This window comes from Oncorhynchus masou, chromosome 30, assembly GCF_036934945.1.
Source record: "Oncorhynchus masou masou isolate Uvic2021 chromosome 30, UVic_Omas_1.1, whole genome shotgun sequence".
In the NCBI taxonomy this organism is placed as follows: Eukaryota; Metazoa; Chordata; class Actinopteri; order Salmoniformes; family Salmonidae; genus Oncorhynchus; species Oncorhynchus masou.
In genome coordinates, this window is record NC_088241.1 from 17505178 (window position 1) to 17646322 (window position 141145).

The window sequence follows — 141145 nt, forward strand, 5'->3', positions numbered from 1 at the left end:
GGCAGGTCTTGCAAACTATTAGACTACAAAGGAAAGCACAGCCGCGAGCTGCTCAGTGACCCCGAGCCTATCAGTCAAGCTTAATAACTTTGATGCTCGCTTCGAGGCAAGTAACACTGAAACATGCATGAGATCATCAGCTGTTCCGGACGACTGTGATCACGCTCTCTGTAGCCGATGTGAGTAATACCTTTTGAAGTTGTGCACATTTTTCAGGAACTTATTTTCGCCCGTGAGAGCTAATTTCAAAACCATTGTTTTTATAATTTAAGCCATTCTGGAAAATGGATTTTAAAGCTTAGCTTTGGGGATCTAACGCAAGTTTTTAGGTCTCAGGAAAGGTCATAGCACTATTGTGACCACATCCATTAAACTGACACCAATCAGTTTAGTATGCTGCATAATACAGTGGATTTAGGTTGAAATCATCCTTTCTTGATGTTAAGTGGATTCCCAATCCCACTCGTCCTTTTCTTTGTTCACTTTTCAGTTTCAGTGTTCGCAGCCCCTGTAGAGGATAATCAAATTGCCTACATATGTCAGGAGGGTAATGTCACACAAGAAGCACCGTTTTAAAGAATTGGATGCCCAATGTGAGGAGAGCTGGACCATTGGCAAAGAGGTAAACTATTGCATATATGCTTATGACAAGTAGATACAATGTGAAGTCAGGCATTTTCTATTAGCATTATAATTGTTTCACATCTCACCATTGATAGTATCATCAACAGTATGCAGAGGGGCAGGGGCCATTTCAATTGAGACATGACGTGATAAGATATTTTTCTTTCTGCAGCCCATTGCCATTTATAAAAACGACAGGGGTAAAGTAAGGACAAAGGAATACATTCCTCCATGCAAGGACGTGTTCTTTGGAAAAGTCATCCTTAGTAAATGTGCCAATGTCACATTAACTATTGGTTGCACCAAGGTAGGTCAACTTTCTGAATACAATTCACCTTCCTTTCCTCTGTTAGTGTCTGCAAAGTACCAACATAGTACAAACCTTTCTTGTTATTCACCCCTTCATTTTTTAGAAACAGGATGGGTTACATAAAGAGACCAGGATCCACTTCTTAGGTATGGTTTCCCCTGAAGTTATTGGTGTATTACACAACATATCTACCATTGATATAAATATTAAGCATTGTTGTCATCATCATTGCTCATATCACTCTTTTTGCTACTTAGGGACAAACGCTATCGCTGCCACCGCAAACGCTCAACTAGCTCATTATGGTAAATAATGCTTTTTTTAGACCATCAAAATAAAATATACTTTACAGCTGCAGATGATCCATTTCTATAACTCTCAGAACAAGTTTTATTGCCACAGGGAAATTCTTGTTCTTTTAATTTTATTACAATAAGAGTATTAGTGTTAGACAATCAGCATTTTTCAAATAATGCAAGTAATTAATTTAACAACTATTTTCTTCTTTTTAAAATTGTAGGACTTTGGGCATTGATGATGCTTTTGATCTTTTTGATTGTACTTTAAATGCCATCTGAAGGAAGCTAAAGCAACGGGACTCCAACCAAGGTAGGTCAACTTTCTGAATACAATTCACCTTCCTTTCCTCTGTTAGTGTCTGCAAAGTACCAACATAGTACAAACCTTTCTTGTTATTCACCCCTTCATTTTTTAGAAACAGGATGGGTTACATAAAGAGACCAGGATCCACTTCTTAGGTATGGTTTCCCCTGAAGTTATTGGTGTATTACACAACATATCTACCATTGATATAAATATTAAGCATTGTTGTCATCATCATTGCTCATATCACTCTTTTTGCTACTTAGGGACAAACGCTATCGCTGCCACCGCAAACGCTCAACCAACGATGTTGGTCTCACCCAGATGACACCCCTTGACATCGATCCAGCTGATAAAGCACAGTTAGGCCCACTTTTTCAAAGTGAATCTACTATAAGCATGATGTAATTCATCTAAGGGAAACAAATGACTTCTACAGCTTTTAGTTGTGTGGTTTTTGTCTCATTACTGTCTTCTACGCAACATTACTTTCTTTCTTATGACCACCCATTTTTTTTAAACCTGTACAGAACATAGTAAAACTCAACCAAGTAAACCAGTATGATGGGTGAAGTTCACATCTTTTTACCTAAGAGAGGAAGAAAGTGTGTTGTGTTTTAAATGAAAATTCAACAGAACATTTCTCACTGCTGACCACTTACAATTAACTGCACTGTATCATCATGCAGGGTCATGTAGCCAGAGTTATTTATTAAGCTATGTATTACCTAGTGAATATAAAATGCAAGTATGAATGTACAATTAGCTAGAAAAACATTGCCTTCTCTCCCTTGGACAATTTAAGGCACACAATGGTTATACTTCGGAACCAGTGCCACATTTTAAGAATATATATTTTAAAATAGTCTTATATAAGTACTCCTACTCACCCCTAGATCAGAGAATAAGCTTAGAGAAAGGTGACTCGATTGATTTCACCAGAAAGATGTACTGTACAATAGTGTAAACACTTGGTAATAATAATTCTTCTTACCTCCTTCCAGTCCATAAAACCAAACACTTTTATATGAACTGACAACCAACATTTTACACACACTAAGAGAAGCCCTTTTGAACATGACCAGTGTTAAACATTTTAACAAGGTTTATTTTCTTGTGTTCATTCATGTGTACTTTCGTAGCATAGTTGTATACCATAATGTTTAGCATGCTTTTGATGAGAGATAATCACCCATTTTCATGTTCTGCTCATTTTCTAATCTGTCCTGTGATGTGGTGATGCATTAAAAATAATTGTCTCCAAACATTGTGACTCTTTTGTATCAGGGTTCTGATTGCCAACACGTACACAAAAGTACAAATGTTAAGAACACGTGTGATGTACTTGAGGTTACAGGGCTATGTTTCCGCCTTGTAATGTGTTGGGATGATTCTCAATGAAGATTGACAATGACAAAAATATCAATTAAGAGGTGATAGAGTTTAAAATCCTGTTCATGTGAAAGTTATTTATGCAAAATAAATCATGTACATGAAAATCTACTTAAAAATCAAAATCGCCATCCAATGAATATGGTAAATTCATTTAATCGACAGACATTTTGTGCTGTCCTACAAATCATTGCCAGATTATTTAACTATAGAAATTCCAAATACAATATACTGTATAACACATTTCAATGTATTATTTTTAATATGAAATAATATCAAATAGTATGTTCTTTTTTATTTTATATTGATCAATGTTATCATGACTGTGAACATCTGTTAATGGGGGGTAAATTATTTAGATTAACCCAAATATGAGATGACTGAAAGAGACCACACATTCTCAGAAACACGCTCAAACTGTGGCGACTAAAAAAGTGAGGACTCATCTTAAGAAAAAGTAAGACAGAATTTATCTAAAACAGTGATATTTCAGAACACACAGTACATGTACTTGCGATACTTTACAAAATTATTTACATCACTTTTTATTTTCAATGTATACACAGCATTGTTGATCATATCAAAAACAAAACCTGACTGGTAGCCAGAGATTCCTGCAAGTTTCATTTTCTGCCAATTTCTTTTAGCCAGTTTCTCAAGCCCCTTTACTTATGGTTTGCATGGAGGAAGACAATTTCATTTTTTGTTTCTGCATAAAAAAATCTATTTTGGCCTAACAAAAAAGGTATCAATTATGCCTAAACAGAGTTCATTTGGAGCCTTGCTTGGCTCAGATGAAATGCGTCAAGGCTGGTTTCATCTCTGTGCAGAGTCCAGCGTGTCCCACCAAACCCTTCCATCACTGGTGAGCCCCATTGAACAGTGCTCAGATTAATTACATTTCAATACCAGTCAATACAGGAATTGAATTAGGCATGAAATTCAAAAAGATCAATGCTGTACACATTGGTAATTTCCCAGTTCAAAACTCAATGTCAATTCCTGGTTTGGCTGAGATATGAATTGAATTAACTTCAATGTTGCCATGGAGCGACCGTCCAGAGTGACCCCTCGTCATGGACCATTCCTTCACCTTTTCCTGAAGCTCCTTGTTGGGGTTAAATCTTGGGGCTTAGATCGCGGGGTCCCTTCACTAGGCCCTGCTCCTTGCGCATCACAGGCGCGTGAATGCTGCAGTCCCGTGCCTCACAGAAGCCGGGCACTCCTGCGTTGCCTACCATGCCAGGCTGGCCCAAAGCGCCTGTGAAACCACGGGGCCCTCTGTGACCTGCCAAACCATTCTTTGGCTCTGCTGGGTGGCCTGGCAGCCCTGTGGGGAAATGTTTTTAACAATTAGAGGTGGCGTCTTAAAAAGTTCACTTGAAAAGACTTTCTGCTAACATCAATGTTGAATAAAACCACACAATGCCTATTCCAGTGAATCTGGATGTGAGTTACAGATTCTTTCCAACAATTCTAAGACAAGCAATTTTGAGGTAGACCTGAGAGTTTCACACCAGTGGAAACAGTGTCCTACCTCTGAGGCCTTGATGCCCATCGTGTCCTGGCAGACCTTTACCAGGCTCACCGCCCTTTCCTTTCGGGCCTTTTGTTCCTGTGGAGTAGAACAGAGAGCTTAGGGGTGCACTCTGAAGCTATGCCACTACAAAGGAGCTCCACTAATTTTCACTTGAAATGAGCCTTACTGATCAGGGTTTAGTTTACCTGTAATCAAGTTTGGTTGAACTAAGACATTTGGATTTACATACCTCTTTCACCCACTGTCCCCTTCTGACCATCCACTCCTGTGTCCCCTTGGATGCCCCTGCCTCCTTTGACTCCAGCTTTGCCCGCTTTACCCTGAGAGAGAGAGAGAGGTCAACAGAACTTATCATCGTTTGGAATAAAGGCTTTCCTTAGTAGATAGGGGTTGGTTTGGGGGCTGTGTGACTCACGGGTTTGCCCGATTCTCCAGTTGGTCCCCTGGTTCCGGGCGGCCCAATAAGTGTGCGGTTGTTGATGGGGCAGCCCTGGGAACACTTGACCCGGATGGAAGCTGCATACTGGGAGATCTGGGCTGTCACCACTCCTTTACACAGCTGCAATACCTGCTCATCTGTCAGCCCAGGGCCCTGAGGTCAAAAAGCTGGCAATCAATCAATTAACCAAGCAAATAAATAATCGATCAATCAATCAGTCAGCAAACGTTCTTGCTAGATATGTGTCAATGTAAAATAAGAGGGAGACCCTTCCTCCAGGCAGACTGGAGTTGGCTCCTGATACGCACAGGGGCACCTGGCACTCCTTTAGGTCCAGAGCCACCTTTGACGCCCAGGTCACCGCCTGGACCTGGCTCTCCTCTGGAGCCTGGGATGCCGGGGGGTCCATTTCGTCCAACAATGCCATCAGGGCCGATGGTACCTCTCTCCCCTTGCTGCCATTCAGAGATGAGGGGAAGGAAAGAGAGAGACAGACAGAGGGGGGGACACTGTTCAGTCACTGAACACAAAAAGTCACGATTTAAACTCAATCTCAATACTTCTCCCTAATCAAATCATTTAATTCTCAATACTTTTACCTAATTAAAACAGTTCCTTTAGGATTTTATGACATAACAGGAACTCAACTCTCTACAGTATGTGCTGTTGTGTCTGCTGTCATCTAGGAACAACCTATGGTTTTTATGTAACATAGAATGGGTTAGGGTGAAAAAAAACACATACTTTCACAGAATGGAGTATACAAACCTGTCCTTTGTCACCACGTGCTCCAAAACTTCCCTGTTTGGAAAGAGGAACAGAAACATTTTTGGTAAGAAGAAAAACAGACCCACTACATCAATGGAAACAGGAAGTAGATAGATGAGAGAGTGACGTTGCCCCGGCCTTGTCATAAGATTTACCTTGTCCTCTTTCTCTCCCTTCACACCAGTTCTTCCAACCCCACCCTGAGGAAGGAACAATCAGCACATGAGATAAGTCAGTAAGATGCCATAGCAATGATAGGACTGCTTATTACAGCTCATCAGTCACAAAGGAAAGACCCAAACATAAACAGTAGATGACCAATACACATCCACTTTCACTTACTGGTGTGTGTGTGTGTGTGTGTGTGTGTGTGTGTGTGTGTGTGTGTGTGTGTGTGTGTGTGTGTGTGTGTGTGTGTGTGTGTGCTTGATTAACTGTGAGAAATTGACTGGTAATTTAGCAGTGTGATGGGGAATGTAAATAAAGGTTACCTTCTCACCATCAGGTCCTGTCTCCCCTTTGGCTCCCTAGAAACAACGCATTAAATCAACAATTGTATAATCACAAAAGTCAATGATGATAATTGTAGTGGTAATGACAATGTTGGAGTAATGACATATACACACAGGCTGGGCCTGCAGGCCTTTAGGTCCTGGTTTCCCTGGAATTCCTGCATCTCCTCTCGCTCCTTGAGGCCCCTGTAATATGAAACACACACATAGGTAAACTGAATGGGAACCCTTGTTCAAAAAGAGGAATTTAGTTCAATTACAATGACAGATCATTTTTAATTGTCTCAACTCTTGCCACAACATCTCTCAACACGGTACTCTTGCCACAACATCTCTGACAGTGTTTTTTTTATAACTAAAACCATCTGTGTTTTTAACTGGCACTGAAACCTTTTCAAGGACTTTACCAACAGATCTGATGTTTTCAGGGACTTTACTAACACATCTGTTACATTCCTTGTTTTGACTGTCAACAATATCACATGGGTGTCTGTCCACCCTCACAAAACCCTTAAGCAACATTGCATTTACATCTGATTAACAACACTGAGGGGACTTTACTGAGGAATGTGGAAGTGACAGTGTCTGTACTGTGATCTGTAGTCTACTGTGCACATGTCATTGAGATTAGAGCACCTCATATAGTGGTTATAAAGCCTGTCTTACCCCAGCTCCTACTCTCCCAGGAGGTCCCCTCACACCACGATCCCCGCTCGTGCCCTAGGAGGGAAGACTGGCCATTATTCACAAAGTATTCATTTAAGTATTAAAAGTTCATGTCCACTTTTAGTTTATTTAGTAAATATTTTCTTAAAACTGCATTGTTCGTTAAGTGCTTGTAAGTAAGCATTTCACGACCATTGTGATGATGTCATCCTGATACCCAGCATGCAATTCTCCTTCACTTTACCTTTTGTCCAAACTCTCCAGGAAAGCCGATCACCCCAGGAACTCCAAGAGGACCCTGGAAAATAAACATTAAATGTAGTTTGTTAGGAGAAATCCCATCAACAGATTCCTTATCTATGTATTATTAATTTAGTGGTTATCATACTGATACTCACATCCTCTCCAGGCTCCCCATCACTGCCTGGCATGCCCCCTGGGCCTTGGTCACCCTGAGAGAGAGGAAAGAGAGAGATACAGAGAAAACAGAAAGTGGAAGAGAAGATAGCAAGGGAGACATACTACAGTATCAATCTAATCTCCCACGTGGAGAAGGTGCTATCGTTATGGCCAAAAGTGTTTAACAGCCACATGACTCACAAAATCAACAATAGCAAAACCTTCAGTGAAAATAACAGTATGCAGTTTAGGGAAAACACCCATGAACACACATACATCTTGGGGGAACCAGAGTAGTTTCTGTGAAGAGGAAGGGCCAATGACTTTTGAGAGCAACTAGAGTACTTTCTGTGAAAACAACATAACTCCTGTCCCCCTAAACATACCTTGTGACCGGTCTCTCCTCTGCCTCCTGGCTCTCCAGGATACCCCTATAAAACACAGAAAGAAAAAGCAAGTTAGGATTGGTCTCTCTCCATGTAGGGAATAGCATAGTCTTAGTAGATAAGGAGAAACAAGAGATCCAAATGGAGAGATGAATGGTGTGTCATATAGACAGACATCCATCTTACATTATAGCCCATCTCCCCATGGTCTCCTGAGAATCCAGGTGCTCCAATCTGACCCTGTGGAAGAGAACGGATGAGATGGAAGACATTTTAGACAGGAAATAGAAGTTATACGAATTGATTTAAATAATGAGTTATTCAACCCCGGCTTAATGAACCATAGTCACAAAGCAAGGTTGAAAGGCATTACCTTTTCCCCTTCTGTTCCCTCAGGACCCTGTTTCCCTTCTGCTCCAGTTGATCCCTGAGAAGGTCGGAAAAAAATATGTCTCAACATGGCCAGAACAAATTACAATAATTTGTATGTTGTTTATATGTTAAATGGAAATGATCGCATCACATAGCCTGTTTGAGGCTTTCATGTCACAAAGTCTTAGTATTTCTTCTCGTGAGAGCTGTGAAAGGATCTGAGTGAAGAATTGATTTGAGCATGTTGAGAATGTGCTGAGTTGTGGTAGCAACACTAAGCGGTGGCAACTGTTGTGAGTGGACGGTGTTGAGTTGTGGTGGCCACCATGTTTACCTTGATACCTCCAGTTCCATCAGGCCCACCAGGCCCTGCCTCACCAATTGGACCCTAGAAAAAGACAAAGAACTAAACACATGAGTAGGGCCAGACTGAAACATGTTGGAGATTTAGCATCACATTTCCTTACACTCATTTTTGGAATAACTTTATTTTACGCTACAGAAATGACCAGGTAGTGGATTTCCTTAGAAAATCCAACAGTAATTGGTAATTACACGATAATAACCTATGTATTGTTACTTTGTTTCTGTGAGATTAATTGAAATAAAATCCCTGCTATCAAACCAAATATGGTTACCTACAAAACATAACAGCTACACTGTGTCAATACTCACAGTCTCACCCGTTACCCCCACTCCTCCGCGTGGCCCCTCCATACCGATGTCACCCTGTTGAGGATAAGGAACACACTCAGGCATAGACAGCTTCAAATTGTCAATGAAGATTTTTTTGGTGTAATTAGCAAATACTTGTGATGGCATAATGGTATTCTATGATGCCATGCTGGTACTCTGTGATGTCTCTGTGGAACAGTGGGGGTTGATAATGTCATGGCTTGGGCTGTTATTAGTGAACATTCAAATAAGATTTTGTAAAGGGTCACACTGTTTTTGATATGGGGTTATTATGGCTTTTTAGGTAAAGAGTGATTTTGTTTGATGTGATACATATTTTGTAGGATGCCGGACTGGTTTAGAGGAATGGTCTTTACCTTCAGTCCAAGCACCCCTGTCTCACCTGGATCTCCAGGAAGACCAGGCAAGCCCTGTAGGAGAGAGAAAGAATGAGAGACAAGGTGCAAAAGAATGGAATAAAATATAGACCAAGAGAGAGAATGAGAAAGAGCTATCCTAGTTGTTGGAGCTCAGCCTTTCACCTCAACGACGCAACATAGCCACTCTCCAGTTCTGAATAATAAAGAGATCGCCATCTACTGGCCATAATCAATATAGAAAAACGTTACATTGCTTGTGCCATGTTGCAGAATTTAGACCAGAGCAAAACAATGAAAGAGAGATACATTACATCTGTGATACCCTTTGGATGCCTATTATTACCTGGGCTCCAGAGAAACCAGAGGCACCGCCCTCCCCATCAGGCCCGGAGTCACCCTGTAGAGAAGGCAAAGGTCAATACAGCTGTTGAGTCAAGTTCAAGGGTAATGTTGATGCCATACTTTTTAAGTTACAAACATTCTTCCCAGGGAGATACTGTTTCTCTTTTGAGGTTGTGGCAAGACTGTTTGCAGTGGGGTTGGACAACCTGGGTTCAAGCCTTGCTTAGGGAGATGGATAGTGTCTAAGGCTGATTTGGGTGAGGTCTTTTATTTGACTTTTTTCACTTCCTCACCTCAGGCCCTGTGTCTCCTCCTCTTCCTAGAACTCCTTTGAATCCTTTGTACCCCTGAACACAACACACAGGAACAATATCAACAGCATTACTCCAATAAGGATATGAGCACTATGAATTTGATTGAGTGACTATACAGTGCTTAACACTCACCTCCCGTCCCTGAGCCCCAGGGAAGCCATCTTTACCTTGCAGTCCTCTGGCTCCCTAGATGGACAGACAGATATTTTGTTTAGTCCAGAAAACAAAAGGATATCACAGGATGGTGGTGGATGGGGTGAGTTACCCCCATACAACGCAAATCACTTAAGGACCCAGTGAATGCTATATAAATGCAATTTAATCAGTATTAATCAGCAAAGTAAATGGATGTTTGCTGTTTATAAGGTTCTAAATTACATTTGCACCTTCGTCCTACCTTGGGCCCTGCAAACCCAGCGAACCCTGGCTCTCCAGGCTCACAGTTACAGTCTGTTGGCCCCTCCTCCCCCAGAGAAGCCTCCCCACCACCAGGGGCCTGGAGCGACTCTTCGTAGGGCTCCTGCTCGTATGGTACCTGCAGTTATAACATGATATTACATTACATGACAAAACACAATGTTACATGACATGCCATTACTAAACATTACACATAACATACTTTCCCCCTTGACTTCCCCTCACCTGTGTGGTGGTGGTGTAGGGGTAGGAGTCCTCTGTGATCATGCTCACACTGGTGGGGGCTGGTGCATAGGGGTCATATCCAGATGAGGGTTGCTGCTCCTCATAGCTGTGAGTGGGCTCCGGTGGGTATTCCTCTGCCAGCGAGGAATGGGGAGCGGTGGAGGGGTTTAAGTGAGGGAAACGTTTGCATTCTGGCTTTTGACTAGAAGGAGGGACTTTGCTATGTTGTAGTTATTACCTGGTTGTGGGTATCCTGAATGCTCATAGTTGTCGACCAATGAGCCCTCATAGGTGTGTTCTTCACCTAATATGACACAAAACAATAATTGAACAAGCCTGAAAACCTTCCCAGTAAAAATGATAGTCTGTTTACAAAACAAAATAGCCTGTAATTAGATAGATAAACCAATGTAATGTTTGTAAAGCAAATATAAAAAAATGTTTCATTGTGGTGACATGAGAATATAGGTCTATAACATTTTAACCGCAATCTAGGTCAACTGAAATAAAATCAAGATATAGCCTACTGTTTTAGCTTACCTCTAGAAATGTGGATAATTAGCTAACATCTAACATCAAACAGTAGCTAATGGCGCTAACAGTGCACGTCAGCTCACCTGAGTGGTAACCAGAGTACTCGTCCTGAGCGTGGGAGGGGAGGATGCACAATAGGAACACGAGCAGCGGAGAGATAACCAAAACCTGTAGAAAAGGCGGGAAAAAAACAAAGCGAGGTTAAAACGACCATTTAGGCTGTAGCCTATTTCTTCGCCGCTATAACGATAACAGAAGGTAAAGGTTGGAAGACCTACCTTTGTTGGAAGATGGAAGACCTCTCAGCTCAAAATGAATAGCCTACATGCCCTCTTATTTCGTTACACTTTTAACTCCTTCTTAAATTAATAACTGTTTTGAGGACGAAAAATTAGGTGACTGTAGACGTCTAGGCTAATTAATGAAGGCTAATGGATCACTAAGAACATTTTATACCCAATAATCATGGCCCTTTTAAAATGTCAGATATATCTCCCTCTGGTGGTGGTTACGCACATTATAACAACTCATTAAACGCAAGCCTGTTTTCTTGTCTTGGCATTCCAGACATGTATTAATTGCCCACTTGTAGGCTATGTAACACTTGTAGGCTATGAATAATATTCAACATTTATATGGTCTATATTTGACTAATTCCTTGACAAACATCAGATTTCATATCAATCATAATATGACATCTGCAAGATCATAGGTCTGTAGTTATATATCATATAGGCCTGCAGTAAGCCTAGGCTACAGTTGGAGTAGGCTAAATGACTACATTTAGGCCTGCCAATAAGGCCTATGATTAATCTGCTAAATAAGAAAAATGCTGACTTTATTTTCATAAAACTGTATATATTGTATGACAAGCAGCAAGAGTGTATATCCTACTTCAAAATGAATTCACAAAAAGCAACAATTTGTGGAGTTGTTGCTTGGGGTTGTTGAAATAAAAATTGGGCTGCAAGGTGGCATATTAGACCATCACTAGAAAAGGCTATATGTTATTAGGGGAGATGACCAAAGATGGTCTGCGGTTGGGTAGTTTGCCGGAATATTTGGTAAATATTTGTTAAAAGACACGCTGGACCTGTCACGAAGCAAACTTTTCTGGTATTGAGGCATATGGCTAAATCATGTCCAAAAATAGAGTCGCTTCTTCTTATTATCCAGAAAGAAAATGGGACAATAAACTGAAGTCACTTCCTTGGATTAACAGCAGCCTATTGGATGTCACATGACATGAGACATGTGGGAGGAAATTCTGAAGGTATCAGCCATCCAGGTGATAGGGTTGTATTATGCTCTGTAGATTTAGGCAAGAGCTCATCTGCGCCTTGAACAAGATAGAGATGAGAAATACAGGCTCAAAACGCTCTTTGTTAAGGTAAAACCACAAGGTGAGCCACAGCAGTTCTCAGGCCCTTCTCACATTCCAGGGCACTTTCTCTGTACTCTAAAGGCTCTCTTCATCCCCCTCTTCTGAGAAGGTAAAAGACCTTTTCTCTGTTTGCTGTGATGTCAAGCAGCTGTCTGTCCACCATGAGTCAACCACTTTCCATCCATGCCATTTCCAGCTTGTTATTCAAAACTCCAGAGGACATCAATAAAACACATATGCAGTAGTCTATAATGGAATCAAATCAATTATTAAAAGACGATGAATAAGAGCACCTGATCAATAATATGTCAGTGTATACATGACAAATGGTGCTCAATAATGACGCAGATAATTGAGTATATCTGTTGAAATAAACCAATTGATTTGGAGTATTCCATACATTACCTGGGCAAGTACCCAGAATGTAGAGTTGACACAATACGTCTGCCTGGTGGTGTAAATCGGCGATCACCACCGACCTCCAGGCCCCCTGGGACACTGAGGTGCAGTGTGGGATATAGACTGCTCACCTCCACTAACCCTAATCCTTCCATTTGAACAGTTAGTAGTCATGAAAAAGCTATTCATTGAATAGCAATACACTATCCACAAAGAATTGCTGCAAAGAAATAAGAAATGTAACTGCTTCCATCTGTACCCAGAGTGTAAAATCAGATCCTGGACTTCTTGATTGATGCAAATTTGATATTGTTCATTTATATTTAGCTACCGTTAACGAAGAAAAAAACATACATTTACCCAAATTTTCAAACAACAAAATCACCTCTCAAAGTTGTAAAGTGCAATGTTTCAAGCCTTGTCGGTTGACTTGCTGTTGTGTGTAGTGGAGTGCTCTGTAAGATAAAGTCAAATACTCACATTCCGGAGAAACGTACAGACTAAAGTAATTACCCTTAATTCAGAGGGAACTCAAACACTGTTAGGGGCTGCATGTCAACCACTAGGCTAATCATCCTGAAAATAGGTCACATAGTATTTAAACGCCAATGTATATTTAGGTTTCTTTATGCTCACAACCCACCAGCTAAATCAGTCCATGTCAAATACACTCTCACACAGTACCAAAAATAAACCCTCATTACCGCATCATTACACAACCAATAGTTAGATTAGGTTCCTCAATCCAGCATCACTGAGTACACCACCTGCGGACCAGAGAACCTAGGCCCAAGAACCACACTATTGGACCAAATACAGCATTCACATCCAGAATCTGGCATAGCAACATCTCAGAAACCTTCTTAGACCATGCCTGCTCTGCTTGCTTACCTTCACCCTGGGGGCTCCCATGGTGCTGGTCCTGTCTGTTTGGTTCTGTAGTATCCACCGAGACCCTCACTCAACGTATCAGATAGTCCACAGGTTTAAAAAAAATAAAGACAGAAAAGTCCAGTTTATTTCCTCCCTGAACTGTACTCCTTACAGCATTCTCGCTCCCCACTCACAGCACTGGTCCCCCTTCCTCTCTCTCTCTCTCCCTTGCTCTCCCTCTCAGGGATCCATAAGGTTCTCAGGCAGGCACGGGCTCGGCTCCCTCTTCTCCTCGACAGGGTGAGAAATACCTGAGTCTAACCCTAATCCCAAATACAAACAGGGGCAGAGACCCAGACAGAAGAGAGGGATGAGAGAGTAAGGAGAAAATGAGAAATACAGAATTAGAGAGGGAGGGTTTAAAACAGATGAGACTAGTGCAGGGTCCATTTTGGTGACAATTTCAGTATACTGACACAGTTGTGCAGGTCGTGAATACCCCAATAACTAAAAACATTCAAAAGTTGACATTTGGAGCTGTTCAAGTAGTACAGTTAAGGTTAAGGTCAATTATAGTCATTCAGTCAACAACAACAACAACAACAAAAAATCGATTTACATTCGGATTATGAATTGAATACCCATTTAAAGTAACGGTTTAACAGGTGATCAACCTCAGTACCAATTGAATAGTGTTGTGACAGATATTGAAAAGTATTTTTATCCCATCATTAAAAGACTGCAGATGCACATTGACCCCAGGCCTGACCTTTTGTCCTTTTGACCTGCTGGCAAAAGTGTGCCAACTATGGACACTCCTGTCCAACATTCAATACAGTACACACTGAGAAAGGCACAAACTGCCCTGAGGGGTCTCAACCAATAGGGTTGGCCTGGGAGGGGCCATTTACACCTAAATGATTACATTAATATACATATCTGATAGAAATGTGTAGATATTTCTGACCATTTCTAGTCACAACATGGAAAGACACTGACAATTGTTTATGCAGAGTTCTTGTTAAAAAAGGAAGTAATCCATGAATTCTAAAATAATTGTGGCTTTACAACAGAAGTCATTTTTGTGAGAATGAAAGGTAACCTTACTGAAGTAAGACTTTTCTCTGAATACTTCTAAATAAGGGCCATCACACAAAAGCTTTTACACAGATTATGACCATTGAAGTACACATATGAAGCTTCTATTCAAAGTTCAAACACATTGATGTTTTAACTTTAAACATCAAACCGTTTTTTTTTTTGAGTGAGTCAAATACAGGGGTAATTATGAATGTACAACAGAATTCTGAGAATCGTGTTCTAACAGTTTATTTACATTCTGTAATCTAATACAACAGGCATTTAATAACCTCTCTAGTTTAAAGACAGTTGTTTAAAGCTGCACTGTTGCATTAAAATATCATCATTAGATTACATCAAAGAAAGATTTGTCTGTGAGTCAAACTACAATTTCTACACACGCATACCACTTAGTATGAAGCCATGAATTGGGCACTTAGTATGAAGGCATACATTCTAAGTGGTACGCTATTATGAACATTGGATCGTAGCTTTGGTGGGCTCCTTAACCTAATCTCTGGTTTTCCAAGCCAAAGTACTAAACTTGAAAATCACTTCTCTTCCTTTTTCTTCTTCTTTTTCTTCTTTCGATCATGACGTCTCTCATCCGGTGAGCAGGAATCCCTGTGAATGTCCACACACATTCAATTCATCAAACATGTTTACAGCCAAAGCATTCATCAACCACTAAATGTCTGCAACAAGCCTTGATGGTGACTTCATACAATTAAACACTGTCAGATTTGAATGCATGAGACAATTGATATTCAGTCAATCCACTACTCTCTGACTCGCCTCTTTCTGTTCTTCTTGCGCTCCTTCTCTCGGCTGCGCCCCTGGCCCTGCTCTGGACTGGGGTCTTCACTGCGGTGGCGTTTATGGTGGGAGACGTGTCCATCCCTGGAGCTGGCGTGAGATTGGCGGGACTCTATGGAGGCAGACCGCCTGTCCTCAGAACTTCTCCTGAGAGACAAACGGTTCAGGGGAGTCCGTTTTTATTTTTTACATGCTCCTTAAATAATTATTACAGTACTAACTGGATTTTGTATGAGCCACAATGTAGGTAAGAAGACAATGGTTGGATTACCTGTGAGGGCCGTGTGTGGACTCTCTAACCTCTTCCTTCCTCTCCTCCTCTTTCCACTGACTGGACAGTTCAACAGAGTGGACATTAATTACCTCCCGAATCACCTGCAGGATTGATGAAAAACATATCCAGATATAACACACACACACATCAAAGTACATCCATTTACATTCTATTGAAACAGTCACACCCCCACACACCTCAGTGTAGGACTTCTTGGTGTTATGGACGTTCTTGGCTCTGTAAGACTGCCGCCGTCTCTTGTAGTCCCTCATCTCAGCCATCAGCTCCAGGTGAGACTTGTGCTCGTTCTGATCGTTACCTAAAGAACAGAAATTAACACAACAGACTCACTGGAATGGATTTAGAGGAGCAATTCATAAGAAAAGTGGCTTAAACCACACTACTGATCTCAATAGTTCATGTTTATAGGCCTACCCTTTTGAGCTTGGCCACCAAATCAACATAAAGGTCCTCTTTGTTGGTTGCAACAGCTTGGTCCTTCTGTTTGATGCCCTCCCTTGTCACGTGATCAAAAAGAGCCAATCGGTCTGCCACAGTAAGGTCACAGATAGCTCGCTTCTGGTTCTGAGGAACTTCTGTAGGGTCTGTGGAGTATTCACCTGCAGCACAATGAAAAGGGGTTTACACACACTCACATCCTACAACAGTATCACACAGAGTAGAGAGTCATGAGAAGTCATTCATTCAAAAGCTTTTCAGAACACATTGATCCCATTGAGATGATCACTTACACCTTCAGTATGAAAGGGTTAAAAAAAAGAGTTAAGCATTTCCCCAACACGTACAGGGAAAACGTGTGTGTGTGTGAAGCGCCGCCAACCGAGGCAGCATGTTTGAAAGGATATGGCATTAAAGGATACTGCACGTAATCAGTAAGCCTGAACGAGGGAAGAACCTCCTGTAATTACTCACCCCTGTCACTGAAAACAAAACACAGAACACGTACAGATGACAAATTCAAAGAAACTATATCACAAAATAAAAAAAACACAGCCACCATATTTAGCAGTGTTTATAATGAATTAATGCATGTTAATTGAGATCTTTTTAGATATGGGCAAGGCACTGAAGAACTACGAGCTTGGTAAAAAAAAAAAAGAAGCTAAACATTGGTTGCTCTTTGGTGAAATGACCATTAATTGCTTCTCCCGAATAAAATCATAAATATTTTGTGGGGCATGTCTACCACAGAGTCGAACTAATGCTGATGGCCATGAATACAAGCATAGGGTTTTATCAGTGACCTAACACTAATGTAAGGGTGTAAAGATCTTACTTTGGCTTTACAGTCTCTCTGTCCTAATTGGCAGTGCACTTGCTCTTGCTTGAAGAATCACTTGTTGCTGTGTGTGTTTGTCTACAGGTGAGGCAAAACACAAAGAAAAATGTGAGACAAGCAGTGGGCTTCCCCAACCCAGGGTCAGTCCAGGGAATTTTGACTACAAGATTAAGTTGAGATTCACTTTGCAGTGGAATAGTGTGACACTCACCCATTGTGAAGCTGGTAATGCTGGCATTCTCATAACACAGAGAGGGGTCATACATCTCAGCCTTGGGAAAGGAATTTACTTTTTATAAAAGCTTTTAAGAACATAACAGATAAAGGTTGTCGTATAATTAGGGTGGAGAGTTTTTCCTGATCATTTGACCTCACCACTTTGGTCCGCTCTAGTTATAGGGTCCAGTTTTTCTAGGTCTGGTCCTATGGTCAGGAAAAACTCCTTACCCTAACGACAAGCTACACCAAAAAGTGTTGATGGCTCAGTTGATATTTCAGTTGAGTATGTGTGTGTGATACTGTATAGCTCTTTAACCTGTTCCTCATGGGAGTATCCAATCTGGCGGAGTTGGCAGGTGGCTTTGTGTCTCTCCATGCTCCTGCTTGGCACTCTGTGGTTCGGGTCATAGGGGCACATCTCCATCGGCTCCTGTGGAAGGTCATTTACAAGTTATAATCTCATCTCTACTTGTTGTAGCATGCATGTCATGTATACAGAGACTTAATGAATCACCCATCATCTAGGGTTTTCCCATTTATTTGGAGGCCTCATATCTAGCTAGCTACACATACACAACAGATGGTGCACATTTTTAATATGGATATAAGCTCAGGTAACGTTATGAAAACATTGATTATGGGGTGAACTAGTCCTATAAAGAACGCCGTAGTTTCAGGGCGAGGAGAACCACCCATCGTATCTGAGCAGTTGAATAAATATAGCTAACTAGCTTCCTGACCGACCTGAACTGGGACGTTATCCTGGTCCTGTCTCCATCCCAGCGTCTCGAACAGCTCATTCAGTTGTCTCTGGCAGTTCTCGGTGAACTCCGTCAACTCTTCCAAACTTCGCAGACGAGCCTGATGATTTTCTGGTGAGTCGCACATGTCGTAGTCAGGTAAAACCTAAATTGTGTTTACATTAAAAGGGGATTCCTTACATTTGACTAGTTAATGTCCAACCCATATTTGATACGCAGATTTTCGATCGTTGTTCAGCACCACTGTCGCATTTTAAAAGCGTAGGCTGTGTGGCGCATGTAGATGACGTAGCCTAACTGAGGTAAATTCGTGGTAATTAAAGAATAAAAATACATTTAAGGGTTAGTTTTGAATTGTACACATTTGCCGCTAAAAGCTTAATTGCAGCATACGTAGGCCTACGTAAGTAAGTAAATCAAATAAAACATATGAGATGTAGTATACAATATTACAGTTAAAAAGCTTTTGTAGTATCTGTCTGTCCGAATAGGGGGAAGGACTAGATGGGTAGATCTGACACTGACATGTCCTGTCGTCTGAGGCAGCTAACGTTATTTGTTGCTGGGATTTTGCGAGCTTTTGGACAAAGGATCTGCAGTGGTGGGTACGGTGGGACTGCAAGCCCAGGTCATTGCATGCAGAAGGTGTAGGTGATGCCCATTATGATTTTGGTTGCATCTCGTTGGATCTTCTCAAGTTGGTTGTGTTGGTGGGCTGTGAGACCTGGGTGCTATACTGGAGCACTGGACGGACAAAGCAGGTGTAGACTGTCAGAAGGTCTTAGAAGTTACATACACTATATCTTCATTAGAAGTTCAAATCAAGACAACAAGCAAAGGTTTTCTTATTTTATTGGGTAAATCTTTTTTAAATTAAATGTAACGTCACTTACATAACACTGACATATAAAAGGCCTTTAAATGGTATTTAAAATACATTTTAATATTTAAACCACATTTAAATACGTTTAAAATACATTCAAACGACAAGGCTGACATTTAAAAACACAGAAAGTTCCCTTGCAAACAACTTTTGAAGGAATGCAGGATTAGGTGGGGAAAAGCTGGTCATCGTGCAGCAATATGGTTTCCATCAAATAATTGGGATAGACTCCTGATCTAAAAACAAAGACATACAAACATTATCTACTGCATAGCCCTACTTTGTTTATGTGCTTCAGCAATGTGTAAATAAACCATGACCTTGAATAATTTAACTACTTACATTACTTCAAGTGTCTCTGTGTCCTCATAGGCTACTTCCTCCACTATTTCCACCTCGACTCCGACCATTATTGTGTTTCTCACTGGGAAACAGAAGTATTTGATTAGAGATAAATACTACATAGCAGCCATACTGGATCACCATAGAGAATGACCCTCTTTCACATAAACAGACACATACTCTTACTTCTGAAATTGAAGAGAGGGGAACCAGCACAACTGTGGCAACATCTTCCTGGTTCACTTGGTCCATGCACACAAGCACAGCCATGGCCCTCTGTCCTGTGGCTCCCCCATTGACTGTCTAAACAATGCTGGGATGATTCTTCTCCATGAGCCCCACCCAAGGAAGGCTGGTGTGGGGGGACATCCGTCCATATTTCAGGGGCATCTAGCCCTGTGTCACTCTGGCTTTGGATGCTAACTAGGTCTGTGTGGACAGGGCCAAAGGGACTCTCGGTACCAGCCCAGCCCCAGTGGTTCTGAACACACTCTTGGGTGAGGCCATGGCCATCTGAAGACACAGGGGACAGAGGAGAGAACCTAAGAACATTTGACAAAAAGCTATTCTGTTCATACCACTGATGATGTCTAAAGGGATTCATGTGAATGGAATTATGTCTATATGTTGGATGGCACTTTAATGAGCATACAAAAAAATGGGAATAGGAGAGATGAAGACTGAAACGTGGATAAAGGCTGAGAGAGGAGGGGAAGGGATGAGATGGAGGAGCGATAACAGTGAGGTGTGGTGAGAAGGGATGATGGAAGGTTGGATGCTGTTCTGTTGCAGTCTGTCGTTGTATCACGTGTTTGGTCCTGCTGTCTCTTTGGCCTGCCAATGGGCCTGCTGAGTTTGGGCAAGGCTCTTAGTCACAAGTCATCTGGCCACACTGGCAAGCACTGAGGGAGTGGTAGGTAAGCAAAACCAGAATAGCACCATTGGGACAACATAATGTAAATTGATACAAACCAGCATAAACCCTGTTTACCCCAAGACAACAAGGCATGCCACTTGAAAACAAACCTAAAACAGGAAAAACAGGGTTGAAACAGACAAGCAATGAAAGAGTCCCCTGTACTATTTTGCAATGAGCCTGCAATATTCTCTCACAGTTACCTCATACACCTCACTCTTACTTGTAGTATAGCAACAGATTGCTGGATGCTCCCTGGTCCAAATTGCATGTTCTTCCTCTTTTCTTTCTTCCTCATCCTCCCATTGCCTCAGGGTTGCTGAGCCAAGTCTGCCCAGGTGGCGTAGAGGCACCCCGTTCGACCACAACCAGTTAGGGTTCTGTCCATACATCTCAGTCAGGGCTTCTACTGTATACCAAGGCAAAGAAGAATCACTTTGCGTGTTTGATTCCCTAGTCGATAAAGGCAGGTCTATAGGCTAGAGATGAGCCAGATTTGTCCATGGACTGGCGCTGCATGGGCTCCGTAGCAGTGCCCTCTGATCCTGTCAGCCGCAGAACAGCTTTTCAGTGGAGGCACGATTCAGCGTTTCCTGTCCAGAAAGGAAGCGCACCCTGAGACGAGAGTGTTTCTGATCTTGTGTAATGATGTAATGATGACTCTTGGTGGTCTTACTGTATTACAATACAACACAAATACAATACAACATTATTAGCCTGTGGGACAGTTAATGCTGTGCAGTAGCATTAGGAACATGCACACTCACACATAATATATACAAAAAATACAATACCCAATGCAATGGCTGGCCTGGTGAAAGTAATGTTTAGCACAATAGTAAGACACAGTAACAATTGAGACAACTCACAATTTGGCATCATATTCACTTGTTATTTTTTTTGTTGAAAAATCTATATGTAAATCTATTACTATAAGCACAACTACTATCTATAGTATTACTTTATTAGTCAGCGTTGCATTTATCTTCGTTGACAAGTATTATTGTTACATGATTGGCAGGCAGCTGGTCACATGTTAATGCAAGGCCAATCAGGGACTAGTGCGTTGAGGTGATGGGCGTGAATGAAACATAAAATACTGGAATGTGCCTGGAATATACCATTTACTTCCTCGAGTGTTCATTTCATTTTAGCAAAACATACTCTGGTAAAAGTTTATACTTTGACTTCTGTTCAACTACATTCACTCTTTTACTCAAAATAAAGGTTCCCAAAGACAGCAGCCTAGAACTCAAATTCATCCCTCCCATTACTTATTGTAAAGCAGGACATCCGACACTCCCCTTGTGTGTCAAGAAGGGCAAGTCAGGGAAGTGGATACTTTATTGCCAGTTGGTATCACAGTCTTATTATTTTCATTCATAGAAATGAGCTATCCTGGATATGGTGCTCCCGCAGGTGGATACCCAGGAGGGGTAAGATCTTACAGACAAGTGTCTTCTACACAAATATGAAAATTTACGTGTATCGGCAGGACCGTTTACTTGTCCGGAAGTAGAACCGAAAATCGACATAATATCCTACATAATATAACAAGCGGATATTGCACAGTTTTCCGAATACAGTAGAGTATTTGTTGTATCTAATACAATTTGTAGGCCTGCCTGCCAACGAATCTCTACCATTGGCAAGCCGTTGCAGATATGTTATGCTTTATGCGCTTTAGCCTCCAGGGAGGCCTGTTGTTCCCGGAGTGAAGAGGCTTGTTGGATACAACAGAGACACTCTTACAATGTAACAATCTGAGCTGATCAAAAGATAACATGAAGTGCAAATGTTAGCTCTACTATGATTGATTATAGGGCCTATACTTTGTATAAAAAGTTCAGTAGCGTATAGGTCTATAGAAATACTGGTGTTGAATTAACTCAGTTCACCCAACCCTGGGAGTGGTCAGGTTCACATTATAGCTGGGACTCACTGTCCTGGTGTTGCTGGCCGAAGTGCAGTTTGGCACTCTTGCTGATTGGAATAAATAATCTATATGAAATAATTCTCAGCACCTTGCACTGATTTGAGACATCATTTGCTGTTGTCTTTTGACTATTGGTTAGGTGTTTCAGAGTGAGTCATTGGGATGTTCAACTTTGGTCACTTTCATGGCACTTGACCTATGTTGTCACTAACTGTTTCATAGTAACCTTATGGTGTTTACTGTTTCTCTCTCTCTAAATCATTGTCTGTCTGTTTCTCTATAAATCATTGTCTGTCTGTCTCGCAGTATGGAGGTGCCCCTGCTGGTGGCCACCCCCCTGGTGGCCCTGGCTTTGGAGGATACCCTGGTCAGCAGCAAGACCCTCTCTATGGATATTTTGCTGCTGTTGCAGGCCAGGTAATAAGACTTACAGATTGACATATTGAGCTATCTGTTAGTCTCAACACAGGCAAAACAGCTTACTGTCATCTAAAAATGTATAGCATTGTTTCGGTCTCAGTAAGTATTTTTTCCCCTCCATCTTTTGACATTGGAAGGATGGGCACATATCAGCGGAAGAGCTCCAGCAATGCCTCACACAGGCTAACTTCTCTGGTGGCTACAAACGTAAGAGTGACACCATGTACAAGACCGATGGGAACCGCAAACTCCCAGCCATTTTTCAATGCAGTATTTTGGTTTATTCTATTCTTTACACTGTATGGAAAGCTGACTGTGGTTTGATTAACTGTTATCTTATCTCTGACAGCTTTTAACCTGGAGACCTGCAGACTGATGATCAACATGCTGGATGTATCCTTGACTAACCAGTCAGTACAGACACACAGATTTTAAAAATACTATGGTCCCTACTAGCTACCAGGACAATAATATGATATGGAATATGTGTAAGTGACAGTTTTGTGCATTCATAGTTTGCAGAAAGTCCTCTCACATTGTATGACTGTGTTCCATGGATTTTTCTTGAATGGGAAAAAACAACTAGATATATCAGGACAACATATTTTAAATTTTGAAATTATTCAGAAAACCTTTAGCCGTCTATATTCATGTTTGAGGTAAGGTTGTGAGGTCACTGCTGTTCCTGTTCCTTGACTGAAGCGACCCCTCAGAGAGACATGTCATGTACTATGGGCTTCAACGAGTTCAAGGAGTTGTGGACCGTGCTCAATGGCTGGAAGCAGCACTTCATGTCCATTGACCGTGACCAGAGTGGGACCGTGGACCCCCAGGAGATGCACCAGGCAGTCACTTCCATGGGTACGTACAAGCACAAAAGGTGTATTCGTTTATATGTGTATACACAATAAGTGATGATATGTTCATTTGACATGTTTGTTTGTGTGTTACAGGCTACAGGCTGAGCCCACAAGCCATGAACTGCATCATCAAGAGATTCAGTTCTCAGGGGAAGATCACCTTTGATGACTACGTAGCTTGTTGTGTGAAACTCAGAACCCTGACTGGTGAGTGGACTGTTTTGATCACTTGTCCATTATCAGTATGACTATTGTATATGTGGTTGTTTGGTAATAGTTTATCTCTGTATGTTTGCTACAGATTTGTTCCGAAAGCGGGACCAAGCTGGACAGGGAATGGCCACATTTCCATACGATGATGTAAGTCTTTCAAATCTTACATTTTTTTTCTCAGATCCTCTTCCTTGTTGTAAGCACTTACTGTAAATGGCCCCTTCTTAAATGTAAAGTATTATAATCACTCTTTCTCTCTCTCTCAGTTCATCCAGTGCACGATGAGCACATGAAGAGACAGAGCAGAAGAAAATCTGAGGGACTACCTCTTAACTCCCATAATATTTACAATTTAGCATGTGTAAAAATTAATTCTGACATGTATTTTTGATACTCACAAATCACTTGCTTTTTTTGATTGTTTTATACAAACATGACTAAATAGGAAGTTTTGAAATAGGAAGTTGCTATAAAATTGTAACATTACCTTAGGAAACTGGAATGTTTGCCAACTTTAACCACTAGGTGTGCCTATAAACCCGTGTCACCACTGCATGTTCTGTATGTTATGTCACTGTTGAAAGGCTTTACTATTCATCATGATAATCAAGATATCCCTAAATATAGCTGGGAGTAATTTTGTCTGTATGTGAAAGAGAGTAATTAACACAACCATATATGTGGAATACACCTCTGATGATCTGCTGTTTTCCTATTAGGTCTTGGTGACAGTTCAATTAAATCGAGTGAGCATTATCAGCATTTCATACTGTAGGTCCACATGCACTCTCCATGGGAAAATAAGAGTAATAGAACAAGGTATGAATCCAGAAAATAATTGATTTAACTTACTGGTGATTTTCTGGTTTCTAAAATGTCAACATCACTCACTTCTGACCATCACTCTTGTCCACTTGGAGAGAGACTGAGGAGGCAGAACATCCACTCTGTCGTTTCCTGGAGGTCCAGTCTGCCCCTCCCCACATCCAAAGTGGAAAGACTGGGTCCCATAATGAGCTAGATGTAAAGACCATTTTTGTTGAGTTCTTTACAGGAGAAATTGCGGACCAAGATGTAGAGCTTTTCCTAAACTTGCCAAATTATATAGCCTGTCTACAAGCAACTAGACAAGTTTGGGATCTGGTATAGGGTCAGAAGGTACAAAGTACGTTTGTGGAAAATCAACAGATTTCCAGTACAGATCCTTAACTCAACTGCAATGGGTCCCTAGTGGTTAGAGCGTTGGACTAGTAATCGGAAGGTTGCAAGTTCAAACCCACGAGCTGACCAAGTACAAATCTGTCGTTCTGCCCCAGAACAGGCAGTTCACCCACTGTTCCTAGGCAGTCATTGAAAATAATCATTTGTTCTTAACTGACTTGCCTAGTTAAAGGTAAAATAAAAAAAACATTGGGAGAGTCAGTTATCAAGGTCAGGCCCATCGCTGCTACATCTGTCAGGGTCTGGATCATCAGGTCAGAGATTGTCATAAAACATTATGAGCTGGACTGGGCCGCAAAACAAAAGACTTTACTGAAGCGATGTACAGCCTATGTGGAGGTGAAGGTCACACCTTCCAATGTCCAGTGTCCTACGCGGGCATGGTAAAAAGAGGTCCAGCCTCTAATCCAAGGCTTGACGAAACGGGATAACGAGAAAGTGAGCTCGCAGCATTAGACCCAGCACCCTAGACCATCAGCAAGACTACAACTCGCGCTGTGGCACTGTGTGCCGTCGCCCGCTGCTTCTCCAGGAGCTGTGACAGAGAGTGAGCCCGGGAGAGAGAGTCGAGACGGCATAAGAAGAAAGACATGGAACTTGTAAGGTCGTCCACCCGAAAGCTGAAGTAGGCGTCACCCACCAGTCTTCCAACTCCATCCCGAGCGACGGTGAAGAAGAAAGTGACAGCAGTGAGCGTGAGGCCAAAAGGGAACATGAGAGAGATGAAGACGACACCAATGAAAGTGCGGCGAATACACCGACCCAGTGAATACCGTGCCCCTCTTCTCCTCCATCACTACCTCCCAATGATGGCCCTTAATGTGAAATGTCTAGAAAACAAAGATATGATAAATGAATTGAAGTTTGAAATATGTGAACTGAACATTTTACTAAACTGACATTGACTTGTCGGACATTATGAAGTCCAGAATAACAGGATTTAAAAAAAAAATCAAATGTAAGTATTTAGATAGGCCTACACGGAAATATTTAAATTACACGGAACAAAAATATAAACGCAACAATTGAAACGATTTTACTGAGTTATAGTTCATGTAAGGAAATCATTAGACCCTAATCTATGGATTTCACATGACTGGGAATACAGATATGCATATGTTGGTCACAGATACCTTCAAAAAAAGGTAGGGCAGGGACCAGAACCTGTCAGTTTCTGTTGTGCAGCGCAACACATCTCCTTCGCATACAGTTGATCAGTCTGTTGATTGTGTCCTGTGGAATGTTGTCCCGCTCTTCTTGGATGGCTGTGCGAAGTTCCTGGATATCGTCGGAAACTGGAACACACTGTTGTACACGTAGATCCAGAACATCCCAAACACGTTCAATGGGTAACATGTCTGGTGAGTATGCAGACCATTGAAAAAAAATGACATTTTCAGCTTCCAAGGATGATCAAATCAAATTTTGTTGGTCACATACACATATTTAGCAGACGTTATCGCGGGTGTAGCGAAATGCTTGTGTTACTAGCTCCAACAGTGCAGTAGTATCTAACAATTCACAATAATACACACAAATCTAAAAGTAAAAGAATGGAAATAAGAAATATATAAATATTAGGATGAGCAATGTCTGAGTGGCATTGACTAAAATACAGTAGAATACAGTATATGACATTAGTTAAACAGTATGTAAACATTAAAGTGACTAGTGTTCAATTTAAACTGACCAGTGATTCCATGTCTATGTAGTACATAGGGCAGCAGCCTCTGAAGGTGCAGGGTTGAGTAACCGGGTGGTAGCCGGTAGTCGTGGCTATTTAACAGTGTGATACTGTAGAAGCTGTTTTTCAGTCTCTTGGTCCCAGCTTTGATGCACCTGTACAGACCTCGCCTTCTGGATGATAACGGGGTGAACAGGTAGTGTCTCGAGTGGTTGATATCCTTGATGATCTTTTTGGTCTTCCTGTTACATCGTGCTGTAGGTGTCCTGCAGGGCAGGCAGTGTCCCCGGTGATGCGTTGGACATACCCAGCGGCGACCAGTCATTTAGATTTTTTGGGGCTTGCCTGTTTTAAATGTTATTTTGGCATTAATATGTGTCACATATCAGTTTGCAAACAATTAAAAATACATATAAATCTTTGAGTTAATAAAGCCGCATACAAACACGGTCTCTTTTTTGTTTTCTTGAGTAAGGCAGCTCCAAAATACAGGAGTTTCAGCCCAGCTCAGTGCTTTCTGTGATGGTGGGGCAAGCCAGCAGAAAATACGGAGCTTTGCGCCGTGATTGGCTCAGTGTTCTGTCACTCATGAGAAAACTACGTCACGGCATAGTCTAAGGGGAGACCTCTAGGTATTGACATAGAGATACATTAGAATTGCCCATCCAAGAAGGCTCAAGGTCATTGGCCACAGATAAAATGACATCAAATCTTGTTATATGTATAGTAGCTCTGATTGGACTGATCATGTCAAAATCATACTTTCAAAATCTTAGCTAGAAGTCATCATCATGAATCAAGTCGACAATCTACTGGCAAATCCTTTTCAATCCTTGTTATATGAAGAGAAATAATGAAGAGAAATTATAGATGAAACAAATCGGTGCTTATCGGCCATTGGATATAAACATTACACAACAACATGTAAATTGCAAATTCAACATTGAGTGGTTTGGAAGGAAGTGAGCACAACAAGATTAGTCCAAAAATGTAATGTATGCTGCTGCATAAATGATGTAATATGCCAGGGAGATATGCATACTGTAGCTAAGAAAGTAATACTAATGTTGTGTATGTTGTCTATGTTGTGTAGTAAGCTGTTAGTAGCCCATGTGCCTCGCGCTAATAATTTGGTCCCCTTTCCCCTCTTTTCCCTACTGTTCTGACTTGGTGGTGCACATGCACATGTAGCCTATAGCCTGTTTTAGAGAAATGTAATCATCAAATATTGTAAGAGCTTTCATTGTCTGCTTATATGGCACCGTTATTTATCCTACGGTTCTGACTTGGTGTACAGGGAGAATACGGTAAGAACAGCCCATGTTCTGAATTCTATCGCTGTACATTTCAAAAGTGCTGAACAAATAGTTATATTGACAACATCCATCCTAGCTCGCTCATTAATGTCTCAATTGAAATTACGGATTGTCCTTCCCTTATGTCATAGTCTATACTTCTCAATTGTCAGTAGAAACTACAATTTTTAACAGGTCAGCCATATCAGCTATGTTTTTTAAAAAGGCAGTAAATGAGGCTGGATTAACTGATTCGCTACCAGACAAGTCTCCGCTGATAGCAAGGTGTAGCAGTGGTAAGGTGTTGGGACTGCTTTTGGGACAGCTTTATGTAGGTCCTAACTGTTTGTGGGCACCGTTTGTCACCGTTATAGTACAATTAATGTATTGTTTAGTGTTGTGTTGTGTAGTGCCTTTGCTGGCATGCATACATTTATTTATACATTTTTTTTGTCCCACCAAGATATATATGCTAAAATCGCCACTGGGCAGACCGTACCATCCTCTGGAGAGCCATGTGGTTGCAGCAGTGCAGTTGTCGTACAAGGCGGTGATACAATCCGACAGAATGCTCTCAATTGTACATCTATAAAAGTTTGTGACAAAACTGCACAGTGGCCTTTTATTGACCCAAGCACAAGGTGCACCTGTGCAATGATCATGTCATTTAATCAGCTTCTTGATATGCCACACTTGTCAGGTGGATGGATTATCTCGGCAAAGGAGAAATGCTCACTAACAGGGATTTAAACACATTTGTGCACAACATTTGAGAGACAAGCTTTTTGTGTGTATGGAACATTTCAGGGATATTTTATTTCAGCTCATGAAACATGGGATGAACACTTTACAGGTAGCATTTATACTTTTGTTCAGTATATATCTTAATCTGAATTGTAAAAGAAATACAGCTACATTTGAAAAAATATAATTTATATGAATTGGAAAATGAAATAGGCTGGATGGAGGATTCTTGACTTTTCAATTCCTTTTAATCCTTCTCTATCGTTTTGTACTATGAACTGTACATGTGATGTAATGTATTGTATGTTTGTTAACCACCTCTTTTTGATCCGAAACAACTAGCAACATGTAATCAACAATATGAAATATGGAATAAAGATATTATATATATTTTTATAAAAAATCTGTTTTTAAAGCATCAAAACAAGAGGTGATTCAAAACAAATGTCTGTAACTCATGAAAGAGAACAGGAACAGAGAGATATAGTTTTTAAAGCAGATTGCAAAATAATGAGGACAGGCAGTTGTCAAGCCCCTTAGCAACCTATCAGTGGCCTGGTTACTGAGATTTGAGGCGCAGATTGGGGGATGGGTTGAGTGAGCTGGATGAAGTGATTAAACTCACTTTCACAGGAATCCATAACACAAACACAGTTCTGACAGTGTAATGCACATCATGATTGCTGGCCTTATATTAATAGTACATTGCAAGTGATCCATTTGTTACTGTTTGTGTGTTTTTGTGGTTTCGATTCCTTGATTCAAGTTCTTCTCCAGATATTGCAAACCCCCCAAAAAGCAGGCACTAAATGTCCTAGGAGACACAATCATAATCACTTCCTGATGTGGAGTTTCACATAACTAAAGGTCTGGACTCAAAACAGTGAAAACACACCCACTTGAATATTCTACAGCAAAGCAGTGCACTCCAGAAATACATCTTAGGTCGGCTCTTCAAACCATTTTGGATTTATTTGATCAGCATTTAGGAAACTTTGAGGTTAGCTACTACTGTAGTTGTTATTACAGCACAGGGTCATGGAGACCTGGGTCCTGTTGGTCTTCAGATTGTTGCTTTTTGTGCAGACTGCACACAGCAAGCAGTCCTGCCATCCAGTGACCGTGGACTTTTGTCAAGATGTTGGTTACAACACGACCATCAATCCAACCCGCCAAACCAGGGACTACGACCTGAGGCTGCTTCGTCAGATCGTGAAGACTGGCTGCTCACCAGAGGTCACAGTTTTCCTATGTGGCGTTGTCTCACCTGAGTGTGTGTTGGATGACAAGATTCCACCCTGCAGTTGGCTCTGTGAGAGGGTGAAGAATGAATGTGAGCCTGTTCTAAGAGAGAAGGGTCTAAACTGGCCAGAGAAGATCAGATGTGAGGCTTACCCCAAACAATCCTGTGCCAACGTAAGTAGCCTTAGGGGGTGTTCATCTTGTCATTGTAGGCACATACAGTGCCTTGCGAAAGTATTCGGCCCCCTTGAACTTTGCGACCTTTTGCCACATTTCAGGCTTCAAACATAAAGATATAAAACTGTATTTTTTTGTGAAGAATCAACAACAAGTGGGACACAATCATGAAGTGGAACGACATTTATTGGATATTTCAAACTTTTTTAACAAATCAAAAACTGAAAAATTGGGCATGCAAAATTATTCAGCCCCCTTAAGTTAATACTTTGTAGCACCACCTTTTGCTGCGATTACAGCTGTAAGTCGCTTGGGGTATGTCTCTATCAGTTTTGCACATCGAGAGACTGACATTTTTTCCCATTCCTCCTTGCAAAACAGCTCGAGCTCAGTGAGGTTGGATGGAGAGCATTTGTGAACAGCAGTTTTCAGTTCTTTCCACAGATTCTCGATTGGATTCAGGTCTGGACTTTGACTTGGCCATTCTAACACCTGTATATGTTTATTTTTGAACCATTCCATTGTAGATTTTGCTTTATGTTTTGGATCATTGTCTTGTTGGAAGACAAATCTCTGTCCCAGTCTCAGGTCTTTTGCAGACTCCATCAGGTTTTCTTCCAGAATGGTCCTGTATTTGGCTCCATCCATCTTCCCATCAATTTGAACCATCTTCCCTGTCCCTGCTGAAGAAAAGCAGGCCCAAACCATGATGCTGCCACCACCATGTTTGACAGTGGGTATGGTGTGTTCAGGGTGATGAGCTGTGTTGCTTTTACGCCAAACATAACGTTTTGCATTGTTGCCAAAAAGTTCAATTTTGGTTTCATCTGACCAGAGCACCTTCTTCCACATGTTTGGTGTGTCTCCCAGTTGGCTTGTGGCAAACTTTAAACGACACTTTTTATGGATATCTTTAAGAAATGGCTTTCTTCTTGCCACTCTTCCATAAAGGCCAGATTTGTGCAATATACGACTGAAAATCTTTTTGTATCCAAATCTGGCTTTAAACTTCTTCACAAGAGTATCTCGGAAATGCCTGGTGTGTTCCTTGTTCTTCATGATGCTCTCTGCGCTTTTAACGGACCTCTGAGACTATCACAGTGCAGGTGCATTTATACAGAGATTTGATTACACACAGGTGGATTGTATTTATCATCATTAGTCATTTAGGTCAAGATTGGATCATTCAGAGATCCTCACTGAACTTCTGGAGAGAGTTTGCTGCACTGAAAGTAAAGGGGCTGAATAATTTTGCACGCCCAATTTTTCAGTTTTTGATTTGTTAAAAAAGTTTGAAATATCCAATAAATGTCGTTCCACTTCATGATTGTGTCCCACTTGTTGTTGATTCTTCACAAAAAATACAGTTTTATATCTTTATGTTTGAAGCCTGAAATGTGGCAAAAGGTCGCAAAGTTCAAGGGGGCTGAATACTTTCACAAGGCACTGTATCTGATTCAGGACTGCTGTATGCCTGTAGGCTGTCCTGCATAGAGTAACAGGAAGTGGATTTTTGAAATATAATTCTGGTTCTATAACTGAAAACCTTCCCAGATGTTGTGTCATTCCTCGCCATAATGCATATAGCATATGACAAAATGATGTTCATTGCTTTCAGGGCCAAGAGAGTATCCCTGCACCAAGCCCTGCAGGAACCTGTGAGCCAATCATCATCCCTCTCTGCAAGGACCTGCCCTACAAGGACACTGTAATGCCCAACCTATTAAACCACTCCACACAGGAGGTCGCTGGTTTAGAATTGTATCAGTTTTACCCTCTGGTAAAGGTGCAGTGTTCTCCTCACCTTCAGGCTTTCCTGTGCTCCGTCTACACTCCAGAGTGTGTTTCAGGGAAAGCCCGCCCACCCTACAGAGCTCTGTGTGAGCTAGCCAGAAAGGACTGTGAGGTGCTAATGAACAAGTTTGGTTTTCAGTGGCCCAGTCAGTTGGAGTGTGACACCTTCACAACGGAATCTTGTGAACATGTAAGTCACTTTCCAGCATGTACACTACATGACCAAAAGTATGTGGGCACCTGCTCATTAAGTATCTAATTCCAAAATCATGGGCATTAATATGGAGTTGGTCCCCCCTTTGCTGCTATAACAGCCTCCACTCTTCTGGGAAGGTTTTCCACTAGATGTTGGAACATTGTTACAGGGACTTGCTTCCATTCAGCCACAAGAGCATTAGTGAGGTCGGGCACTGACGTTGGGCGATTAGGCCTTGCTCGCAGTCAACATTCCAATTCATCCCAAAGGTGTTCAATGGAGTTGAGGTCAGGGCTCTGTGCAGGCCAGTCAAGTTCTTCCACACCAATCTCGACAAACCATTTATGTATGGACTTTGCCTTTTGCACAGGGGCATTGTCATGTTGTTGCCATAAAGTTGGAAGCACAGAATTGTCTAGATTTAAAAAAATATATATATATATATATACACAGTGTGGCAAAAAAGTATTTAGTCAGTCACCAATTGTGCAAGTTCTCCCACTTAAAAAGATGAGAGATGCCTGTAATTTTCATCATAGGTACACTTCAGCTATGACAGACAAAATGAGAAAAAAAAATCCTGAAAATCACATTATAGGATTTTTTAGGAATTTATTTGCAAATTATGGTGGAAAATAAGTATTTGGTCAATAACAAAAGTTTATCTCAATAGTTTGTTATATACCTTTTGTTGGCAATGACAGAGGTCAAACGTTTTCTAGAAGTCTTCACAAGGTTTTCACACACTGTTGCTGGTATTTTGGCCCATTCCTCCAGGCAGATCTCCTCTAGAGCAGTGATGTTTTGGGGCTGTTGCTGGGCAACACGGACTTTCAACTCCCTCCAAAGATTTTCTATGGGGTTGAGATCTGGAGACTGGCTAGGCCACTCCAGGACCTTGAAATGCTTCTTACGAAGCCACTCCTTCGTTGCCTGGGCGGTGTGTTTGGGATCATTGTCATGCTGAAAGACCCAGCCACGTTTCATCTTCAATGCCCTTGCTGATGGAAGGAGGATTTCACTCAAAATCTCACGATACATGGCCCTATTCATTCTTTCCTTTACACGGATCAGTCGTCCTGGTCCCTTTGCAGAAAAACAGCCCCAAAGCATGATGTTTCCACCCCCATGCTTCACAGTAGGTATGGTGTTCTTTGGATGCACCTCAGCATTCCGTGTCCTCCAAACACGACGAGTTGAGTTTTTACCAAAAAGTTATATTTTGGTTTCATCTAACCATATGACATTCTCCCAATCTTCTTCTGGATGATCCAAATGCTCTCTAGCAAACTTCAGACGGGCCTGGACATGTACTGGCTTAAGCAGGGGAACACGTCTGGCACTGCAGGATTTGAGTCCCTGGCGGCGTAGTGTGTTACTGATGGTAGGCTTTGTTACTTTGGTCCCAGCTCTCTGTAGGTCATTCACTAGGTCCCCCTGTGTGGTTCTGGGATTTTTGCTCACCGTTCTTGTGATCATTTTGACCCCATGGGGAGAGATCTTGCGTGGAGCCCCAGATCGAGGGAGATTATCGATGGTCTTGTATGTCTTCCATTTCCTAATAATTGCTCCCACAGTTGATTTCTTCAAACCAAGCTGCTTACCTATTGCAGATTCAGTCTTCCCAGCCTGGTGCAGGTCTACAATTTTGTTTCTGGTGTCCTTTGACAGCTCTTTGGTCTTGGCCATAGTGGAGTTTGGAGTGTGACAGTTTGAGGTTGTGGACAGGTGTCCTTTATACTGATAACAAGTTCAAACAGGTGCCATTAATACAGGTAACAAGTGGAGGACAGAGGAGCCTCTTAAAGAAGTTGTTGCAGGTCTGTGAGAGCCAGAAATCTTGCTTGTTTGTAGGTGAACAAATACTTATTTTTCACCATAATTTGCAAATAAATTCATAAAAAAATCCTACAATGTGATTTTCTGGATTTTTTTTTTCTCATTTTGTCTGTCATATTTGAAGTGTACCTATGTAGGATAACTTGCACAATTGGTGGCTGACTAAATACTTTTTTGCCCCACTGTATATTTCACCTTTATTTAACCAGGTAGGCTAGTTGAGAACATGTTCTCATTTACAACTAATTGTATTCTGTAGCGTTAAGATTTCCGTTCACTAAGAGGCCTAGCCCAAACCATGAAAAACAGCCCCAGACCATTATTCCTCCTCCACCAAACTTTACAGTTGGCACTATGTGTTGGACCCTTATGCCATAGTTTGTACTTCTCAATTGTCAGTAGAAACCACATTGTTTTAGCAAGTCAGCCTTATCAGCTATGTTTATAAAAAGTCAGTAAATGAGGTTGAATGAACTGTTTCGCTGCCAGACATGGCTCAACTGATAGCCAGGTGTAGCAGTGGTAAGGTGTTGAGACTTCTTTTGGGACAGCTTTATGTAGGCCCTAACAGTTTGTGGGCACCGTTTGTCACCGTTATAGTACAATTAATGTATTGTTTAGTGTTGTGTTGTGTAGTGCCTTTGCTGGCATGCATACATTTATTTATACATTTTTTTCCCCACCAAGATATATATGCTAAAATCGCCACTGGGCAAACTGTACCATCCTCTGGAGAGCCCTGTGGTTGCAGCAGTGCAGTTGTCGTACAAGGCGGTGATACAATCCGACAGGATGCTCTCAATTGTACATCTATAAATGTTTGTGAGGGTCTTCGGGGCCAAGCCAAATTTCTTCAGCATCCTGAGGTTGAAGAGGCGCTGTTGCGCCTTCTTCCCCACACTGTCTTCTCCACTGCCGTCCTGTCGATGTGAATTGGGGAATGCTCTCTCTGTTGTCTCCTGAAGTCCACGATCAGCTCCTTCATTTTGTTGAGGGAGAGTTATTTTCCTGGCACCACTCCGCTAGGACCTTCACCTCCTCCCTGTAGGCTGTCTCGTCATTGTTGTAATCAGGCCTAATACTGTTGTGTCGTCTGCAAACTTGATGATTGAGTTAGAGGCGTGCGTTGCCACGGAGTTATGGTTGAACAGGGAGTACAGGAGGGTGTTGAGCACCCACCTGTGTGGGGCCCCTGTGTTGAGGATCAGCGTAGTCGAGGTGTTGTTTCCTACCTTCACCACCTGGGGGCGGCCCATCAGGAATTCCAGGACCCAGTTGCACAGGGCGGGGTTCAGACCCTGGGCCATGAGCTTGGAGGGTACTATGGTGTTGAAGGCTACCGCCTGAGCCTTGTGAGGGTCAACATGCTTAAATGTCTTACTCAAATCGGCCACGGAGAACGAGAGCCCACAGTCCTTGGGAGCGGACCACGTCGGTGGCACTGTGTTATCCTCAACGCTGGTGAAGAAGGTGTTTAGCTTGTGTACAAATCCTTGCAACATGGGGGTAGTGCATTATGCTGAAACATGAGGTGATGGTGGTGGATGAATGGCACGACAATGAACCTCAGGATCTCATCACGGTATCTCTGTGCATTCAAATTGCCATTGTGTTCGTTGTCCATTGCTTATACCTGCCCATACCATAACCCCACTGCACTCTGTTCACAACGTTGACATCAGCTAAATGCTCGCCCACACAACACCATACACGTGGTCTGCGGTTGTGAGCTACGTTGGATGTACTGCTAAATTCTCTAAGAAGTCAGCATGTCAATTGCACGCTCCCTCAACTTGAGACATCTGTGGCATTGTTTTGCGTGACAAAACTGCACAGTGGCCTTTTATTGTCCCAAGCACAAGGTGCACCTGTGTAATGATCATATTGTTTAATCAGCTTCTTGATATGCTACACTTGTCAGGTGGATGGATTATCTCAGAAAATGAGAAATGCTCACGAACAGGGATTTAAACACATTTGTGCACAACATTTGAGAGAAAAGCTTTTTTGTGTGTATGGAACATTTCAGGGATATTTTATTTCAGCTCATGAAACATGGGACGAACACTTTACATGTTGCATTTATATTTTTGTTCAGTATATATCTTAATCTGAATTGTAAAAGAAATACAGCTACATTTGAAAAAATATAATTTATATGAATTGGAAAATGAAATAGCCTGGATGGAGGATTCTTGACTTTTCAATTCCTTTCAATCATTCTCTATCGTTTTGTACTATGAACTGTACATGTGATGTATTGTATGTTTGTTAATCACCTCTTTTTGATCCGAAAAAACTAGCAACATGTAATCAACAATATGAAATAAGGAATAAAGATATTATATATATTTTTAAAAAACTGTTTTTAAAGCATCAAAACAAGAGGTGATTCAAAACAAATGTCTGTAACTCATGAAATAGAACTGGAACAGAGAGATATAGTTTTTAAAGCAGATTGCAAAATAAGGAGTTGGCCCTATGTATTGGAGCAGGTAGCATTCTCCTGGTATCCGCCAAACCCAGATTCGTCTGTTGGACTGCCAGATTGTGAAGCGTGATTCATCACTCCACAGACAAGTTTCCACTGCTCCAGAGTCCAATGGCAGCAAGCTTTTCACCACTCCAGCCGACGCTTGGCATTGCGCATGCTGATCTTAGGCCTATGTGCGGCCATGCAAACCCATTTCATGAAGCTCCCGATGAACAGTTCTTGTTCTGACATTGCACTTCAGCACTCAGAGTCCCGTTCTTTGAGGACAGATGATTTTTACGTGCTTCAAGCTTCAGCACTTGGAGTGCCGTTCTGTGAGCTTGTGTGGACTACCATTTTGTGGCTGAGCCTTTGTTGCTGCTTCTAGAAGTTTCCACTTCACAATAACAGCACTTGCAGTTGACCGGGGCAGCTCTAGCAGTGCAGAAATTTGACGAACTGACTTATTGGAAAGATAGCGTCCTATGACGGTGACACGTTGAAGGTCACTGTGCTCTTCAGTAAGGCCATTCTACTGCCAATGTTTGTCTATGGAGATGGCATGGCTGTGTGCTCAATTTTATTGTCAGCAATTGGTGTATCTGAAATAGCTAAATCTACTAATTAGAAGGGCTGTCCACATACTTTTGTATACATAGTGTATCAACTTACAGATTCAATACCAGGCTCCAACCAGCACACCACTACACTGCATCGTTATTTAAACAACTATGATCAGGGCAGGCAAAGGTTAAGAAAATTAGTTTCAGTTTCCTTTGCCTGCTCATAGTTGGTCAAAGTCACATGATGCACACCAGATGATAAATGAGATGTTTAATAAGGGTAAAGTGCCCCTTTAAACATAAATTGTCAACATCAAAATGTTTGGCGAGGAAAGGAAAGAAAGGAAACCTCAATCAGTTTTGCCTGGTGAAGTAAAGGTAAACATCCTTCAATAATAATTATTGCTGATTGGTGAATATGAGGTATTTTGTTGTTTCCTCTTCAGTGTGGGGTGACCAGTGCTCCGTCCCCTGAGGGCCCCTGCCAGCCAATCACCATGCCACTGTGCCAGGGCATCTCCTACAACCTGACGGCCATGCCAAATCTGCTGGGGCACAAAAAACAGGCGGAGGCGGCCGTTAAGATGGCTCAAATGGAGTATGTTTTGAAATTGACTTGTTCTGTGGATATCCGCTTCTTTCTGTGTTCTGTCTACGCTCCCCAGTGTGTGGAAGGGGAGGTGCAGCGCCCTTGCAGATCCCTTTGTGAGAGAGCCAAACTGGGGTGTGACAGTGTGTTGAATAAGTTTGGGATGTCCTGGCCTGATGATCTGAGCTGTGGATCCTTTCCAGAGGAGTCATGCGTGAGAGTAGGTACCAATACTCTAGTCATTTTTTAACCCTTATTAAGTCACCACTTTTAATAAATCAGTAGTTTCTCCAAGTTGTTTAATTCAGTAATACGTTGCAATAAGTACATGGGCCAGTAGTGGCTGCAACAATGATTTGGCTTTCATTATTTTGCTACAGACCCAACAGGGTGCATGCTAGCGGTATCGTCACCTTTGTTTGAGATGTGTACAAAACAATTTACTCTAAAATATTGTCTACTTCTTTTCATAGGGGGACAGTAATCCCGAGGTGTGTTGAAAATATTTTTCTCCGACAACTGAAAAGTAAATATTTATATGTAGCAAGTGAATGATACCTAGAATGTGTTTAATGAGGAATGTATGAAGTGAAGTGGGAGTAGGTGGATAGGTGGCAAGTGAAAATTGGAGAATATTACCATCATCCTATCAAATGCTTGTGTGTTTTGGTCTCCACAGCAACTCACGGCTGAGGAACTCCTGGTCAAGCTGAAAGAACTTGGTCACTCTGTTCGGGACCAATGTTAGTTGTGGTTTCTTGAATTTAAAGCATTATATATGACGTATGTGTGTATTTAATTTATACATATATGTTCTTGTCTACTTCAATTGTAGCACTAAGTCTTCAAACTGCCCACATATTGTTGGTTCTAGAAGATGTATCCTTCACCGGTTTCTGTTTTTAGTTCACTTTTATGAGTTTATTAATTAATATTTCTTCCCCCGAAACCATTTTGTGTTTCCTGACAATTCTTGTATTTATTTACTTCTTTCTGAGCTATATTGTAGATCAACTGAGGCCCCAGTAGGCTCCCTGGTTGACAATGGTTTCAATACTGTATCAGCCATCAATCCTTTCTCCTTAACCAGCTCCTTTCAGAAAGACAAATCAGGCAAACTGGATGTGAAAGAATTCCACAACCTAAAGCACTATGTATCTGTTACCAAGAGAGAGTACTCAGAGTCCTATGAGTGGCAGAACCCAGGGTTCGTCACAGAATACCAGATGAAGAATGCCCTTGATGTCCGTGGTTAGTCATGTATCACGGTTACGATCAAAGGATGTATTTACAGTGGCAGGAAAAAGTATGTGAACCCTTTGGAAATACCTGGATTTCTGCATAAGTTGGTCATCAAATTTTATCTGATCTTCGTCTAGGTCACAACAATAGACAAACACAGTCTGCTTAAACTAATAACAAACAATTATAAGGTGTCAAGTCTTTATTGAACACACCATAAACATTCACAGTGCAGGGTGGGAAAAGTATGTGACCCCTTGGATTTAATAACTGGTTGACCCTCCTTTGGCAGCAATAACCTCAACCAAATGTTTTCAGTAGTTGCAGATCAGACCTGCACAACGGTCAGGAGGAATTATGAACCATTCCTCTTTACAAAACTGTTTTAGTTCAGCAATATTCTTGGGATGTCTGGTGTGAACCGCTCTCATTCTGTTGTTGATTTAGTTGTTGACCTGTTGCATCACCCAACTTCTGTTGAGCTTCAATTGGTGGACAGATAGCCTAACATTCTCCTGTAAAATGTCTTGATAAACTTGGGAATTCCTTTTTCCGTTGATGATAGCAAGTTGTCCAGGCCCTAAGGCAGCAAAGCAGCCCCAAACCATGATGCTCCCTCCATACTTTACAGTTGTGATGTTGGTGTGCTGTTCCTTTTTCTCTCCAGTGTTGTGTGTTCCTTCCAAACAACTCAATTATAGTAACATCTGTCCACAGAATATTCTGCCAGTAGCGCTGTGGGACATCCCTGTGCACTTTTGCAAACTTCAGACGTGCAGCAATGTTTTTTTGGACAGCAGTGGCTTCTTCCGTGGTGTCCTCCCATGAACACTATTCTTGTTTAGTGTTTTACATATCGTAGACTCGTCAACAGAGATGTTAGCGTGTTCCAGAGATTTCTGTACATTTTTAGCTGACACTCTAGGGTTCTTCTTTGTCAGGACCCGGTTACAAACCTGGATCTCCGGTGTGAGAAACAGTCACTTAGCAAACTGAGCCACGAATAGTCGGCAGAACCCAGAAGATGAGGCAGTCACAGCAGTACTTGAGACAGTGTTTTAATAAAGTAAAAGGAAAGTTCAGGCAAAAATATAAATCCACAACGTCAAAAGTAATTCCAAGAGAACAAAATTAATCCTCCAAGTCAAAAAGGTAAATCCACAAGGTGGTAGGTACAGCAGAAAAAAAGCCTCAAAAGATAATCAAAAATAAATAAACAAGAACAAAGGACCACAAGCGATTCCAACTGACGCAACAAATGTTCATAGCATCACTGAGGCTGGGTGCTAACATTCAAACATGGCGCAAAGAACTGAGGAAAACTAAGGGTTTAAATACAATCAAGGGAAACAAGGCACAGGTGCAAATAATAACTGGGAACAAGGGGAAAACAAATGGGTCAAATAGCACAATGGGGGCATCTAGTGACCAAAACCGGAACAACCCTGGCCAAATCCTGACACTTCTTAACCTCATTGAGCATTCTGCGCTGTGCTCTTGCAGTTATCTTTGCAGGACAGCCACTCCTAGGGAGAGTAGCAACAGTGCTGAAATTTCTCAATTTATAGACAATTTGTCTTACCGTGGACTGATGAACATCAAGGCTTTTAGAAATATTTTGTAGCCCTTTCCAGCTTAATGCAAGTCAACAATTCTTAATCTTAAGTTTTCTGAGATCTCTTTTGTTCCAGGCATGGTTCACATCAGGCAATGCTTCTTGTGAATAGCAAACTCAAATTTTGTGAGTGTTTTTTATAGTTTTTTTATAGCTGCAAGATAGCTCTAACCAACATCTCCAATCTTGTCTCATTGATTGGACTCCAGGTTAGCTGACTCCTGACTCCAATTAGGTTTTGGAAAAGTCATTAGCCTTGGGGTTCACATACTTTTTCCAACCTACACCGTGAATGTTTAAATTATGTATTCAATATAGACAAGAAAAATCCAATAATTTGTGTGTTATTAGTTTAAGATCACTATATTTGTCTATTGTTGTGACTTAGATGAAGATCAGATCAAATTTGACAACCAATTTATGCAGAAATCCAGGTAATTCCAAAGGGTTCACATACCTTTTCTTGCCACTGTATGATTTGTTGATTTTCTCTTAATTTACCACACAATGATTTGGTTTTGATTGTGAGCATCCTGACCTGATAGTGAAACTGAACTCTCGGTAGAGTATATTTGCAGATTTAAAAAAGTAAATCATGTCTGTCTGTCATATAGATCTTAGTTTGGACGATGAAACGTTCAAAACACTATGGCACCGGTACAGCTCTGGTGGAGGGATCAGATACGATGACTTTATGGCCATTCTCACAAGGCTCAAGATCCTGAAGGGTAACTCTTTACTCACTATATAACAAATTCCTGACTTTCCAATCAATCTACTACATCTAAATATATATATATATATATATGTCACATACTGTACACATACTGTACAACAAATAGGTGCATTAAAATGTGTTGTTTTACAATGTTTACAATGTACAGTGGGGAGAACAAGTATTTGATACACTGCCGATTTTGCAGGTTTTCCTACTTACAAAGCATGTAGAGGTCTGTAATTTTTATCTTAGGTACACTTCAACTGTGAGAGACGGAAACTAAAAAAATAATGCAGAAAATCACATTGTATGATTTTTAAGTAATTCATTTGCATTTTCTTGCATGATACCTGACCACCTACCAACCAGTAAGAATTCCGGCTCTCACAGACATGTTAGTTTTTCTTTAAGAAGCCCTCCTGTTCTCCACTCATTACCTGTATTAACTGCACCTGTTTGAACTCTTTACCTGTATAAAAGACACCTGTCCACACACTCAATCAAACAGACTCCAACCTCTCCACAATGGCCAAGACCAGCGAGCTGTGTAAGGTCATCAAGGTTAAATTGTAGACCTGCACAAGGCTGGGATGGGCTACAGGACAATAGGCAAGCAGCTTGGTGAGAACGCAACAACTGTTGGCGCAATTATTAGAAAATGGAAGAAGTTCAAGATGACCCTCGGGTCTGGGGCTCCAAGCAAGATCTCACCTCGTGTGGCATCAATGATCATGAGGAAGGTGAGGAATCAGCCCAGAACTACACGACCTGAAGAGAGCTGGGACCACAGTCTCAAAGAAAACCATTAGTAACACACTACGCCGTCATGGATTAAAATCTTGCAGGGCACGCAAGGTCCCCCTGCTCAAGCCAGCGCATGTCCAAGCCCGTCTGAAGTTTGCCAATGACCATCTGGATGATCCAGAGGAGGAACGGGAGAAGGTCATGTGGTCTGATGAGACAAAAGTAGAGCTTTTTGGTCTAAACTCCACTCGCCGTGTTTGGAGGAAGAAGAAGGATGAGTACAACCCCAAGAACACCATTCCAACCGTGAAGCATGGAGGTGGAAACATAATTCTTTGGGGATGCTTTTCTGCAAAGGGGACAGGACGACTGCACCATATTGAGGGGAGGGTGGATGGGGCCATGTATCGCGAGATCTTGGCCAACAACCTCCTTCACTCAATAAGAGCATTGAAGATGGGTCGTGGCTGGGTCTTCCAGCATGACAACCACCCAAAACACACAGCTAGGACAACTAAGGAGTGGCTCCGTAAGAAGCATCTCAAGGTCCTGGAGTGGCCTAGCCAGTCTCCAGACCTGAACCCAATAGAAAATCTTTGGAGAGAGCTGAAAGTCCGTATTGCCCAGCGACAGCCCCGAAACCTGAAGGATCTGGAGAAGGTCTGTATGGAGGAGTGGGCCAAAATCCCTGCTGCAGTGTGTGCAAACCTGGTCATTAACTACAGGAAACATATGATCTCTGTAATTGCAAACAAAGGTTTATGTACCAAATATTAAGTTCTGCTTTCTGATGTATCAAATACTTATGTTATACAATAAAATGCAAATTCATTACTTAAAAATCATATAATATGATTTTCTGGATTTTAGACTCCGTCTCTCACAGTTGAAGGTACCTATGATAAAAATTACAGACCTCTACATGCTTTGTAAGTAGGAAAACCTGCAAAATCGGCAGTGTATCAAATACTTGTTCTCCCCACTGTATATGTTACAATGTTTTACAATCTACAATGTTGCATAGTGCCTTGAGAACAAGTGCTTTATGAATACAATGTATTGTTATTATGATCAGTGTTGCAATGATGTATAAACAAATAGAACACAGTGAGATTTGTATATCTTTTTTGTTCTCCTGCTCCAGCTCGCTTTAAATCCCGACTCATTTCACCCTGTGATGCTGCAACAGACTGTGAGGTAGCCAGTTTCTCCTTCAGTCAGGTGAGTTTGCTCTGGCAGAGTTATCAAGCTTTGAAGCTTTGTATTTAGCCACAGTGACTACGTCTATCTCTACCTAAAGAAGAACAGAATATGAATAAGTAATCACCACTGAGAAGCTTTTTTTGTGGAAGATGATACTCATGTCAATTTTTTCTCCCCCTGTTCCAGTTAATCCAAGTTACCATTATGTAGGCCAGCGGCAGCTGTCCAGTCACCAACAGGAGTTAAATTGACCTGGAATGCAAAGCAATCTACTGCCTTTTAGTACATGTCTGTCAAAAATGATTGTCATAGTGCTGTATAAATTGTGACTGATGTCCACCTGAATATGATGGCTGTTTCCTCCTGGTCTGTTTGAATCTCTTTCTGTACATTTTCTTGCTACATTGTTTATAACACATTTACACACATTTTTTGGGACTCAGTATTCGATCGTGCTTGTCAGTTATACAACAAGACTAGAGACTTTCTTCTCCATATCGTCATTTTTTCTTAAACCTTTATCTCATGTTTCTTTTTCTTTCTTTTGTCTGTATACTGTCATTCAGCTTTCAGCTGCAGAGTTGTACAAGACAGCCGAACTAATAAAATATATGCCCTGGCGGATATTCATGTGTGTGTGTGTGTGTGTGTGTGTGTAAAATTCTGAATTATAAGACGATTTTGCCAGCCTATCCTCTCATCTTTTCAGTAAACAGTAGCTACTATCCTCCATCATACTACTTCACCAGTATAATGTATCCAGTTGATTTCCTGTTGATAGAGTAGCATGTTATTTATCATTCAGACCACCTCCCCAATAGACTTCACAATATCCCCTTTTCTTAAGTAATTATGTTCATGAATAGCCATTAATTCACTCAAAGACCCATATATTTAAATGTAAACGAGAAGCTAGATAGTGATTAGTACTATTGGAATCTGCGTTGTGTTCTTGAGGATTCGAGTGGTGTCATCTGTTAAAAGCAGACTGGCTGATAGCCAATGGACTTTCCATTTCAAGGGAGGGATTTGAAAGAAAGTCACAGGCACAGGACTCACTTCCCGAATAACAGTGAGAGTAGTGATAATGTGGCAACAAAATTGAAAGTTCAACTTTTGGACCAAATTCATGGCATTATCCTCCCTCTGGAAGTGCATCCCTGTGTTTCAACTTTCTTTCAAAATCCTCATCCACCAACATCTCTCATGGCCTCGCACGATCATGACATAAGACTTCTGATAACAACGCAACACATTTGGGGTGATAATGGGCCACAACATTGTGAAGTGCTTTAACCAATGGTAGATAAGTACAGTGAGCTCCAAAAGTATTGGGACAGTGGCACATGTTTTGTTGTGCAGACTGTCAGCTTGTATTTGAGGGTATTTCGATCCATATCTGGTTAACCGTTTAGAAATAACAACACTTTTTGGACATAGTCCCCCCATTTTACTGTAGCAAAAGTACTGGGACAAATTCACTTTGGTCCCATATTCATAGCACACAACGTCTACATGAAGCTTGTGACTCTACAAATTTGTTGGATGCATTTGCTGTTTGTTTTGGTTGTGTTTCAGATTATTTTGTGTCCAATAGAAATGAATTGTAAATCATGTATTGTGTCATTTTTTTTGTAACTTTTATTGTAAATAAGCAGTGGTGGAAAAAGTAACCAATTGTCTACTTAAGTGAAAGTAAAGATACCTTAATAGAAATTACTTGAGTAAAAGTGAAAATCACCCAGAAAAATACTACTTGAATAAAAGTCTAAAAGTATTTGGTTTTAAATATACTTAAGTATCAAAAGTAAAAGTACAAGTATGAATTATTTCAAATTCCTTATATTAAGCAAAGCAGGCAGACACATTTTCTAGTTATTTACAGATAGCCAGGGGCACACTCCAACACTAGTGAGTCCACCAGATCAGGCAGTAGTGATGACCAGGAATAGTCTCTTGATAAGTGTGGGAATTAGACCATATTCCTGTCCTGCTAAGCATTCAACATGTAACAAACACTTTTGGGTTTCAGGGAAAATGTATGGAGTAAAAAGTATATCATTTTCTTCAGGAATGTAGTGAAGTAAAAGTAAAAGTAGTCAAAAATATAAATAGTAAAGTACAGATACCCCAAAAAACTACATAAGTAGTACTTTGAAGTATTTTTACTTAAGTACTTTACACCACTGTAAATAAGAGTAGAATATGTTTCTAAACACTTCTACATTAATGTGGCTGGTACCATGATTATGGATAATTCTGAATGAATTGTGAATAATGATGAGTGAGAAAGTTACAGATGCACAAATATCATACCCCCACCCTGATAATGACTTCCTCTTCCTCATCACTGCTGTCATCAATGATGATAATTTGTCTTAAAACCTGAGGAATACAAATTAGACAAAAAAATCACGACAGTCATAATCCCTGGTGGACAGACTACGAAAACATAAAATCTGACCAAATTACATAAGATTTTGGTTCTGGGTTAACTGAGATTATGACAGTCCACAAAACCACTTTTATCAGTTCTGTATTGTTTACACCTAAGTATATCCATGATATAATTGTCAACATAGAGTACATCAAAATAACAGTCCCCAGGACGGTTCAACCTAAGCCCAGGTTTATAACGCGGAGGGATCATATTATCGATGGACACGGTTGCTGCATTCAAAACCAAATGTAGGCTATTGGGCTCCTGAGTGGTGCAGCGGTCTAAGGCATTGATCTCAATGCAAGAGGTGTCACTACAGTCCCTGGTTCATATCCAGGCTGTATCACATCCGGCCGTGATTGGGAGTCCCATAGGGTGGCGTACAATTGGCCCAGCGCCGCCAGGGTAGGCCGTCATTGTAGACAAGAATTTGTTCTTAACTGATTTGCCTGGTTAAATAAAACACTAAACATCTCAATGGATCACAACAGTCCTCTCTGAAGGTGGATATCTCAATGAAGGTAGTGTTGTCATCAATCTGTCATTGGAGTGACTTCTATCATTGTTGCCAATGATTAAGTAACTGATGGATTCCATGATGATGGTTTTGTGACATCATAACACATGCTGTTACAGGCATATGATTACATTCCATTTGAAAAGGATCTCTATGGTTACAGGGCTCTGTTTGGCTGATACATTTCCCATTGTTGCTATGTCGCCTGTACCTGCACCAGATGAAAAAGAGCACTGAAGTGAATGCACTCGGTTACTACCTAAATCTACGTATGAGTTTGTCCACTGAGCAGTGACACGAGTCACATTTCTCCTGCACCTGACGTTGACCGCATGAAAAATAGGAAGAGTCTGACAGGCCGGCCATGTGTGCCTTGTTGAACCTTTTTTAAAGCACCGATCCAGCCTGTAGGTCTACTGAGAACCACTCAGGCTCAGAAGACACCGACAAAGCCCAGCATTCACTGATCACCCACAGACAGCAAAACAGTACCGTTCTAAAATCACAAGCTTTTTATATTTTGTTTACAATTGTACCACCTGCAGGCCAATTAGAGAACCTCTCTCAAGTGTCATTCAATTGAAACAATCAAATCAAATCGGACCAAATCAAATTTTATTTGCCACATGCGCCGAAAACAAAAGGTGTAGAACATACAGTGAAATGCTTACTTACGAGCCCCTAACTGACAGTGCAGTTTCAAAAAATATGGATAAGAATAAGAGATAAAAATAACAGGTAATTAGAGGAGCAGTAAAAAATAACAATATATACAGGGTGATGCCGGTACAGAGTCAATGTGCAGGGGCACCGGTTAGTTGAGGTAGTATGTACATGTAGGTAGTGTTACTTAAAGTGACTATGCATAGATGACAACAGAGAGTGGCAGTGGTGTGAAGAGGGGAGGGGCAATGTGAATATTCTGGGTAGCCATTTGACTAGATGTTCAGGAGTCTTATGACTTGGGGGTAGAAGCTGTTTAGAAGCCACTTGGACTTAGACCTGGCGCTCCGATACCGCTTGTTGTGTGGTAGAAGAGAGAACAGTCTAAGGAGGCTGGAGTCTTCGACCATTTTCAGGGCCATCCTCTGACAACGCCTGGCATAGAGGTCCTGGAAGGAAGGAAGCTTGGCTCCAGTGATGTACTAGGCTGTTCGCACTACCCCTGTAGTGCCTTGCAGTCAGAGGCCGAACAGTTGCCATACCAGGCAGTGATGCAACCAGTCAGGATACTCTCAATGGTGCAGCTATAGAACTTTTTGAGGATCTGAGGACCCATGCCAAATATTTTCAGTCTCCTGAGGGGGAATAGTTTTTGTTGTGTCTGCTTCACGACTGTCATGGTGTGCTTGGACCATGTTAGTTTGTTGGTGATGTGGACACCAAGGAACTTGAAGCTCTCAACCTGCTCCATTGCAGCCCCTTTGATGAGAATGGGGGCGTGCTCGGTCCTCCTTTTCCTGTAGTCCACAATCATCTCCTTTGTCTTGATCACGTTGAGGGAGAGGTTGTTGTCCTTGCACCACACGGTCAGGTCTCTGACCTCCCTATAGGCTGCCTCGTTGTTGTCGGTGATCAGGCCTACGACTGTTGTGTCATCGGCAAATTTAATGACGGTGTTAGAGTCGTGCCTGGCCGTGCAGTCATGAGTGAACAAGGAGTACAGGAGGGGGCTGAGCACGCACCCCTGAGGGGCCTCTGTGTTGAGGATCAGCGTGGCGGATGTGTTGTTACCTACCCTTACCACCTGGGGACGGCCCATTAGGAAGTCCAGGATCCAGTTGCAGAGGGAGGTGTTTAGTCCCAGGGTCCTTAGCTTATTGATGAGCTTTGAGGGCACTATGGTGTTGAAAGCTGAGCTGTAGTCATTGAACAGCATTCTCACATAGGTGTTCCTTTTGTCCAGGTGGGAAAGGGCAGTGTGGAGGGCAATAGTGACTGCATCATCTGTGGATCTGTTGGGGCGGTATGCAAATTGGAGTGGGTCTAGGGTTTCTGGGATGACGGCGTTGATGTGAGCCATGACTTGCCTTTCAAAGCACTTCATGGCTACAGACGGGAGTGTGGATCGAAGTTATTTTATTTGGAGACATTGCCTATAGAAATGTATCCGTCTCATATTAGTTGAGAGAGAACACATTTCTCTCGCAAAATTCACTAACACAATCAAAACTTTAAAAGTAATAACTCCGAAACAGTATCATTTATCGTCTGCAAAGATGATCAACTATCACCCTCAGAATTCAGAAAACATGTCACAAGCATAGTCACGGGAAGTAGGGGTGCTGCTGCTGCACCCCCTGAAAAAGTAGAATTTAATAATAATTTCTATTCACAAAAGTAGTGCACTGGGCCTTTGCTTGTCCTGTATTAGAAGACCGATATAGCCTTCTGTAATGCGGGCAAAAAAAACATTTCCAGATCCTAATCTCTGAACTGATCAATTAGCTCAGTTGGTCAGGTGTGGTGCCTAGTTGGAACAAAATCCTGCAGTACTCCAGGAACAGGGTTGCCTACCCATCACAGAGGTTAAGGTGGCTAAAGGTTTCTTCAACTTCCAGAGACCCAGGTGGTGGTCTCAAAAAAGGCCTCAGAATCTGTTTGCTATTCTAGGTTTAAGTAACCAACATCATGCCATAGGTTCTCACGTTCCTCCTGCTGCTGCTCCTCTACTTTAACATCATAGTGCCCATTGGGTATGAAGTTCATTACTAGGTATTACTGCACTGTTGGAGCAAGAAATACAAGCATTTCTCAGCACCTGCGATAACATCTGCAAACCTGTGTACGCGACCATTAAACTTGATTTGAGTAGTCATCAAGCAGCCATCGTGGAGGATGAAGTAGAATTCCTGAGTTATCTAAGCTGTATCATGCATAGAATACTCATTATAGGATATCTATGGTTACAGGGCTTTGAATGGATGATTCAATTCCACTACGTCAACTGCACCAGATGAAAAAGAACATGAACTTCCACTTAATGACTCCCAAATAAAGTAGGTAAAATAGATAACATCTCACTTGCCCTTCAATTGAACCAATCATAGAAGACAGTTCACACACACGAAACCACAAGGCTTTTATTCAAAAACGCATTTAGTCAGGAATTAAGATGTATATATTTATATGTAAATAGATAATGCTCATATACACAGAGAGAATCAATGTGCTAGAGTCATTGCAATATTCATACACATTTAGGTATGTATGTCCTTTCATCTATTCTCCAAAACGATAAATGCGATGGCTGATATCACTGCTTACAATGGATGACCTTTCGAGGCCTTTCAATGCCACCAAAATCTGAATGAGCAGACATGATCAAAGGTAATAAAGTGTGTGTAGTGGTTTGTATGATGAAATCAAAGAAGCCTCTGTAATATAAAGCATTGTTAGCTTGTTTAACATGGCATAACATGTTAGTTTGTTCGATGCTCATTGATTTATTCAAGACTTCCCCCATACTGCAGCACTTTTTACAGTCTGGTAGTTGGCAGCATGGGAGGTTGTTACTGGGGGGGGGGGGGGTCTCCCTCCCTGATTTAGTTGGCGGGTTGGGGGGGTCCCTCTGGGATGAGGGAGGTGAAGAAGGTGCTGATGAAGGACCAGGCGGAGGCCAGGAAGCCGTGGTGGCGGGGGGCAGCGGGAGCTGCCGGGTCCTCTGGGCCTTCCTCTCCACTGTCGCCCTCCTCATCCTCCAGCCCTTCATCCATCATCCGCTCCTGAGATGAAGAGAAACAGGACGAGAAAATGAGAGAGAATAAGAGAAGGACCATCGGTTTAAAAAGCAGAGACGGAGAGAGAATGTTGCAGAGGGAAAGGAGCAGCTTGGACACAGACAGAAAAACAACCACACAGACAGATCGATCAGACAGAAAAACATAACCACACAGACAGAGATAAGAGTCCATCTTAAACAAGGAGCACCTACCATCTCCTGGATGTCCTGGTGTCTCTCTGCCTCGTCCTGATGAGCTAACCCCGCTCCTCCTCCGGGGTTCTGCAGCTCTGGCCTAAAGGGGAACCAACCAGCCCTGTGCCTAGTTAACACCACAAAATTAGTATCTCACACACAGACACAGTGGGCTCCAAAATTACTGTCACCCCTGACTGACAATGCACAAACAATACTTGAACAAATAAACAATATAATTATAGAGATAAACTCAACATGTGAGAAATACTGTACTTTATTAATGTTTTAATGGAACCCACCAAAATCATACAATTATTTAACACAAATACATTTAATAAAAATCAAGGTTTCATAACTATTGGCACTCCTCATTTAGTACTTAGTGCATCCACCTCTGGCAAGGATAACAGCATGGTCTTTTCCTGTAATGTTTGACAAGGTTAAGGAACACATTTGGAGGGACTTTGGACCATTCCTCTATGCAGAACCTTTCAAGATCCTTCACATTCTTGGGTTTGCACTTATCAACTTCCCTCTTCCACTCAGCCCACAGGTTTTCGATTGGATTGAGGTCCGGTGACTGAGATGGCCATGGCAGAACATTGATTTTGCTGTCACAGAAGCATTTCTGTGTGGATCTTGAGGTATGTTTTGGGTCATTGTCTTGTTGGAAAGTTCACCTACGGCCAAGTCCAAGCCTTCTGGCAGAGGCAACCAGAATGTCAGCCAAAATTGCCTGATTCTTGGTGGAATTCATTATGCCATCAATCTTAACCTCTGGAATTAAAACAGCCCCAAAACATCACTGACCCACCACCATATTTCAACGTTAGGGTGCATCTCTCCTGGTATGCATCTCTGTTTCGACACCAAAACCTTAAATTTTGGTCTCATCTGACCAGAGCACCTTCTTCCAGTCATAATTTAAATGACGTTTGGCTCCAAGCACTTGCGTCTGTGTCTCTTGGGGTCAGAAAGGGCTTTCTTATGGCAACCCTTCCAAAGAGGCTGTGGTTGTGGAGGTGGCGTCTGATGGTGCTTTTTGAAACCTGGTGACCCCATGACGCCACCAAGGCCTGCAATTCTTTCACAGTAATTCTTGGGGATTTTGTTGCTTCTCTCACCATCCTCCTCCCTATCTTGGGGGGGGCAAAATGCATTTGCATCCTCTACCCATGAGGTTTTCAACTGTTCCATATCTTTTGAATTGTTTAATATTTGCCCTGACAGTGCTCAGTGGTATATTCAATTGTTTGTGGATCTTCTTGTAGCCATTAACAGATTCAAAGCTCATCACTACGCTAAAGATCCTGGGACTAATCACCTTCCTCTGCAACTGGATCCTGGACTCCCTGACGGGCCACCCCCAGGTGGTAAGGGTAGGTAACAACACATCCGCCACATTGATCCTCAACACAGAGGCCCCTCAGGGGTGCGTGCTCAGTCCCCCCCTGTACTCCCTGTTCACACACGACTGCGTGGCCAAGCATGACTCCAACGCCATCAATAACTTTGCAGACGACACAACGACAAGACAAGCCTATAGGGAGAAGGTCGGAGACCTGGCCGGGTGGTGCCAGAATAACAACCTATCCCTCAACGTAATCAAGACAAAGGAGATGATTGTGGACTACAAGAAAAGGAGGATTGAGCACGCCACCATTCTCATTGACGGGGCAGTAGTGGAGCAGGTTGAGAGCTTCATGTTCCTTGGTGTCCACATCACCAACAAACTAGAATGGTCCAAACAGACCAAGACCGTTGTGAAGAGGGCACGACAAAGCCTATTCACCCTCAGAAAACTAAAAAGATTTGCAAATTCATTAAAAATCCTACAATGTGATTTTCTGGATTTTTTCCCTCGTTTTATCTGTCATAGTTGAAGTGTACCTATGATGAAAATTACAGGCCACTCTCATCTTTTTAAATGGGAGAACTTGCACAATTGGTGGCTGACTAAATACTTTTTTTGCCCCACTGTATTACCTCAATTAGCCTGACTAACCGGTGCCTGTATATAGCCTCACTACTGTTATAGCCTCGCTACTGTATATAGCAACTGACCTTTTTACTGTGTTTTTTTTATTTCTTTACTTATCTATTGTTCACCTAATACCTATTTTTTTACTTAAAAATTGTACTGTTGGTTAGGGCCTGTAAGTAAGCATTTCACTGTAAGGTTGTATTCAGTGCACGTGACAAATAAACATTGGTTTTCTTTATGAAGGTCTATGACCATCCGTCTCTTTTGAACTGCCAGTTCTTTTGTTTTTTTTCATAGTGTTGGATGACAAAGGGATATTGCATTACCTCATTTATTAAATCAATAAATTACTTTGGTGGGTTCCATTGAAATATTAATAAAGTATATTTCTCACATGTTGGTGTTTTGAGTTTCTCTATAATTATATTGTTTATATTTTTTCAAGTATTGTTTGTGCATTGCCAGTCAGGGTTGCCAGTCATTTTGGAGCCCACAGTACAAAGTAAACAGGGTCCTTCAAAAGTATCCACTCTAATGTCAAACTGATAGTGTACAGACGAGAACTCACAAAAAGACGAGCAGCATGGCGCCTATCACCATGACGAAGCGGCCAAAGGAGGAGTAGAAATACACAATGCTGAGCAAGATGGCAGCGCGGGAGACCGCGTACATCCAGTCCAGCCAATCCCGGTTCAGTTCATCCTCATTTAGCACGGCCCCGCCCTGGGCATTCATCTGGATATTAGGATTGGCCGGCCTGTCCTCTTGAATGGGGTTAGGTCCCAGGGGAGGTGGAGCTTCATTGGGCTGTGCGGGTTGGGGGGAGTGGGTGGGACTGGGGGAGGAGGGAGGGGTGGAGGTGGGCTGTGAGGCTGCCACTGCTGCTTGACTGGAAGAGGGAGAGAAAGAAGGACATAAATAAGTATTAGCGAATAGAAGCCAGTGAATATAACTAATTCTAACATAGAAAAGTCTGTGGTCCTTACGGGTTGTTAGGATTGGGCTCTAAATGCAGATGACTGACTTACTATTGCATGTAGTAGTGGCGTGCATACATTTGCTGCCACCAGAGGACCTGCATGGGCATGTACATGGGGTGGGGGGGCACACCTGCAGCCATACCCCCCTGTACTGGGAGCTGTGTCCCATCTGGCCTATGGAGGAAAAACAGTAACACATGCAATCAAAAATCATGCGCACACAATATTTTCTGCATTATTTCCACCATTTAAAAAAATTGAATTTCAATTATTTTCCTGACTAGGTAGAAACTGAACTAGAATTGATCCCAATACACGAGAACAGTGCTTACCATTGCATTATACCAGTAGAGGTAGGATTTTGAGGGTTAAATTGGGGGAAGCCTCCACGATGCCTTAGTCCATCATAAGTTCCTGCTACTGAGGCAGCGGACTGACCGTCCTGATTTGGTGTTGTGGCTTGGGGGGTGGAGCCATCACTGTCTGAATTCTGAGTGACAAGACATAAACCAGCAAAGGAATATATAGGTTAAAAAAAACAATGCACCTATGGGAATAAGGACAGCTGCAAAGTAGGGCTGGGCGGTATAGAGTATTTTACTATATACTCACACACCGGTACTGATGCACAGACAAGCTTGGGTTTTACTTTACCTTGTATAACGGTATTTCAATGTTTGGTTTGTTAAATGTGTTATGCCACTGTGTGTAATGTCGGTTGGTTCCTACCCTGTCACAATAACCTATCCCTCGCTTTTTCATTCATTGTGTCAATCACTGGATTCAAAGTGCCCACTATATTCAAACTTTTGGTTGAAGTTTCTTGAATGTCCAAAGCCCTATTAAAAACCCTTAGAATGTATGTGTTGCCACCCCAGGGTCATGCACTAAATAAAGCATATTTAGAACTTGTAATGTTAAAAAACTCAAATACCGCAAGAAATTTGAAAAATATTGTGATATATTTGGGTCTTGTCGCCCAGCCCTACCGCAAAAACACCAAACGGATACCTTCCAAGTCACCGAGTAGAAATGTAACATATAGACCACACCCCACTCTCCATTCCAAATGACAGGGCATTCTGTTATGTGTTCTAGGCATTTCATTTCTATCTAATTGAATTGTTGAGCTCCACAGAATGACTCCACACCATTAGACGTACCCCAGAGCTGGAGCTGGGGTCAGAGGTCACCGAGCTGGGGGTGGAGCAGTGGGGCGTGGGCGAGGTTGGTGGGCTACGGGAGGCACACACCAGGTGCATCATGTGATAACCCTCCTGCTGTAGGCAGAAAGAGGGTTGGATGTGGGGGGAAAAGGAGAAGGGCATAATTAATCATTTGATTCTGTTTTGGTGATTGGAGGACTTGAGAGCGAGGGAGGAATTTCAGGGAACAGGCTAGAATTCAGGGACAAAGCCAACCTCAACAATGTTGCTTACTACATCGGATCAGCTATTGTTATACCGTCACAGTCTTCTGCCTCACGTTCACCCTCTCTCTCAGACACACAAGGGGGTGGGCCCTATTCAATAACGGCTCAGCAGTCAGTTGTCTTATGTTGAGTGAGGTTTCTGTGATATTGCATACCAATTCTAACATTTCAGATATAGTGTTAGTCCACCATACTCCAAACTTCTCCACCATATGCCACAGCAGAAAAACAGAGAAGGTTGAGAGTGGTCTTTACCTTCCTGAGGACATCCCTCAGTTGCAGGTGGTCCTGGAGGAGATGGCCTGAGTATACCAGCCGCTGATCCTTGGATGACTAAAACAACACAACTGTCATTCTGAGAAAGCCTGTTGCAGAATATGCAACTAGATCATTTAAAAATCACATAGTTTGGGTTGATAAGCCGTAAATGCAAAAATTATGGAAATGTTACATGCAAGAACAATGGTGCTGAAAGTATATCAACAAGGTGGTAGGGCAATATTACGTTTATTAATACAGAAGTACTATTGCAACCATAGACCTAAATGTTTGATTGATCTGATACAGTGACAGAACATGACATCAGTAATATCTCTGGTTGGAAAACATGTGAATTGTTTTTATGTAGATAAAATAATATTTGCATGACAATCTGGCACCAATTGGATGGAAACCTAGCTTGTGTTCCAGACTAAGCATTTTCAGATTAGATTACATTAGATTAGGGTAGATTACACACTTGAACACATACCTGCAGCGTCACAAGACAACGTCTTACAGAATTATTTCACATGATGTACAGTACCAGTCAAAAGTTGGGACACCAACTCATTCAAGGGTTTTTATTTTTTACTATTTTCTACATTGTAGAATACTAGTGTAGACATCAAAACTATGAAATAACACATGGAATCATATAGTAACCAAAAAAGGGTTAAACAAATCAAAATACATTTTATATTTGAGATCCTTCAAAGTAGCCAACCTCTGCTTTGATGACAGCTTTGCATACTCTTGGCATTCTCTCAACCAGCTTCATGAGGAATACTAAATTTTATCAGCATATCGATTGCGCAACCAGGGGCGGAAAAACCTTGGATCACTGTTACTCTAACTTCCGCGACGCATATAAGGCCCTGCCCCGCCCCCCTTTCGGAAAAGCTGACCACAACTCCATTTTGCTGATACCTGCCTACAGATAAAAGCTAAAAAAAAGAAGCTCCCACGCTGAGGTCTGTCCAACGCTGGTCCGACCAAGCTGACTCCACACTCCAAGACTGCTTCCATCACGTGGACTGGGACATGTTTCGTATTGCGTCAAATAACAACATTGACGAATACACTGATTCGGTGTGCGAGTTCATTAGAACGTGCGTTGAAGATGTCGTTCCCATAGCAACGATTAAAACATTCCCTAACCAGAAACCTTGGATTGATGGCAGCATTCGTGTGAAACTGAAAGCACGAACCACTGCTTTCAATCAGGGCAAGGTGTCTGGCAACATGACTGAATACAAACAACGCAGCTATTCCCTCCGTAAGGCTATCAAACAAGCTAAGCGTCAGTACAGAGACAAAGTAGAATCCCAATTCAACGGCTCAGACACAAGAGGCATGTGGCAGGGTATACAGTCAATCACGGACTACAGGAAGAAATCCAGCCCAGTCACGGACCAGGATGTCTTGCTCCCAGGCAGACTAAATAACTTTTTTGCCCGCTTTGAGGACAATACAGTGCCACTGACACTGCCTGCAACGGAAAAATGCGGTCTCTCCTTCACTGCAGCCGAGGTGAGTAAAACATTTAAACGTGTTAACCCTCGCAAGGCTGCAGGCCCAGACGGCATCCCCAGCCGCGCCCTCAGAGCATGCGCAGACCAGCTGGCTGGTGTGTTTACGGACATATTCAATCAATCCCTATACCAGTCTGCTGTTCCCACATGCTTCAAGAGGGCCACCATCGTTCCTGTTCCCAAGAAAGCTAAGGTAACTGAGCTAAACGACTACCGCCCGTAGCACTCACTTCCGTCATCATGAAGTGCTTTGAGAGACTAGTCAAGGACCATATCACCTCCACCCTACCTGACTCCCTAGACCCACTCCAATTTGCTTACCGCTCAAATAGGTCCACAGACGATGCAATCTCAACCACACTGCACACTACCCTAACCCATCTGGACAAGAGGAATACCTATGTGAGAATGCTGTTCATCGACTACAGCTCGGCATTCAACACCATAGTACCCTCCAAGCTCGTCATCAAGCTCGAGACCCTGGGTCTCGACCCCGCCCTGTGCAACTGGGTACTGGACTTCCTGACGGGCCGCCCCCAGGTGGTGAGGGTAGGTAACAACATCTCCTCCCCGCTGATCCTCAAAACTGGGGCCCCACAAGGGTGCGTTCTGAGCCCTCTCCTGTACTCACTGTTCACCCACGACTGCGTGGCCACGCACGCCTCCAACTCAATCATCAAGTTTGCGGACGACACAACAGTGGTAGGCTTGATTACCAACAACGACGAGACGGCCTACAGGGAGGAGGTGAGGGCCCTCGGAGTGTGGTGTCAGGAAAATAACCTCACACTCAACGTCAACAAAACTAAGGAGATGATTGTGGACTTCAAGAAACAGCAGAGGGAACACCCCCTATCCACATCGATGGAACAGTAGTGGAGAGAGTAGCAAGTTTTAAGTTCCTCGGCATACACATCACAGACAAACTGAATTGGTCCACTCACACAGACAGCATCGTGAAGAAGGCGCAGCAGCGCCTCTTCAACCTCAGGAGGCTGAAGAAATTCGGCTTGTCACCAAAAGCACTCACAAACTTCTACAGAGGCACAATCGAGAGCATCCTGGCGGGCTGTATCACCGCCTGGTACGGCAACTGCTCCGCCCTCAACCGTAAGGCTCTCCAGAGGGTAGTGAGGTCTGCACAACGCATCATCAGGGGCAAACTACCTGCCCTCCAGGACACCTACACCACCCGATGTTACAGGAAGGCCATAAAGATCATCAAGGACATCTACCACCCGAGCCACTGCCTGTTCACCCCGCTATCATCCAGAAGGCGAGGTCAGTACAGGTGCATCAAAGCTGGGACCGAGAGACTGAAAAACAGCTTCTATCTCAAGGCCATCAGACTGTTAAACAGCCACCACTAACATTGAGTGGCTGCTGCCTACACACTGACACTGACTCAACTCCAGCCACTTTAATAATGGGAATTGATGGGAAATGTTGTAAATATATCACTAGCCACTTTAAACAATGCTACCTTATATAATGTTACTTACCCTACATTATTCATCTCATATGCATACCTATATACTGTACTCTATATCATCGACTGCATCCTTATGTAATACATGTATCACTAGCCACTTTAACTATGCCACTTTGTATACATATTCATCTCACATGTATATACTGTACTCGATACCATCTACTGTATCTTGCCTATGCTGCTCTGTACCATCACTCACTCATATATCCTTATGTACATATTCTTTATCCCCTTACACTGTGTATAAGACAGTAGATTAGGAATTGTTAGTTAGATTACTTGTTGGTTATTACTGCATTGTCGGAACTAGAAGCACAAGCATTTCGCTACACTCGCATTAACATCTGCTAACCATGTGTATGTGACAAATAAAATTTGATTTGATTTGATATTGGACATCCACCTGGGAATACTACAGACTATTCTATTCACATTGCCCCCCTCCCCTCCACTGACACATTCTGTTGTCATCTATGCATTGTCACTTTAAGTAACACTACCTACATGTACATACTACCTCAACTAACCGGTGCCCCTGCACATTGACTCTGTACCGGCACCCCCCTGTATATTTTTTGTTATTTTTTACTGCTCCTCTAATTACCTGTTACTTTTATCTCTTATTCTTATCCATATTTTTTTGAAACTGCACTGTCAGTTAGGTGCTCGTAAGTAAGCATTTCACTGTAAGGTCTAAACTGGTTGTATTCGGCGCATGTGACTAGTAACATCTGAAGGAGTTCCCACATATGCTGAGCACTTGTTGGCTGCTTTTCCTTCACTCTGCGGTCCAACTCATCCCAAACCACCACAATTGGGTTGAGGTCTGGTGATTGTGGAGGCCAGGTCATCTGATGCAGCATCATCACTCTCCTTCTTGGTCAAATAGTCCTTACACAGCCTGGAGGTGTGTTTTGGGTCATTGTCCTGTTGAAAAACAAATGATAGCGGGACTAGGCGCACACCAGATGGGATGGCGAATCACTGCAGAATGCTGTGGTAGCCATGCTGGTTAGTGTGCCTTGAATTCTAAATACATCACCAACAGTGTCAACAGCAAAGCTCCCCCACACCTCCTCCTCGCTTCACGGTGGGAACCACACATGCGGAGATCATCCGTTCACCTACTCTGCATCTCACAAAGACACAGCGCTTGGAAGCAAAAATCTCAAATTTGGACTCATTAGACCGGTCTAATGTCCATTGATCGTGTTTCTTGGCCCAAGCCTGTCTTCTTATTGGGGTCCTTTAGTAGTGGTTTCTTTGCAGCAATTTGACCACGAAGGCCTGATTCACGCAGTCTCCTTTGAACAGTTGATTTTGAGATGTGTCTGTTACTTGAACTCTGTGAAGCCTTTATTTGGGCTGCAATCTGAGGTGCAGTTAACTCCAATGAATGTATCCTCTGCAGCAGAGGTAACTCTGGGTCTTCCTTTCCTGTGGCGGTTCTTATGAGAGCCAGTTTCATCATAGCGCTTGATGGTTTTTGCGACTGCACTTGAAGAAACTTTAAAAGTCCTTGAAATGTTCTGTATTGACTGGCATCCATGTCTTAAAGGAATGATGGACTGTTGTTTCTCTTTGCTTATTTGAGCTGTTCTCGCCATAATATGGACTTGGCCTTCTACCAAATAGGGCTCTCTTCTATATACCACCCCTACTGTGGCAATACAACTGATTGGCTCAAATGCATTAAGGAAAGACATTCCACATATTCACTTTAAAACAAGGAACACCTGTTAATTGAAATACATTCCAGATGACTACCTCATGAAGCTGGTTGAGACAATGCCAAAAGCATGAAAAGCTGCCATCAAGGCAAAAGGTGGCTACTTTGAAGAATCTCAAGTATATTTTGATTTGCTTAACACCTTTTTGGTTACTACATGATTCCATATGTATTATTTCATAGTTTTGATGTCTTCACTATTATTCTACAATGTAGAAAATAGTTTAAATAAATAAAAACCCTTGAATGAGTAGGTGTCCAAACTTTTGACAGGTACTATATATAAATGTAGACCTACGTACATGTAAAAGCAAGCATTTCAAATCCCCAAAACGTAGTCTATGCTTAGAAGGAATAGTTGGGTTTTGTTTTGGTGGTCAAGACGCAGCAAGATAGTGCTCACAGATAAACAACGTGGCAGAGAACCCAATGTGTCATTCATTTTGGAAAACCTGTCAAATGAACTATTAAGATTATATCCCTTAACTAATCCCTTCATTTAGGATGCTTGGTTGGTTGCTGTGGTTACACAGTTCTGTTCTGCTTTCCCAGGTTGATGTCCAGTTTGAGATTTACTCAACAGCTGTCACATCTTTCAGTTTATGGAGCTCAGGTAGGAAACAATTCGACTGTCTACAGCTTCCTCTAGTTATAGAAAATGCTAAGATGAACAACGCAATTGCAATTACCTCACAAGTGTATAACATGAAAAATCAGGGCTTGTTTCTTACTCAAATTCTGGAGAAGTCTACTTCAAAACTATATTGAACAAAAATATAAAACGCAACATGTAAAGTGTTTGACCCATGTTTCAGGAGCTGAAATAAAAGGTTGCAGAAATGTTTCACAAGGCCACTCTAAAATGTGCAGTTGTCACACAACACAATGCCACAGATGTCTTAAGTTATGAAGGAGCTTGCAATTGGAATGCAGGAATGTCCACCAGAGCCATTGCCAGGGCAAGCTTTAACTTCCTGACTGATGTCTTGAGATGTTGCTTCAATATACCCACATCATTTTCCCTCCTCATGATCCATCTATCCTGCAGCAAAGCACCCTAACAACATGATGCTGCCACCCCGTGTTTCACGGTTGGGATGGTGTTCTTTGGCTTACAAGCCTCCCCCTTTTCCCTCCAAGCATAACAATGGTCATTATGGCCAAAGAGTTCCATTTTTGGTTCATCAGACCAGAGGACATTTCTCTAAAAAGTACGAGCTTTGTCCTCATGTGCTGTTGCAAACCATAGTCTGACTTCTTTTATGGCGGTTTTGGAGCAGTGGCTTCTTCCTTGCTGAGTGGCCTTTCAGGTTATGTCGATATAGGACTCGTTTTACTGTGGATATAGATACTTTTGTACCCGTTTCCTCCAGCATCTTCACAAGGACCTTTGCTGTTGTTCTGGGATTGATTTGCACTTTTCGCACCAAAGTACATTTATCTCTAGGAGACAGAACGCGTCTCTTTCCTGAGTGGTATGACAGCTGCGTGGTCCCATGGTGTTTATACTTGTGTGCTGTTGTTTGTACATATGAACGTGGTACCTTCAGGCGTTAGGAAATTGCTCCCAAGGATGAACCAGACTTGTGGAGGTCTACAATTTATTCTCTGACGTCTTGGCTGATTTCTTTTGATTTTCCCATTATGTCAAGCAAAGAGGCCTTGAAATACATCCACAGGTACACCTCCAATTGACTCAAATTATGTCAATTCGCCTATCAGAAGCTTCTAAGGCCATGACATAATTTTCTGGAATTTTCCAAGCTGTTTAAAGGCACAGCCAATTTAGTGTATGTAAACTTCTGACCCACTGTAATTGTGATACAGTAAATTATAAGTGAAATAATCTGTCTGTAAACAATTGTTGGAAAATGTACTCGTGTCATACACAAAGTAGATGTCCTAACCTACTTGCCAAAACTATAGTTCGTTAACAAGACATTTGTGGAGTGGTTGAAAAATTAGTTTTAATGACTCCAACCTAAGTGTAAGTAAACTTCCGACTTCAAATGTAGGTGGGGGCTTAGTGACTATGCATAGGTAACAAACAAGCAGCGTGTAGCAGCAGTGTACAAGGGGTGGGGGGGGGGGGGTCAATGTAAATTATCCGGTGGCGATTTTTATGAATTGTTCAACAGTCTAATGGCTTGGGCATACAAGCTTTTGAGGAGCCTTTTGGTCCTAGACTTGGCGCTCCGGTACCACTTGCCGTGCGGCAGCAGAGAAAACAGTCTACAACTTGGGTGATGGAGTCTGACAATTTTATGGGCTTTCCTCTGTTGGGGAATAATCAGAATTAGTTGGTAACATAGGTAAGATGTTTTATATTCATCACATGTTTGTAAGTTACTTCTCATCAGAATGTTATTTTTGTATAATACTGTGGCCGGGTTGCAGTATCTGTTCTATGTCAAGACTAAGTTACTTGGGCCGGAGAGAGGGGAGAGGTCAAGCGTGTATCTCTTGGCTCCACAATGTCTGTGTGCCAGTCCGTGTGTCTCTGTGATCTTGTCAAGATAGGATGGATTTGATATATGGCTGTTGATATGGAGGATTTGTTTATGGTTCTGAGTTTGAGAAAATAACATAGTTTAGGAGACAAAGCTGAACGATAAATTATGCCTATGCTGTCTGGCTATGTGCGTCTCAGGATCTCAGTTGCAATGTGTAAGGGACTCTCAGAGAATTCATTGATAGACACTGAATTGATCTGAGAGTCACAGGGTTGTGATCAAGCTCATATAATTAAAAATGGACTTTGTGATAACTAACTCTGACTTGTGTGTGGTTTGCTCTCATGATTTGGTAAACAGAGGAACTTTCCACGACACCTCTGACACTGCCTATTTATAGATCCTGGATGGCAGGAAGTTTAGCCCCAGTGATGTACTGGGCCGTTCGCACAACCCTCTGTAACTCCTCATGTTCAGATGCCGAGCAGTTGCCATACCAGGCAGTGATGCAACCAGTCAGGATGCTCTCGATGGTGCAGCTATCAAACCTTTTGAGGATCTGGGGGCCCATGCCAAATCTTTTCAGTCTCCTGAGGGGGAAAAGGTTTTGTCGTGCCCTCTTCACGACTGTCTTGGTATGTTTGGACCATGATAGTTCATTGGTGATGTGGACGCCAAGGAACTTGAAACTCTCGACCCGCTCCACCAATGGGGGCCTGTTTGGCCCGACTTTTCCTGTAGTCCACGATCAGCTCCTTCGTCTTGCTCACGTTGAGGGAGAGGTTGTTATCCTGGCACCACACTGCCAGTTCTTTGACCTCCTCCCTATAGGCCGTCTCATCGTTGTCGGTGATCAGGCCTACCACTGTTGTGTCATCAGCAAACTTAATGGTGGTGTTGGATCGTGTTTGGCCACGCAGTCATGGGTGAACAGAGAATACAGGACGGGACTAAGTCCACACTCCTGAGGGTCCCCAGTGTTAAAGATCAGCGTGGCAGACGCGTTGTTGCCTACTCTTACCACCTGGGGGCAGCCCGTCAGGAAGTCCAAGAACCAGTAGCAGAGGGAGGTGTTTAGTCCCAGGATCCTTAGCTTAGTGATGAGCTTCGTGGGCACTATGGTGTTGAACGCTGACTTGTAGTCGATGAACAGCATTCTCACATAGGTGTTCATTTTGTACAGGTGAGAAAGGGCGGTGTGGAGTGCGATTGAGTCATCTGTGGATCTGTTGGGGCGGTATGCCAATTGGAGTGGGTCTAGGGTGTCCGGGAGGATGCTGTTGATGTGAGCCATGAAAAACTCTGAGCCTGTGGTCGTTTCCCTTGCTCTGCATGCGTAACGCTGCTTCGAAGGTGGCTGTTGTCGATGTGTTCCTGGTTCGAGCCCAGGTAGGGGCGAGGAGAGGTACGGAAGCTATACTGTTACACTGGCAATACTAAAGTGCCTATAAGAACATCCAATAGTCAAAGGTTAATGAAATACAAATGGTATAGAGGGAAATAGTCCTATAATTCCTATAATAACTACAACCTAAAACTTATTACCTGGGAATATTGAAGACTCATGTTAAAAGGAACCACCAGCTTTCATATGTTCTCATGTTCTGAGCAAGGAACTGAAACGTTAGCTTTCTTACATGGCACTTTTACTTTCTTCTCCAACACTTTCTTTTTGCATTATTTAAACCAAATTGAACATGTTTCATTATTTATTTGAGGCTAAATTGAATTTATTGATGTATTATATTAAGTAAAAATGCGTGTTCATTCATTATTGTTGTAATTGTCATTATTACAAATAAAATAAAAAAATAAAATAAAAATCGGCCGATTAATCGGTATTGGCTTTTTTTTGGGGTCCTCCAATAAATCGGTGCTGAAAAATCATAATCGGTCGACCTCTAGTGAATACAGTTGACAGTGGGTCCGTTGACCCGTTTAAAGGTTCTGTTCACATCGGCTGCCGAGAGCGTTATCACACAGTCATCCAAAACGAACATAAAAGGCATTTAGCTTGTCTGGTAGGCACGTGTCACTGGGCAGCTCGCTTCTGGGTTTCCCTTTGTAGTCAGTAATAGTGTTTGAGCTGCTCTGGATCGACATGTATTATTGCATGTTCCAGTTCCCACCAATATCCAGCAACTTTGCACAGCCATTGAAGAGGAGATGGACAACATTCCACAGGCCATAATCAACGGCCTGATCAACTCTATGCAAAGGAGATGTGTCGTCCTGCATGAGGAAAATGGTATTAACACCAGATACTGACTAGTTTTCTGATCCACACCCCTACTTTTCTTTTATGGTATTAAAGTAATGTAAAATCCATAGATTAGGGTCTAATTAATTTATTTCAATTGACTGATTATATCAACTGCAACTCAGTAAAATATTTGAAATTGTTGTGTTTATAGTTTTGTTCAGTATACTTTGCAGATACTTTTACTGTGGTTATTCCTTTGAGAGTTAGACCTAGAGCTGAGCTGGAGCAAAAGCCTGCACACCCAGTAGCTCTCCAGGCGGACGGTTCCCCCGTCCTATCCACTCCCCTTAGTTAATGGAATGGTGGGGATGAGGAAACCAAAAAATGGCAGTACCAACTCACCGGCTTGCTTGGGTACACATTCGAGATGTGACTCTTCAGTTTCTCTACCGTCCAGTTGAGAAAACAGTTTATTGTCTGGTCGTCATACTTCTGGTTGGGGGCCTTGATGACTAAGGTGACGGGACTGTCAACTGCTCCTGGGTCCATGGTTCATATTAATGGGTGTGTCAAGGGGATGGGAAAAGACAGGGCTCGCCTCCTACACCTGAGGAGGAAGACTCCCTCAGATCCTCTTCATCATTGTGATCTCAAGTCCAGCTCAGCCAATGACTGTGGTGGACAGGGTATTTTCCCCTCTAAAGAGCTGTCATTGACGGGGAGATGGTTCTGTGTCCAATCACGATGTAATCCTGTTGGAGAGTGAAGCAGCTATGTTTCTTGGGGTTCTGTCAAATAGAGAAAGTGATTAAGACAATGCTTCTCAAACAGTTATGAATCTGGACGTTTTGAATGTCCTTACTTGTGGTACTAACTAGGCTACTCAAATGTATTGACATGCACAGATTGACAGTCTCTGGAATTGTTTATGTTAATGTATCATTAAAAAAGAAAGGGATATTAGCTAGCTAGCTAATACTTTTAAATGCTATTATAATGTAATTAATGAGTGAGACACAGCCAGTCCTGATGATTACTATTCAATCCTTTGTATGGCCAGTTGAAGAAAATATTAGTGCTCAAGAGCGTAGTCAGCATGACTATATTCAACAGACAAGTCGCGGATAAACATAAACACAGACACTGGATCTCTGACAGCCTTGACCAAGCTAGCAACAATTCAGGGGGAGACATTCCAGGCTTCAGAACACCTGTCGCGTTGCGTCATACAGCCGTCAAAACGAGCCATCCAGCCAGACTAGTTAGCGACCTACTTGTTTATTGTTTACACTAACCACCAAAACTAGTCTATGTAGAAAGTAATTGTATGATGTTAACTACTTTAGCATATCTGACAAATAGACGATCGTTTTACGAGTGCTGTGCTATCAAAGCTCCAGAGATTAGTGTTGCTAGTTAGCTAGCTACCTATTAGCCAAACTAACACTACGTTAGCATATCGTGAAATGCTGGTTTGCTACTTCTCTTGATAATACGAACGACGTGACAATATCGGGGACAGGAGGTTTATTCATACACAACGTTAACTTACTTTAGATTATTTGAGTATTTTCGACCCCTTTTGACTGCTCCTTCCCAGTTCGACAGTTTTTTTTGGTGAGTCGGGCGTGATACCGGAAATTACGTCATAATATTCCACTGACAGCTAGTGGGTACCAGTCATAGAGATAGATAGAGGACACTATAATAACTCACGGGTGTTAGTCGTCCAACGAAAGTATTTGTAAATATATTTGAAATATTGATGAGAAATTTAAATTTTGTCAATCTGGGAAATAATCAAATTAGCAATTGTTTTTCCAATGTGTGTATAAAACATGTTCTGGGTGGATCTTCTGATTTGGTAGGGACATCCATCTGCAAGTTTGTGCTGTTCTTTTTGTTTTTGATAGTGCAAGATTCCCAACTAACAACAAGTATGTGATGAATTTCATTATAATTCTTACTAATTCTTCTTAAATGTATTAAATTGTCGTCGTCCCCCCCCCCTCATCAACCTACACACAATACCCCATAATGGCAAAGCAGAAACAGGTTTTTAGAAATTTTTGCAAATGTAGAAAAACATTTTTTTTAATGAAATATACATTTACATTATTCAGACCCTTTACTCAGTACTTTGTTGAAGCACTTTTTGGAAGTAATTACAATCTTCAGTCTTCTTGGGTATGACGCTACAATCTTGGCACACCTGTATTTGGGGAGTTTCTCCTATTCTTCTCTGCAGATACTCTCAAGCTCTGTCATGTTGGATGGGGAGCTTTGCTGCACAGCTAATTTCAGGTCTCTCCAAAGATATTTGATTGGGTTCAAGTCCGGGCTCGGTCTGGGCCACTCAAGGACATTCAGAAACTTGTCCTGAAGCCACTCCTGTGTTGTCTTAGCTGTGTGTTTAGGGTAGTTGTCCTGTTGGAAGGTGAACGGATGGTGGCAGACATTTTTTGGGGTAACCTTCCCCAGATCTGTGACTTGACACAATCCTGTCTCGGCGCTATTATCCTTAGCATAAATGAAATATCTTATAGAATTCTACAGTCTGGCCACACAGCAATGTTGTTTGTAATTTACAGATTTTTTTTACAATGTCAATGTTTTGACTGAATAGCTGAATAGGGCCATAAATTCACTCCATTGTTTTTGTGTGACAGTGTTCTCTTTCCAGGGGCTGAAATTAAATTTCAATTCCATCAAGTCAGGAGATAAATTGAAATGTAAGAATGAAAAGTGTCATTCCTTTTCAATGAAAAAGTTTTCCATTTTGGAACTAGAATTTAAATTTGCTTTCACTGGGTGTCATGGAGGACAGGTATGTTTATCAGGAGGGGTGGAGGGGGTATTACTGAAATAGACCCCTCTAGTTAGTGGAAAAGTTTGTTGGTCAACGTGACTCCTGCAGGAGCTCTCCTCCCGATGTAGTGATGACCTCATCCTAGGGAAAATAGCACAGCAGTGAAGAATAGATATTGGATATTGAGACAGAAATATGATTTAGACAGATTAATTTAGACACAGCAAATGCGCATAGACAAGTGAGAGCTAAATCAATCCCAGACAGGCAGACATGACAGACCGATAGACAGAGACCAAAGACAGACAAGAAAAGAAAGACGGACTAAAAATAAAGACCTTGTGGAATTAAATGAGGTTGGCCAGAGTGAAAAAACCTGTTCTGATCAAGCTTTCTCCAAAGACATCCATCAGGAAGTGTTTGAAGCCACGGGTGGTGCAGTTGCTTAGGGTGTTACCCATAGAGATTGATAGAGGACTCAACATAGGCAAGGCAATTAAGAACAAATTATTATTTACAATGACAGCCTACCACAGCCAAAGCTGGATGACACTGGGACAATTATGTGGTGCCCTATGGGACTCCCAATCACAGCCAGATGTGATACGGCCTGGATTTGAACCAGGGAGTGATGTAGTGATGCCTCTTGCACTGAGATGCAGTGCCTTAGACCACTGCGCCACTAGCTTGTTTTCACATGGACATTGCCATTGAGGGCATCCACCATTTTAAAGTAGTCAACTGGCTGGGGGTTCCTTCAGGTTGGGAGCAATCAGCCAATGGCCACAATAAATTAATGACACACAATATTTGGTTTCAGGACTAAATCAGCAATATTAGCTTTACATTTTATTTAAACACAAATAAGAAGAAAATTGATTACTTTAAAATTGAGATGTCAATGGCGCTGCCCATGCTGTTGCATTCGCTATAATAGCAGGTATGCAAAGATGAGTCTTCTATCTAGCTCTATGGTGTAACCCCAGATCTGCTCCCTGGTTCGAACCAGGAAGCATCTCTCTAAAGCATTTATCAGCAAAGACTCAGACTCCTGGCAAGAGATGATGCCTACAGAGAGAAAGAGACAGCCAGCTAGGACCTTATATCTGTAGTTATAGGGCCAGATTACAGTAATTTCCATGTTTATCTTCTTGGGCGTGTACTGTCAAGGGTGGGTATCAGTACCTTTCAAAGTGGTCCTATATAGGCTAAGTAAGAACTAGTAGGCCTACACTACACATATGCAAAAACGTACACAGACATACATACACATATATACATTTGTCTGATGTCTAGTGATGGCAGAAGAGTAGGGCTCATGCGAATATTGTTGAGAACTAAGGGGTGTGTTCAGGAGAGAGCAATGTTACAGAATGTTCAGAGAAAAAAGTTAGAAAAAAAAAATATTCAGATTCAAATATTTTGTGTGGAGATACATGTTTATCTTTCAGGTAGAATAGGGTATCATGTTAGCTCTATCCATTACCGTTCTACCTGAAACGTTCAAAACATTTCACCTCACTGAATAGACCCATGACTGGTCCAAATGATGTCATAATGATGTCGAACCAAGACAGAGGGAGGAAGCTGGGAGATGTTGATTCATAGGTGAATGGCAATATTGTGCTGCATTGTTGTGATGTAATAAATGCAGAAGGAAAACCAATTTCAATTTGTTTTGATTAAGACATCATTCATTTTGTTTAGAATTGTCACGTCTTCACCGGTCCTGGTAACCCATCTATATGCACACCTGTCAACCTTCATTACACACAGCTGCGCCTCATCATTAGGCACACCTGGACTTCATCACCTCCTTGATTATTTCCTATTTATCTTGTACTCCATTGTTATCACCCACCAGGCAATATTGTCTATTTTTCCATGTTAGACGCATCTCTTGTTTTGTACTGTGCCATGGTCTTAGTCATTAAACTCACTAACTGCACTTGCTTTCTGACTCCCTGCATCTACATTACAAGCATTTAATCAATAAAGTAGCCCAGATGTATCCTGGCAAACAAGCTTTCAAAGTAATTTTTTGAATGTCATGAAAACACTTGTGCTTAGATTTAAGTTATGATACTGACAAGTCTTCTTGCAAAGTTGTTTATACTGCTTGGTCAATATTTATTACTGTAAGTGTAACATTTTATATTATACAATATTAATGGAAACTTTTCCAAACCCACCTTTTTCTGAAAGAAATTAAAACATTCAAGAGTTGGCTCAACTTAATAAAAATGTTCTTCAAATAAGCAATTAAGTTAAACTAAATTAGGTTTATGTTTTTAATTATTCCTTTTTACCCATGTCTTATGTAATGTATCTTGGCCCTCTTTTACATATTCCTTACCGGTGTCGTATCTTGTCTTATCTTGTGAACACTATTATGCCTCTTTGGGGGTTTAATTTAACATGTTTATAACTTGAACGAGTTTTGTAATAAGATCAAAATGAATAAAAACAAAAGTCATGTGACCTGTGACCTACCGTTGAGGTGAATCAACTTGCTTGTCATGCTAATGTCGTGCAAATGACTGACAAAACATCACTTAAATTAAATGCACTAATCTTCTAAGCTTGTGAAATAGTCCACGTGACTCTGTGATAATGTGACACTTATAGCTCAGACACACTGGTAGGATTGTCAAACGTTTGCCTGCCAACAGTTCTTAGCACCTCTGAACAGTGTCAGCAGTCAATATCTTCTGTATTCACACAGCAAAGACCTTGAATTTGTCAGCCACCTTGTTAAAATACTCCAAACCAGAAGGTGGCAGTAGCATTGTATGGCAATGCATGTCTGTGTGTGTTGCTTATGATTTAGATTGAGCTAATGTTGTTATTTTGTAGAAAGCCTTGTTTATACAAGCCAGATGGCCACAGCTAGATAACTACCTAGTTCCGACAATGCAGTAATAACCAACAAGTAATCTAACTAACAATTCCTAAACTACTGTCTTATACACAGTGTAAGGGGATAAAGAATATGTACATAAGGATATATGAATGAGTGATGGTACAGAGCAGCATAGGCAAGATACAGTAGATGGTATCGAGTACAGTATATACATATGAGATGAGTATGTAAACAAAGTGGCATAGTTAAAGTGGCTAGTGATACATGTATTACATAAGGATGCAGTCGATGATATAGAGTACAGTATATACGTATGCATATGAGATGAATAATGTAGGGTAAGTAACATTATATAAGGTAGCATTGTTTAAAGTGGCTAGTGATATATTTACATCATTTCCCATCAATTCCCATTATTAAAGTGGCTGGAGTTGAGTCAGTGTCAGTGTGTTGGCAGCAGCCACTCAATGTTAGTGGTGGCTGTTTAACAGTCTGATGGCCTTGAGATAGAAGCTGTTTTTCAGTCTCTCGGTCCCAGCTTTGATGCACCTGTACTGACCTCGCCTTCTGGATGATAGCGGGGTGAACAGGCAGTGGCTCGGGTGGTAGATGTCCTTGATGATCTTTATGGCCTTCCTGTAACATCGGGTGGTGTAGGTGTCCTGGAGGGCAGGTAGTTTGCCCCCGGTGATGCGTTGTGCAGACCTCACTACCCTCTGGAGAGTCTTACGGTTGAGGGCGGAGAGTTGCCGTACCAGGCGGTGATACAGCCCGCCAGGATGCTCTCGATTGTGCATCTGTAGAAGTTTGTGAGTGCTTTTGGTGACAAGCCGAATTTCTTCAGCCTCCTGAGGTTGAAGAGGCGCTGCTGCGCCTTCTTCACGATGCTGTCTGTGTGAGTGGACCAATTCAGTTTGTCTGTGATGTGTATGCCGAGGAACTTAAAACTTGCTACTCTCTCCACTACTGTTCCATCGATGTGGAGTACAGGAGAGGGCTCAGAACGCACCCTTGTGGTTGAGGATCAGTGTTGAGGATCAGCGGGGAGGAGATGTTGTTACCTACCCTCACCACCTGGGGGTGGCCCGTCAGGAAGTCCAGTACCCAGTTGCACAGGGCGGGGTCGAGACCCAGGGTCTCGAGCTTGATGACGAGCTTGGAGGGTACTATGGTGTTGAATGCCGAGCTGTAGTCGATGAACAGCATTCTCACATAGGTATTCCTCTTGTCCAGATGGGTTAGGGCTGTGTGCAGTGTGGTTGAGATTGCATCGTCTGTGGACCTATTTGGGCTGTAAGCAAATTGGAGTGGGTCTAGGGTGTCAGGTAGGGTGGAGGTGATATGGTCCTTGACTAGTCTCTCAAAGCACTTCATGATGACGGAAGTGAGTGCTACGGGGCGGTAGTCGTTTAGCTCAGTTACCTTAGCTTTCTTGGGAACAGGAACAATTGTGGCCCTCTTGAAGCATGTGGGAACAGCAGACTGGTATAGGGATTGATTGAATATGTCCGTAAACACACCAGCCAGCTGGTCTGCGCATGCTCTGAGGGCGCGGCTGGGGATGCCGTCTGGGCCTGCAGCCTTGCGAGGGTTAACACGTTTAAATGTTTTACTCACCTCGGCTGCAGTGAAGGAGAGAATCTGAACTAAATACTTCCTCCAAGCTAGCAAATCACATAAAGGACAAAAACTTAAAAAAAACACATAAAGGACACCACTAACTCGGCATCTAACACAGGCAGTTGTTTCATGGAAACTAGCTAAATAATAGTGATGTAATTATAATGTCAATACTAGCCATAGTGGTTTGCTAGCTTGGAGGAAGTATTTAGTTCAGATTCAGTTTCAGAGTGTTTAATAGTCACATGGTTGCAGGTGTGATTGTAGGGTACAGTGACAATCTTAGGTTTCGATCTCTAAGTGGACTAAAATAATGAAAATTGTAATAAAAAAACAGCAATAGAAATAACACTATATACATAACAACTGTGGCAGTGGTGAATTAATAAATGTAATTTGGGGTGGAGGCAGAGTACAGACTGTTGAGGGGGTGGGGGGAAATGTCCATAGTGGGAGTGTTATGTGTATTGTGTCTGTGTCAACTTCCACAAGAAATATAATACATAAAATTATGAAATATTTACAATCTTCATTATTTTATAGTCCTAATTAAATTCAATAATTTTTTTCATGATTATTGTATTTATTATTATTATTTGATTTAAGATTCTGTGTGTCCCTGATATCACTTCCCACCCTGTTAGTTTGTTGTTCTCTATTTAAGAAAACAGCCCTTCCTAAAATGACACCACATTCAGGAAGTGTCATAATTTATTTGGTGTGAAAACAATGGTGCAAAGCTAAATAAATACAAACACTCAGTTTTATCTATTTGTCCATGTTTCATGTTTTTTGTATGTCCCACTCATACATTTCCACCATGCTTGGCTAAAGTATAGATACAATTAACAACATTTAAAATGTTAAAATGTGTTTGATAGAGAAGTTAAAATTATGTTTAAGTGTTCACCATTATGCTAGCTAAATCTTGCCCATTCACAGAGCTACGGCTAATTTAGGCTCCAAATTTCCTGAGCCTGACCAATATGTTTTTCTGAGAGCCAAACATGTCCTTTTTTAATAGAATACCAAAAAATGTAAAAGTCATGAGGCAAAAAGCAGTGGTGGTAAAAGTACTCAATTGTCATACTTGAGTAAAAGCAAAGATACCTTAATAGAAAATGACTCAAGTAAAAGTGAAATTCACCCAGTAAAATACTACTTGAGTAAATGTCTAAAAGTATTTGGTTTTAAATATACTTAAGTATCAAACGCAAATGTGATTGCTAAAATATAATTAAGTATCAAAAGTAAAAATAATTAAAAATTCCTTACATTCAGCAAAACATACAGAAAACATTTTTTTGTTTACATTTATGGATCGCCATGTGGCAAGCTCCAACACTCAGACATCATTTACAAACAATGCATGTGTTGAGTGAGTCCACCTATTCAGAGGCAGTAGGGATGATCAGGAATGTTCTCTCAGGACAGGTGTCCTGTTAAGGATTTAAAATATAAGGAGTACTTTTGGATGTCAGGGAAAATGTATGGAGTAGAAAGTACATGCATATGAAATGTGACTGGCTCATCCATTAATGTAGAAAATGCCCTCATTTTAAAAACGTTTTGTGTTTGCTCTCTGATTGGCTCAAAGTCAAGTTGATGGTAGATAGATTTGGTAGGTTTGTCGCTACAGGGGCGATTCGCAGCAGGTACCGCTTTTGTTGTAGCAGGAGAAGGAAGAGCCTACCACTGCGATAAGTACCTAGTAATACCTAGTGATATTATAGGTGTGCTTAATGGTTTAAGTATTAAGGGCACTTCCAAAACATAAAGAATACACTACAAGGCTATATAACACCTCAAATGGCCCCCGTTGCTGGCACACACAATGCAACATGTGATCGATAATAGCGGCCATTAAAATGTGATTGATAGGGTCTCTCATCAATATGGTTGAAATCCAGCTCGCATTGCAACTCTTGTGAGGTGGTAACTATCTTCAATTGATGTCATCTGGCTACTGGAAATATATCAAGAAGGTTTACAAGTTCATATCATTTTGGAATCTTGTTCAACTTTAATCTAATGAATTTTACATACAAGTGAAGTCAGTAAATATAAAGTATACATATGCACATGTATCTGGGCATTGTCCATTTCTGTCATTTTTCTGTTCCAATAAATAACTAAATAGCCACATAAAACAAGTTTGCCCTCTTTTTATATCACAATTACTATAGTTGGAATTAATAACAATTGTACTACTTGGGTGAGATTCAGTAAAACATTGTTAAAATGATCCTGAATGTGTTTTATGTTGTTTATGACATTGACTTATTTACCCTTGTGCCTATGTGACTCACCACCCGGATTCGGTCTTAAAACTGGATACTTTTACTCAAGTAGTATTTTACTTGGTGACTTTGACTTGTGTAATTTTCTATTAAGATATGTTTACTCAATTGTCATACTTGAGTAAAAATAGTTTTTCTACGACTGAAAATGAGGATCAATATCTGTGTGTTCCAGAATCTGAATGAATTCACAATCAGAATACATTTTTAAATGCCCGGCTCTGTAGCGTTGTTGGCACTGTGTTCATTGTTGTTTAACTAGCTAACGTTCGCTGGCTGGCTCGTGAGCTAATGTTACGTGACGTGTGTACAACACCCTTTGAATATGGCTGGTGTCAGTAAACGTCTGCAAAATAATTTCATTTAAATATTGCCAGCAGAGACTGGTAAGGCTGTTTTAATGTTATCCATAGGTAATCAAATCATCGCCAGTGCGTCAAGTGTGTGCTCCGAGGGCGAAACTAGATGGGTGTGAACGATGCTGAATGGGTGTAGACAAAGTAGAGCTCTTCACTAGATACCAAAACATTCAAAGGCCAATTTCTCAAAAGTGAGTTTGCAAGTTGATCAAGTTTCAAAGCAGAATCACTTACCCATTGTTCCTCAAATGTAGTGTATGATATACCATTTTGTAGCGCTACTTTTAACCAATGTTGTAAAAAATAATTTAAAAAACACAAATTCAATTTTTGCTACATTAAATGTACTTACGTACAGTGGAGTAAAAATATACTCAAGTCATCATACGTTTGTAAAAGTAAAAATGTTCTTCAATTAATTCCAGTGGATGTACTTAAGTATCAAAAGTATGAAACGTTAGAGCCGTAAACACAAAAAGCAAAAAAGACAGAACTTTTATTCAGTTTGAGCTTTTCTAAAAGGTAACAGTCTTACTTACGGATGCAAGAAGAGCTCAGATAAATAAATAAAAGTGGATTCTCAAATAGGAAACACTTCAAAATGCATCTTTTACAGACAAAATAGAATTATGCCTTAATAATGAAAGAATATAGCCAGTACACTTAAAAACTTACAATCACTGACACTTTGCTTTAGAAAAAAAAAATCATATAATAGAACCCTATACATAAAAATAAAATGTTTAGCTCATCCAAAGTACACACAAACTCAGTGTGGGGATATGAGGACATCACCACTGATGGAACTGTATTAAAATCAGTGTATCAGGTCATGCCTTTGTAACAAGGACACCTATAACTTGTGAATTTTAAACAATTTAACAAAATGCATAAGGCATCCATGTCCTCGGGCTTGCTAGTGTTAAGCAGTCATTACTTGAAGTTGAAGAATTTACAGTTCATCTTCAATAAAATATTGTTTTCAAAGTTTCTGGAATCCAGCCTTGCTCTCCTGGGGCTGAAAACAAGTCCTGCAATGCTGAACAGCCTTTCACAGGCAGCTAATACAGGTAAGGATGCGTTTAACCTCAGAGACAGCTTACAGACTGCGGGAAGGACTTGAGCAACTCCATATGATCAGCTGAACAGGCCAGGTATTCGTCCAGCTGTTTGGAGCTTTCTTATGCTTGAGATGTTTTCATGGCAGAGAAGTCATTCTCATTTGATGAACTGGTGCCATAACCCAGCTGCAGCAAGGGTTCTTCCAGGTGGTCCTTGATGTAGTCCATTCCTAAAGTACAAGGAAGATGACAATATAAATCATGCTGTTATGAGCCTACATGAATCAATCCCCATCTATATAAACCAAGCAACAGGGCTAAATAGGCTACCCATTGGACTGAACCACAAAGTCAGGAATTTAGTTTAAATGGGTGGTTCTCAAATCTATGAAGAGTCATTGTACACTATACAGAGTTGTTCATGAATAATAAAATACTGCTAATTAACCACATGTTGTCTTACCCATTCTAATGGTGGCGTCATCCTTTGTTGACGTTGTTTTGAATTCGGGGAGAAGGATTGCAGCTGGTATCAGCTCAGGGTCGTGAAACATTCTGGCCGAAGTGCTTCTTCAGTCCCAGTTGTAGCGCATCCACCAGAGGCTTACAGTACTTCAGGGACAACTTGATTCGCTTTTGTGATCATCAGGTTGATAGTTGGAAGTAGCCACTCCATCTGGACATTGGTTTCAGCCTGCAGGATGTTGATGGCCTTTGCGACTGGGCTCATGGTGGCAGCATACTCTGTGATGAAGGCGAGTTCAGATGCATTGAACCTATGAAAAAAATATATATAATAACTGTGTTCCTAACACTATACAAACAGGACCACTAACCATTTCACCTGATTTAACTACAGTAATCAATGGCTGGATGAGTAGTTGACAAAATGGATCAATGATAGTGTATGGCTACAACATGTGAAATAGTTATTAGTCCCCAAGCAAAGTGTCAGGAAACACCAACAGATTTAGACAACATTCCAGACCTTAAATTATGACAAAAATAATACATAATCCTTACTTACATTGGAACCTCGGAAGTCTTTGCAGAGAACTCAGACGACTGCCTCTCCTTTGTCTTTGACGATCCTCAGGAGTCTTTCTACAGTCATGATCCAGGAGTTCCACCTTGTAGCATTCAGGCACAGCAGCTGGAGGGCGCTAGCATCTTCAACCTTTTCGGCTGCAAGTGTGGATGTTCCGCATTTGTTCCAAAGTGCTGGCACTTGCCAAATGTTGAACGGGACACTTTTTTGTAAGCCTCACTGAATGTTGCTTTCAGGGCATCAACTGTAGACACTAAGTTGAGTAGGTGGCAAGCACTGAGCTGGTGCTTCGGCAGCTGGTACTCAAAACTATCATCTTCATTCAGGATCGTTGCCACATCAACAAACTCCACTTCTTCACTCTCTTCTTGTTCCTCTTCACCATCTTCCTGTCCTGTCTGAGCTGCTTCACCACACACTACCTCATTGTTTTCATCTTCTCCAAAAACTGGGAAAGCTTTAATGAAGTCAGAGCCCTTGTCTGTTGTTGTTCTCACAATCTTAACTCAGATTTCAAACTCAAAATGGATGTCATTTAGGGCGCCTGCCAACACATCAAAGGTGTGCGATCTTCTCAACCGTTTACAGGCCAGGGCTGCAGAGCATGTGTTGAGACTGTCAGGGTCTATCTTGTGGGCTGTAACACCAATGAAGCTCCGGCTTCTTGCAGACCAGCAGTCGGTGGTGGCGATTTGGTCAACTCCTCTCATGGCTTCAGTCACCTTCTTCTTCATTTCCTTGGAGGCTTCAATCCTGAAGCGCAGTGGGGGCCTTGATAAGATATTTGAGTTAAGCTGCAGATAATGGACAAACTCTCTTTATGGTTCTTGTTCTGCAACATCTAATGGTTGGAGCCATTGGACCACATCTTTGTCGAAGGATTCCTGTGACACCGTCTTCAGTAATGTGCTCTGCTTGATGGTGGAAGGAGTCTTAGGGGCATGTTCTCTCTTCAGTGTGTTTGCAGATAGTTCTCCATACTTAAGATTGTATACATGCTTTCTCTGAAATAAGAAGAAAAAGAAGAGACAGTTACTTAACTACCATCACCAAACACTTAAGGCATAGGAGCCTAATTTTAAATCTATAAACAGTTAAGTTGGAGTTTGTGACCACCATTTAATATTGCATTTTGAATTGATTTACAAGGAAGGAACAACTTTTAATAACACAAGGAATTGCTAACTTGAGCTAAAAAAAACAATGTTAATGGCATGAACTGATTTGGCATGAATTTTGCAAGATAGTTTGCAAAACCGATGAGACGCTGTACTCCTTTTGCATCAGACGGGTTTGGCATGTTGAGGATCACTTGGACCTTGCCTGGGTCCGGCTTCAGGCCTTTGGCTGAGAGAATGTGGCCATGGAAGTGGACGTCTTTCACCTTGAACTGCAGCTTCTTCAGGCCAAGGCGCAGTTTCACTGATCGGCAGCACTCCATCAGTGCCAGGAGCTTCACATCATGGTCCCGTACTGCTTCTTCATCTGTGTCACCACAGCCTACGATCAGGACATCATCGGCGATGGGTTCAATGCCCCTGAAACCAGCCAGGAACTCGTGCTGCTTGCGTTGGTATACCTCCGGCACCACTGAGACACCAAACGGGAGCTTGAGCCAGCGTTTCCGACCCCAGGGGGCCCAGAAGGTAGTCATGGAGCTGCTTCCTTCGTCCAGCTTGCATTGAAGGAATGCATCTCGGGCATCCACCAAGGTAAAAATCCTGGCCTCGGGAAGCTTATAGAGGACATCCTCTAGTGTCGGCATGATGTAGTGGGATCGTTTCAGTGCTTGGTTCAGGTGCTTTGGGTCGATGCAGACCCTCAGCTTCTCTGTTTTTTTCACTATGACCATATTGCTGATCCAGACAGTTGGTTCAGTCACAGATGTCATGTGGCCATCGGCCTCATAATTGTCCAGCTGGGCCTTCACAGCCACTTTCATTGCAATGGGCACATTGCGAGAAGCACACTGGACTGGAGTGATGCTCTCATCCACTTCAAAGTGTACCTCCCCAGGTACTGAGCATGTTGAATACATCGTCATATCTGCTGAGTAGTTGTTCTTTGGACAGGGGTCCATGCTGGACATGATCCACAATGTGCAGGTCATTTGGTACAGTGAACTGCATCAGTTCCAGGCGTTCGCATGTAGAGCCTGAGAGGATGTTGACTGGTTTTCACAATCTCAAACTCCAGCTTGTGTTTGCGTCCCCAAATAACACATTCGGTCTCAAAGGTGCCCATAGAGTACAGCTTTAGTCTAGTATCGCTGTGCAATAGATGTGTGTCAGGTGCCAGATTGATTTTGTCTTTTTAGCTCATTACGTTGCATGTAGCACCAGAATCCAGTTGACATTGTTGTTGCTTGTTGTGTAATCGTAGTGTCACAAACCATTTCTTCCCTCTTGAATGTACAGCCCCAATGGATTCATGCATGTAAATGTCACATTCACTGTTCAGCTCTGAACATTGAGTGACATCATCAACACAAAGAATCATGCCCTCACTCACCCTTCTAGTTCCACAAGCTCTGCATGGTTTTCCGTAGGCAGGGCAGTGCTCTTTGCCACGTGTGTGTGTATTCCCACAGTATTTACATGCTTGGGGCTCTCTGTGTTCACCGTTCGTGAATTACTCTGCCTCGATTTGTTTTGTCTGAATGTCTGCCTAGCAACAACGTGAACAGTATCAACGTCGAGCGTGGGGTTTCGATTTCCATTGCTCTCATTCTCATGTCAGTGACTTCAGCAGTGCGGCACATTTCGATGGCAGTTACTAATGTTAAGCTTCTCTCTCTCAGTAGACGGCGGCACGTATCCAGTACTATTTTATCACGAATCAATTCATCTCTCAATCCCCTGTATTCACAAGTGGCGGATTTTTCTCTCAAACGGGTTACAAAGTTGTGTACTGACCCTCTTCCTGTTTGCAGCTTCTGAAAACGAACCGATCGTAAATGACGTTTCTGGCGGCGTTGAAGTAATTCTCCAATGCATCCAATATAGCATTTGCATCACACTGTTTTCGTGCTGTGAGGGTGAGATTGTGCCGGTAGATATGCCTGTATTCGCTGCCCATTAAACTCGTTAGAGTTGCAGTTTGTACCTCGTTGGGTTTCTCATGTAGACTGGTCGCCAGCGCATAGTCCTCGAATTCATCCCTGAAGTTGTTCCAATTAGTATTACAGTCACCTGTGAGAACCATGGGATTTGGTGGCGGAATGTTCGCTGCCAAAGCAATGGAATAGGAGATTTATTTTGTTAAGGGTTGCGTCAATCGAATCTGGTATCAGGATAAATATGACAATGAGTCACCGATTGTATAGTATTTCCTATTTATTAGCTAGCAATAAGTGGTAAATGCAATGTTCATATATACGGGCTCTCCGTCACACCTCGCAGGGCAAACAGAGAACTGACTTGTTCCTGACAAAGATATTATAATATACTCTGAAGACAGAAGTAGTTCATGCATAACACATATACCCACACAAGCCAACAGCAAATCATATTCCATCACATATGATATGGTAAGGGCTATAGTGTATAACACAGAACCTCAAACTTTTCCTTCAGGTCATCGAGGTAGGTAGTGATGCTAGCAAGCCAGCTAACGAGTTGATCAGTGTTGTAAGTAGGAAACGGCGTGTGTTCGCAAATGGAACGTAACTGCGCCTATAGTGTACTTAGTTACAAAAATAACAAACGTGTGTTTTCCGAGCCACTTCTGATACAATGTTTCTGTATGATATGTTGGATAAAGGAATAAAGACGGACACAAATGTCATGTTCAATATCCTTGTTTGTGCATTGTACAAATCCCTACACGTGGAGTCCGTGGAACAGTCCGGCTAGTCGAATACCAATCAACTTGACTCCGTAATAGTTAACTAGCTTGGTAACACGTTAGCTCGTCAGTTTAGTTAGATTGCTTTAGCTAGAAAGCTTTCGAATTTTGTCACATTTTAGCCAGCTAAAGTAGGTAGTTAGTGATCTAGCTAGTGATCTATTTAGGTATAGGATTAGTTAGCATCAACTGCTTGTTGTATTAGCATATGTGGGTTAGCTATCATGCTAATTAGCATGCTAACGTTATTCTAGCTAGCTAGCAAGCTAACAAAATACTTACCTCAATGTGTTTTTTAGGTTCGACGGCGAGTTCTTGAACGCTAATATTTCCTGAACCTTTGTTAAACATAACAGACATTTTATCCGGTAGGATGAATCCTTTATTCCGAGAAAATAAAACAACATTTATTTAGATACAGCCAAGGGTGTTCGTCCTCACCAGGAGGTGGTGGTAGAGCGATATCAGACATGATTGGGCGTTGATGACTGTTTCACCCGGTGGGTGAGGTTATTTTCATTTGTTTTCAATCAAATATATTTCAAACCATACTTTGCATACTGTACATGCGCTGCACACAACATGATCAAATCAAGATTACATTGCCTTGAAACAAGAAGGCACCATTCACACCTGTTATCTGTTTTATTGTCTCTTTCATAAAGTCAAATGAGCTGTAAACGTATGGACAGTACCTGAAATAAAAAACAAACATTAATGATGCAATGATTGTGTTGAGGAGAGGGTGGGGTAAGTGTTAATTTTGTAGAGTGTCACATGGTTAAGGTGATTAGGCCAGGGGAGGGGGGAAGTGTGTTGCAAATGACCTCCTTGAGATGAAAATGTCTTGTCTTCCAAGGGAACACAACACCCCACTATTCTAACTTTCTCTTTAGAGTTTGGTATAAAAACGGCACTGCTGATCTCGTGTCAGAGATCTATAGCAAGAAACATATCTTAGATCCACAAGTTATTCAGTCACAGAGACTGAGGACTAGACCAAGACTAGAGAGCAACTGACACAGAGCTAAACAACAGAGACATTTCGATGGACTGCAGCTTTGGTGAGGATAAAAATCTATGGATTTTGGACTTCTGGATTTAGCCTTTTTACTTTTAAGATCACAGTTGTGCTGTTTTTACTTACATTCTTTAATATATTTTTTATAGTCTAGTTACAATCAGGTTTGCCTTGTTGCGTGCATTTATGTCCTTGGATAGACTAGTCCATCTGTAGATGCTCTGTAGATGCTCTACAATCCATCTACAGCCTATCAGTAACATTTCTACTAACCCTAGCACGAACCTTAACCCTTATCCTAAATTAATCGTAACCTTAGCAAGCAGTTGCTTATCAACAGATAATTTGTTGATAGCATGACATAGTATTCAGACTATCCAAGTGTTTGTTTCTGTCTATTCATAGTATTACATACTTAACATGTGAACTGTCCTCAGTGAATTGTATATATTTACTGTCTTGACATGTTTTTCAATGTTTGATACTTACCACTGTTTGTCTTATACTTGTGATTCATTCATCCTTTACCTTTTTGTCTGTATGTTTGTTTATCTCTTTGTACTGTTTGAAGTGTGTGTGTCTATACCAGTAGGAGATTGGGCAGTGAGGAAGAGGATATTTCCCTCCCTGATACACTTCCCTTTGTCCCATTTCCATTGGCTCCCGTCTTGATGTAATCATTGGGATGCCAGAGGTATTTAGAGCTGTAGTGGCCGTTTTGTTCTATTATTCTAAATACAACATCTAAATCAATGTCAGTAACATTGGTACTGTTTTGCAGGTCAAGACAATGCCGCACAGACGGGTGCTAGGACCATGGGGCGCAGGAAGAGAACTATCTTCACCAAAGAGCACCTGAAGCTTCTGCGGGTGGATTTTGATGTTGATCCCTACCCAAGCATTGCCGTAAGGGAGCGCCTATCCCAAGCCACTGGCCTAACAGAATCCCGCATTCAGGTAAGTGGTTGCAAACACCTTTCCAATTCAATTACGTTGTAAAAAGCACCTTCTCATCTCGCTATCCCTATCTGTTGCAGGTGTGGTTTCAGAACAGGAGAGCCAGAACAATGAAGCACAGGGACTACAAAGTCTCCCCTCAGCCAGAGTCAGCTCACCCTATCCCCAGTCCTTTTCTACCTACACAGTCTTTCTCCAAACTCCTCCATGGGATCAAAGATGTGACCCACCAGGTCGACATAGAGGAAGTCTCTTATGACCAGCCGCTGAGCCACAACCAGATGCACGAGGAGGACTGCTTCTACGGTCCCTCATCTTGTCCCCCCACCTTCCCGCTCTCTCCAGGGGATGCCGGATACAGCAGTCCCTCATTCAGTGTGGGAGTGAGACATGACAGTTTCCTGGACACTATCTCTCCAGGTGCTTTGCCAGAAGCTCAATGGTGCAACGTTGCCCAAGAGTTCCCGTTCTGCTCCCAGGGGGAGGGCCAGGACTTCCGCTACTCACCTCCGTCTGGACTTCTTCATCCCCAGTACGCCCACGGCGGACTCCAGTCCGTTCGTGCCAGCAGCACCTTCGACCCGTTCTCCAGTTGCCCTGCCACACCGGACTCAGCCTGCTGGGACACAGGACTTGAGAACCCCTATCCCATAGACCATGGTTTCCTGTACAGGGAAGTCTCCGATGAGTACTCAAGTCCTTCTGGGCACTTTGATGCTATGCAAGAAGCCCCACTACATGAACTGTCTTCCCAGTGGCAGGACCAGTAAACACCCCTACCATATTCTAGATCTTCAATGGCAAGGGTTGCCAACACTCCAGGTTTCAATAGGTCTAGCTCTTGTGAGAAGTAGTGCTGTTCCGGGATGGTCTCAATGACAAAAATAATGAACATTTTAATTATGTTGATGGACTTATAATCAATCCCAGAATGAGTTCGGCAACATTAAGGCATGCCTGAATGTATTAGCCATGTACAATAGGACTGTTGCATGAATGAATATAGCTGCTGCGTTATGTAGGGAGGTATGTTACTACTATAATATAGTGTTAATCTATTTTTAAAACATGTATTTTACCAGGTGAGTCAGTTAAAACACATTTACTGGCTATAAAGGGTGTATAATATGAGTAGAATAATACATTGACAATTTATTTTACATACTGTATCACTATTTATTCCAAATAAACACCTACTTTGTGAACTGCTGTTTTGATATTTTATTCTCTCATAATTGACAATGAAATAGGACTACCATACCCGCAGTAATTTGAGTCATGTGTCCGGGAAGTAGCATGTGACTCCCATCTAATTTTGGAGAAGGCTTTTAAATCACTCTTCCTTTGTCATTGATAGCTATATATTTTTGCAGATATAAGACTACAACCAAATGGCGGAACGTGTTAGGAGGCGGAACTTTTAAATTGGTGTGATGCTTCCTAGACGCCTGGAAATACAAATGGCCATCACTTCCGGATTCTCTGTACGCATGTGAGACAGTTGGAAACACGTTTGTTTTGCAACTATTGTGTTTGTCCAGATGAAGTAAACAAATGCATTTCATTAACTGACTGGAAATCAAGTCGTTTGAAGTAGCTATCTCGCAGGTAATGTGGCTTTATTTCTCCGTGCCTTCATAAATTGCAATTAGCTTTGACAAGTACAGAAAACTGGTCTAAGAATATTTCGTATTCTGTATTTAAATCCGACACACTCCATGTATACTGAACAAAAATATAAACTCAACATGCAACTATTTCAACGATTTTACTGAGTTACAGTTCATATAAGGAAATCAGTCAATTTTAATTTAATTAGACCCTTAATCAATGGTTTCACACACTGACCAGGGGCGCAGCCATGGGTGGGCTTGGAATAGCATAGGCCCACCCACTTGGCGGCCAGGCCCAGCCAATCAGAATGAGTTTTAACCCCACAAAAGGGTTTTGTTACAGACAGAAATACTTCTGTTTCATCAGCTGTCCGGGTGGCTGGTCTCAGATGCCGCGTGTGGAGGTCCAGGGCTGGCGTGGTCACACGTGGTCTGCTGTTCTGAGGCCGGTTGGGTGTACTGCCAAATTCTCAAAAATGACATTGGATGCGACTTATGGTAGAGAAATGAACATTCTCAATTACCTGGCAACAGCTCTGGTGCACATTGCTGCAGTCAGCATGCCAATTGCATGCTCCCCTAAAACTTGAGACTTCTGTGTGTTATGTGACACAACTGCACATTTTAAGAGTGGCCTTTTATTGGCCACAGCATTTATATTTTTATTCTGTGTATGTGTTACATTTAATTTGTGAATGTCCATCTATTTCGTATGATATATTACGAATTACAATTCGTATTATAGCTTACGAATTTGCTAAACTTACAACCTTCTAGGCTAGGGGTAAAGGTTAGGAGTTAGGTTAACATATTAAATGGTTGAAAAGTAGCTAAAAAGTAGTAAATAGTTGAAACATTGCTGAAGTTTTCCATGATGAGATCGGTATCCATAGGTGAGCCATCCCTTAAGTAGACTGGAACCGTGCCCATTAGAGAGTAGCCCACCTGCCGACAGATGGCGCTAATATTCCTTTTAGGTTGTTTTTCAATTGCATCCAACTGTAATCTATGCAGTCGGCTATACACTTGTCATGTCCCCCGGTGACCGGCTCGTACATAAAACATCCTCCATTCAGGCTGCAAGGGTGTCGATTTCCTTCTTAAGTAGCTTTAATGGCGAGCCGTAAAAAAAAGAAGTAAAATTGGCATACTGTTTAAAAAATTTAATCCACCATCATGCTAGTCACTAATGCTACTTCCTGATTTGGAAAAGTGTAGTGTGTTTTGTTGACATTTGGAAAGTTTACTGACAAATTTGCTGTTTCCATCAGGCATATCGTGACTTTAAAAAAAAAGTACTTTACGTGCATAAAAGGTTGGATGGAAGCCTGGGTAGTGGCATTTCCCATCCCTTTGAGGTATGTTTTCCAACCCATCTCTCGCTGGCTCTGCAGTGTCTAAATTTAACCATGATGGGTTTCCGACTCCAGTGCAACTCGGTGTAAACAAGTGTAATAGTCGAAATCTGCTGGCTAAGCCAGTTGCATAGATTCCAGTTGGATGCAGTTGACAAAAACAACGGAAGGAACAATAGCGCGATCTGCCAGCCAGCTGGGCTAGAGTTGACAGCAGGCAGGAGTTTTTGAAATGAACCTCCAACTCCTTTGAGTCGCTATGCGTCAATACTTAAAAAATGTACATTCTTAATCCTGTCTACCTAAGTTGCGTGCCTTTCTTAGTATTTCACAGTCAGTGGTTGTATTTGATTAACGTTTTATTAAAATGTATGGATTTCAGCAAGCAAAGGCACGCAACAACAGAGGATGCACATAGGTTCATTTAAAAACTATAGTCTGCTCTCAACCATGGAGGAGTTGAGGTACTTGGCAACAATTGGCTACAATTTGTATGCCAGATGTCATATCTTAATCATGTGTTTCCATTACTGGGCGTTAGAGTTGAGTTTATACAGAATATTGCCATAGTCAGATTTTTGTTAACGCTACTTTTTCACTGAATCAAGAACAAAGAAATTATCTTATTTTGTCCAGTTGCAGGTGGTTCTCCAAAAAACAGAGATTATTCAGAAATATATTATATCCACATTTTGCACCGAGTGAGGTGTTCCTTCGCCATTTTAGCTGCCAGACATCTTGCATTTCCCATCATCTTTGCAGGAGCTAGTCATTTCTATTCGCCTTGGCCACTTGTAGAGGTAGTTGGCAGCGCATCACACATTTCGGCCAAAACAAAGATGTACACACATGCAATATGCATTTCTCACTTGCTATAAAACATGGATGTAATATCTTTCTGAATATTCTGTTTTTTTGGAGAACCATCTGTAACCAGACAGACATTTTCACTGAAACAAGAACAAAGAAAGTATTGTCAAGGACAGGTAAGTTGAAAAATCTATGGCGACGTTTTGTCTGGAGTAACATGCTGACCACCGCTCCCGTGTGTTGCAATAAATGTACATAAATAACATAAATGTTATTCAATCATTGCACCCACACTGCTCGGGTGTCTGCGTGGCAAGGCGCTAAAATTGAACTTGGTTCTATTTGTGATGCTTAACGCGCTCCAAGTCTTGCCTCTCCCGTCTCTTCATTGGTTTTTAGGAGCATATACCCACGTGGCTGATTGAAAGATGAACTGTGGTCCATACTCAGTTCATCTGTGTGTTAATGCTCTGTAAAGTTGTTTGCCAACCTCCAAAGTCCAAAGAAGAAAAATAATCCTGAAGGAAAGAGGAGAGATGACGAGAAACTAATTTGTCTCACCGTTTTATCTGTGAATTAATTGTCGGAGAAGAGGACCTTGTTAATTTCAGTTAAAATAACAACCCAATGTTGATATCCCAAGACAAAGTAGCTTGCAACAGTAAGCTAGCTAGCTAAATTGCCATAATTGTTTAATGATTTTTGATCTGTCCCCAAATTATTTAATATAATTGGTTCAATGTGTTTTGATATTTCAACCTGTGTGTCCTGTTTGCTTCTGGCGTGGGTGAAGAAAATCAACTTGCCCGCAATGGATGACGGATGCACGGTTGGTCAGCATGTTATGCCCAGTAATGGAAATGCATTGTTAAGTTATATCACGTTAACTGGCGTGCAAACTGTAGCTTAGGTTGAAATGAGTTCCAAGCTAAATCTGTTTGCATGATAGCTAGCTGGACATGCAGTTAGTGTATTAACACTCAGGTTATCTTTACGGAGTTACAAAAAGAGACTCAAAACTTGAGTAAATGTCGTAACACGAAGACGACTGACTTAATGGTCGTTAAATGAGGCAAACAATTTATGATAATGTTGTTACATGTAGTTGATTGTAGGTAGTGGTGCTCCCAAAACACCCACTCGCTATTGGGTCTGGGACAATACCAATATCTCAATCTTTTTTCCATGGCAAAAATGAAACCATGAAGCTGGTAACTCTTTGTTCCTTTAAAAACTTGCTGTATGTAAAATAGTGTGCTATAGCTTGGAAAATACATAAATATGACTCTGGATGACAACATATTTGTTTCCAACATTAGGACTGTTTTCCGAAATATGTTAAATCTGCCTTTTATTTCCTTGCTATGATGCTGAGTATCGCTATATTGGTATCGTCCCGGTCCTACTAGCTATGTTGTGAGCTGTGTAAAATGCTTGTACAATGTGTAGCATAGACCAAGTTGCTGCAGTTACTTTTACATTGTCAGACAAAGCCATCACCTCTTACTCATACTTATTTCAGATTTCCATGAGTTGAGTGACCCTGTTGTTAATAGCAAATTTCTTGACATACTGTAGGTAGTTCACTCACATACAGGGAGGTAGTTGGAACTATCTAAATGATTGTTACATGAAGCACCTAATTAAGTGGGATGTGTATAAGGCAAAGCTACATTTGATCCTCCAAGCTTCAGTTTCGGACCTGTGTGTGATTCTCAGAAAGGAGAAGATGGAGGGGAAGGAGCCAAAGAAGGAACAGAAGCGGCACCAGCAGAAGCACAGCGGGCCCAAGGCGGAGAGGAAGAAGAGCAGGAAGCAGCTGGGAACTCCTGCTGGAGATGACGAGCGCAAGAGGAACCCCAAAGCGTTTGCGGTCCAGTCAGCAGTGCATATGGCCAAACCTTCCACAGGTCAGCAGCATTCATATACATGCCCCACTATACTACACTACATGAAAAATCATCCCACCATCAGCTTTCATGTTTATGTTTTTAGCATTTATTTTGTTTTGTTTCACAAGGTTTACATAGTATATTGTTGTCATTTTAGTTACTGTGACACTAATCTGTGGTTTTCATAGAAATAACCATAGGAGTGAATGCTGTTAACATGTATCTTGAGTGGTTCAGACAGAAGGACAGACATTGAGATTTAGGAAAGCATTGTAGAGGAGGCAGCACAAAAAGTGCAGACAGACACAGTTCAACATTGTAGGAAACTATAAACACTGTTCTTTCCCCCTCTCCTAGAGCCCAGGACCTAAAGGCCAAGAAGCATCACATACCCTTGATGGACCGCACCCCTTTAGAGCCTCCCCCGATAGTGGTGGTGGTGGTAGGACCCCCTAAGGTGGGCAAGAGTACCCTCATCCGCTGTCTGATCAAAAACTTCACATGGCAGAAACTAGGGGACATCTGCGGGCCTGTGACCATCGTCTCTGGTGAGCTGAGCTTGGATGTTTCTTACTGTATTGAGATCAGTTAGGTCATATTCATTAGTGCACACCATAGCAATGCAATTTGCAACCGAAAATGGAAACAAGCACTTCTTGGAAAAGTTAAGGTAGTCCCTCCCCGTTTTGTCACGTTTGCTTCCGTTTAGTTCCTAGTGAATACAACCTTGTGTGACCACAAAGCTGTCATTTATTGTGTTGTGTTTACCTTGCGTGACCACAAAGCTGTCATGTAATGTGTTGTGTTTACCTTGTGTGCTAATGCCGCCGCACCACCATCTTAATTTTCCTATTTTGGAAAGAAGAGGCGTCTTACCTTCATTGAGTGTAGCAATGACATCAATACAATGATTGACTTGGCAAAGGTTGCTGACCTGGTAAGTTAATTTGTGTATGGTAGTTGAAGCCAAAATGTCCAAATTTCAAAGAGATCGATAACTAGATCGAATTGTACTTCTTATGATATTGGAGTACGTACAGTGACGTTGTGAGTCCCAAATGACATCCTATTCACTATATAGTACACTACTTTTGCCCAGGGCCCATGTTGCACTACTTTTGACCAGGACCCATATGGCTCTGGTCAAAAGTAGTGCATTATATAGCAAGTAGGTTGCCATTTGAGATGGACATATGAGACAATTGAATTGAACCCAGACTTCCTTACCAGACAATAAAAATAGACTTGACGTGGGGATATCAGTGAGCTAAAGACTGATATCCCTGTGGTCCACCAGGTGCTGATGCTCATTGACGCCAGCTTCGGCTTTGAGATGGAGACCTTTGAGTTCCTCAACATCTGCCAGGTGCACGGCTTCCCGCGCATCATGGGCGTGCTCACCCACCTGGACTTGTTCCGCAATAACAAGACCCTTCGCAAGACCAAGAAGCGGCTCAAGCATCGCTTCTCGACTGAGGTCTACCAGGTCAGCCCCGAATTAGAATGAGAAACGTTTTATCTTTGGTTTCACACCATAAATCGTATTAGCAATTGTGTGTAAGAGTGAGTAAGTGAGTCCATGCAAATAGTCTCTTAAAATGCAGGTGAGTACAGGTAGACTGGTCTGTACAGGTAGATGGGTCTCTGCAGGTAGACAGCTTAGGGTTAGCTGCTCAACAGTCTTATGGACTGGAGGTAGAAGCTGTCTCGGAACCTGTTTGTCCGAGACCTGATGCTCAGGTACCGCCTGCCGGAAGGTAGTGGAGAGAGCAGTCCGTGGCTGGAATCCTTGGCGATCTTCCGAACTTCCTCAGAGACCGCCTGGTGTAGATGTCCTGCTGCCTGCATGACTGGGCAGTCTTCACCACCCTCTGTAGAGCCTTGTGGTTCTGGCCGGGTAGTTGCCGTACCAGGCGGTGATGCAGTCAGACAGAATGCTCTCAATGTTGCACCTGTAAAGGTCCCTGAGGATCTGAGGGGCCAAGCCAAACCTCTTCAGCCGTCCTGTAGTCCACGATCACCTCCTTGGTTTTTCTGAGGCTGAGAGAGAGGTTATTGTCCTGGCACAACTCTGCCAGGGCTCTAACCACCTCTCTGTAGGCTTTCTCGTCATTGTTGGTGATCAGCCCTATCACCGTCGTGTCATCAGCAAATTTGATGATGGAGTTGGTTTGGCAGGTTTTTTTGTGAAGTATTTTTATTGGTTTTCACAAATATATTCAAACGGTACAGAGCATGGATAATACCAAAAGATACAACAACTGAACACCATACTGTAACTAAATATATACAATCTATAGCTAGCACATTTCATATTTAATTTCTTGGCAAGAGCTGAGATATTTCTTATGTGCTAGATAAACCTAGGAGTTAAATTAGCGGCGTTGGCTAGTCTGTGCCAACCCTGCACGTCCCCTTCATCCATCCTGCGACTCAGCTTTTTTCTCTTGTGCTATCGAAGTGACAAGTTGACTTGTGATTTTCTTAGGCTTGTCTTGATAAGACGTTTAAAAAAGTGCACACTATCTGTCAGAGCTTGTAAATGTGTTATAGTTCTAAAGGCTAACAATCTCATAAACAAGACATACGGAACCTAATCCAACACAAGTCCCTTTCCTGAACAGTGTTCCATGTCCCCTCTTTGCTTCCACAGGGTGCCAAACTCTTCTACCTGTCCGGTATGGTGTACGGAGAGTACCAGACCCAGGAGGTCAAGAACCTGGGCCGCTTCATCTCCGTCATGAAGTTCCGCCCGCTGGTGTGGCAGCAATCTCATCCCTACGTCGTGGCCGACCGGTGAGTGTCCAGACCTTTTAGAGCAATATACTTGTAATGGAACGTAGCCAGAACTGATTCAGAGTAGGGAAAGTGACATGGATCAAACCAATTAACTACCAGGGAGAAGCAGTACCCGAGCTGTGGTGTGTACTGTATGTTGCTATTATTGTTTTGTAAATGCTATGCTGCTGTTGAATGGTGCCATGTATGGTTGTGTGTAACAGAGCTGTTTTCTAATAGAAGTAATGTTTATGGTTTGTGTGTGTGTTGTGCACACTTACGCAAGTGTGCACAACACACACACAAACCATAAACATTACTGTGAGCCTGTGAGCGATGGATCCTAGCACCCTGCTTCCGTTTTCAAATGTTCTTGTTGAACTGTACCCCTTCACTGTTCCCCGATCACACTCGCCATCTACACAGCATGGAGGATTTGACGGACCCTGAGATGGTGAGGGTGGACCCCAAGTGTGATCGTACTGTATCTCTCTATGGCTACCTGAGAGGGACATACTTGAAGAATAAAGGCCAGGTCCATATCCCTGGTATGTATGCTCATTGGGTTAATAGCAAATAAGAATCTGAGCCCTTTTGAGGAACACGAACTTGTAGAGAAGAGATTAATTTAATACTGCATCAATACTCTCACACCTAGTACATATTGAGATGCACTATTCACATTCACCTATGTATTTAGCAAATAAACAGCATGTGGTTACTGCGGTGGTGTGTTTGGGAAATGTTTCACTCCTACACAGTTGTACAAAAGTGGGGTTTTGAAAACATTGATTCTGAAAGCTATATTGTCTTAACATTTGGCAATTTGGTTTGAAACCTAACACATGATGGCACCCTCTGCAGGTGTGGGGGACTTTGCAGTGGCAGACATCAGCTTCCTGCCAGACCCCTGCGCTCTGCCTGAAGCTCAGAAGAAGAGGGCGCTGAACGAGAAGGAGCGGCTGCTCTAAGCTCCCATGGCGGGGGTCGGGGGGGGTCATGTACGATAAGGACGCAGTGTACATCGACCTGCCCGGCGGCCACGTCAATCAAGAACAGGTCAGTTCCAACCCCTGGGCCATGTTCAGTAAGACTCAAAAAAGGAAAATACATTGTTTTTTTGTTAAATGTTTCAAAGTATTTTTATTGGTCAAAGTCAGATAGTTGATAGATGTGATATGGAAGTCCTGAATATAATTGACTCCTGTTATATACAATGGCTTGAGACTGTTGTAATGAGTGTACTAAACCAAAAGTGTCATGGGCCATTGAAAATTCCCTCTCCCCTGAACCTAGATAATGTCCAGAGGATTTTTGTAATGTAATTTTGGTAACACGCTCCTTTAATCAGTCATTTATGTCCCGTGTCCACTAGGAGGAGGTCCGTCCCACCACAGAGTCGGTCCAATCCCTCATCGGTACACACACCACCCTGGATGCCAAGATGGCCGCCAGCAAAGTGTCACTATTCACAGGGGCGGCTGCCCTGACCCCCGGGGAAGTGGAGGAGGAGAACGGGTGAGTGACGCTCGCGCAACAACATCTTGGAAATCTCAAATGACACCCTATTCCATATATTGATTGTGCGCTACTTTTGAAAGCCACTGGAATCATTTGAGACACAGCCTCATTGTTAAAATTGGTTCGACTAATTGTCAAGAGTCGCAGCCCTAAAATCTGTCAGTCCTTGCAATTTTGAGAGTCGCTACATTTCTCTAGTCCTAATCCTCAACTTTATAGCAAACCAAGTGGCTGCCGTTTTGTTATTTTCTGAAATAAAAAGTGGACCCTTAAATAAAGGAATAAAGAAAATTATATACATTTTTTCCTCTGACTTGTGTTGGTCTCCATCTTGTCTTACAGGCTGACGTCAGGACCCCAGGAGAGCCTAGTCTGGGACCATGAGACACAGAGAGAGAGGAGGAAGGCTGTCTTCACTGAAGAGGAAGATGACGATGATGACAGCGAGGTAGCAGTGACGAAGAGGGGGATGAGGAAGGAGAGTCTGAAGAAGAGGATGAGGGTGAAAACAAAGGGGAAGAAGAAGAAACTGTTTTGAAGAAAGAGGCAAAGGACAGAATTGAACCAAAAGAGAAGCAAGGAATAAAGACCATCCCTCCGGTGAAGAGACAAGATGGAGGAAAGGAAAGTGGAGAAAGAGACAGTGGTGGAGGTACCTGCCTTTGCAGACAGTGAGGATGAGCTGGAAATGAGTGAGGAGGAGGAAGGAGAAGGGGGGAAGGGAGAGCGGGAGAGTGAAGGAGAGGAAAGTGATTCGGAGGGGGAAGAAGATGAAGAAGACGGTGCAGTGGAAAAGTGTGATCTCAAACCAATAGACTCGGGTCATTGCTCTGAGGAGGATGCGAGTGATTCAATAGAAGATGACTGTGAAAACAAAGCCTCGGGCAAAGAAAGCAAGAAGTCAAATGCCACCTCCAAAATGGAAGAGGAAGATGAGGAGATGGAGGGAGGAGAGCTGTGCTATGAAAGTTCAGGTAATATTCGGTCAATTCAGCGTATTTCCATTGTGACCCCTCCCTCTTGTCTATACTACCTCTTCAGGGTCCACAGATTTTGTTCAATAATGCTGCTCTGAATTTAATACCAAGTTGACTACTTGAATCAGGTGTGTTAGTGTCAGGCTGGAACAAAAACCTGCACACACTGGTGTAAGCAATATTGTGATGGATGCACCTTACTCCAACAGTTGTCTGTTGAATTCAAAACCAACCTAGCCCTTACTCTCTAGGCACGCCTGTAGATCTGACAGGACTGGATAGGTTTCTTGTCTTGTGATAATCTAATGACCTATCCAATCGTATTAAATTTACAGGAGTGCCTAGGAGCTAAGGGTCGATTTAACATTCAGAATGCGTGCTTCGGTCTGCCATATTGCTTTCGCCTTGTGAATACTGATGGGGAGGGGAAGTGGCCAAATGGAACAAGAACTTAAGTTGGAATCAATAATTAATTTGACCTTTGATCCTAACCCACCTCATGTTTCTCAGGGGCACTGCGGTGGAAGGAGGGTCTGCAACAGAAAGCGTCGGAGGCGTTTCTACGGCAACAGCGCGCCGCCCCCAACCTGCGTAAACTGGTGTACGGCACAGGTAACGTCTCCTCCTCAGTTTCAGTAACAATATTATAATTTTTTGCTGTTAATTTTACTGCCATTTTCCCTTTCATCCTAATGTCATGGCGGTCTTGTTTGTTGGGCACTAGTCTTTTCTTTAATGCACACTATAGCAAAACGTTTAGCAATGAAAATGAGCATTTGTTACTGGACTATTTTGCCCCATTTGCTTCTGTTTTTGCCTAGCCTTGATTTCTGACTGACTACGCTTGTCTCCTTCAGTGGCAGAGGATGATCGTGATGGAGAGAAGGATGAAGAGGAGCTGGGAGGGCTGTTTCGAGTCAGTCGCCCCGAGAAGGGCAAGAAGCATCGTGCGGACGGCGTGGACTGCTCCCGTTTTGACCCCGATGCCGCTCGCAATTGGGACCTGGAAGAGGTAGATTTCTTTTACAAAACCATATTGTAGCGCCCCTTTCCTTTGTCCCATCTCTTTTACTACAGGGTTTATCTTCCTCTCCCCAAGGGTTGCACATTTTTGTTTTAACCCAGCACTAGCACACCTTATTTGGCACTGGACATTTTAAAGTGTGGAAGGACCAACAGTTGGAAGAAAGGCATTAAGTAAGATGTTAGATGGAGCTATGGATGGAGGCATCCATACATTTCATATTCTTACCTGGGTTGGGGTCAATATAATTTAGTTTCCATCAATTCAAGAGATGAATTAAATTTATTGAGAATATTTTTGTTCTAATTGACATAAATATTGTTTCCTCTAATTGACATAAATATTGTTTCCTCAGATGCTGGACTCTATACGGGACTGTTTTGTGATGGGGAAATGGGAAGACGATCAAGATGCTGCTACATTGCTGAAAGAGGATGGTAAGGAGTTGCTGCTCAATAATGTTGGCATTGTTTTCATGACTTTCTTGGTCTTCTCCTTAAGTGCGTTATAACTGCAATCTGTCCCATTTTAAATGCAATCTGTAAAGGTCGACTCCTGTGTTCACATCGAAATTAATCTTCCCCAATTCAAATTATTTTCATGTGCTCCGGATATGGGCTCATATTCCCAACAGAGTAGTCCCAATCCATCAGGGCTATGTACATTTATAGCAGAAGCCCACTGTTCATTATCACCCCCTTGCTAACTCACTCTTCTTTTCTCTTTTAGAGGAGCTGTATGTTGACTTTGAGGACTTGGAGACAGGGGCAGTGCACAAGGGGAAAGCTGGCAAGCAGAAGGACCAAGCTAAGGAAGAAAGTGATGATGATGAAGAGGAGGAGAAGCTGATGATGGTGGACGACTAGACCCAGAAGAACAAGCGTCTGGAGAAGAAACGGCGGCTGAAGGAGCGTTTCGACACGGAGTAAGACGACGGAGACGCCACCTACTTTGACGACCTCAAGGAGGAGCTGCAAAAACAGGCAGAGTTGAGGGGTTATGGGGTCATAGGTAAATGTTTGATATGACAGGAGGCAGAAGTCTCTTGCCCTGTTTTATTACTTCATAAATGCCTCCTTTGTCCTTGATGCAAACACAGATTAAAAAAAAAAAAAGTTTTGTATAGGTATTTTGACACTTCATTTAGACAGTTATGAAATGAGTGGTGGTTACAGTCAGGTGGGAGAAACTGTGGGAAGGTTGGATGCAGGCAATGTTCCCTAAAAAATGTAGTCACTAAGCAAATTTCAGGTCTGCTGAACTTTGAACTTCCAGTGCACGTTTACTGTGCACCCTGAGGCTGTACCCGCTTTAAGTTTGTTTTAACAGTGGCCAAGTAGCCTACTGTGGCTATTTGATCATAATGTAGGCCGTAATGTAGATCATACAAAAACAATGGAGAACATTTTAGCATGGAAATAGCTGTTCTATCATTTAGCCTACAGTAGCAGCCAATATGTGGTGTTCAATGCCTACATTCCATTAGACTTAAAAAAAATACAGTTGAAGTTGGAAGTTTACGTACACCTTAGCCACATACATTTAAACTCAGTTTTTCACAATTCCTGACATTTAATCCTAGTAAAAATGTCCTGTCTTAGGTCAATTAGGATCACCACTTTATTTTAAGAATGTGAAATGTCAAAATAATAGTAGAGAATTATTTATTTCAGCTTGTACTTCTTTCATCACATTCCCAGTGGGTCAGAAGTTTACACACACTCAATTAGTATTTGGTAGCATTGCCTTAAAATTGTTTAACTTGGGTCAAATGTTTTGAGTAGCCTTCCACAAGCTTCCCACAATAAGTTGGGTGAATTTTGGCCTATTCCTCTGCTGGTGTAACTGAGTTACTGAGCTGAGCTGGTGTAACTGAGTCAGGTTGTAGACCTCCTTGTTCGCACACGTTTTTCAGTGCTGCCCACAAATGTTCTATAGTATTGAGGTCAGGGCTTTGTGATGGCCACTCCAATACCTTGACTTTGTCGTCCTTAAGCCATTTTGTCACAACTGGAAGTATGCTTGGGGTCATTGTCCATTTGGAAGACCCATTTGCGACCAAGCTTTAACTTCCTGACTGATGTCTTGAGATGTTGCTTCAATATATCCACATAATTGTCTTTCCTCATGATGCCATCTATTTTGTGAAGTGCACCAGTCCCTCCTGCAGCACAGCACCCCAACAATATGATGCTGCCACCCCCGTGCTTCACGGTTGGGATGATGTTCTTTGGCTTGCAAGCCTCCTCCTTTTTCCTCCAAACATAACGATGGTCATTATGGTCAAAAAGTTATATTTTTGTTTCATCAGACCAGAGGACATTTCTCTAAGAAGTACGATTTTTTTCCCCCATGTGCGTTGCAGACCGTAGTCTGGCTTTTTTTATTGGGGTTTTTGAGCAGTGGACACTTCCTTGCTTCCTTGTCGATATAGGCCTAGTTTTACTGTGGATATAGATACTTTTGCACCGGTTTCCTCCAGCATCTTCATGAGGTTCTTTGCTGTTGTTCTGGAATTGATTTGCACTTTTCGCACCAAAGTATATTACTCTCTAGGAGACAGAACACGTCTCCTTCCAGAGCGGTATGATGGCTGCGTGGTCCCACCACCAATTGACTCAAATGATGTCAATTAGCCTATCAGAAGCTTCTAAAGCCATGACATCATTTTCTGGAATTTTCCAAGCTGTTTAAAGGCACAGCCAATTTAGTGTATGTAAACTTTTGACCCACTGGAATTGTGATACAGTGAATTATAAGTGAAATAATCTGTCTGTAAACAATTGTTGGAAAAATGACTTGTGTCATGCACAAAGTAGATGTCCTAACCGACTTGCCAAAACTATAGTTTGTTAACAAGAAATTTATGGAGTGGTTGAAAAACAAGTTTTAATGACTCCAACCTAAGTGTATGTAAACCTCCGACTTCAACTGTGTATATATATATTTTTTTACATGCAGGCTTGAAGTTAACCTGTTTATCCAAGGAGGTGACTGAAACTTTTTATTTTATGCAAAAAAAACACAAATTCAATATTATTCCCATACCATTATTCCAGAGAATCAGACAAATTATGCTACACTCTGCTTATTGGCTACCTATTCAAGACCGTCTCAAAATCCAACACTTCCCCTTTAAGAGATTAAAAAGCTCAGTACCTGACTTGCTTTTCAAAGATGGCTAGAAATGTACACATTTTGTGCTCTTGTTGGAAGGAACCACTCCCCCATTGTTGACTATAAATGAGCTATACCAGGGCTAATAACTCACTAAGTAGCCAAAAATATGAACAACTGTGAACACGTGGCAACATGCAGCTCTCACTTTGATCTCAAATCAAGCGCATCTACTCAAGACCGCTCATACTGTAGCCTGAACACGGTACAGTTGAAAGTGAATGACACAGATCCATATGGCAATGGCTATTTGCATATAGGCCTACTGCAGCTCTGATTGGCTATGGCGCACCGGTCCGTGTAGAATAATGCGGAGTCATGCCTGACAATGCAATAGAATCCCATTCCAAGAAAATATCTTGCATATTTAGTTTTGCATACGGAATCTTGCAGTTAGTTCTGTTTTCGGTACATTACATTGAAAGTGGCTAGTATTGCGTTGATGCGTTCACAATTGCCACAGTAGAGCGAAATGTTGTAGTGTTAACCAAAGGGGAAAACTGTAGAAAGTTGAGTGATGTTCAACCTCAAGCTTCTGTGCGCTCTCATATTTCTTCTGCACGGCTGCGCGCACACACAGCTTAGAGGGAACATTGGATGCAAGGTATTGTCTCCAGTGGGGAGCTTCGCATATGTGACATGGCTGGAGTGTTACCACTCAACCACTGCGCGTAATCACAGACCTGAATTGATTGGATTGGGGAGTGAACAGGGTGGTAAACTTACTTGCACCTACATAACCACCAGATCAAAGTATATTCAGTATGTGGCCCGTGTGGGATTCAAACCAACAACCCTGGTGTTGACAGCACCATGTTCTAACCCACTGAGCCTTTCATTTCACCACAATCTCTAAACCTTTCTCCTCTTCCTAGCTGAACCGGGCTGAGTTTGAGGACGTGGATGATGAGACACGGGTCCAGTACGAGAGCTTCCGACCTGGCATGTATGTCCGTCTGGAGATCCCCTCCCTGCCCTGCGAGTTTGTCACCAACTTTGACCCTCACTATCCCATCATCCTCGGGGCTCTAGGTGCCAGCGAGGGGAATGTAGGCTACCTGCAGGTAAGTGAAGGGTTAACGAGTCAGGCTCTATTTAATTTAAATTGAAATAGAGTGAATTGGACTTCCAGTTCAAGAACAAACTCCTTGACTGTGTCTGAAATATCACCCTAAATACAGGGACGTCCCATTGAGACCGATGTTTCTTTTGCAAGGGAGCCCTGAGTCACACAAATGCCTGACACAATTATAACAATCCAAGACGGGAGCATGAAACATACAAAAATCTATTTTGAAAAACGCATGCGTTCCTCTGTAAAAAGGTGTAATTTACCAATACCCTGAAATGTCTGAAAGGCAACGGTCCAATATTAGGGTATTCTGAAATGTGTATGTGGCACGTAAAAACTAAAGGCTGTTTTACCTAAATCACTAATGAGAACAGGGATTTCAAGAATTACTGTGAGCGAGTAAGGTATTTGTACTTCTGTAGGTCAGGAGCGATGTAGTATGGTAGTTTCTGCACGAGCGCTTTATAAATTAAGAGAAGGCCATGTTCTCTGCGTTGCCAATGATGGCCAGTCTACTTCCTGATACAGATCACAGTGACGGAAAGTCAACTGAACTATTTATTCTATCACGCGAAAGGCACAATGTTTCTGTAGAAGAAGCCCATCTTAATTCTGTTTCTTCGTTAGCTCATCTACATGTTTTAAATTACTACTTGTCATCGATCCAAATGCCAAGGTATTTATGAGTGGACGTGCTCCATTCAGCGTGCAGATATGTCTGAGCTCCGGGAACAGAATATACTTTGTTTTAGCTGCATTCAGTACCAGTTTGTGGTCAACAACTTTTGTATGACATTTTAAAGCAGTCTGCAGATCAGCTATAGCCTGGTTCAAAGAGGAGGTAGAGTACAGCACAATGTCACCAGCGTAAGTGTAGTTTACAGTTTTTGACTAAGGAACCAATATCGTTTATGTACAGTGGGAATAGTATTGGCCGTAAATCAGTGATGTAGTGGTGCCTGGGAAGTGGGTACATAGGCCTAAACTCGCTCTCACACTTTCTTTTAAACAGAATGTTTTAAGTCCACAACAATGCTTATACCATTTCAGGAGACCACACTTGAGGTCTTGGGAACAATCTAAGAAATGTTACATTTTGAGTGTAGTAATTCATTAATTAATTCAACTGCAGGCATCTAGCACTGTTCAGTTAGCTGTGTTTCTGTATTGCACATTCCATGGAAACTTCTATGGACGTTACAGTAATTTGCACGGAATACTGCCTTTATATTCCTAGCTAGTACTTCCGGGTGTGTTTACACATTGCGTCCCTGTGATCCTGTTTCATGTTGTTCATTACTCTTGTGTGTAGATGTTTGTAGATATTGGTTACCTGTGCTCCTAGTATATGTTATTTAGGGCTGTCCCCGACTAAAACAAATATTGGTAGACCGAAAGTTGTCTGTTCTTTTCACCAATCGATTGGTCCAAATTTGAAACTGTGTATTTTTCCATATATATATACACACCCTATATGCTTTTAATAAAATCAACTATATATGCATTGAGCTTGTCTGATGCGTTAAACTCACTGTTTGATGAAATAAGAAGTAAGACACATGACTCGAGGGAGCCAGAGATCAAGATAACCAGAAGAAAGAATCTTAACCTGACCAGACCATCCTCGTCCCGCTCCTACTGGCTTTTACAGATTCTGCCATTATTCTCCTGAAGTTGCCAGTAATAGGCTGTACGAGGAGCTAGCAAACTTTCTCATGTGGAATACAAATGTATCTTACCATTTCTACTGATCTGCATGCCAGTTATGGTTTTCATATGTACATTTTCATGGAACAGTTTCATTTTATTTATAATAATGACTTCGTATCTCTAAATCATTGTCATGTGGTTAATCAAAATTCTATCCAAATGAAAATGATGAACCTAAAAAGTAACTTCTGCCATTGACAATTCTGTAAAAATAGCCTATAAAGCCAACAAATAAAACCCTTGCAGCCCGCAGGTAGAAAATAATCCTGATAAAAATAAATATCATATCAATCACATTGGCTTCACGTGGCCTTTCTGCAACGAACTTGAAACATTGTATTAACTTAGGTCCGGCCTGACGTGCCTTGCAATTTTGTATAAAATATTCTGGGCACAGAGGCCGTGTCTAGACTTGACAGTTCATGCAGCTTTAGTATTCTGATCATAGAGTTCTGTTCACGGAATTCTGTACTCGTGCATCTACACCTACATTTAAACGTGTCCGGATTCCCTATTCCCGCGCTATATTCAAATGCCAGTATGCGTTCTAAAAACGGTGAAATAGGCAAATTATTGTAGCACAACAACTGATGGCAGTAGATAACTATTGTAGCTAACAAGCAACGCTAAAAGGGATTGCAAACGGGTTAGCATAACTCTAGCCCAAACATTTTTTGTTCCAAATATTAGCTAGCTGGCTAGTATTTGAGGCCAGAAAACACGTTACTCACACACTAGGAACGTATTTACTCCAACGTTATAATGAAAAGGTGCCTCGGTCCCAGAACAGAAGTATTCTTGAGACTGTACCTGAGGAGAAATCTGCACAAAATGCAGCCTGACAACCTTCTGAAGTGGTCAGTTTGATCTAAACACAATCGGACCACAAAGCAACTTTTGTGCATCTCGACCAGTCTTTTCAATGTGGTCTTTTGTATTCTGATAGCAGAAGTCAAATGTACGTGTCAAGTGTAGACACGACCACAGTTTCCCGCACCAGTGAGCTCACAACACAGGAATTGTCATTCTCAATGGATGTAAAAACAGACTTTGTTTGAGGTAAACAAAACATGACTTTGAGATGCTCCACAGCTCATTCGTTGTGGTGCGTTAAGCCAATCAGAAATACTAACAGATCCCCAAATGGGTACATTTATGTCAACAAGCCAATGCGCCTACATCTATGTGTAATCAGGTACGCTTCCCAATTTCAGAATACTATCTTGTCTGTGCTAGATGGGTATTTAAGTTCTGGTCAGATAGCCAAAAAAGCATGTTCTTTTTTGGTTATTCAACACCCTAAAATTGCCACTTTCTATACTTTGCTGAAATTACACAAGAATGTTACACGACCTCCAGGGCGCCCTATTGTAGCGGGCATTGATGCAGTAACGGCCCCTCTATCTACTTTTGTTGACTTTTTTTATTAGACCACTCGAAGAACAGCTCCCCTCCTTTGTAAAGGACACCAGCAGTATGATCTCTATCATTGAATCTCTTGATCCTCTCCCTGAGAATACCTTGTTAGTTACTTTTGATGTTGAGTCATTATACACTGGTAATATTCCACACGAGGGCGGTATTGAAGCTATGGAACATTGTCTTCTGCAACGTGACCCTAATGAACTACCTTCCAGTGCATGCATTGTGACATTGGCTGAAATAGTACTCACGCATAACTATTTCATGTTTCTAAATTATTTCTTTATTCAGACGAAAGGTACTGCTATGGGATCCCCCATGGCTCCTAACTATGCTAATTTGTATGTGGGTTATATGGAGAAAGTCTATTTTCAATCCTCTCAAAAATGTTTTCTTGCCTCACATCATTATTTGGAAACGGTATATTGATGATATTTTTGTTCTATGGAGGGGTGATGCAAAACAGCTCCAGGCGTTCCATGCTTTTCTTAACTCCTGTTCTGAGCATTTGAGATTTACTATGCAATCTGATACACGTCAAATCAGTTTTCTTGATCTTCTGATCTTGTGTGAAGATACACTGATCTTTACAGGAAGCCTACTGATCGTAACAGTTTGTTGAGGGCTGATAGTTGTCACCCACTTCCCTTGACAAATAGTTTGCCCTACAGCCAATTCTGTCGAATCAAAAGAATTTGCAAAAAACAGTCCGATTTCGACAGAAATATGGCTGAGACGCAAAGAAAGTTCAAGGAGAGGCGATACAAGAATGTTCAGATTAATATTTCCATTGAGAAAATTCGAAAACGAGACATGACCTTTTTCAAGGTCAGTCTCGCAAAAAGACGCATTCTTGCGTTCTAACTACCCGCTATTCAAAGTGCTCATCCTAAAATCTGATGACAGTCTCGGTAATGTGTTTTCGGACCTTCCCTTGGTCGTATTCTCGCGGGGCAGAAATCTGAGACCAATTGGTAAACTCTGATTTACCAACCCAAGATATTCCTGAACAACGTCTATTTGCGCCCCTACTGGATGGAAATTACAAATGTAATGGCTGTGCTCAATGCAATGGCACTTGTGAATTTAGATCCTTCAAACACCCAGAAACAGGGAAATTGATCCCAACAAAAGGCAGTTATTTATCTTATAACTTGTCCTTGTGGTAAACATTATGTAGGTAAAACAAAGCGCGAATGAAAAGTACGTGTCTCAGAGCATCGTAGCACCATTAGGTGTAAAAACTTGACTTATCCAGATGCGGCCCACTTCTTGGAGGCAGGCCACTCGATTTCGTCTCTGCGTTATATTGGCATCGAAGCCAGACTATTGGTCTGATTGGATTCTGAACCTCTGACCTAACCCTTGACCCTTTCTCCCCTCTTGGTAGCCGGTGGTGCGAGCGCAGTGCCACTTCAACAAGCTGCACATCCCCCAGGAGCTGTAGAAGGCATTGCCCTTCAAGAGCAAGCCCAAACAGGACCAGCACAAGGACCTCCAGAGGCCTGCTGTCATACGGGAGCCCCACGAGAGGAAGGTAAGGGTCTCCTTAAGGAAACGATGATGAAAAATCCCATTGGATTCTGGGATGTTTGTCAGATTTACTCATTCTCTTTATCTCTGATGTACTAATATGCTGTGAAAGCGAAAAACATAAATCACCACCTTATTTTATTAGAAACCGGACTGGCCGAGGTGCAGACTTTTGTTCTAGCCCACCACTAACACATTTGATTCAACAAATGGTGGTCTAGATGATCTAAATCTGTGTAAAGGCTGGGCTGTAACAAAAACCTACACACTGTCGCCACCTCATAATATGTGGTGGGCATCCACACACACCAATAATGGTATATATGAATGGACAAAGCCATTGATCACGGGATGCCATTCATTCCTATGTGAAGACTCCATAGCACATTGAAGCCAAATTTAAGTCGGTTAAGTTACAGTGCTGCTCCCTCATTGAGTAACTCCAGTTGAAGGACGACCCAGGTACTGCAGGCTGCCATTAGCAACTAATTTCTGCTGTGTGAGATTTTAAAATAGTTTCAAGGACATACAACTGGTGTATTAAAGTAATTATTGGTACAATGATTGTCTTAGAATTTGATTTTTTACAGTAAGATGGACCATGAAGACTACCATTTTTTTCTGCCAACAATGCCTGCAGTACCGCGATCAGCCTCGAACATTTGTGGCTTCAATGACTGCCCCTGACGCGCACACACACGAATGACACTGCATTTGAAATCTGAGCATGTGCCCTCTCTTGTCCACCAGGTGGCGGCGCTGCTCAACGCGCTGAGCACGGTGCACAACTACAAGAGCAAGAAAGTGCACACAGTGCAGCACGCTAAGCACAAGGACTTCCTGCGGCAGCGGAGCAAGGCGGAGAAGGACAAGCTCAAGAGGCAAAGAAGAAGCTTTACCGTATGATGGGCCAGAAGGAGAAGAAGAGTCAGAGGTCCAGTCTGAAAGGGGCGCCGCAGGATGACTGATTTGTAATTCAATATGACTTCTTAAAGACCAGTGTAATAACTTTTCGACCTACCAATGGATTGGAATAACCCTGTTTAAGCATAATCTGTTGGGCTGCAGTGGAGTAGGGGGAAATTGCCCCTAGATGCTGATCTCGGGTCAGTTTAGCATTTTCCCCGCAAATGGTTAGTGATATTTTGGCAATTAAGCCTATTGTTTTACTTCCCTAGTCAGAGAAACTCATTCATGGATACCATTTCTGTTTCTGCATACAGTATGAAGGAAGGATTCGGGGAGGGGAAGCCACACACACTGTGGCCTCTACCACTCATCTAGCTTCAATCTTGTGTGGTGTTTTAATAAAAAATAACAAAGATATTACAAAATTATGAGTGCCTTAACAGTAAAGTAAGTGTAAATCTATAATATATTTTGATCGAGTAGAAGTTTCATAATGGCTAGGTTGTTTCAAATGCACTAAGTGGAAGCACATGGCATTTCAGCAACTTTGAAGTTGTGCCTGTCAGAGCAAACTCATCATGGATATAACCCGTTTTAGTATGGACATTGCCATTGAGGACTACCACCATTTTAAAGTAGTCAACGGGGTGAGATTCATCCGCCAATGAAGGAAAATGTACTACTTTAAAATGGAGATGGTCACAATGGCGCTGCCCATGCAGTCAGACGCTATAGAGCCCCACAGCGGAGGTGTTATAATACCCTAGTGGTCTAATGGTAATGGTTTTTCCAACATTCATTTTTCCCATAAGTCATTTTAGAAACACTTAAAATAAGGGCTGTGTTTCATGTAGGCTTAACCTGGTCGGACGTTTTGATATCATGCAAGGTGATTTATCAATATATTCGGCTCTATTTACTCATTCTAAAATGCTAATTAGACATCATGCAAGATTAAACATCCCTGCAAGATCCTGCACGTCATCTCTAGCTGACATCTTTGCTAACAGGTATTTTTGTCAATTTAAAACTTGCACAAGACAGCTCACAGAAGTGTCAATTGTGAAGACATTTATTCATTACTAAATGTAGCTAACATTAGATAGTTAATCCAGAGATTCTTACTTTTGCCACTGTTCGGCAGTCTCGTTCAGATCATCGTGGCATTTAGTTCTTTATGATGGCCACATCAGTGTTTAAATTCTAATATATTGATACATTCTAATATATTGATAAAAGCACCTTGTCCTAGACTTGAGAGATTTACATGGTTATCAAAATGTCACTCCAGGATAAACCTACGTGAAACACGGCCGTTAATATTTTCTAAAACCCCTATGGGGGAAAATGAATGGTTGAAAAGCGATTTGGAACCATTTCCTTGTTTGACCGCTAGGTTTTATGGGTATGAAGACTCAACCTGGGGTACTTTAAAGTCAGATACAAAAGAGTCCTCTGTCTCTATGGCCTGTTGTCATACATCTGCCCTCTCATTGGCTGGAATGTTCCCACCTGATCTCGCCTCCTCCCACCTGCCTTCCATCTTTGAGAACATGTATTTTCATTGTTAGTGGTCACTCGAATATAGATTAACATAGGCTAAGGAGATCTTACACGTTTTTGTTACATTACATTTACATTTAAGTCATTTAGCAGACGCTCTTATCCAGAGCGACTTTGTTCTGAGATAGTCATTTAACTTGACCTTAATGAATGCCTTTTATGCTTGTTGTGATTACATGAATGCTTCAAAGTTCAAAAGTGACGTTAGCTAATGAACATGATCTCATAGAATAAAACTAGTAAAATCGAAGCCTGTGTTTACGGTAGACTTTTTCACTGTTTATCTAAAAAAATATATATACACTGCTCAAAAAAATAGAGGGAACACTAAAATAACACATCCTAGATCTGAATGAATGAAATATTCTTATTAAATACTTTTTTCTTTACATATGAATGAGCTGACAACAAAATCACACAAACATTATCAATGGAAATCAAATTAATCAACCCATGGAGTTCTGGATTTGGAGTTACACTCAAAATTAAAGTGGAAAACCACACTACAGGCTGATCCAACTTTGATGTAATGTCCTTAAAACAAGTCAAAATGAGGCTCAGTAGTGGTGTGGCCTCCACGTGCCTGCATGACCTCCCTACAACGCCTGGGCATGCTCCTGATGAGGTGGCGGATGGTCTCCTGAGGGATCACCTCCCAGACCTGGACTAAAGCATCTGCCAACTCCTGGACAGTCTGTGGTGCAATGTGGCATTGGTGGATGGAGCGAGACATGATGTCCCAGATGTGCTCAATTAGATTCAGGTCTGGGGAACGGGCGGGCCAGTCCATAGCATCAATGCCTTCCTCTTGCAGGAACTGCTGACACACTCCAGCCACATGAGGTCTAGCATTGTCTTGCATTAGGAGGAACCCAGGGCCAACCGCACCAGCATATGGTCTCACAAGGGTCTGAGGATCTCATCTCGGTACCTAATGGCAGTCAGGCTACCTCTGGCGAGCACATGGAGGGCTGTGCGGCCCCCCAAAGAAATGCCACCCCACACCATGACTGACCCACCGTCAAACTGGTCATGCTGGAGGATGTTGCAGGCAGCAGAACGTTCTCCATGGCGTCTCCAGACTCTGTCACGTCTGTCACATGTGCTCAGTGTGAACCTGCTTTCATCTGTGAAGAGCACAGGGCGCCAGTGGCGAATTTGCCTAATCTTGGTGTTCACCGGCAAATGCCAAACGTCCTGCACGGTGTTGGGCTGTAAGCACAACCCCCACCTGTGGACGTCGGGCCCTCATACCACCCTCATGGAGTCTGTTTCTGACCGTTTGAGCAGACACATGCACATTTGTGGCCTGCTGCAGGTAATTTTGCAGGGCTCTGGCAGTGCTCCTCCTTGCACAAAGGCGGAGTTAGCGGTCCTTCTGCTGGGTTGTTGCCCTCCTACGGCCTCGTCCACGTCTCCTGATGTACTGGCCTGTCTCCTGGTAGCGCCTCCATGCTCTGGACACTACGCTGACAGACACAGCAAACCTTCTTGCCAAAGGCTCGCATTGATGTGCCATCCTGTTTGTGTTCCCTTTATTTTTTTGAGCTATGTATATCTAATTTCCCCATAGGCTTTGGCCAACGAGCCATGCCGGAGTTAGTGCCTATAAAAAGACGCCATTACCATTATGCTCTATACAACAGCTGATCCAAAGGGGGTGTGGCATATGTCAAAACTCTTCTGCAGTGGGATACATTTGGGAACTCCCTAAAAACACGCCACTTCGATGCAGGTTAGGAGAGCATTTTAACGAATCCTAACCCTTTTCCTAAAATTACTAGGTTAGGAGAATTAGGTAAAGGTTAGGAAAAGGGTTTGGGAAAATCACTTTTGGTCATAGCTGTATCGAAGTGGGGTGTTTTTAGGGGATCTCGTGTGCAACAGCTGATTACAATATGTCACTAACTACAGTTATTTTGGCTGGATCTGACTCCATCTCATCTGCACTGATATGAAAATTCCAAATAGGTGAAAGTACTATTGTGGGTCGCTATCAGGGAGATGCCTTCAACTATCCAGCACCTATTTTACATCCGTGCAGATAAAGGAAAGAGAAATACACTTCACACTTGATGCACTGTGGTACTACATTTTGGTTGTCTGTTTTTGTTAACTTGTCCCCATAGAGAAAGCATAGGGAATGTGTCATTCTTCGTGGTAAATAATATGGATACAATGGAAATGGTTAAAAGTTCTCATTCTTACAAGCTATGCAGAACCAAAACACTGCAAGGTGGGAATTAAAAGTGCTTTATTAAGTTTATCTGCAGATATCAAATTGCAGCTTAGTCACGAAACGTGGCAATTCCTTAAACTGTGTAGGCAATGCCATACACACTTACATAGAAAAAAAACGAAATGTCCCTTGTCTGTCAAATGTTGAATAAAATTATATTTGAACTGCCGATTGTCCGTAGTGTTGGTCTGTCAACTGGCCATTTCTTGTTGTTGTACATATCCACAGTAAAGTATTATTAAACCGATTTAAAGTACATACACGTGATGCATACTAACAGGTGTTTACATGGGTTATGTGCATATGGGTGATAGAAATGTATACTTCAGTACTTGTGCTCTAAATAGTCTGGTAAAAACTTCAGTGAATATTGTCTCAAATTTCGAGCAGCTGAAGAACCAGCCGCACAGACAACTGCTAAAGTAAGTTTAAATGTAATTTAAAACATACTAGCTTGTTGGAAAACTTTTTTCAGTGCATTGTTTGATTGTATACCAATAATTGGGCTCAAAGTCTGCCTAATAAATCAATCTTCTGCTCTCCTCCCAACAACACACACAACAAATCAGTTTTTCTGATCTACATCCCTCAATACAATCCAGTCCACTCAGCAGGTGATTGATGAGCCTAAATGGCAGAGGCTTAAGTCACCGTTTCAGTTTCCTCAGCACCTCTTTAGTCAACTGCTTAGTGTATCTGTTGATCTTCCGGTGTCCTGGCATCCATCCCAGGAGAAAGCGATGGAAGTCTGTCCAGGCAAAGGCAAACATCTCCCTCCATTCTTTCTCCAGGGCAGGAAAGTCCACCTGCTTGGTTACTGATGCCCTCAGTTCTGTGAAGTAGTAGTCCAGCAGGCCAGGAACCCTCTTTTCAAGCTGTTTCTCCTCTATTTCCTCCAGGAGGTAGACAATATCCTTCATCCCACAGCCTCCGCCCACATACTGAAAGTCCACTGCCGCCACACCCTGTCCACTCCCAGAGAAGCAGAAGTTGGCTAGTTTGGCATCTCCGTGAATGATTGTCTTGAAGCTGCATTCATTGAGGATCCTGTCAATCTCCCCGGCAGCTGCTTTGAGCTGGGCGTCGTCCATGGTATTCAGCTCGTCAGGGCGTGTTTCCAGGTGCCAATAGGTACCTACGGGCCACAGCCCCTCTGGCACCACCCCCAGGAAGAGGCCATGGAAGTGGGCCAGCCAGCTGAGGCAGGCCCTCATCTCTGCGTCCCTAACGCTGGTTCTTCTCTGGTCGAAGCCCACCACATCCAGGTCCTCCAGAACGATCAGCTTTTCGTCCCCGTATGAACAAGCAGCCAGGCAGGCTGGCATTCGACAGCCATCATTGGTGGAGTAGTTCTGGTACCAGTGCGTCTCCACTTGGTAGGACCTCACCTTGCGCATGTGAGACAGGTCTGTGTTCCAGCCTCCAGGGTGCTCAGCCCCCTTTGGGAACATGACATGTTTGACAACGACAGAGGGGCGGTCACAGCCATCTAAATGGACCCTCACAATCTGGCCATAGCCGCTCCACAGCGTCTGGATTTTGTCACCAACACGCAGAGCCTTTGCACCACACTCCTGCAGAATAAGGTCCTGATATTCTTGTTTCATCCTGAAGTCTTTCACCAGACCGAAAAATAACAGATTAGGTTGTGTCAAAATCTGTCAAAACGACATCTTTTCACAAAAGACTGATAAATTAGGGCATTAAAGTGTTGACTGAAGGAACAACAAAGTAAGCATGCACACAGTTTGATTGAGTAGGAAATGCAAGTCTATGCGTTTCACACACATGGAGGAAATTGAACTTCGACTGAAACTAATTAAGTGTCATATTTCAAATCCACACACCGCTATCTCACGAGGGACACAGTCAAAACATTAGTTAACAACGCCAATGTGCGTAAAACTCACGATGAACATGCGTTGCACGTCGAGTTGTACTGTGTTATGTTTCGATCATGAATACTCTTCAACGTGAACTGGAGATTTACATCAATCAATGGCGCAATACTGCCACCAACTGGATTGGAGGGTAAAAGCTCTCGTCATAGTTGGAGCTACCCGGAAGCTAAATCATGGAAATTACTTATGTTGTTGTTATCGAGCAGAAAGTAGCTCGTCTACTTGCTAGCTGTATATCATAATGTTTTACGGATATTGTCAAGGCGGTTGTTTCTATTTCATTCATTTGATAATCTTATTTTAAAAACCCAAATTTTGTAACTGTAACTCATTGCTTTGATTTAGCTGTCTGACGGTCTATCAAGTTCGGTTTGCGAGCTAACGCCGCTAGCTTGTTAAAGTTAGTTACGAATGACAGGGACAGTCATATTTTCCAGGCTGTATGAAGGCGTATGAAAAAACGTTAGAACAAAATGGATTGCACTGCACTGGAGCACGATGCAGTTAAATTTGCCAAAACTGCTGTCATCTGCGACCAGAATGGAAAATACAACGAAGCGGTCTTCTATTATAAGGTAACGTTAAAGACTCTGAAATGGAGGTTGTGGAATAATTTGCCGCACTCCACATTGACTTTTACTTTCACCTGCATCTTATCGTCACCATTGTGGAATAGACGACTTGATCACTGATGCACTTTTAGCCTTTAGAAGTGGCATTCCAGTGTTTACACCTGTGTAACAAACGGTATGTATTCAGCCTTTAAGGGATATCCAGAAACTCAAATAATATAGGGTAAGTTATTATCTTAGAGGTACTTGACCCATGGTTAAGACACGCTTGTATTTTGCTACATAAAAATAAATTTGTCATTTTGAAAGCAATAATGTTGGTGTTGTATGTGATATTAGGAGGCGGCACAAGCCCTGATCTACGCCGGCATGGCAGGGTCTAAACTGGAGGGCATCCAGGATAAAGTCAATGAGTACCTGGACCGGGTTCAGGCCCTGCACAATGCTGGTGAGTCCAACTCAACAGTGTAGGGAAAGTGGTGATCCTCAATAACCACTTCTGATCCAACTTCATTCACTCTCATAGTCCAGCCAGAATGAGTGGACCCATATTCATAAAGCATAGCAGTGAGTAGCCTACAGTGCATTCAGAAAGTATTCAGACCCCTGGTCTTTTTCCACATTTTGTTACGGTACAGCCTTATTCTAAAATGAATTACATTAAAATGTTCCTCGGCAATCTACACACACTACCCCATAGTGACAAAGCAAAAACAGGTTTTTAGAAATGTTTCCAAATGTATTTGAAAAAACAACAGAAATAGCTTATTTACCTAAGTATTCAGTCCCTTTGCAATGAGACTTGAAATTGAGCTCAGGTGTATCCTTGAGATGTTTCTACAGCTTGGAGTCCACCTGTGGTAAATTACATTGATTGGACATGATTTGGAAAGGCACCTGTATAAGGTCCCACAGTTGACAGTGCATGTCAGAGCAAAAACCAGACAGGATTGTGTCAAAGCACAGATCTGGGGAAGGGTACTAAAACATTTCTGCAGCATTGAAAGTCCCCAAAACATAGTGGCCTCCATCATTCTTAAATGGAAGAAGTTTGTAGCCACCAAGACAAGTCTCTGAATGTCCTTGAGTGGCCCAGGTGGAGCCATCTCTGGAGAGACCTGAAAATAGCTGTACAGCGACGCTTCCCATCCAACCTGACAGAGCTTGAGAGGATCTGCAGAGAAGAATGGGAGAAACTCCCCAAATACAGGTGTCTCAAGAAGACCTGAGGCTGTATTCGCTGCCAAAGGTGCTAAGACAATGTACTGAGTAAAGGGTCTGAATACTTATGTAAATGTCCAGGTTGCTGGTTTGAAAAATTGGTCGGTGCCCTTGAGCAAATGCACTTAATCCTTATTTGCTCCAGGGGCACAGTACTACCATGGCTGTAAAACAACATTTCACTGCACCTATCCAGTGTGTTTGAAAATATATATTTTTAGTGTTCCATTGTGTTCTACCCCATGCAGTTCAAGCTCAAAGTAGCGACCCTCTGAAGAGCAAGCAGCAGGTGGATCTGGAGCGCGCCCACTTCCTGGTCACCCAGGCCTTTGAGGAGGATGAGAAGGGCAATGGGGACGAGGCCATCGAGCTCTACACACAGGCCGTGGAACTCTGCATCCAGACGGTAGGGACTGCTCAGGAAAGGCCCAGGCTTCTTTTAGGCCTGCTGTGTGACTACAGGGGCAACTTTCACCACCGATGCTCTTGTAGTGAGCAAATCAACAACAACAAAATGAGCTGTACTCTGCTATTCAGACCACTGTATCAAACATTATACAGGATGTTAATTCCTGGGTCATCACCAGGTCCAATGGAGGTATAGTCAGGAATGAGTATAAGAACAGTTTATTTGGATTAGGCCATGAACCCACCAGTCTTCATTGTATGTACTGACATCCCTCTTGACCTAGACTCTAGGGTACATAATGTGTGGCAGGTGTCAAATGTAACTCACCCCTCACTCCTTTTCTCCTACTTTCTTTTCTCACAGTCTCATGATACGACAGACCAGGGGCTGCAGGGCAAATTGAAGCAGCTGGCTCGTCAGGCCCTCGATAGGTAAGGAGGTCACTCTCCCCTCCTCTCTATAGTGTAATATTTCTAAATTTCTAGTGTTGTATACAGTGCATTCAGAAAGTATTCAGATCCCTTTACTTTTTCCACATTTTGTTACGTTACAGCCTTATTTTTAAACTGATTAAATAAATACAAACTCTCATCAATCTACACACAATACCCCATAATGACAAAGCGATTTTCCCAAATGTATTATAAATAAAAAACAGAAATATCTTATTTACATAACTATTCAGACCCTTTGCTGTGAGACTTGAAATTGAACATCCTAGAGATGTTTCTACAACTTGATTGGAGTCCACCTGTGGTAAATTCAATTGATTGGACATGATTTGGAAAGGCACACACCTGTCTATATAAGGTCCCGCAGTTGCAAGTGCATGTCAGAGCAAAAACTAAGCCATGAGATCGAAGGAATTCTCCATAGAGCTCCGAGACAGGATTGTGTCGAGGCACAGATCTGGGGAAGAGTAACAGCGTTGAAGGTCCCCAAGAACACATTGGCCTCCATCATTCTTAAATGGAAGATTTAAGACCCCCAAAACTCTTTCTAGAGCTCGCTGCCTGGCCAAACTGAGAAATCGGGGGAGAAGGGCCTTGGTCAGGGAGGTGAACGAGACCCCGATGGTCACTCTGACAGATGGGAGAACCTTCCAGAAGAACATCCATCTCTGTAGCACTCCACCAACCATGCCTTTATGGTAGAATGGCCAGACGGAAGCCACTCCTCAGTAAATGGCACATGACAGCCAGCTTGGAATTTGCTAAAAGGCACCTACGGGGAAGCATGGTGGCGGCAGCATCATGCCATGGGGATGTTTTTCAGTGGCAGGGACTGGGAGACAAGTCAGGATCGAGGGAAAGATTAACAGATCAAAGTACAGAGAGATCCTTGATGAAAACCTGCTCCAGAGCGCTCATGACTTCAGACTGGTGCAACGGTTCACCTTGCAACAAGACAACGCCCCTAAGCACACAGCCAAGACAACACAGGAGTGGCATCGGGACAAATCTTTGAATGTCCTTGACTGGCCCAGCCAGAGCCTGGACTTGAATCCTGATCGAACATCTCTGGAGAGACCTGAAAATAGCTGTGCAGGGACACCCCCCACCCAACCTGACAGAGCTTGAGAGGATCTGCAGAGAAGTATGGGAGAAACTCCCCAAATACAGATGTGCCATGCTTGTAGCGTCATACCCAAGAAGACTCGATGCTGTGATCGCTGCCAAAGGTGCTTTAACAAAGTACTGAGTAAAGGGTCTGAATACTTATGTAAATGTGATATTTCAGTTTTTTATTTTTTTGTGCAAAATTTCTGAACCTGTTTTTGCTTTGTCATTATGGGGTATTGTGAGTAGATAAGGATTCATTTATTTTTAATTCTGAGAATAAGGCTTTAACTTAACAAAATCTGGAAAAAGTCAAGGGGTCTGTATATCCAAATGCACTGTTGATCAAGGAACACCAACCCGACCAACCAACCAACCCCTTTGTTTCTCTCCAGGGCGGAGGGGCTGAAGGAGTCCCAGTCTGCCAGTCCCTTAGCCCAGTCGCCACAGGACAGGCCGGGGCCCTCAGGGGCCAAACCCAGTGGGGGGCCTTGTCCCGTCAGACAGTTCTTCCCCCTGGGGCCTGACTTCTCTCTCCAGGACCGCCCCCAGCCAGTCAGGCCTGTCCAGTCCAGCGAGCCTCAGGGTCAGCGCTACACCTCAGAAGAGATAGAGGTGCTCAGGTGAGCAGACTGGGATATATCTGGACTCATAGAATCATAGAACATGGTCAACACATTGAGTTTAGGCTCCCAAGAAGCAATGATCTGTGGTTCCATAATAATCCCCATTTCTCTAGGAGCATAATGCCAGTGTGTGACTTGTTTTTCTAAAGGTTAGGCAGTAACACACCTTTGTTTGGTAAAGGTTCAGGTTTGACTCGCATCTACATTTTCATCTGCTGGGTAAGGTACACACGTTACATTTCTCCTGATTCTCCTCTCCGCTTTTCTACATAGGAGCACGTCCAAGATCAACAGCATACCCTTCGTCCCCTTCATGAGTGTGGACCTGAAGGAGAGATTTGCCTTTCCTGTTCCATTCTCGTAAGTCAGGATATTCTTGTTCCTTAGTAAGTGGGTGTGCGGATTGTAGAATACAAACATAATACATTTCTACCAGCAACCAGAAAGCATATACTATCTGGAGTGCCACTTGATTGCATTAATTTTTAATTTGTGATAAACATCAGACTTTTTATTCTCTGTGGATGCTTACCAGGGACAAACTAGGCAAGCTGGCCCTGTCTCCCAAGCAGAAAACCATCTTCTCCCGCTGGGTTCGCCCTGACGAGATCTGCAATAACCCCACCATGATCTTATCTGTATCCAGCTTCAGCATCAAACAGGTCCGGCCACACACACAGCCGTCAATATTCACTATCAATAATCAAGACCAAAATGTTCCCAAATGTAGCCTGTAAAATACAGAATTATTTAAGGTGTATTGGAATTGACTCATCATCAGATGGCGCCACTTGTACGTATGTTTTGAATTACCTACTTTATGGACAATCTGCTCTAAACTGAATACCTCTCAATGTGACGGATAAAACTGACAGATATACCTCCCATCCTGGTATATCCTGGTCGGATGTCAGTCTCATACTCTTATTGTTGATCACCTACTCTCTCCCGTTAGACGGTGGTGTCTGACTGCTCGTTTGTGGCGTCGTTAGCCATCAGCGCTGCCTATGAGCGACGCTACAACAAGAAGCTCATCACCAGCATCATCTACCCCCAGAACCGGCGCGGGGAGCCAGAGTATAACCCCTGTGGGAAGTACATGGTGAAGCTTCACATCAACGGTGTGCCCAGGAAGGTAACACATTGCAAAACCTGGGAACTGGGTCCACTGGTGCTCAATGTCATTGTGAGATAAGCTAGCAAACCTCACTCTCTAAATGACTAGACTGTCACTGTAAAGCTGCCATGTTGCTGACAGTGTCTACCAATGGGTTGTAATTGTTGTACGTGTTCCCCTTCCTATTCCCTGCAGGTCATTATAGACGACTTCCTGCCATGTGGTCAGAATGGAGAGCTGCTGTGTTCCTACTCCAGCAACAGGAACGAGCTGTGGGTCTCCCTCATAGAGAAGGCCTACATGAAGGTCATGGGAGGTTACGACTTCCCCGGCTCCAACTCGGTGAGGGAGTTCCCCCTGTGAAAGTACTAGTACTATCCCCTGTACTTTGCTCTGTCCAATAGCGAATGTTTCAGAGCTAACGAGTTCCCTCATTCACACCGTGTGCTAAATTCCACATTTCATCCACCGTACGTGATTGGACAGTTGGTTCTGTTCCCCACCTTGTTATTGCTGTTCTCTAAAGTGTGATCTCTATTCTTTCTGTCTTATTGTATTGTAGAACATCGATCTGCACGCACTCACTGGCTGGATCCCAGAGCGTATCGCCATGCATTCAGACAATCAGTCATTCATCAAGGACGACACCTTCCGCATGCTCTACCAGAGGTGAGACACGCAGACACAAACACACACTCATTAATTCACCCATGCACACACTTAAAGGCCTACATAGTCCATATGCTCTGTAGAATTCAAACTAAGAGCTATAGAACTAAGAGTCTTACACAGTTTAAATACTTTATTTGAATCCACAAATCATATTACATTTGCAAAAAGATACACACACCGAATAATGCCACTATTCCATCCTCCAGTCAGGTATTGATTTTTCATGATTACCTTTGCTGCCAGATGGTAATAGACATGGTTATCAATACCACAAAGTTTTGTCTCCTAGCCAAGATAGCTGACCTAGTACTCTCACATCCCCTCCTCTGATGACAGGTTTCACCGGGGCGACGTCCTAATCACCACAGCAACAGGGGTGATGACAGAGGAGGAAGGCGAGAGGTGGGGCCTTGTGCCAACGCATGCCTATGCTGTCCTGGATATCCGGGAGCACAAAGTAAGTGTTGGTGTTAGCATAACCACTCATGGTTGTTACAGTAGCTTGTTAGCATAACCACTCATGGTTGTTACAGTAGCTTGTTAGCATAACCACTCATGGTTGTTGCAGTAGCTTGTTAGCATAACCACTCATGGTTGTTACAGTAGCTTGTCAGCATAACCACTCATGGTTGTTACAGTAGCTTGTCAGCATAACCACTCATAGTATAGCATGCTGTGTTTTATTTGTATCTGGTCAATTCCATTTATGTCTTTGGTATTTTATTAGGATCCCCATTAGCTGTTGCAAAAGCAGCAGCTACTCTTCCTGGGTTCCACACAAAACATCAAACAACATAATACAGAACATTAATAGACAAGATCAGCTCAAGGACAGAACTACATATATTTTTTTAAAGGCACACGTAGCCTACATATCAATACATACACACAAACTATCTAGGTCAAATAGGGGAGAGGCATTGTGCCTTGAGAGACTGGCATGCATAGTATTTATATCAGCCCTCTGAATATAAGGAAGAGCAAGACTGCTCTGTTCTGGGCCAGCTACAGTTTAACTCTGTCTTTCCTTGCATCACTCGACCACACGACTGGACAATAATCAAGATAAGACAAACTATAACTTTGTAACTTTGCGCATCGTTAATGGTGTTCTGCCTGCATGCTAAGCTTCTGTGCCATTTGATCTGGCTCTCAGGGGAAGCGGTTCCTGCAGCTGAAGAACCCGTGGAGCCACCTGAGGTGGAAAGGCCGCTTCAGTGAACGGGACGAGAAAAATTGGACCCCAGAACTTCTCAAATACCTCAACTTTGACCCCAAGACCGCACAGAAGTTTGATAACGGCGTGTTCTGGATCACGTTTGAGGACCTGTGCCAGTACTATGATGTCATCTACCTGAGCTGGAGCCCCGCCCTGTTTAGAGAGTCTTCCTGTATCCACAGGTCAGTCAACAACAGCCCTCTTATATCTCCCACAAGGGTCTGCTATACCTATAACCAAGTACAGTGCGTTCGGAAAGTATTCAAACAAACTGAACTTTTTCCACATTTTGTTACGTTTTGTTACGTGATTAAATCATTTTTCCCCCCTCATCAATCTACACACAATACCCCATAAAGACAAAGCATAAACAGGTTTTAAGAATTTTTGGCAAATTGAATACAAATAAAAACCAGAAATCACATTTGCATTAAGTAATTCAGACCCTTTACTCAGTACTTTGTTAAAGCACCTTTGGCAGCGATCACAGCCTTGAGTCTTCTTGGGTTTGACGCTACAAGGTTGGCACACCTGTATTTGGGGAGTTTCTCCCATTCTTCTCTGCAGATCCTCTCAAGCTCTGTCAGGTTGGATGGGGTGTGTTGCTGCACAGCTATTTTCAGGTCTCTTCAGAGATGTTCGATCAGGTTCGGGCTCTGGCTGGGCCACTCAAGGACATTCATAGACCAGTCCCGAAGCCACCATGCTTCACCGTAAGGATGGTGTCAGGTTTCCTCTAGGCGTGACGCTTGGCATTCAGGCCAAAGAGTTCAGTCTTGGTTTCATCAGACCAGAGACTCTTGTTTCTCATGGTCTGAGAATACTTTAGGTGCCTTTTGGCAAACTCCAAGCGGGATGTCAATGCCTGTTACTGAGAAGTGGCTTCCGTCTGGCCACTGTACCATAATGGCCTGATTGGTGGAGTGCTGCAGAGATGGTTGTCCTTCTGGAAGGTTCTCCCATCTCCACAGAAGGAACTCTGGAGCTTCTTGGTCACCTCCCTGGCCAAGGCCCTTCTCCCCCGATTGCTCCGTTTGATCGGGCTGCGGGTCCTCGGAAGAGTCTTGGTGTTTCCAAACTCCTTCCATTTAAGAGTGATGGAGGCCACTGTGTTCTTGGGGAACTTGAATGCAGCAGAATATTTTTGCTAGCCTTCCCCAGATCTGTGCTTTGACACAATACTGTCTCGGAGCTCTACGGACAATTCCTTTGACCTCATTGCTTGGGTTTTGTTCTGACATGCACTGTCAACTGTGGGACCTTATATAGAAGGTCGTGTGCCTTTCCAAATCATGTCCTATCAATTGAATTTACCACAGGTGGACTCCAGTTGTAGAAACATCTCAAGGATGATCAATGGAAACAGGATATACAGTGCCTTGCGAAAATATTTCGGTCCCCTTGAACTTTGCGACCTTATGCCACATTTCAGGCGTCAAATAATTTTGCACGCCCAATTATTCGGTTTTTGATTTGTTAAAAACGTTTGAAATATCCAATAAATGTCGTTCCACTTCATGATTGTGTCCCACTTGTTGTTGATTCTTCACAAAAAAATACAGTTTTATATCTTTTATGTTTGAAGCCTGAAATGTGGCAAAAGGTCGCAAAGTTCAAGGGGGCCGAATACTTTCACAAGGCACTGTACCAGAGCTCAATTTGGAGTCTCACAGCAAAGGGTCTAAAAACTTATGTAAATAAGGTATTTAATTTTTTTTGCCAAGCGTTCCAAAAACCTGTTTTTGCTTTGTCATTATGGGCTATTGTGTGTAGATTGAGGATTTTTATTTATTTATTATATTTTAGAATAATAATAATGTAACAAAATGTGAAAAAAGTCAAGGGATCTGAATTCTTTCTGATTGCACTGTGTGTGTATAAAAAAAATACACATGTTTTGATATGTGAAGTATATTTCTGGTTGTGTGTGTCCCTGCAGTAGCTGGGATGGGAAGCAGGGCCCTGTGAAGGATGCCTACAGCCTGGCCAACAACCCTCAGTACCGGCTGGAGGTGACCTGTCCTGCAGGGGGCACTGCTGTCTGGGTGCTGCTGACCAGACACATCACTGACAAGGTGCACACCGTCTGTCTGGCTGTTCACCACCACACAGTATCAGACAATGTCTCATTTTCTCCCATAGAAACAATAATCACCCTGTTGTTGTCCTTTTGATGTTCAGGACGACTTTGCACAAAACAAGGAGTTCATCACCTTGGTGGTTTACAAGACGGAGGGAAAGAAAGTTTACTACCCTGGTGAGTTTCTCATGGAATTGTGTGTGTATCTATGTGTGTGTGTTTCCTCTGACTGTCTCGTATGTTCCTCCTCAGCGGACCCTCCCCCCTACATCGATGGGATCAGGATCAACAGCCCCCACTACCTGACCAAGATGAGACTAACCAGCGCTGGAACACACACATTCACACTGGTGGTGTCACAGTACGAGAAGCAGAACACCATCAACTACACCCTGAGGGTGAGACACACACACACATTATTGTGTCAGGTACATCTCCTGAGTGTCAGATCTGTCGCTGTCAGGTAAACACTGTGATCCTGTTGTACTGCGGTGCAGAAGTGACCATAATGCCTCAAGCATCTCACAATAGAGCATGAGAAAAGAGAGTGGGATGGTGGAGGTGAAGAACAAGAGGGAGTGGGGGAAGATGGAGTGAGGGCACATGAGATGAAGGATAGAAGAGAAGAGTCTTGTTCCACTTAATGAGTGTCAAGTGTACATACACTACAGTTCAAAAGGCCAGCATCCCGGAGTCGTCTCCTCACTGTTGACATTGAGACTGGTGTTTTGCGGGTATTATTTAATGAAGCTGCCAGTTGAGGACTTGTGAGGCGTCTGTTTCCCAAGCTAGACACTCTAATTTACTTGGCCTCTTGCTCAGTTGTGCACCGGGGCCTCTCACCTCTCTTTCTATTCTGGTTAGAGCCAGTTTGCGCTGTTCTGTGAAGGGAGTAGTACACAGCGTTGTACAAGTGTCGTAGCAGAATCAGAATTAGTTAGGTAACATTGATAAATAAGATGTTTTATTTACATAATAATGTGAGATATTTGTCATTAGAATGTCTTCTTTTGGATAATAATGTTGGCAGTTGCATTTTCCTCGTTCTTCTCCAGGGAAAAGTCACTTGGGGCCCAGAGAGGGGAGAGGTCAGGCTTGTCTTTTTATCTGTCTGGTAATATGCAGAATATCAGAAAGGGAGAAGTCAGAATTGAACAGCGTCTTCCAATGTATCTGTTAAACCATGTGAAGGGCTCCACAATGTCTGTGTACCAGTCACTCCCCTCTGTGAGTTTATCCAGGAGGGCGTGTATTTGAGATGGGGGGGTATCTAGAATTGACAATTGATTTATGCCATTGGACGAGGTAATGCTTTGGAACTTAGAAGTACCAGGAACAAGATTACAATCTGAACAATAATGTATAGCTAATGCTATCTGGCTATGGGATACTCCTATTTCAAGTAAAAGGCCCTTTGTAAAGTTCCTATTATCTGTGGTTCGTCATTGTGAGTTGAGAGGGGTGGATCTTTGCTATAAAAGATCTCAGTTGCCATTATGTTGACACACTCAGAATTCATTTATAGACACTGAATTAATCTGAGAGTCACAGGGCTATGGTGAAGCTCATTTAATTAGAAGATTAAGTTTATGTATAACTCTGACTGGTGTGTGGTTTGTAAACTCTCCTTTCACTTAGTAATTCAGGAAATTTCCACGACACGAGATCTTCAGGTTCTTGGCAATTTCTCGCATGGAATAGCATTCATTTCTCAGAACAAGAATAGACTGACGTGTTTCAGAAGAAGTTATTGCTTCTTTAATGAGCACAACAGTTTTCAGCTGTTCTATTTTGCGGAAGGGTTTTCTAATGATCAATTAGCTTTTTAAAATTATAAACTTGGATTAGTTAACACAACGTGCCACTGGAACACAGGAGTGATGGTTGCTGATAATGGGCCTTATATATATATAATCTGCCGTTTCCAGCTACAATAATCATTTACAACATTAACAGTGTCTACACTGTATTTCTGATCAATTTGATGTTATTTTAATGGACAATTTTTTTTTTTGCTTTTCTTTTAAAAACAAGGACATTTCTAAGTGACCCCAAACTTCTGAACGGTAGTGTACATATACTGTACACACAAGGAATATTAAACTAGATCTGAGTTGTTTCAGAATGTAGAATTATACATGAAGCAGCCGGCTTGCAGAACTGGGATATCAGTTGAAAGAGAGCTTGTGAGTTTTCTGCAATGAATTGCTGTGTGTGAAAGAGAGATGGCGAGAGTGAGACTTTGTTGTATATGAATGAGTAAAAGGCTGTGTGTGAGCATGTGACCCAAACCTTTTTTTGGTCATTTTATATTTCATAAATTCCCCTTACCAACTGAGCTGAAGTCTTTGAGGAGCTGTTATCTGAAGTCTCACAAAAACAACATGTTCGGCCTCCGTAGAAGAGAAGAAACCCTGAGAGTAGTTGCATGTGTGTCTTTCTGAGAATGAAAGAGAAAAGCCAATCGCCAGTGGAATATCTCTAGCCTTGACTTAGCAAGCAGCAAACTGGCTGTGAATCAATTACTGCGCACTCACTCCCTTAAAAATCATCTGGAGAATTAGTGAATTGACGTTAAGTCTCATACTCAGAAGAGTTCTCGTGAGGTATGGATTGAACATGATTTCTTCCGTCTGAATAAGAGCTGGCCAGTATTCTTCCTGGAGTTTCTTCCTGATGTTTCTATGTTGTGCTGATCACATCCCTGCTCATTCAGTTCCAACAGAGTAATAGATGTTTCCCTCCAACAGGTCTACTCTGGATGCAAGTTCTCCTTCTCCAAGATCCCAACGCCCTTCACTCATACCAAACGGGTAACATTTACTTCCACTTGTCTCTTTGTTCACATTCTCTATTGGCATGATAACAAAATCACCATCTTACATTGCGAAAGCACCCTCTCTCTCCCTGTGCAGATCAATGGCCAGTGGAAGGGGCCGAGTGCGGGGGGCTGTGGGAACTACAAGGACTCGTACAAGCACAACCCAATCTACCAGTTTAACCTGGAGCGCCCAGGACCCATGCTCATAGAGCTACGAGGCTCCAGGTAAGACTCACTGAGGACTGCAGGGGCCCTCCACACCACTGGGGGCACTACACCCAGTGGGGACACTTTACGGCCCAATCACAATTGATGGATATAAAATGGGTTCCATTGAAATTAATGTCTTCTTGTAACACAGCACTTTTAATACTTGAGTGTTCATCCTGTCTGTCAAACCTTCTCTAATCCGAGGTGACTACAGAATGACTGCAAAATGACTACAATGCTAAATTTAAATAATATGCATGGTCTGCATTGTGTCTGACAGTCTGACTCCAATGAGACTTTGTCATCACATGTCCAGAAAATTTGAGCCGTCACAGAATACATTTGCCAGGTGTAAATGTGACCAGACAGACTAACAGTCAGTTTCCAGTGTTCATACACTCCCTTACATCATCCTGTAGGGGTCATCTTTAATAGTTCATCTGGTGCTCCGAATTAAAACGAGATGACTCGCTCTCTCCCTCCAGTCTGCAGTCATTAGCATTGCTAACTAAATACTCTCTCTCTTTCTCTTCTCTCTCTCTCTCTTTTAATGCGTTGGTGCTGTATTGTACTGGCCTACCAAGAATCTGACGTGCTGCGTAGTTGTTATGTGGTTCTGCCTTTCTCCCTCCGTAGGCAGTGCAGCGCAGGTTCTGGTTGCTTGTGTTATTGTTATCATGTCTCGGTCTCACCCTCTAGGCAGTACAGTGTGGGCTTTGAGATGGTGACCGTGTCCACTGTAGTAGAGCCAGGACCTGCAGGCCACCCGAAGAAGAACAGTGGAGACTACAGGTACACACCCAGGATTCACAGGAGTTAAACGCAACATAGGAGATAGTGTGTTTGTCTATCAGTTCATAGAGGTGTTCAGGGACAGTACATAGTGTTGAGTTCCAGATTAGTTAAGAATCAATCCTAATATTAACCCTTTACACTTGTGGGAATTGGCCTATATAGATAAGGCTAAATTGAAATATTTGTTACAGAAGAGATATGGAAAGCATATGCATAGCAATGGTAGCAATTAAACGGGAACAGTTTGGAGATTATGGGGAAATTATTAGACTAAAGGTGAGGATCTAACAGTTCACCTGACACGACTGAATTCAAACATTATTCTGTTGATTTGATGTGCATTTTACATTTACTGTAATTTTACTGCATTTGTTGATAATGAAATCTGAAAATACTCATTCATTAACATAACGATATTAATGGATTGGGGTAGGTCCAACATAAGACAAAAAAATGAAGGGTTTGAGTGAGAGGTCCAACTGGTGTCTCCAAGTGTCTACGCACCTCTCCTAAGTAACTTCAATACACTTTTATGACTAAAAGACGAGTCTTCAACTACAAGGTGCTTTTTTTTGAGCTCTCCAAGCTGTGCCGAGCAAGCGCACTGGTAGTTGTTTTGTTTGGAACACAGCCCCGCATCCCCGCCATCACAAAATAACTGTTGTTTACGCAATCCAAAAACGATCCATTACAAATCCCAATCTGGGTCAAGTGGGCATTATTAAATGATAAAATATCATTTTACAATAGGCTTTCACAGCCAATTCAGCCCGGGTCTGCAGCCCGCCCCAAAAAAATCCCAATACAACAAACAGGCTCATTCTGTCCAGGACATCCCAAGGTGTAACGCCATGTCATCTTGTACATTAAACATAGTGATCATAAACGTTGACACTGTATATTACATGCGTTTCGTATGGTAATGAGAAGTGCACATTTGGGCTCACGGGTGTTTGGCTTGTATGACATCAGCGGTATTTATTATAATCAACATTTAATCTTTCAAAATACATCAAGTCCTCTTAATTTACAGCATTTTCCTCACTCCGACAACAAAATGTTTTGCCCAATTAGCGGATAGAATGGGGGCAAATATCTTGTTGCGCGCAGGGGCTCAAGTTCCAAACGGCTCAGTCAGAGCTATGAAGCGGAGACTCTGAGCTCTGACCTCATGTATACCATGTTACTGTACAGCCACTGCGTTTCAATGTAGGCGCTTATCAGTGTCCAAATCGGCCATTTTCAACCCGGGTATGAGTGTCATTTTCCTACTGTGAAACTCTGAGCTTGTTTAACTCCAATGTTGGTAAACATAAATGTGAACAAACACTATATAGCCTCAACATGATTGAAACGATCATTTTGATATCTGTGGTCAGTCCTTGCATTCATGGCTCAACTGACTAGGTATCCCCTTTCCCTCTATGAATTTGAAAGTGGTTACATTTCTCCAGGCCCGTCCCTCAGCTTCTTACTTAAACAGGCGGGGTGACCACTTGAATGCATCCATCATAAAATGTTATGCACAGGTTAAAGTCCAATGTTGGAACATATATTGGGGACACATCATTCTCCAAAGCCGCTGACATGCTGCCTAAATGTGGTGGCTACAGTCACAACACTTAGGGAACATTCTATACATTCCCCACAGGTCACATCTGAGAACCTCGTATCTGACCTCTGGGATGTCTATGCTGATTGAGTTAGCCTGGTTCAAAGATTGAGGGTGTACTGAAATTAGCCTTACTGCACATTTGCGTAAAGGAATGCCTTTTGAGTTAGATCTTATGACAACAGCTGTGTGCGTCTGAAATGATTTTTCAGGAATAATTGTAAGTAAAGATATTCATAATATTTTCCTCACATTTAGACCATCCTGTGGATGAGGTTAAAGCAGGTTAAATGTGTATTTAATATCAGATCATCTCTATAAATTATTCCGATAATCTGCTCTGCTATTGAACACATTGCATGCATTTTTAGTGGGTTATGAAACAGAAAATGTCCAGAAATGGCTGTGGACTGCATTGTAACATGTTATGAAGGAATGGAGATTAGAAAGGGTGCTATTTGAGACTATTGAGACACAGCCATAGTGACACCCCCCCCCCCCCCCCTCTGTAGGTGTGGTTTCTGCTACATGGAGGCAGACCATGTCCCTGCTGGCATCTACAATGTCATCCCCACCACCTTCCTGCCCAAACAGGAAGGACCCTTCTTCCTGGACTTCAGCAGCGCCACGCCCCTAAAGGTCTCCCAGCTCCAGTAAGGAGAGGGGGGAGGATTCAGGGGTGACACCAGGAATAACTTGCTCACACCATGGACACACTCACTGTTCCCTAGACTCTGGGTGGAACTTGTTACAATTGCAGGAGGACCCCAAAGAGACTGATTACTTTATTGATTATTATCAAGGGTATTTGGAAAGGGACATGTTTTTGGTATGGAACATAGCCCTCTGTGCTGAGGTGTGCAAGAACATGTTCCAAAAAATGTTAACTGACTGAGTAGTAACTATCAGAGCTAATGTTGAAGGTGCTTTCTTCCTCCTTTGTCATAATGACCGATACAGTAAATGATGTCACAACAACTATGGAACTTATGATTTTCAATGTTCAATTACTTGGCGCTTGTTGACCGCCAGTCTAGGTACTCAAGAGGCAGTGCTGGTATTTACTAAGAACGAAGGGTGGCGTTTCAACTGCAACTGTCTTTCTCAGGAGACCGCACCACGACAGGGATTTCTCTGTTGCACAGGAATGAAGACTAATCTCTGGCATTTATAAGGATGTGTGACAGACATGCAGGACCTGTGTCTGTGTGGTTGCAAAATTCCAGGAACTTATAAGAAATTCCTTGGTTTTCCAAGAATCTGGAAAACCAGGGAATTTATTGAAAGTTCCTAGAATTTTGCAACTGTGTGGGTACTCACGTGGAAAACAACATTTGAAACGTATCTGCAATCTTTAGTCTCTTGTTTACGCTTCAGCAAGGACTTGACCGCTTCACAGCGGTTTCTCCTTCTGTTAACAGTTTGTCAATGCTATACAGTCTTGTGGACAAGACCCACTCCTCAAACAGATTGTTACTAATGAAAGTGTGGACTTACTGAAAGAGCGGAGTCACACGTACCATGTAGACTTATTTTGCATTAACAAAATGGCTGCTCTGTCGTTTCATTCTTTACATAAATGTAATTCTATGTTTTCTTCCCCTTCCAGTGACTGTTAAGTGGAAACAGCAGCAATAGTTGCCCTTTATGTCAAATGCAATAGTCTAGTATGATTTTGCTAAACTTGCACTAAATGTGGAATGATTTATTCAAACATAGCATTGATGGAAATCAGAAAATGTTTTGTCTGTGTTGGTGAAGATCTGGCCTGCCTCCTGTCTGTGAGCATTTGAAAACAGAGCGTGTTGCATTTGCAGTAGCTGGTCAACCTCTAAGGAGAATCACAGGGCAGAGAGACAAACTACCAGGCCTGAGGGAGGCATCTGGAGAGGTAGAGGAGAAACAGAGAAGTGCAGTAAAGAGAGGGAGAGAACAAAACAATTGTTTAGGTGAAAGGCAGGAATTTAACTCCAGAGGCAGATTTGACAACTGACAAATACTGCTAAGTCAAGTGTCTGACAAACAAGAGGAAAGCAAATATGACGAGAAATCTGAAAACCAGTTCAACTTTTGTTATTGTAAACAAGATCCTATAATCTAGTTCTGTGCTGCCTTGCCACCAAAGATCTCCACTTGGCTTAGCCGTGGCGAATGTCAAACCTGCTAACATTCTGAATCCTGTCGCCCTACAATCTGCAGCACATGGCTTATACGTCAATGGGGAATCCCAGCACAGATGAGTGGTACTTTTCTAATGTGGTTAAGCATGTTAAGGTTTGCCAATGAGGAGCCAGGGTGATGAAAACAATGATCTGATTGTTTTTGTTGTTGTTGCAATAGACTTATCTGCAGCAATTAGACCAAGAAAATACCAGTATAGCCCAGTTAGTCAGAATGGCTACAGGCTAGTCAATTACTGTATAGGGTTCTGACAGACATCTACAATTATTTGACATGTTTTTATAGAATAACTTTTTTAAATCTCTGTCTGATATTTGGGTCATTTACCAAATAAGATCTTGAGTTTGGTTGACCAAAGAATTTCAGGCTAGTGAGGGGGGGAAAAGACACAACGTTAGTTGATCTACATTGCAGTTAGATCTTAAGAAATGAACAAAGGCTTACTGCAGTGAACATCACTTTTAATGGAATATTTTCAGAAAACAGGCACATTAAACTGTGAAGACACAATGGAAAGTTACTCTAACATAATGGAAGAAAATGGCTACGACAGGGACTGTTCATGGTCATATCCTTATATTCCACAGCGGAGGGTGACAGATAAACATCGATACAACATTACATTTGTACACGTACAGTACATACATAGACTGGAGCGTTCACAATAACAAATAGACTGCATACGCTTGTGCAATAGCTTGCTTTTCTCATAACTCAGTGACCAAATACCTTTCCCATGTGGCCATGGAGCATAAGGAGACCAGGAGAGGAAGCCAATTTAACACTATTTGAGACAGACGACAAGACCTCAAACATCTGACAGTCTACTGTGTGCCACTTTAGCCAATATGGATCTACAACTTACAGGAGCTGATACTGTCCACCAGAAACCAACACTATCAACTATTCTGTCAGTTTCACAAAAGACCTTGTCATTCTTCACCATCATCAGTTTCATTGTCATCCAGTTTCACTTTCTCCTCAATATTGGTTCAAGACAAAAAACCATCCTCAGATTCTGAGAATTACCTAGTTGGCCATTTTCATTCCGTTACAGGGAACTCTATGTGATAGTGTCCATGGGCAGATGTTGTTATCTAAAGTTCTGTCCTTGCGTTATTGCTCATGTCTTTAGTGTTACTGTCCGTGGGTGTACGTTGTCCCTCAGTACGGGGTCATTGGGGATGCCATGACAGGGAGATGGATGGAAGGAGAACTAGATGGTTGATGGTGTCTGGGGGCCCATTTCCCTGGCACCACATCAGTGTGGTGCCGATGAACCACAGGATGGAGGGAGCCAGGAGGAAGAGAGGAGGGGAGGGTATATCTACTGTAGCCTCACCCCACACAATTATTCTACTCTTGGAATCGATTCCAAGTCCAGCTTTATGCGTACTGTTGGCGAGATGGATTCACAGATCACTGGGAAGTGAGTTGAGCAATAGAATACAGTTCTTTTAAGTCCAATTCTGAAGACCCCTATTGGACAAATGCACGGGCGGTCCGAAGAGATGCCAGCCAGGGGCAGGTAGTGTGTGTTTGGTCTCCATGGTAACATGAAGCAGTTGCCATAGGCTCTATATGCCGTACACAGGATTACATAATGGTGAGAGTATTCAAAAATCAACTATCTGTGAGAGGATATAGCAGAGTAATATTACAAGTCATGAGGGTTATTCACAAAACTTGAACTACGTAAATGTACTTGTTCCTTTTTATAAATCCTGACTTTAAATCCTGGCCTCATGCATGCTCTTCGTTTACAAAAGCATAACACAGATTGCTGTCAATGTTGTGTATTTTACTATTTTCTGTATTGGTAAAACAGGTGGCATCAAGTTTTATAAATAATCCCCATTTCTAATAGTCGAAGCTAGGAGTGTATTCTTTCATTTACCAACAACAGAATCACATCTTGTCTGGAAGTGCTGCTCCCTCTCGGAGAATATCACAGTAAAAAAAACAACACTGTTTATCCCATTTCCCCTCATATACCATGGGCCCCCACCCATAGAACATTAGCCAGCACGGTCCTTAATGTGTGTGGAGTTCAGTAGGGAATTATGGGAAGCCAATCTGACTGAGGAAGCTATGGGTGGGATGTCAAAAGTTGAAAGGTCCTTTCTATAGGAAGTGGTGGTTTCATGACATCACCAACCCTGGGTTGGGTCTTAAGTCTCTTCATCATCATGATCCATAGGAACTGTATATACACTGACCATTTAGTTCATAGTGTCTCATACTGAGCCACTTTTCATTCACTTAGCCAGTATTAGTTAATTAGTTCATGGGGTAGAATGGTGTGTGTGTGTGGGGGGGGGGGGTTACTGGTAATACAGCATGTTGGCACACAAAGCCGGTGATGGGGTTAGCTTGTGGATTAGCTTTCCTCTTCACACCCCGTTGATCAGGACCACAGTTTGGGTGGGGGTCTGGGAACGGCTTTGACGTTCGCGCTTGGTGTTCTTGGAGTTGACGTTGCGCGAGCAACGAAGAGACAGGAAGCTGAGGCGGACCTCCAGGCCCGTGGTCTTGTTGGTGTTTGGGACGGTGGTGCTGTTGTTGTTTACAGTATTGTCCAGCTCACCCTCCGCTCCCTCTGCTCGGTCACCTGAAACACACAGAGAGGTATGCTGTGTGAGCCTGGTGATCGAGATAGATAAAGTATATTGGGAGTCGTCGTCCCCCCCCCCCCGTGTTACCCTTTCTCACTGGTCCAAAACTTTCCGCAGGCTCCTAGGGACCCAGTGGAGATTAGGATTTATCCCCCAGCAGTACTGCTAACCTGTGCCTCTGCACCTGCTCTGGTCTAAGCACTAGGCAAGCTGTCACTATGACTAATAGGTCTCTCCTCTGGCTCAGGTGCAAGTCAGACAGGAAACAGAAGACGATATGTCTTACTGAAAATAAACACACACCATCAATCTCTCTTCTTTTTCACTTGTCTGCATATGTACACACTACCTCATACAGTATGCACACACACTCTCTAAACCCAGCTCTCCTTTTTTACTTTTTTGGCCGCGCACACACACACCTCTTTCCAGGTCACACTCAGGTGATGACGCCCCGCTACACTCGCTGCGTGGTCCCAGGACCGGCGAGATAAGGCCAAAGTCAGACAGCGAGACTGGGCTGGGAAGGTCCAGACTGCATGGGCGTGAGGAGGGAGCAGGGGAAGAGGAGGAGCCGGCAAAGGGACAGGGCGAGGGGAGGTCCTGGGGGCTGTTTGGGGAGTGGGAGGAGGAGACCAGGCTGCAGGTGGAGCGGGTCTCTGAGTCTTCCTCTGACATGGCACTGCTGCAGGTCTCATCCTCAAACGACTCGGACGTCACTGCAGAGACCGAGGGGAAGAGTGGTTGAGATGTAACAAGCCTTTACTGTACAACTGAGGAGTGCACATGCAGAGCATCAATGTGGCATCCACTAAATAAAAAACTACACACAGCGAGAGACAGAGAGACATAGAGAAAGGGAGTAGGAAGAAAAAGCAAACGAGGGAGACAGACGGTGGGCAGAACGGGGAGAGAGGCTTCTTGAAATACTGCAGCCATACTTTACACTGAAAGAGAGAGTGTAAACACACAGTACTTCAAGACTAATATGAGATCCATTTTCTGTGTTGGGGTCAAAGTCCTCAAATTCCAACATGGTTGGCGAATGAAGGAATGTTTTAATGACCTTTGAACTATGGGAAATTGCTGATTCTTTTGTTTACTGCCATCGGACAGTTTGAAACAGACACACTTTATATGTAGGTAGTACAGACACACTGCTCATTTGTCACTCTAGCGTTAATCTGCTAAATTGTAATTATTCACCCCTATGGCCTATTTATTGCCTACCTCCTCATGCCTTTTGCACACAATGTATATAGACTTTTTTTCTACTGTGTCATTGATTTGTTTATTGTGTTATTGGCTTGTTTATTGTTTACTCCATGTGTAACTCTGTGTTGTTGTCTGTGTCACACTGCTTTGCTTTATCTTGGCCAGGTCGCAGTTGCAAATGGGAACTTGTTCTCAACTGGACTACCTGGTTAAATAAAGGTGAAATAAAAAAATACATCTACTGAAAGACAAATCATCAACTGTAGCATATTGCTGTTTATGTAGGTTAACGCACAACAGCAATAACCTTAGCAAATTGCGGCGGAGTGGGTCAGACAGCAGTAGGGCTCTGAGGTTGCCATGGAAACATCATCCCGCAGCCCATAATGCAGGACACTAGAAAGTGGATCAGTGAGTGACACGCACTGCTCTGAACATCTACTCTTTTCATCTGACTACAGTTGAGCCTCAATCTCATCACAGTGTGTATCTTCAGCAATTGACTGATTCGGGATGAAGCAAATTAAGCACTGTGTGTCCAATGACCGTTGTTAAGTTGTCATATCATGGGATCTTCTGCAAAGTCAATACAGGCATTTTAAAAATCTGGAATGTCTTATTAAAGACAATTGAATGAACAGACTTCTTTCAAAGAACACATTCAGCATTTAGTATTGTACAGTATTTAGATACCACCGCAGGGCAATAAAGTCAACTCCAAACAGTCTGTGCGCCTTTAAGGTTCCAACTCTAGGAAAACATTCCTAGAAAACAGGCAACCCTCTCAGGAGCCGGACACAATCTCCATGACTTTTCTTAGAAAACATCAAGACCTCCCTGCACAATGCCAATAACAGCGTTTTCTAGGAATTCCTACGAAGGTTTTGAAGAACAAGTCAGAAGGAGAGTCAACAGGGTGTTTATGTGCCGTACCCAACTACTAGTGAAAAGTAGGCGGGGCTGGCTGTTCAGCCTCACTATGTAGGACAGCTGATCCAAGAACAGTTTCTGCAGTTTTCAAGCGCAGAAATGAAATGACCAGAACATTATGCACTGTAAGTGTACTCACTGGAGATGCCATCCGACTCGATCTTGAAGCTGGCAATGTCATCCACGGCGACACTGTCGCCATCGGCGCCCACGCCCCGCCCCCGGGGGCCCATGGCTGAGTTGCGCCGGCGTTCGTGGATCTCGTCTGAGATCATCTCCAGGTTTCTCAGAGCCGTCTTGTACCCTTCTTTGGCCTGGCTCAGCTTGGCCTGCAACTCATCCACGTTCTTCTTTAGGTGCTACAGACAGACAGAAAGGGAGTCATTGTTAGCATTAGCTTGGTATACACAGTTAAGTATACACACACACACACACACACACACACACACACACACACACAGGCAGAAGATGAAACCATCATTGCCATAAATGGTTCAGACCTGAGATGACATGGCAATATGTTCAAGGTCAAAGTTTATTGACCTAGGTCACATTAGTAAAGATCTAACCACAGAGTCCACAATAATAAGACAGTAGGACTCCTTAAATCTAAAAGACCTTTAAAAAGGCTGATGAAGGCAGGCAAATGACAGTGTAGTGTAGTGCACACACACCTCAAGCTGTAGGTAGTACTTTGCCTTCAACTCAAAGTAAGGTCTGTGGGAGGAAGGAGGGGAAAAAGAGGGAAGGAGAAAGATTAGAGGCAATGACAACAACTCGGAATAGCTCTGTGCATATCACCAAGGCAACGGGGTGCAATATAGAGCTATCACATTAGATGAGCTGACTGTGGAGAAAGGATTAGACAGAGCTGAGACAACACTGACAGGCTCAGTCCCAACACTCTAAAACGGACCATTTTCTCATCTCATCTTCATGACACTTAATAAGAGGACTGGCTAGGTTTCAACCATACTGATTACACATATCAAGTACATGATCTGTGGTCATGACGGAAAGGAGACGAGGGAGCTTTTTAAGGCTGTATGGATTCACAACAGCCTCAGTCTCTCAAGTTAAGGCGGGGAAACATTAGAGCCCCCCTACTCTACACCTACACTCCCTCCCCAAAACAGCGCCGCATTGTCTCTCTTTGTGGTGCTCAGAATAAAAACAGCCACTACTTCATCATCAAAGGTCGAAAATGACTCCCTCAACCCACAGGAGGTTGGTGGCACCTTAATTGGGGAGGACAGGCTCGTGTTAATGTCTGGAGTAGAATCAGTGGAATGGTATAAAATACATTAAAAGCATGGTGCCATTCCATTAGTTTCTCTCCAGACATTATTATGAGCCATCCTCCACTGTTGCACGCACATTTACCTTTTGCAGATTTATATTCATTTGTTTTGTTCATTGACCTTTTTCAAGCTACTGAAACATTTACGTCATTAAAGATCAATGTCTTGGAAAAGGTCACTGTTGACAAATAAACATGGGTGTGTGAATGTGTGAGTCGCAGACCATTTGGTAATTGTCACTGTTGACAAATAAACATGGGTGTGTGAATGTGTGAGTCGCAGACCATTTGGTAATTGACACAGTGGTCGTATCAGGTTCACTTTGACTTCTCAGTCTTTTAACTATGGTGCGGTTGAGTTTGGGTCGCAACACAGTCATATGGGACGCACTTGGACTTGTTGATGGTGCGTTTGAGTTTCTTCTCCAGCTGTTTCATGCGGCCCATGGCTGCCGTGTACTTGGCTGCTGTCTCCTTGTGCACCAGCTCACTCCGCGTCTTTGTATGCTCCGCCTCCATCACCTGCAACAGCCAATCAGAACTCAGTCTGGCAGCTACACAGAAATGTGACAACGTGACTTCCTAACTTGCGAAGCATCAATTTCCATCCACATTATGCCTTTAACCTTTGAATAGTAACATTCAGGTGTCAAATGTAGCTTTGACAGACAGTCATGTTGCACTAATGCAATTCGCAGCACCCCATTCCCTCCTCCCCCTCCATGCAGTACGGTACTCACCCTCTGGGTGGCGTGGTTGAGCATCTCCTGCCAGGCTGAGTCAAACTGCCTGGTGTCCTCCTCCAGGAGCCTCTGCTCTGCCAGGGCGATGGTCTCTTTGGCTGCACGCAGCACCTCCGTGGCCCTCTGGAAGTCCTGGGTGGCTCTCTGGGCCTCCAGCTGAGCCTGGGCAATGGGTAGAGAGACAACATGTCAGATATACACTGAGATCAGCGACAGAACCAGACCTTCACTGGGTCTCCTCCAGAATCATCTGCACAACAGATGGGATGAGACCCTACCAGACATACTTCATGACTGGGTCTCTAACTGGGCCTGGGCAACGGGTAGCGTGACAGCCTGCCAGACGGGCACCTGAAGAGGCCATGACACTCTGCCGCCAGCCAAGTAACTGTCACCATGAAATATTATGCCGGCCATGTCTGGCCATAGGGGTTGAACCCCTGCCCCTACTGGCAGCTGGCCAATGCCCATACTAGGCCAAATCCTTGATCTGTACACCTCAAGAGAACTCTTTCCTCTTGCAGGAAATTAACGATGGGCTCTTCAGTCAAGAAATGACTATATCCAGTGTCTCTATATAACTACAATGTAAGCACTTCTCCTCATAAAATGCTGTTTTTAAAAACAATAGACACACTAAACCTTCAGCTCAAACATTGACAGGAATAAACCAAATCAGCTGTTGAGTCAGCATGGAAAATAGCAACTAGGCGTAATAACAAACAAGGCCACCAAAGGTCCTTGTGACTGACTATGGAAACTTGCCAAACTGTCTTGTGGATAAGATGTTCCTAACATCAAAAGGACTAATTTTGGCGAAAACACAGAAAGGTCATGACGTATGGTTGTGTTTGTGTGTGTGGGTCTGTCTGTGTGTGTGGGTCTGTCTGTGAGTGGGTGGGTAACAAGGCTGCACCTCTTGTTTTCCTATTGGTATCTATTGGTTCTCTCAGTAACATCCAGCTTTGTTTTAAAACATCCCTCTCTACCCATTCTGAATGTTCTGTTCTGAGGTCAACCAAAACATTGTAGACTGCTGCTAGAGAGAACATACAAGTGTTACCCCTTTACTCTCTGTGCATATTTTAGCTCAAACGGGTCACTTAGTAACAGGTAAACTCCAAAACAGTTCCCTTATCCGGCCTCTGTTACGATAAGGTACAGTACAAATCGGAAGCTTAGACTTCTTGTTTGTGTTGCCATAGCTGCAAAGCTAATCCTTTTCTTATTTATCCACTTTTCCTCTCTAATCTGTCAGTCATAGCAATTGACAGAAACCCCTGTAGCTAGCGCTAATACCCTAAGCCCCTCTCTGCTCTGTGGGTACTAGTAAAGTGACAGAAACCCCCTGTAGCTAGCGCTAATACCCTAAGCCCCTCTCTGCTCTGTGGGTACTAGTAAAGTGACAGAAACCCCCTGTAGCTAGCGCTAATACCCTAAGCCCCTCTCTGCTCTGTGGGTACTAGTAAAGTGACAGAAACCCCCTGTAGCTAGTGCTAATACCCTAAGCCCCTCTCTGCTCTGTGGGTACTAGTAAATTGACAGAAACCCCCTGTAGCTAGTGCTAATACCCTAAGCCCCTCTCTGCTCTGTGGGTACTAGTAAAGTGACAGAAACCCCCTGTAGCTAGCGCTATAATACCCTAAGCCCCTCTCTGCTCTGTGGGTACTAGTAAAGTGACAGAAACCCCCTGTAGCTAGCGCTAATACCCTAAGCCCCTCTCTGCTCTGTGGGTACTAGTAAAGTGACAGAAACCCCCTGTAGCTAGCGCTAATACCCTAAGCCCCTCTCTGCTCTGTGGGTACTAGTAAAGTGACAGAAACCCCATGTAGCTAGTGCTAAAACCCTAAGCCCCTCTCTGCTCTGTGGGTACTAGTAAAGTGACAGAAACCCCCTGCAGCTAGCGCTAATACCCTAAGCCCCTCTCTGCTCTGTGGGTACTAGTAAAGTGACAGAAACCCCCTGTAGCTAGTGCTAATACCCTAAGCCCCTCTCTGCTCTGTGGGTACTAGTAAAGTGACAGAAACCCCCTGTAGCTAGTGCTAATACCCTAAGCCCCTCTCTGCTCTGTGGGTACTAGTAAAGTGACAGAAACCCCCTGTAGCTAGTGCTAATACCCTAAGCCCCTCTCTGCTCTGTGGGTACTAGTAAAGTGACAGAAACCCCCTGTAGTTAGTGCTAATACCCTAAGCCCCTCTCTGCTCTGTGGGTACTAGTAAAGCATAAACTCAAGACTTTGCCCCAAACCCACCAATAGCGTGTCTAGGGAAGGTGATTTACTGTATCTGTGTGGGCACGAGTGTGTGTGCACGTGTGTGTGTGCACGTGTGTGTGTGCACGTGTGTGTGTTTGTGCACGTGTGTGTGTTTGTGCACGTGTGTGTGTTTGTGCACGAGTGTGTGTGTGTGCACAAGTGTGTGTGCACGTGTGTGTGTGCACGTGTGTGTGTGTGTGTGTGTGCATTTCCTGTAGAGGTTAAATATCATTCCAACGTTTTACAGTAAGGAAGATAAAACATTACTGATCTGCCAAAAACAAAATCCCAACTGAACTATTGTTCAGTTAAAGTAGTCTGACTAGTTTGGGAGGAAGTGAAGGTAGATATACACTGACTCCTTGGCTGGAAGCAACTTATGAATAAGTCACAGCAGAGAAAAAAATCCAACAGGATCTCATGTGATTAGAGATTCCTCTGACCTAATTTAAGTGAGGAACACATTGAGTCACCCCAAAGAAAACAAACTTTAATGAAGTGATCATGACCTATGGAGTGGTATGTGGTATACCTCAAGACCCTACTACACAAGGATCTGCAAGCCAAGATATTAAAATTTTTTAGACAACAACATCTCATTACCTTCTATGGTAATTTGATTAGCCTTCCAAATGCCAACTCAGCACAAACTAAACAACCTCTGCCTTGTGGTGATCACACAACCCATTCACAGACCTTCTCATGACATGGATGGGCAGGTCGTGCACATACGAGTGTTGGGTCCAACCACATGCTAACCTATGTCTATCACTTCACTGTATGGACGAGTCATGAGTTTGAATGCCTAGGAATTAAACCAGGGCCTCTCTTTCATAAAATGGTTTGGCATGTTGTTCACAAGACTTACAACCTACGCTCTCATTCAGACAACTCTCTCCCTCGCTCCGAAAATCACTCTGCATCATTGTTTCTCCAATAACCCCAACAAGCAGACTCCATGCTGAGAAAACATGCCCCACTCCCAGGAACACCCTATGTGCATCCAGTGTTGTCCACTTAGTCTGATGCAGAAGGAATCACCTCTGGAGAAAGGACTTTTCACCAGACGATAACGTCCAATGGCTGACTCAGTTCATAGAAATAATACTGCATTGAAGCATAATACTGTACAGCACAATGTTCTTTGTGCATCTATCACTGTCTTTAATCGACTTCAGCAGGAACCACTCCTAGATAGCAGGCTATTCATAAGGAAGGCAACAGGACTAGTCTGCAGACTGGCAGATACAGAGGCTATTTAGTGGCACACTAACAGTGCATTCGTAAAGTATTTAAAAAATGTTACGTTACTGCCTTATTCTAAAATGGATTAAATACATTTTTCCCTCATCAATCTACACACAATACCCCATGTTAAAGCAAAAAAAGGTTTTTAGAGATGTTTGCAAATGTATTTAAAATAAAAACAGAAATACCTTATTTGCATAAGTATTCAGTCCCTTTGCTATGAGACTTGAAATTGAGCTCAGGTGCATCCTGTTTCCATTGATCATCCTTAAAATATTTCTACAACTTGATTGGAGTCCACCTGTGGTAAATTCCATTGATTGGACATGATTTGGAAAGGCACACAACTGTCTATATAAAGGTCCCACAGTTGACAGTGCATGTGAGAGCAAAAACCAAGCCATGAGGTCGAACAAATTGTCCTTAGAGCTCAGAGACAGGATTGTGTTGAGGCACTGATCTGGGGAAGGGTACCAAAACATGTCTGCAGCATTGAAGGTCCCCAAGAACACAGTGGCCTCCATCATTCTTAAATGGAAGATGTTTGGAACCACCAAAACTCTTCTTAGAGTGGCCCCCTGGCCAAACTGAGCATTTGGGGGAGAATGGCCTTGGTCTTGGAGGTGACCAAGAACTTGATGGTCACTCTGACATAGCTCTAGAGTTCCTCTGTGGAGATTGGAGAACCTTCCAGAAGGACAACCATCTCAGCAGCACTCCACCAAGGCCTTTATGGCACAGTGGCCAGACGGAAGCCACTCCTCAGTAAAAGGCACATGACAGCCTGCTTGGGGTTTGCTAAAAGGCACCTAAAGACTCTCAGACCATGAGAAACAAGATTCTCTGGTCTGATGAAACCAACTCTTTGGACTGAATGCCAAGCGTCACATCTGGAGGAAACCTGGCACCATCCCTATGGTGAAGCATGGTGGTGGCAGCATTATGCTGTGGGGATGTTTTTCAGCGACAGGGACTGGAAGACCAGTCAGGATTGAGGGAAAGACGAATGGAGCAAAGTACAGAGAGATCCTTGATGAAAACCTGCTCCAGAGTGCTCAGGACCTCAGACTGGGGCGAAGGTTCACCTTCCAACAGGACAATGAACCTAAGCACACAGCCAAGACAACACAGGAGTGGTTTCGGAACAGGTCTCTGAATGTCCTTGAGTGGCCCAGCCAGAGCCCGGACATGAACCTGATCGAACATATCTGGAGAGACCTGAAAAGGGCTGTGCAACAACGCTCCCCATCCAACCTGACAGAGCTTGAGAGGATCTGCAGAGAAGAATGGGAGAAACTCCCCAAATATATCCCCAAAGGTGCTTCAACAAAGTACTGAGTAAAGGGTCTGAATACTTATGTAAATGTGATATCAGTTTTTTATTTTTAATACATTTGCAAAATGTTCAAAAAATCTGTTTTTGCTTTGTCATTATCGGGTATTGTTTATAGATGGATGGGGGGAGGGGGATTTAATACATATTAGAATAAGGCTGTAACGTAACAAAATGTGGAAAAAGTGAAGGGATCTGAATACTTTTCAAATGCACTGTATAAATGTCACGACTTCTGCCGAAGTCGATGCCTCTCCTTGTTCGGGCGGTGTTCGGCGGTCGACGTCACCGGTCTTCCAGCCATCATTGATCCACGTTTCATTTTCCATTAGTTTTGTCTTGTTGTGTATTTAACCCTCTGTTTCCCCTTGTCAGAGATTGTTTACTGTTAGGCTCGTGGTTTATGGATTGGTGACGGGTTCTTATACCCACATTTATTTTTATTATGTACTTTGGTTTTGGAGTTTTTGTTTTACGTTATTAAACTACTCCATTATGCCAAGTTTGAATCTCCTGCGCCTGACTTCCCTGCCACCTACACACACGGCATGACAATAAATATATAAGTACATGTATTAGCATTTAGTAGTGTTCTGTTCCTACTGTATACTGCAGATGAACAGAATCCCAACAGAGAGACTTCTCACGGCAGGCCTACTGCTGTACACCTGCTCCACTATAAATGATTGGCAACCCATCCCTTCTCCTTAATCCATCTCTCCTCTGCCTACTCCTCTCCCCCGTCACCAGTTCAGTCCTGCTGCCACCGTGATCCATCATTCTATTCTTTTCAGTTTACTCATCCCATCTTTACCCTTCATGTTCAGCTGCACAGTGATGGTGTAAAAAAATAAATGTTTTTAAACTGTCCAGCCAACATCAAGACTAGAGCATAATTTCTCAGACACCTTTCAAAGCTGGGCCTCTCAGGAAACTCATAACCGGAGGGAAGTGGGAGAGATAGACGGATTATTAGGGAGGATGGGAGGTGAAGGGGAGAGGAGGCATTAGTCTATTTATTCAGCACATTCCATTGAATTGTTGTGTTGTTATTCACTGTCCTCTCCAAGGACTGTAAAGGACTGTGGTTTCAAACTCTCCACCGGGGTATATTTGGCCTCTATAAGGATGGTAATACCACATCAGCTCTGCATTTCCGCTGCAGTTTCTGTCTATATAAATAGATCATAAGGTCTACTACTTCTCTCCATCACACAGATACTTCATAGGTCCTTGTAACAGGGATTTCCAGGTGATCAAAAAGGAGAGCGGACATTGATCAAATCAATTACAAATCAATTTGGTTTATTACAAGTTGCATCAGGGAGACGCCTCCGGAATAGGAGCAGAGAAAATGTCTAACTATATGAGTCACACAGCACCCAATGTTCTGTAAACACCAGGGGGCTTGTAGGAAGTCACAACATCGGATGCTACAGAATCACAGTGTCACTGATCCATTATCAATGTGTGCTCGAATCCTGTCTGGACTTTACACAACATTCAACACTTGGCAGACATTTGATACAGGTCAAAGGTAAGATCATCAGTACATAGTTACATCAGATAATGATAGAGCAAAAGGCGCCAAACGGCTTCATTAAATATGGTACTTAAACATTCATGGTAAACTCCTTTTTCCCTTCCCCAAGGGAATGCTTCTGTCTGCATCTCCCCAGAGATACAATCTACTGCAGCCCTCATCCTCCACATACAATCTACTGCAGCCCTCATCCTCCACATACAATCTACTGCAGCCCTCATCCTCCACATACAATCATGTTATTACATATCAATCCATATCCACAGAAACTCAAATACCCCAAAATAATTCATCAAATCATTTCCCATTACAGCCCTACTCGTATTTTAAATGAAACAAGCACCAACGCGTGAACACTCAACTGTAAGTAAAGTAGAAGTTCATAATAAGACCACACTTTCTCTTTGTGCATAAGAAAATTGGATCCCGCTCTACACAGCCTTTAAATTATTCAGAGCGGGCGCTCTTCGGAGCCCTAACAGAGTATTCATTTGGTTAACCGGCACATGTTCAGATAAACATCTCTTTGCTACATATTCACGCTTGCCTCCATGGCTGCACGCATTTAAGAGAAGCTTTGAAATATAAAGCATTCCTATAATCTTCATGATGGCATACATCTGACAAGACGTGCCAAGACTTCAAAGACCAGAGAGTTTCAGCTAAACATTTCTCAGCAGACTATCAACACTGGAAAAGTATCAGCCGTCAAAGAGAACACAGCTACAGCTATGTTCCACGAGAAGTAACGGATTTAATCCATCTCCTCAGTTAAGCAGGGCAATTCATCTGGGTGTAAAGGGAGTGAAATTGAGTGAAAAGGGCCTTTTCAATTGGAGGTCAATGATTTACAGTCAGATAGTAAACGTGCATCTCTGCAGTCAGTCATGCTTCGCTAGCCTTGGCCTTAATTGTGTCCCGATTGAGACTGTTCATTTTGCTGTGAGACACAACAAATTGTGACTGGCCTAGATATGTCAGAGACCCACAGAGTTAATCCTGGAGAAGTCGTTAGACCGCACATGACTCAGGGAGAGCTCGTCTTCATCATGCTTCACGGTCTGATGCTACAGCAACCTAGAAGCTGTACATCGATCAGGCCAGTCTGAATGTTACCTCTGAGGCAAAGTGAAGGAGCAACAGTGTTCAGACACAGACATGGAGATGCAAGCCACTTGTTCCAAGTGGTTGCCTAACCATTGCTTAACTTCAGTGTTCCAGTCCACGTCTAATGTGCTGAAGCACCACTTGTAATGAACAGCTGCCTCTTGGATTCCTCAGCACACTCATACGATGTTCCGTGGCTGCAGGAATGGACAGCAAGCATTGACACCCAGGACCGCTGCCTGAAATGCCAGATGGACTGGTCCATTTTTAGCACAGTGAGCCTGTCTAACCTGGGTTTTTAGCGCAATATGATAATTATCTGGCTAATAATGGTGAAAGAAATGGGCTGGTGTGGGAGCCTTGAGAGAATAAATGGGCCAATTTCAGGTTCCAGTCTGCCCCTTCCAAGAGAGACATGCGCACGCGCACGCGCATGAGCACGCTCACACACACACAGCTGTATTGAGTAATTGTCAAGCTGAGATGCCATTATTAAAGCAACTCCAGTCCTGCTTACTGAAGCAGTGA

At 42.5% G+C, this 141145-nt stretch overlaps 10 protein-coding genes, 2 long non-coding RNA genes and 1 pseudogene across 21 annotated transcripts in view; 5 read left to right on the forward strand and 8 right to left on the reverse strand.

Annotated features, from left to right (window-relative positions):
• Nucleotides 1-3376: 3376 nt before the first annotated feature.
• On the reverse strand, nucleotides 3377-9993 carry zgc:113232 (uncharacterized protein LOC541546 homolog). Its single transcript, XM_064947318.1, has 22 exons — nucleotides 9988-9993; nucleotides 9855-9908; nucleotides 9702-9755; nucleotides 9410-9463; nucleotides 9064-9117; nucleotides 8687-8740; nucleotides 8346-8399; nucleotides 8013-8066; nucleotides 7826-7879; nucleotides 7640-7684; nucleotides 7253-7306; nucleotides 7099-7152; nucleotides 6855-6908; nucleotides 6303-6374; nucleotides 6168-6203; nucleotides 5832-5876; nucleotides 5677-5709; nucleotides 5217-5363; nucleotides 4885-5061; nucleotides 4699-4789; nucleotides 4467-4544; nucleotides 3377-4259 (listed from the first exon to the last, which is right to left on the reverse strand). The coding sequence occupies exons 1-22, from the start codon at nucleotides 9991-9993 to the stop codon at nucleotides 4048-4050; spliced, it is 1536 nt and encodes a 511-aa protein (XP_064803390.1). The 3' UTR covers nucleotides 3377-4047.
• Nucleotides 9994-10125: 132 nt separating this feature from the next.
• On the reverse strand, nucleotides 10126-11358 carry LOC135523101 (uncharacterized). Its single transcript, XR_010452773.1, has 5 exons — nucleotides 11177-11358; nucleotides 10982-11066; nucleotides 10603-10668; nucleotides 10365-10498; nucleotides 10126-10257 (listed from the first exon to the last, which is right to left on the reverse strand). It is a non-coding gene; the product is annotated as an uncharacterized LOC135523101 (long non-coding RNA).
• A 3509-nt stretch (nucleotides 11359-14867) lies between these two features.
• LOC135522203 (U11/U12 small nuclear ribonucleoprotein 48 kDa protein-like) lies at nucleotides 14868-18258 on the reverse strand. The gene is given in 9 exon segments (XM_064948259.1): nucleotides 14868-15258; nucleotides 15430-15597; nucleotides 15722-15825; nucleotides 15922-16043; nucleotides 16159-16344; nucleotides 17022-17102; nucleotides 17236-17296; nucleotides 17560-17673; nucleotides 17988-18258. Coding segments are annotated over 9 exon segments (1053 nt in total). The 5' UTR covers nucleotides 18132-18258; the 3' UTR covers nucleotides 14868-15185.
• A 581-nt stretch (nucleotides 18259-18839) lies between these two features.
• On the reverse strand, nucleotides 18840-21101 carry LOC135523102 (uncharacterized). 5 transcript variants are annotated; one of them, XM_064949829.1, is made up of 6 exons: nucleotides 21015-21101; nucleotides 20369-20820; nucleotides 20202-20255; nucleotides 19410-19742; nucleotides 19230-19311; nucleotides 18840-19118 (listed from the first exon to the last, which is right to left on the reverse strand). In XM_064949829.1, the coding sequence occupies exons 2-6, from the start codon at nucleotides 20535-20537 to the stop codon at nucleotides 19073-19075; spliced, it is 684 nt and encodes a 227-aa protein (XP_064805901.1). In that variant the 5' UTR covers nucleotides 20538-20820; nucleotides 21015-21101; the 3' UTR covers nucleotides 18840-19072. The 5 variants fall into 5 exon arrangements, 4 of the variants coding, with proteins under 4 accessions (XP_064805901.1, XP_064805899.1, XP_064805900.1 ...); XM_064949827.1 differs by having other exon boundaries at nucleotides 18840-19123; nucleotides 21015-21092; XM_064949828.1 differs by having other exon boundaries at nucleotides 18840-19123; nucleotides 19416-19742; nucleotides 21015-21084.
• Nucleotides 21102-21428: 327 nt separating this feature from the next.
• On the forward strand, nucleotides 21429-24330 carry sri (sorcin). Its single transcript, XM_064948260.1, has 8 exons — nucleotides 21429-21581; nucleotides 22388-22498; nucleotides 22639-22708; nucleotides 22851-22894; nucleotides 23215-23362; nucleotides 23455-23568; nucleotides 23663-23721; nucleotides 23841-24330. The coding sequence occupies exons 1-8, from the start codon at nucleotides 21534-21536 to the stop codon at nucleotides 23865-23867; spliced, it is 621 nt and encodes a 206-aa protein (XP_064804332.1). The 5' UTR covers nucleotides 21429-21533; the 3' UTR covers nucleotides 23868-24330.
• Nucleotides 24331-29391: 5061 nt separating this feature from the next.
• Nucleotides 29392-43544, forward strand: LOC135522205 (uncharacterized). Of its 2 annotated transcripts, XM_064948261.1 has the most exons (10): nucleotides 29394-29934; nucleotides 31556-31921; nucleotides 37249-37611; nucleotides 37865-37882; nucleotides 38071-38134; nucleotides 38227-38270; nucleotides 38492-38642; nucleotides 40863-40976; nucleotides 42855-42931; nucleotides 43100-43544. In XM_064948261.1, the coding sequence occupies exons 1-10, from the start codon at nucleotides 29557-29559 to the stop codon at nucleotides 43121-43123; spliced, it is 1599 nt and encodes a 532-aa protein (XP_064804333.1). In that variant the 5' UTR covers nucleotides 29394-29556; the 3' UTR covers nucleotides 43124-43544. The 2 variants fall into 2 exon arrangements, with proteins under 2 accessions (XP_064804334.1, XP_064804333.1); XM_064948262.1 differs by lacking the exons at nucleotides 38227-38270; nucleotides 38492-38642 and having other exon boundaries at nucleotides 29392-29934.
• A 5395-nt stretch (nucleotides 43545-48939) lies between these two features.
• herpud2 (HERPUD family member 2) lies at nucleotides 48940-65494 on the reverse strand. Its single transcript, XM_064948263.1, has 9 exons — nucleotides 65408-65494; nucleotides 64258-64643; nucleotides 54441-54518; nucleotides 53917-54033; nucleotides 53086-53243; nucleotides 52802-52927; nucleotides 52342-52662; nucleotides 49805-49913; nucleotides 48940-49595 (listed from the first exon to the last, which is right to left on the reverse strand). The coding sequence occupies exons 2-9, from the start codon at nucleotides 64402-64404 to the stop codon at nucleotides 49416-49418; spliced, it is 1236 nt and encodes a 411-aa protein (XP_064804335.1). The 5' UTR covers nucleotides 64405-64643; nucleotides 65408-65494; the 3' UTR covers nucleotides 48940-49415.
• An 8784-nt stretch (nucleotides 65495-74278) lies between these two features.
• Nucleotides 74279-80115, reverse strand: LOC135522209 (uncharacterized). Its single transcript, XR_010452657.1, has 4 exons — nucleotides 80044-80115; nucleotides 75895-76919; nucleotides 75331-75643; nucleotides 74279-75097 (listed from the first exon to the last, which is right to left on the reverse strand). It is a non-coding gene; the product is annotated as an uncharacterized LOC135522209 (long non-coding RNA).
• Nucleotides 78638-82944, forward strand: mxtx2 (mix-type homeobox gene 2). 4 transcript variants are annotated; one of them, XM_064948265.1, is made up of 4 exons: nucleotides 78638-80825; nucleotides 81354-81476; nucleotides 81564-81739; nucleotides 81820-82944. In XM_064948265.1, the coding sequence occupies exons 3-4, from the start codon at nucleotides 81599-81601 to the stop codon at nucleotides 82507-82509; spliced, it is 831 nt and encodes a 276-aa protein (XP_064804337.1). In that variant the 5' UTR covers nucleotides 78638-80825; nucleotides 81354-81476; nucleotides 81564-81598; the 3' UTR covers nucleotides 82510-82944. The 4 variants fall into 4 exon arrangements, with proteins under 4 accessions (XP_064804337.1, XP_064804336.1, XP_064804339.1 ...); XM_064948264.1 differs by having other exon boundaries at nucleotides 81372-81476; XM_064948267.1 differs by having other exon boundaries at nucleotides 78638-80261; nucleotides 81375-81476.
• Nucleotides 82945-87241: 4297 nt separating this feature from the next.
• On the forward strand, nucleotides 87242-107343 carry LOC135521601 (ribosome biogenesis protein BMS1 homolog; annotated as a pseudogene).
• pkdc (protein kinase-like domain containing) lies at nucleotides 107333-109318 on the reverse strand. Of its 2 annotated transcripts, none has more exons than XM_064948268.1 (2): nucleotides 109245-109318; nucleotides 107333-108949 (listed from the first exon to the last, which is right to left on the reverse strand). In XM_064948268.1, the coding sequence occupies exon 2, from the start codon at nucleotides 108939-108941 to the stop codon at nucleotides 107982-107984; it is 960 nt and encodes a 319-aa protein (XP_064804340.1). In that variant the 5' UTR covers nucleotides 108942-108949; nucleotides 109245-109318; the 3' UTR covers nucleotides 107333-107981. The 2 variants fall into 2 exon arrangements, with proteins under 2 accessions (XP_064804340.1, XP_064804342.1); XM_064948270.1 differs by having other exon boundaries at nucleotides 109182-109301.
• Nucleotides 109319-109383: 65 nt separating this feature from the next.
• On the forward strand, nucleotides 109384-125742 carry LOC135522211 (calpain-7-like). Its single transcript, XM_064948271.1, has 19 exons — nucleotides 109384-109810; nucleotides 110147-110255; nucleotides 111277-111434; nucleotides 111801-111868; nucleotides 113392-113619; nucleotides 113896-113982; nucleotides 114158-114284; nucleotides 114578-114757; nucleotides 114935-115081; nucleotides 115302-115408; nucleotides 115748-115868; nucleotides 116568-116812; nucleotides 118570-118705; nucleotides 118812-118887; nucleotides 118963-119108; nucleotides 121461-121523; nucleotides 121626-121756; nucleotides 122441-122533; nucleotides 124661-125742. Exons 1-19 carry the CDS (start codon nucleotides 109709-109711, stop codon nucleotides 124803-124805), a joined length of 2469 nt encoding a protein of 822 aa, XP_064804343.1. The 5' UTR covers nucleotides 109384-109708; the 3' UTR covers nucleotides 124806-125742.
• Nucleotides 125743-126773: 1031 nt separating this feature from the next.
• Nucleotides 126774-141145, reverse strand: part of LOC135522212 (SH3 domain-binding protein 5-like) — a 33221-nt gene continuing 18849 nt past the window's right edge. Inside the window, exons 4-9 of the mRNA XM_064948272.1 lie at nucleotides 133130-133294; nucleotides 132781-132911; nucleotides 131764-131806; nucleotides 131229-131448; nucleotides 129367-129663; nucleotides 126774-128940 (exon numbers count right to left, since the gene is read on the reverse strand). Of these exons, the coding sequence (XP_064804344.1) occupies nucleotides 128723-128940; nucleotides 129367-129663; nucleotides 131229-131448; nucleotides 131764-131806; nucleotides 132781-132911; nucleotides 133130-133294 (1074 nt within the window). The 3' untranslated portion in view covers nucleotides 126774-128722. The remainder of the gene's footprint in view (nucleotides 128941-129366; nucleotides 129664-131228; nucleotides 131449-131763; nucleotides 131807-132780; nucleotides 132912-133129; nucleotides 133295-141145) is intronic.

What these genes read in the sequence shown, in the direction of transcription:
- zgc:113232 (XM_064947318.1), bottom strand. An exon ending in GAGGAGACACAGGGCCTGAG is followed by an intron (nt 9,464 to 9,701) that starts GTGAGGAAGTGA and finishes CCTTCTCTACAG; the next exon opens with GGTGACTCCGGGCCTGATGG. An exon ending in CACGTGGTGACAAAGGACAG is followed by an intron (nt 5,364 to 5,676) that starts GTTTGTATACTC and finishes TCTGAATGGCAG; the next exon opens with CAAGGGGAGAGAGGTACCAT.
- LOC135523102 (XM_064949827.1), bottom strand. Translation starts at nt 20,537, where the DNA reads ATGTATGGACAGAACCCTAACTGGTTGTGGTCGAACGGGGTGCCTCTA. An exon ending in AATCTGTTGCTATACTACAA is followed by an intron (nt 20,256 to 20,368) that starts GTAAGAGTGAGG and finishes TTCCTGTTTTAG; the next exon opens with GTTTGTTTTCAAGTGGCATG. An exon ending in ACAGAGACACTTGAAGTAAT is followed by an intron (nt 19,124 to 19,229) that starts GTAAGTAGTTAA and finishes CTTTGTTTTTAG; the next exon opens with ATCAGGAGTCTATCCCAATT.
- sri (XM_064948260.1), top strand. Translation starts at nt 21,534, where the DNA reads ATGAGCTATCCTGGATATGGTGCTCCCGCAGGTGGATACCCAGGAGGG. An exon ending in TTGCTGCTGTTGCAGGCCAG is followed by an intron (nt 22,499 to 22,638) that starts GTAATAAGACTT and finishes TGACATTGGAAG; the next exon opens with GATGGGCACATATCAGCGGA. An exon ending in CCACATTTCCATACGATGAT is followed by an intron (nt 23,722 to 23,840) that starts GTAAGTCTTTCA and finishes TCTCTCTCTCAG; the next exon opens with TTCATCCAGTGCACGATGAG.
- LOC135522205 (XM_064948261.1), top strand. Translation starts at nt 29,557, where the DNA reads ATGGAGACCTGGGTCCTGTTGGTCTTCAGATTGTTGCTTTTTGTGCAG. An exon ending in CAACGGAATCTTGTGAACAT is followed by an intron (nt 31,922 to 37,248) that starts GTAAGTCACTTT and finishes TTTCCTCTTCAG; the next exon opens with TGTGGGGTGACCAGTGCTCC. An exon ending in GAATGCCCTTGATGTCCGTG is followed by an intron (nt 38,643 to 40,862) that starts GTTAGTCATGTA and finishes TCTGTCATATAG; the next exon opens with ATCTTAGTTTGGACGATGAA.
- herpud2 (XM_064948263.1), bottom strand. Translation starts at nt 64,404, where the DNA reads ATGGACCCAGGAGCAGTTGACAGTCCCGTCACCTTAGTCATCAAGGCC. An exon ending in ACCCCAGCTCCAGCTCTGGG is followed by an intron (nt 53,244 to 53,916) that starts GTACGTCTAATG and finishes CTTGTCACTCAG; the next exon opens with AATTCAGACAGTGATGGCTC. An exon ending in CGCCACTACTACATGCAATA is followed by an intron (nt 52,663 to 52,801) that starts GTAAGTCAGTCA and finishes TCCCTCTTCCAG; the next exon opens with TCAAGCAGCAGTGGCAGCCT.
- mxtx2 (XM_064948265.1), top strand. Translation starts at nt 81,599, where the DNA reads ATGGGGCGCAGGAAGAGAACTATCTTCACCAAAGAGCACCTGAAGCTT. An exon ending in TAACAGAATCCCGCATTCAG is followed by an intron (nt 81,740 to 81,819) that starts GTAAGTGGTTGC and finishes TATCTGTTGCAG; the next exon opens with GTGTGGTTTCAGAACAGGAG.
- pkdc (XM_064948268.1), bottom strand. Translation starts at nt 108,941, where the DNA reads ATGAAACAAGAATATCAGGACCTTATTCTGCAGGAGTGTGGTGCAAAG.
- LOC135522211 (XM_064948271.1), top strand. Translation starts at nt 109,709, where the DNA reads ATGGATTGCACTGCACTGGAGCACGATGCAGTTAAATTTGCCAAAACT. An exon ending in TGGAACTCTGCATCCAGACG is followed by an intron (nt 111,435 to 111,800) that starts GTAGGGACTGCT and finishes CTTTTCTCACAG; the next exon opens with TCTCATGATACGACAGACCA. An exon ending in AAAGAAAGTTTACTACCCTG is followed by an intron (nt 118,888 to 118,962) that starts GTGAGTTTCTCA and finishes GTTCCTCCTCAG; the next exon opens with CGGACCCTCCCCCCTACATC.